Raw genomic sequence first — 143,859 nt, forward strand, 5'->3', positions numbered from 1 at the left:
CAGGAGACGAGGCGCTCCGTTCTGCCTTGATCAATGTTGACTATGAAGCAAGAAAGGGGGGGTTGGTGGTGGAAAGCAGGCTGGCACCAGATGGAGCGGGGTCTCGGGAAAGGTCAAGGTTAGCCCAGGCTGCTATTGAGCCGGTAGCAGCCTCACAGATAGATCTCTGCCTCGAAGGCACCCACTGGGGCTTCTCAAAATCAAATCTAATAGAAAAGGCAGTCACAGAATGAAATCGCTTCATCTGAATGCTAAAATTGTTATTAGGCTACATTAGAGAGATATCAGGCACGTGGTTACCAAAAAAGGGAGCATGCCTAGCAGTTTGTGTCTGAAAGAAAGGCTATGAATATGTTGATAACATCAGTAATGGGCAAGTAGAGGAGATGGATATCTTTTTTTTGGTCTAAAGACCAGATTAACATATTAAATGAGCATATTTTCCTCTTTTTAGCAGGTCTACCTTATATTTTGATGTGCTTGGAATTCTTCTTTGGTGGGGGGAGTGAAAAAAAATCACTCAGTCCAGAAATAGGTGATCTTTATTGATCGAGAAGTTTGACTCACTTGAGGAATTTTGTTAGCATTTTTCACCAGGTATGTGCCTCTGGAAATTCATCCCTCAGGCGTTACATCGGGGGGTTGACATTGCCTTGGAAATCAGCCTTTCTGGCTCTGGACCACTGGAAATCCGTCAGAGGCCTTACCGCCTTCTCTCTTTCCCCCCCTCCTCTTTTTCTTTTTGCATTCTTTTTAGACACAGAAGTGTTTTGGGGATAAATTTCATCCCACAGGCAAATGCCAGCCTAGGAGAGTGCCTGGGACCAGACATCCGTACATTGCCTGTTAGGGTAGTCACACTAGCATTTTTCAGGCAGTCTCCCCCCCAATTATCATAATGAAACCCACATTAGCTGTTTTTAACCTACAGCACAGCCATATCTTAAAGAAGGATTTAGTCTTGTAAAATAAATGCGGGCTACACTAGATTAAACATGATGACTGCACTCCAAGGGTTAATAAATTTAGAATTAACAGATCATCTCAGCTTGATACAGCTACTATAGATGATTTAATATGCAGCCTAAGCAGGTTGACAGTCAGCTCACAGATGCAGATAAGATCAAACAGTCTCTTGATTCAATAGATTGAATGATTGTGCTGAGTGTCTAGAAGGTGAGTGACAGAACATATATGGCAGGGATTCTGGTAAAACGGAGCTTCAATTCCCAACTGCTGTTTTGTGCACCGGTTTTCTTTTTCTACCAGTTCACCTTCTGTGGCAAGAAAATCCAAAGTGGTGGTGGGGGTTAAAAATTCTCTTCATCGTCTAGAGTAGTGGGAGCCTAAGTTTTGAGTAAGGAAAAGATGGATACCTTTAATATCAAGATCTATTTCTAATTAGTTCTCCCTGGTAACTAATACCCACCATTCCCCTTTCCTCTCTCTCCTCACAGGCTCTTAGGTCAGGGCTCTGCAGACAGGATGCAAGATTCCTGGATGATGCAGATAAAGGCAACCTCAATACTGAAATTATATAGGTAATTTCCTCAGTCCTCTGCTTTGCTCCAACTGTGAAGATCTGAATATGGAGATGAGGTGTGAAGAGGAGTTGAAATTCAAAATCTAGTATGTAGTCACTGTGAGGTGTTTATGCTGGGAGAGAGCTTACATTTCTATAACTGATGTTAAAAGCTGGCAAAACTAGGGGGCTTGGGGAAGATTGGGGAGGGTCCAACAGAAAAAGTTAAGAGTAGCTGTGTTATCAGGCCTTGCTTTTGGCGCCCTAACTAGAGTTTCTAATACCTAAATTAGCTATTTTTTAAAAAAGATTTAATTTCCTTTATCTATTCATACTCTAGTAGTATTTAAACAGGTAGACAAAAACAATTTTAATAGAAGTGTATGTGATCTGATATGATAGACAAGTTTATAACAGTTTTTATGATTTGATCAAGAACAAGGGCTTCTCCTAAACCCATTAGATTCTGTCATGTGAATATATATTCAGGCAATTTAAAAATGCATATTATGCATTCACTAGACCGGCACGGTCTGAATTGTATCATGTTATTCTGTCCTATTACCCCCCTCCCCAAGTCTGAATATGGAAATCTATAATAGAGTGACTTTAGAGCTGCAGTAATCAGTTTTCCAATGTTTGTAACTTGGTGGTTTCATTTATTTATTTTATTTCATTTTCTATTTTAATATCAAAATGTCCAGTCCACACCATGAACTAATGGCCCACAAAATTTTCCTTTATTAAATAAAGTCATTTAAAACTGAGTAATAGCCCTACATGCTGTTAACACTTTAACTTTTCCCTTCCTGCTCTAATGTCCTAGTGGGTAACTTGATATGCTTATAAGTCAGATTTTATTATTGTTGGGTAACCTCTAAAAATGTCTTAGAATATTCAACTCTTTTAAAGTGCTATTCTGGGTCTTGATATGCTGTGTTTTGTTTTTTTGAGAAATAAAATTTATGTAACCTGCATATTTAAAGGTTTTGAGCTAAAAGCAGATCGTCCTAATTTTAGGCTGAGTAAAGTGTTTCAAGTGAAATCCGTGATGGGCAGGAGGAACTTTGAACTGGGTATGGCTGTTCCTGGGGCAGAGGTAGTGGGCATTTATTTCACATATTAACCATATCTAAATGCTTCCGAATTTTATTCTCCCTTTCTTGGACAACCTGTGATTGCAGCAGGGGGCACTCCAACATACGAATTACTTGGAAGTAGGAAGCTCAGGCTCTCCTGTTTCCCCATCTACTTGGAGGCATAACCACTGAAAACAGTTATCTCTCAGAAATTTGCATATTTATGGTGCCTCCTGCAGGTTCCTGTGATTGCTTTACAGTCAGGAAAGGTAACAGAAAAATATATATCCTCCTTTAAAACGTGAAAAAGGATCATATAGGAACAGTGACTCTAATAGGAGACTAATCCTTGCAAAGCCGGTAGCATGAAATTTGTTTCTGCTGTTGTTTTAAGATTTGGTGTTGTTTTAAGATTTGAAGGGAATATTTTGGAAGTTGTAGCACTTAAGTCTCTGATCCCTTGAAGATAGATATAGGAAAATACTTCACATTTTGAGAGAAAAAAAAATTAGCCTAGACTTACTTATTTATTGAGTGAATACCTCTAAAGAATAGAAAATTCCTTACAGACATGGAAAAGCCACCCAATGGATCACTTAAAAGCCTAGTACCATGGCACATATATTTTTTTAGTCCTAGTCATAAGCAATGAACAATTGTGCAGTGTAGCTTTGGATATAAAAGTTAATTAGGTCTCAGAAGAGAATAGTTTCATTTTTATTGGCTCTGAGTTCCAAGGATACCTTTGATACACCTTTCCTCTCAGCCCCTTTTGACCTTCTTTGTGGAAACGGTACAGGGGCTAGACACACAGGCTTGTTTGGTTCTGGATGCCAGATTTTTGTTACGCTGCTCACTGTCTTGAAAAGCATTCTACCAGAGGAAGCATCATCATTGAAATTACACCCAGAAAAAATCTAATCTTATCTCCACTTCAGGACCAAGGTGTAGTTAATGTGATATTTTTCAGGGGTTTTAGTTCAGGGAGAGAGTTCATACACTCTGGCACCTGGCAGCACCTGAATGCAGAAATGGGGGTAGGGGGTGGGCTGAAGCTTTAATTCTAAGTGGTCCAGTTTCCTTGTGTCTTCATCAGAACCTCATCCTTATTTTATCACAGGTCTATCGTACTTCATTTCCTTCCCTCCTAAAAGGCCAGGATACAGGGCTCACAGAACTGACATCAGTAATCATCAGCAAACATCCTGAGTGATGGTGGAATTCTGCAATACACAGCCTTTTCTGTATCCCATCTTTTCTATGGAAATGCCTATCAAAATCAAGGGGATGAAAATAATTTTTCCTGCAATTAGACTTTACATAATAAAGACACAGGGTAGTAAAAATAATATGTGCTATCAATAATACGTGGTGACATAAATGCCCAAACTGTGAGCAGAAGGATTCTCTTATCACACATTAGTCACCACAGCAGTATATGTGCTTATGTACTACCTTTCAGTGTAACATTAGGCGATATATCTGTTTGTTATTCTGGCTAGGGAGATTCTCATTAAAATAATTACTGCCATCATCTGATTATTTCAGTGCAAGTTTATTCACAACGTTTAGGCCTTTGGTTTCATGCTGGAAAAAATATATACTTCAGGATTAATGTTTATTTCCTTGCTGCTGGTCAGTCCCTTGTCCCTAAAAGAAAATGAAGAAAAGATGGTACCTGAAATCAGGGGCTCTTTTGCTCCTTTCAACTCCCATAATGAGAAGCTTCTTCCTTCTAGAATGTTTAAAAATTGATAGTAATGAGTCACAACTTCTCAGCATTGTCAGAGATATATTAATTTTCAACTGTTCTACCAAAACCAGCTATTATGTTGGTCTTACTGAGGGTAACATCTGAAAACATAGGTCTGGGCTGAGCATTTCACATTAATTTTGAGAGATCCAAACCCTTAAATGTGAAGATCAGTGGAAATATAACAATGTAGCTCAGAATTCTAAAGATGTTACTAAAACTAAAGTCTTATCAATTGAAAAAGAAAACAAACTAGTTCCATTTTGGTTTGAGGTTGCTTTTCAGTTTGATTTATTTATGCTAAAGTAAAAGAAAAAAATGAGAGTTGCAAGTTCCCATTAAGGGGAGTTTACTTCCTGTAAAACATGTATTTTAAAATGAGCCTATTTAAAATTTTTTAGAATCTTTAAATCAACACATGCAAAACACTATAATCTTAGCAAAACCCCTTTATATGTTTAATATTCAAATAATTAACATATTTGCCTTACCCCCCTCATATGTTTACTTTCAGAAACTGAATTTATTTTGAAAATCTACGAATCTTGTGTTTTCTCCTACTGATTAAGCTCGGAGTTCAAGATTCGATCTTTTCAGAAGAGAGGGTTGGGATTCTCATTCTGTCGTATCTGCTATTTCTCTTGTTTCCTGAGCAAGGCCACAGAAATCACCAAGTACAGATGGGTGGGAAAGTGGGTGCCATTATAAGGCTCTGTGGGACTTGCTTCCTTCAAATGAGAACCAGCTAGAATAGGCCTTGATATTTAAAGAAAGTAGTATCTGGAGAATCAGGCTCCAGAATTAATCTCTCAGAGTTATTCTGTGTTGCAATGTACTTGGATTTTGGTTGTTTGCATATTTTATTGCATTTCAAAATCTGAGAATTGAGAACAATAAAAAGAACATTTTACCTATGGTAGAAAGGATTTTGAAGTTCTCAGGAATCTAAGTGGTCTACTTCATCTTTTTTCATGTACAAAACATTTCCTTAGGTCCTACTCTGTGCTGAGGGGTAAAAAGATGAAAAGGACAGAGGCTCCTATAAGTATGTGACAACCCAGGACTTGTCAGGTGATAGCTTTTATGACATAAGTTATTATATGAAATATACACAGACAGACATGCAATTGTTTCCTCCTGACACAAATGGGCTTGCCATTTATTCTGTGTAGGTTAGATAGCCATGCAAATGGCCCATACTTCTTAACTATTTAAAAAGTGAAATAATGTAATTTTCCACTATATGCATATTTAATGTATTATGGAGCAGACACGAATACTTGTATCTTTTTCACCTGCTGAAACAACAGAAAATGCATTTTTGCAATTCATTCCTTGATTTAGTGTGAGTTCAATGCCTACTATGTGTTAGGGAAGTGAAACAATGTCATTTAAAAAAAATGATACATTCACTAATGGTGTTAGAAATAGTCTCTGAAATTGCCTACAAAACAAATGTAATACAGAAAGCTTATTTCTCAAATATTTAAGCTATTTAATGTCATAAAAACGGAAAATGATAGATTATCATAGATATATTCATGACCAAACCTCATTATTTACCATTTTTATTTCTGAGAAACCAAGTTCTTTCTCCAACTAGTGTCAGAAGTAGCCAGAGCTGTGTCCCCTCAAATTAGTCCTTGCTAAAGGTTTAGAATTCTTCAAATCAGCAATGTGAAACCAGGGCTACCCAAATCAAGGAAAATAGTATGTATCTGTATGGCTTTGGCATGTGTGACTTGTGAACTTTATATGACGTGCTTGTGCCTGTGTATGTGTATCTTAGTGCCTTAAAAATGAAAGCCATCCAAGAACAGAAACCACAACTCACGTCTGTTCAGGGCCGTACTCCATAAAGAAAGAAAGAATAACAGTTCTTAGGACCAGATTCTTCATTTTATAGGAATCTGGAGGTTTAGATAACTGACCTTGTGCAAGAGATTTTTTTTTTTTTTTTTTAAGAAAAAAATGAAAACAGGCAAATTGTATACAACCAGGAATGGGAGACCAAAGAGATTTATCTTCACCAAGCTGACAAAAATGATGAAATAGGCTTTTTCTACCACAAAAGTTTCCTTTGCTGAATTTGGCAGGAAAAAATAAAATATGGATGATTAGCTACTGGGGGGGAAGAAAAGATGTCTTAATTTCTGGAAAAGGGACCAGAAGAGCCAGAACTCTTCAGTAATCTCTGGGAACGATTGGTATACATCTGGAATGATTGTGGGACTAGGCAGGCGTTTGTGGGGTTCATAAGAAACTGACAGAAAAGGAACTTGAGCCTGGTAACATGTTTTGATAACTGCTTCTCTTTTAGCTAATTTGAGCGAAGACCAACTAAAACTATTGTGAAATTAGAATGATCAAGGCCCTGTGGTCCTTGATGGCCTGATTTGGTGGTCTGATTTCAGTCAGAGAGAACAGAGAAAAGGAACTGCTCTTCTTCTGGAAGTGAAAAGGTTTCTAAATGCAGATATGGTGGATGTAGTTCTTGCTGGCTCTTTCTCTGTATGAAGTTAGTGAACTTAGGGCTTGCCCAAAACACCCACCCAGGGCTACTTCTTGGTGTGCAGGGGAGGGAAATAGAGCAGCATGCATTTGAAAACTTTCATTTGAACTCATCTACCACCTCATCTTTGTGCAATGACTTTTCTGATGGAACAAGAGTTGGAGAAGCAAAAGTTGGAGCTTTATAGCTACATCTTTCATTCTATTTCTACTGCCCTCTGATGGACACATTAACTAGGGAAACTACTCCCACCCTCATCTCCATCCCCTTCCATCTCTACCACTGTGACCTTATCACCACTATTATCGTAGTCATGATCACCACCACCATCTTTGTTTTCCTTAGAATTAGCATCAACCACATCATCACTAACAAACATTACATATTATGGTGATGGTATACCAAGTTAATAGAACATATTTCAAAATTCTGGTCCATTAGATAATTCTAGATAAATTTTTCATCAATGTGTCAAGAACCAAAATCAAGTAGAGACATTTACAGTGTTTGTGTGAGTCCTTGGATAGTCCACTGCTGACTATACAGTTCTGGTTGTTGCTTTCTGAACAAACCAAATGATATCAGGAAAGCTACAAAATTTTGAAATAAGATGGCAGTTCCCCTATTGTTTTTACTACATAGATAAGACAAAAACATTTCAGATACTTTATTTCTTCTCTTTAGTCAATTTATGCTTTTTCATCAGAATGCAACATAGCATGTATACCTCTGTGTATGTGTATGAGGTTGCACTCCTTGACATAGCGTGGATTTTTTTTAGTTTGTATGTGTGTGTGTTTCTCTGTGTGTGTGTCCATGTTGTGTGTATGTACTCCAGAGTAATAAAATAGTAAAAAATTATTATAATGGTAAGCAGTACTTGTCCAGATAAAGGACTAACTGCCTATAAAATTTCCTTTTAGACAGTGAAGTCATAGCTAGAAGTTGGCAAGAAGACCATCTGAAACCAGTAAAAATCATTTCTGTGATGTTGTGTAAGGAACAGAGGGAAGAAGGGAAGGGGGGAGGGAGGGGGAAAGGTGGGGGGGAGGAGTGAGAGAGAGAGAATATTTTCAAAAGCTCTTCTTCCACTGAGTTATTCTTCTATAAAACAACTTCACATCTGGACTGATAGGTTGAATTCCACCCAGTGCCATTTAAATAGCCCAAGTTATAAACCTCTTAAACTTGGGGTTTATAATAGAAACACTGACAGACCCTTAACTATAGTGCCTCTATAGTAATGAAAGCACAACTATTTCATTATAGCAGTGTCTGGCAGGGCTGCTATAATTAAGAGTCTGTCAGCGTTTCCATTATAAACCCAAATTTTAAGAGGTTTTTAACTCACATTGTTTTAAATCACATTGGGCTGAAATTTGCTGTACAAAATGTCAGACCAGATGTGTGTGTGCGCTGTTTTGTTTTTCGTTCTATTTACCCACTCGGGCAAAAAAAAAAAAAAAAGAGAGAGAGAGAGAGAGTAGGAGAATAGGTGAAGCTTGTTTTAAGACTGGGTGTGAAAAAACATGTATTGAAAAAATTATTCCTCTATTAAAAGCAAAAGATTTATTGGGGGATGGGTGGGCACACAGAAAATGAAGTTTAAGGTATCTTTCATTTTCGGTTTTTCTGACTCTATTGTTTTCTTTTAGAAGTGCTCTCATTTGGGAAACCAGATTTGAACATGTCCAAAAAGTAACATTAAAACAATGAATTTTCTGATAGTAGGTTCTTTTGTTGCTGTTGTTCAGTCGCTAGGTTGTGTCCGACTCTTTGCGACCCTATGGACTGCAGCACTGGGTTCTTGACACTGGTTTATTTGGAAGATATTTAATTATGTAGACTGTTGGAGGTGATGAAAATATCTTGCATTGTATTCTTGCAAGATTCAATTGTTCAGCTGTTCTGAGCTTTGGAATAATCCTTCTAAGCTCACCATCCTTGGTGGGAATCACTTTTAGGCTAAAATGTACTCTTACAAAAGAGTTATCTGATCAAAGCCTTACTGGTTCTGGGGGAAACTAATAGAATTTGAATGGTTATGTTGGTTTTATTTATGTGGTGATAGGATTTATTCACTTATTCACTCAAAAACTATTTGTTGAGAAGCTACTGTGTGCTAAGTATTGTATTTGGACATTTGGACATTTCTAATGTGGTCCACTGAACTGGCTTCACTGCCCAGCATCTATGGGTCTTTGATGTCAATGTTAGGGAGCTAAATTGGGTATTCCAGTGTTCCAGCCAGAACACCTTGGTGTCTTCATAGGAGCCTCTTACTTAACGTAGTGAGACTTACCACCAGCCCCAACACATTGTTGACTCGCACACAGCAACCCAGTCTAGAGGTAAGTGTAGGTTTATTTAGAGCAGATCCAGCTTTTTACTTCCTACTTTGCTCCCTTCCTTGTTTCCTTCCTTCTTTCTTTTCCTGGGGTGGTCCCAGGAGGTGGGGGGCGCAGGGTGGGGGCGGACAGAGCCATCCAGGTATGTGAAGTAGTCTGCCAGTCAGCTAAATGCTTTCATCCCATTTTTACTGCCCCCTGATGGAGGAGTTAACTAGGGAAAACAACTCTCACCCTCATCTCCACCCCCTACCATCTCTACCATCACAGCTAAATGTCCAGGGAGCCTCTGGAGAAATGCCATACTGTTTCCCCAAGAGCCTCCCAGGGGAAGTCTATCCCTTTGCAGGTGTAGACACTGCCCTCCAGGGGCCTTAAGGAGACTGAATCCAGACTGGTCCCAGACTCTGACTCATACTGGGAACAGAGAAGGAAGACATGTTACAGTGGGTGGGGGCTGAGGGAGGCTTGGAAGAAGAGGTGACTGTGGCTCTAATGCTCATCTTTCAGTTTGCAGCGCCCACACAAAGCGCACCCCCTTCCTCAAGCACAACCTCTTTTCCTTTTTAACATTAATTTTACCTTTGTCTTCACACCCTAGCACTCCCACTCTTAGAACCCCAAAACCTATGCCAAGTGATGCATCCAAACCTAAGTTTTATTTTTTATTGAGATGACTGTCCATTCTCTATTTTCTGAACTTCCATTAGGAAGAAAGCAAAAACAAAACCAAAAACAATCCAGAAGTAAAACGCAAGGTGGGAGCGATTATATTAACCATTCATTCATTTTTCCTTAAGTCTGTAAAGGTGTTCCCTGCTAAAGGCAGACAGTGACTATTTTATTTTAATCTTGTAGTTTCTATCCAGACAGACCTTTTAACCCTTAGTTCTCCAGCTCAACCTGAGTCCCCCACACCAGGCGATCCTCCGCACGAGGGCTGGGACCGTTTTAAGCCTCCCTCTTGGAGCTGTTTGTTGACCACATTCACGTTCAGAGCCCTGGAGCTAAAAGCACTTTACACCATAAAATAAAAGCACTGTCTTTTTTTCTAAAAGGTTACGTCTGGAGGCCACGCGGCTCATACTTCATACCGAAAACTACTGAAAGGACTATGAAATCCTCTATGATTTACACTCTCTCACTGCATTAGGGTATAGATCTACTCGACTCTAAAAATACGGTGGGTTTCTAACCGACGTGAATATATGTGCATTATTTCAGAAAGTCTGTTAGAAAACTTGTCAACACATTATAAAGCATAAACCAGGACTTGGCTATTAAGTACGGAGATCAGAGGCAGAATATATACTGCAGGAAGTCCTGGGGAGTCTCCTCCGCGGGCAAGATAGAGAAGGGGAGGAGGAGAGGGGAGGGGTAGCCTGTTGGCCTGGAGTTTACATGCAGTGTTGTCACCGAAGGTTTGGGATAGAGCCCACCGAGCGTAATTAGCCCTTCCGTGGAATCAGCAAAGGTTCTACAGCTCCACATGAAGTTAACTGAAACGCCAGAAAATAATTTTAATGTTGTCATAATTTATTACTTTCTAAAAGCTACTTTTGGAAAGTAAATATACTGACTGTGTATCCAAGTGTGAGCGTTTAAAGTGACCTTTCACCCCTCTACAAACCCACCTGCATCATTAATCAATACTTACGTAATATTTTCAAAGCTCTTAAAACAACACGTTTTTATTTCTTTAAGCACACTGACACACCTTCCCCCTCCCCCACTTTTGGGCGCTTTAGCGAGCATCCAGCAGCAATGAGGGAGGGGGCGTCACTCGTAGAGGCAAGCAGGAGGGACCGGAGTGGGGGTCCGCGACCAGGAGGGAATCGAATGCCAACACTGAGTCCTGGTTTTCTGGACTGGGTGAAATCAGGCTGGGGGAGGGGCGGGAGTGGAGGGTAGTTCCTATTTCACTCTGGGCATTTTATGATGGTGAAATTAAATATATGTTAATGGTGGAAACGTCGCTACTTACCTCTCCACGGGCACCCAGGGAAGGCAGCTGCAAAATTGGGTTTTAAAGGTATGTTTTAAGATGTGGTTTCGGAAGGAACCCCCTGGAATCTGAAACAAGTGCAATAACATAGCAGACCTACTTGTAACTAAGTGCTTAATTTCCTATGATTTTTTTAAAAAGAAAATCAATAAAATGTTGCCAGTTATTTATTGGAAATAACCACAGATAGCGGCCCTGATAGGGTGCCGGTTTTAGAGAGCATACAATTGTGTAATGAATTGTAATTCAGAAGACTGTTAAATGTGAACCACAGAACCTTTCAGAGGTAATAAAGTCATTACTTTTTACACTACAGCCAACCTTGAAAAGCTTTATACACACCATTATATATAAATCATACATATATATTTCCACAACACACATTCGCTCATTTATATACCTTCTCTATATATGGACTTTTATAGATGGATGGGAAAAATATTTAAATTTGAAAAGCTCGGTTCCGGAAAGAATCGGACTCACTATTGTTACCTGAAGGGGTTTTTATTTTTATTTTTTATTTTTCAAAGGCCTCCCAGTTGTACTTTTTTCTTCCCTCTCCTCACCTTCCCTCCAAACATTCTCCTCCACGTCCGGCTCCCCCCACCCCTCCCCTGTAATGATATTCTTTTGGTCGCTCTAAGGCTAGTTGAACAAGATTAAAAAAAAAAAAAAAAGACAGTAGTGGAAAAGAGATGCTGACCTGCTCTGAAGAACTCGTGAAAAGGGGGAAATGGTATAACGCACACGCTACAGAGCTTTACTGCAAGTGAATCTTCCTGCTTCTTAAACAGGATTCGAGTCCCCCCCCCAACCCCCACCAAACTGGAGGGAAACAATAACAGCAAACCACATTTACACAAACTCGGTCCAGCCCACATTTCTCTCACTGTTGAGCATCAAAACCTCCTTTTCTTCCTCAGAGGGGCCCGAAGCTTCGCCGAGCAAGGCAAACCAGTTATTTTCTAATGGGTTTGAAACTTTACTAAGACAACACAGGAATAAACAGCCGCTGGCCGGCGCGGCTGGGAGATGGGTGCGCGCCTGCGAGCCGGGGGCCCTCGCTTAAGACAATAAAGCACCCCGCCCAGGAGGTGCATTTACGAAAGCTACGTCCCTCAGACTAAGGAGGGGGAAGAGAAGACACGAGGGTTCGTGGATCCGCTTGGAGGAGAGGGAAAGAAGGCTCCTCGCTTTGCAGACCCACACTTGTACACGTCCACCTGCAGCTCGCAGTCTCGCGGGCCGCGGCCACCCGTACCCCCCGCTGCACCCTCCGCGCCTCCCTTGGACCTGAGTCCATTTTCTTCTCCCCCCTGCCCTTCCGGATTTGGAATCGCAGCGCGGTCTCTCGGCGGCGGCGTCGGCTGAGGCTACAGGGTGGCGCAGGCAGGCGGGGAGACTGGGAGGCGGGAGGCGCCGGGGGACTTTGCAGGCACGTTTCTGAATAAACTTTCCAATCGCAGGGGGTGCTGTTGCTGTACATTTTACGTAAAACAAAGTATCCCACGCCAGAGTGAAGCCCGCTTTTTGACAGCAGCAGCGCGCGCGCGCGCGCGCGTGTGTGTGTGTGCATTAAAGAGACAGGGGTTTATTTCCAACAGGTCTTCCCTAATTTCCCGGGAACGTCTGCAGAAAGGCCAGACATGGGCTGCGGGCTCCGGCGGGTGCGGCTCCGCCCGGGGCGCCCAGGGAGCGTGGCGCTGACCCGGGGCGGTCACCCCACCACTGTGGCCTCCCCGCTGCTCCCGCGAGCCAGTCGCTCTTTCTTCATTCCCCATTTTCTTTCCCTGGGTAACAGCACTGGACTAGTTGTGCTCTTCCCGTAAGAAACATTTTCTTGCCGTTCCTCGGTGCTTTAGCAGTAGCTCTGGAGTGGGAGGGGGTGTGTCTTTCCCTGGGACCCAGCTTAGGGACCTCCCGCGGCGCCGGGAGCCCGTTCCCAGGGACTGGCACTCCCCGGGCTTTGTCCTCTGGCCGGCGGCGGCCCCGTGAGGTGGACGCCTCTGCGCCTCCCTCGCCCTGGGTCCGGGCACTCCAATCCCGGGGCCGGAATGTGCCCTGAGTCCCGCTCCCTGTTCTTTCTTCCTCCGCGACCGTTGAGAGCCTGACTCCTTGCTCCCAGTGGCATTCAGACCCGATCGTTTGGGCGTTCAGATCCCCGGCCCCCCAGCTCGGCCTGGGGGGCGCCCTCCCCGCCAGCGGCCCGGGGCCTGCACCTCCTCTCTCGCCCTTGCCCTCTCTCTCTCTCTCCTGACCGCCCGGGCTCCCGGAGGCCCCCGCGCTGCCTTTCCGGACCCGCAAGCCTCCAAACTTGAGCTGGACTCTGCTTGGCCGGGCGCTCCTTCCCGCCTCCCCTCGCCCGCGGCGTAGCTGTAACTTGGAGGCTCAGCTCCCAACTTCGGGTGATTTTTCTTGGCTATCCTCTCCTCGAGCAAAGTTTCCCGAGCGCAGCCGCGGGCTCTGGGCTTTCGGCCCCCGGCGTCCGCACATGAGGCGCGAGCTCCGCTGCGGCGGCGAAGGGAAGTGGGTGTGCGCACGCAGGAGGGTGTCCGGGAGCAACTCTACCTGGCTTCCCTCCGCCCGCGCTTCTCCGGCCCCTGCAGCCTCCAGACACTCTTATTTGTTTTTTTTTTTTTTTAATTTAAAATAATCTTTCATTTTAGGGTCCGCGTGCCGGGTTGGGGGGAGCAGGGCGCACGTCTGGCTCTCCCCCTCCCCCGCCGCCCCTTCCCTCTCTCCCCGCCAAGCCGCTGCCTCGGCACTCGCTGCGGCCACTGGTGAGCCCGAGGCCCCAGCGCCCCCTCCCCTCCGCCCGCCCCTCCCACGGGGGCCGCGTCTGGCGTCTGCGGAGCCCCCAGCCCGGCACCTCCCCCGCCCCGCACTGGCCATTGGCTTGTCCTGGTCTCTTTTTCATGTCCAGCCCCTGATGTGTGTCCATTGGTGTGAGCTTCCCCTTCCCTCCTCCCCTTCTCTCCTGCTCGCCCTGCCCATGTTTTGTGTGTCTCTGTCCATCCAGACTCCTGACGTTCAAGTTCGCAGGGACGTCACGTCCGCACTTGAACTTGCAGCTCAGGGGGGCTTTTGCCATTTTTTTCATCTCTCTCTCTCTCTCTCTCCCCCTCTATCTCTCCTCTCTCTCTCTCTCTTTTTTTTTTTTTTGGTTAAAAAAAAAAAAAGCCATGACGGCTCTCCCACAATTCATCTTCCCTGCGCCATCTTTGTATTATTTCTAATTTATTTTGGATGTCAAAAGGCACTGATGAAGATATTTTCTCTGGAGTCTCCTTCTTTCTAACCCGGCTCTCCCGATGTGAACCGAGCCGTCGTCCGCCCGCCGCCGCCGCCGCCGCCTCCCGCCCGCCCCGCAGCCCACCATGTCTCGCCGCAAGCAAGGCAAACCCCAGCACTTAAGCAAACGGGAATTCTCGCGTAAGTAACCCAATAATAGTAATAATAATTATTAATAATCACGAGAGCGCGCAGGACGAGAAGCAAGAGAAAGGGGGAGAAAGGGGTGTGTGCATGCATTAAAAAAAATTTTTTTTTCCACGAGAAAAACCTCCGAGAGTCGGGATAAAAGAGATTAAAGGGGGGGGGGGAACCAACCTCATCCCATCCCGAATCGTAGCCGTATGTACACTTTTGGGATAGCACGAATCTTTTAATTTTATTTAATTTTTACAAAAATTTGACTCCTCCTCTTTCCTGCTTTCCTCTGCTTTATTTCGCTTTTCGGAAAGGAATGCAATGATTTCGCCTCCAGTTTTGCAAAATAATGAACAATGCTGTGGATGCTAACAACTCTCCTGCAAACCTAAGGGAGGGAACTGGAGGGGAAAAGGGGGTTACTTCCACTTACCGTAGGAAGAAAAACGGGGGGTGGGGAGCCCAAGTTAAAAAAAAAAAAAAAAAAAAACAGTTCCCAGGGAGAAGAGAGGTGAGACTGGCCCTTGGATACCAGCGCGCTCACGGTCAAGTGTGCACTGGGAGGAAAGTAGTCATCTCCACAATAGTGAGAAAGTGGGATTGTGGGAGGGGGCCCCGGACGCTCTTGAGTCCGCCGAGTCTGGAGAGGGGCCGCGGCGGCCGGGAGAGCTTGGGCGACCGGGAAGGACCGGAGCCGCGGCCGGCGCTGCAGCCTTTTGTTCCGGCCCGAGGTGGGTGTTTGCCCCGCTGCCTTTTGTGCCGGCTCCTCGCGCTTGCCCTCCCGCGCCGCCGCCGCCGCCGCCGCCGCCGCCGAAGGGCAGGAGCGAGGGCCGGGGGCCAGTCGAAGAGGGAGGGAGGGCGCTGTGGCTGCAGCCGCCCGGGTTGCCGCTGCCCGCCCCTCCCGGCCGAACCTCAGCGGCGGCGAAAATAGGTGAAAAATAAAATAAAATACATAAAATAAAACAAGGCAACGTTTTCTTTTTGCCCCCAGACAGACGGCAATCGCTCCGCCAGCCGTTTTCAGCAACGCTCTCCTCTTTGACTCCCCCTCCGCCACCACCGCCCCCCCCGCTACAAAAAATCTCACAATCTCTAATAGAGGGGAAAAATACAATTACCCCCTTCACCAAAACCTCTTTAGTTGCAAACTTAGAGCGCCGGCGGCACAGAGAGGGAGCGAGGAACTCCCTCCTCTTACTATTTTTTGGAAGATTTTCAAAAAAAGTGGAAGTGGATTTTGATTGGGAAAAATCTCGTGTCTGAATGTTTACAAGCACCGCGTGTGCGGGAGCCTCCTGCCAACAAACAGACAGAGGACCGAGCGCGGCGCGGCAGGCCGGGAGCGGGCGGCGGCTGCGGCCGGGCCTCGTCGGGGCCTCGCCCGGCCTCGCCGCGCCCCCGCCCCGCCCGGGATCGCCCACCCGGCGCCCGCCGCCCGCCCGCTGGCCCAGCGGCAGGCGGTGCAGCGACTCAGCGCCAGAGGGTCCAGGGTCCTCTCTGGCCCCCTAGTACAATGCTCAGCCCTCCTCTTGGCCAACCCCACTGCGAAATCGGCTGGGGAGAAACTAGTCTTTGCAAAGCATTTTTATTTTGCAAAGCAACCCTAAAAGCGAGTCCTGTCCGTCCCCTACCCGCGACGCCTCTTGCCCCCAGCTCGGGGCGGCGGGGAGATCACCACGTGCCTTCCCTGCCCCCCTCCCACAGGGACAAGCCTATAGCCCCCAGCTCCCGAGCTCGGCCGTGCAGGGTGGGGGTGGGGGTGGGGGGTGGAGGGTGAGGGGTGGGTGGTAGGCGGTAGGGGAGTAGTTGCTTTTGGGGAGTATTCGACTCCGGGACTCCACGCATCCCTCCCTTGAATTCCTGCTCTCTACCTCGGGCCTGGCTCGGTCTGGGGGCCTTTCTGAGTCTGTATAAGGGAGGTGGGGTGGCTAAGTGGGTGGCTGTCTCCAGGCTAACAGAATGCGCCTGGAAAGGCAGGCGGTGGGCGCTTAGGAAAGTTTTGCTGCAAGGGAAAGAAAGGCGTGAGAGAGCCCACTTCCCTCCCCCATCTCATACATGACCCTTATTTTAATTTTTGCTGCAATTTTAAAGGACCACCCCATATCCAGTTCTGTATTTCTTAAAGGTGTGTGTGTGGGGTGCGCATAGGGAATTGAATTTTTCACTGGGCCCTGGAACTTGTCACACACTTCGAAAGCTCCCCCGCCCGGGCACGTTGCGGGGCCCTCCCTCTCCCCACCCCCGCGCATCCCTCCCTCACCGCTCTCCCCCGCCCCCACTCCCCCGGCCGCGCCGGATGCGGAGCAGACGCGGCGCGCGGCGGTGTGAAGTTACAGCCCGGCCAGGTACCGGCGGGAAGGAAGGGCAGTGTTCGCAGCACTCGGGAAAGCCGGGCCCTTCTTCGGAAGGATGCACTGGGGGCTCAAAGGACGGACTGTGGCGTGCAGTCCAGGCTGCTCCTCCGTCCCCCACTCTCTCGGGGCCCATCCCGAGACTCCAGGCTGGGTGGGTTAGCCCCTTGGAATCCCTGAGTCTTAGGGCGGGTTTTGGGTTAAGGGGCCAGTTTAAAGTGGGTGCGGTGGTCGCTCCTTTCTAATTTTCTGGGTGCGCAGAGGGGGCGGGAGCCATTCTCGTCTTCAGGACCCCTTTCCCTCCCCCCTGCCCCCATCCCCCGCTTCTAGGGCTGAATGAGCCGTTCGGTCGCTAGGAGGCAGAACAAGATCAAGAAAGCTCAGCGAACTTGAACCTGTACCAGGGCCTCCCCCACCCCCTTCTGCATTTCTCGACCCGGAGGGAAGAGCTTTGCGAGGATGGGGGTGGGGGAAACGGACGGTTAGGCAGAATTCCCTTTCTCTCCCCCCCACCCCATCACTCCTTCTGTCTTTGTTCGTTTTGACTTTAAAAATGCTTCTGGCCAGGGCTGCGGAGAAGCGCCCGGGCGCGCGGCCGACTCCCCAGTGCACCGGGAGTGGAGCGGGGTGCAGTTTTCGTTCTTTCGGGCAGGCGTTTTTGGTCGGGAGGAAAGGGGAGTGCGCGCTCTCCGGCTTTGGGGCAAGGCCGAAGGCGGGATCCGGCAAGTTTGCACTTAGTCTCCAGGTTCACTTCTCCCAGCCCCTCATCTCCGTGCAAAGCGCGGACCGAGGCAGCCGCGGCAAGCTTGCCGGGAGCCTCTGCAGCCCGAACCCCCCCCCCCCCCCCGCCCCCCGCTCCCCCGCCTCCTGCAGCTCTCGCCTCCGAGCCCGAAATCACAACAATAGTAATAGTTATCATCATAATGATGCGGGCAAACGGCGTCATTAATAATGAATAACCGCAGCCGCCGCCGCGCTGTGCACACCGGTGCCGGGGATTGCGGGAGAAACGCATTTGCAGAGATCTCTCAAAGTAAAAAGTGTGAGCCTGTGGACACAGAATGAGTTTCAGCACCCGCGCCTGAGGTGTGTGTGCGGTGAATCCCAGACAGCGCCAGGTTAACCTGCCGAGTTTTCCAAGCCTCACTTCCCGTGTCTCCACCTGGTGGGCCTGGGGAACAGTCGTCACCCCGCGGCCGGGCAGGACGGGCGTGGAGGCAGCAGTTGGGGCCCGGGGCTGCCCGCCGCCTCCCGCCCCCAGCCCCTGACTCCCGGCTCCGGGCCCTGCGGCCGCCGCTGCACGTGTTCGCAGCGAGCGCGGCCGGAGCCTGCGGACCGCACGCTACTCGCTTTGTGCCCGAGTCCCGGCGCCCAACTTCACTTTCCGCGCAGCCCACCCCCGCCGGGCCCCCTGCCCCGGGCCTGTCGCCCCTGCCTTCGCTTTTGGTTTTTGCTTTTTCTCTCCGTATTTCAGTCTCGGTGTGCTTCCTTACCCCGTTAAGACAATCAAAGGGAAGGACTTGGAAAGCAAACTTGAAGACAGAGCGCCTTTCCCCCTCCCCCTCCCCAGCAGCCCTTGTTTCCCTTGCTCCTTCCCTACATTTCTTATAAGGCTTTTTTTTTTTTTTTTTTAATTTATTCCTTTGCAACTGCTGAGAGAGGAAAGAGATCCCAATTCAGCGGCTGGGGCATTGAGACGTTTCAGTCAGTCTTGCTGTTTGAACGCAGAAGCATTTTATTTTGTATTTCTTTTTCCCCTTGTAGAGAATTCGCGGCTAATTATTATGATTATTTGCCCACTCCCTTCCACTTCAATCCTGGACTCCCTGCTTTGTAGCCAGCGCTTAGGCCGGAGCTTAGAAACGCCGGTTTTGTGGGGGTGAAGGAGGATGGAATTGAATTGAGGGAGGGGGTAAAATGGCTGAGGTTAGGAATGTTTTTAGGGAAAGGGGAATTTGCATTAAAATACAGAGAAATTATCAGGGCCCAGAAAGGAAATGTTGATTGCCACTGAGAAAAGATGTCAATGCAAATCAGTAGATTACACCAAGAGAATTGTATTTTCATATTTTCTTTGTGCCCCACTTCGTCTGATTTTTAATAATGTAGCAGCAACGATAAGAACACATTTTGGTATTTCTCTGAACATCACCAGCCAAATGTTTAGCAGAGAGCCTGATGTTAAAGGTATTTCATACATTAGGATATAATTCTTGTTAATTAGCAATAATTTACGTTAAGAGCATAGAAAATGTTGAGGTTATAGGTTTTATATCTGTACATTTGATCATCTTGTTATTTTCAAGAACTTTGCCTCCTATAAAATTAATTAGGTGAAATGTGGAGGTGTAATCAGCAACCTCTGAATTACCACTTCATTTCCTGGTTTTGATTGTAAATCAGTTCAGTCACTACATTTAGAAGACTTTAACCAAGTCTGTTTTGTACCGCGTTACCTTTAACTATTTGATACCTAGGAGAATATCTTCTTTTGCTCCCAAATAATATTTCCATTTTCAGAAATGTGTCAGGGCTTGGGGATAAAGAACAAATCCTAATGATGGAGTTTAAAAAAAAATTTTTTTTTTTTTCGGCCAAGGTTCTATGTACTACTAACTTTTAAAAAATGAGGTATTTCCCTTCAGTCTTTCTTCAATCTGTAAACCTCTGAACTTGTAGTTAATGCTGAACAACAACCAAAAAAGCCACTTTTGTTAATGTGTACTCAAAATCCTTAATTCAAATAGGAGGAATCTTGGTGAATAACTTCCTTATTCAGTTCCTCCCTTGTCACAATGAAAGCAAGCAGGGGAAAGATGACATAGACGCATAATGCAAAAGCACTTCTGTTTGTCTCCTTTTATTTGGAAAGTATGCATGTGTATCTATCTTTCGGTCAGTATGTTGGGCAAAGAATTGTAAGTGCTTACTTTTCTGTCTTTATTAGTAGGACTATAACCTTCATATTCCTGTGGTGACCTTATGTTAAATTAGGAGGAGTACCAGAGGCTAGAAATTATGACATGTCCTAGTTGAGCACAGGTGCAGCTAGACAGGGCTCTCTCAATATTATTTCACCCAGCACATCTGGGAGTTACTCCAGATCTTCCCCCTCAGTTTTCAGCCTGGGTAGGGTTGAAATAAATTTAACCTGAGTTCACTGGATTTTTGCACTTTATCAAAATCTGTTCCAATATTCTACACTCAAATTAAAATCTATTTTTTGATTCTCTGTGGCTTTAAGTTCATTAAATGTGAAATTGGCAGCTTGCTAAAGAAGGTCAGACTGATTAACTGTTTAAGACTTGTACATTTTCTGCTTCAGTTTTATTAACTGGCAGCATCCTAGATGTATTTTGTGTTTTGTAAATTTTTTTTTTTTTTTTTTTGGTGATGGAGTAAGCGTAAGGTTTCAGGAGCAGAGACTTACTCTCATTTCCCCTTTGGAAGTTTAAAAAATGATAGAAGCTGTTCAAATACATGCTTGAGTATTTTGGTGCAAAGTTTTTTTTTTTTAAAGAAACAGGAATGAAAGACATATCTACCTTGTTGTACCATCCACTGGTGATTATGTGTGCAGAAATAGTCCCATAATGAAGCATTTTGGAGCTCATTCAGAAAATTAGTCAACTTTGACAACATTAGGCAAAGTATTTCAAGTCTTAAGAAAGGACTTCTCAGCCTTGATCTGAAATGTGGCATTTGCTTGACCATTCTGATTTTTATGTGATGGGGGCCACCAAGTGCACACATGTTTAGAATATTTTAGGCATTCCTTTCTTCAGAATGAAAAAATGACTAATTGGCTTATTTTCTTAAGTACTCAAAAGTATCCCATTTAGCTAATGTGTCTGAGAAGAATTGCCAGTGAATTTGGTGTTTGTTTGATTTTGTGGCACTGCTGAGAGGGAGATCAGAAAGGTTTTTGGCAGTGTGGGTTATACTGCCTTATGATTATTTAGATTCGTTTCACAGGTGAATGCAGTCTTTTTCTTATTACAGCAGTGTAAATATGGCACGTTTTCTGTGTGATGTAGTAGCTTTCTAATTTAGGAAGCCATGTCTCTGTATATTTTGAGTGTATATGTTCACACACAAAGAGGGTGTGTGTGTGTGTTTATTCACCTCTCCTTTTATGCTTGGGCACAATAGACAACTTACTGTGCAGGAAAAAAGAAAGAAATTTGGTTTCAATCCATGTTTTTGCCAGTTCTTTGGGGGTGGTTATTATTGGAGCTTACGTTATGTTTCTGTGCTAACTATTTATTTAAATAACAGTCACATTCTTTCTAAACTCACAAACTGGACACTTGTGTGTGTGTGTGTGTGTGTGTGTGTTATGTATATATGTGTGTGTAGTAGTCTTCCATGGAAGTATGCAAGTCAGGCAGTTTTCTTTATATGATGGTTTGCCTCTATGATAAATTTGCTTTCTTGTTGTCAGTTTCCACACCCGTGTATGTTTCAGGTGCTCACATGTTTTTCTGAGAATTAAATGGAGGAGCCTAGAAACCCTTTACATAATGTGCCGGGGTGGGATGGGGTTGAGAATGTATTTCCCCCTTTCCTCTCCTTTCTGGCCCTCTAATAATTGTGCTTTTGTTTCTTCAACCACAGCCGAGCCTCTTGAAGCCATTCTTACAGATGATGAACCGGACCACGGACCTTTGGGAGCCCCAGAAGGGGACCACGACCTCCTCACGTGTGGGCAGTGCCAGATGAACTTCCCGTTGGGGGACATTCTCATTTTTATCGAGCACAAACGGAAACAATGCAATGGCAGCCTCTGCTTAGAAAAAGCTGTGGATAAGCCACCTTCCCCTTCACCAATCGAGATGAAAAAAGCATCCAATCCCGTGGAGGTTGGCATCCAGGTCACGCCAGAGGATGACGATTGTTTATCAACGTCATCTAGAGGAATTTGCCCCAAACAGGAACACATAGCAGGTAAATGAGAAGCAAGGAGAAAAGCTGTTTGCATGTTTTCTTTTCATTTTCAGAGGCACTGTAGCCACGCACAAGGAGTGGTGAAGTGCTTTCTGTGTTTCTCCATGTGACTGTCCACGACAGCCCTGTAACGTTAAAGTAATCATTCCTATGGCTTATGTCCAGAACACACAAAAATAAATATTTTCCACTTCACTTGAGTCAGATGTAGGCAGGATAGGTTACACACACCTGATATCCTCTCTTTGCATCTACTGATTCTGAATTTCTTTCCTTTTCTCTCCCCTTCTCATTTTGAATTGTCGAGCCTCACTGCACCTAGCCCAGTTTCCAAGGCCCATCTCCAGCCCTGGTGATGAGGCAGAGGCAGAGGGGCTGTATGGGCATTTGTAGTTCGGCCAGTGACATGTTTGGGTCAGAATACCTGATCAGGCCTCCCTAGGGGTGCAGTTTGTTCTCGAGGCTTCCGTGACGTTGGGTGGGCTGGAGGGGCATTTTGGAGGGACTGGAAAGAGTTAACTGAGCTTCGGGGCTAGCCTTGGATCCATATTGGCTGTCAGCCCGTATGGGGCTGTAATTAAACACAGCCCCGTGGTGGGATGACACCGTGACCTTGACTTTAAGATGCCATTTTCGACTGGCCAGGCCAGAGTAGAGAGGGCAGTTGCTGAAGCGCACAGACATGCTTACTCGAAAAGTTTAAGGGCATGTTGGAAATTTCAAAAGGTTGGTTTGACAGGAACGGCTGCTCCCTGCAGCCTGCCTCCTCAGCTAAATGATAAATGCTTCTTTGTGCTCTCCCTTGTCTCTGATGTGGTTTTGACAGATGTATCTTGATTTTGTTTGTGGTTTACACAACCACATGTCACCCTTACAAATGTCCAGTCCAGACTTCACTGTTTCTGCTGTAACACAATGTTAAAATTCTCTTGGAAAAATACATACACACACTCAACAGCCCTGCTTCCTCTGGTTAATTTTAGCAGAAAGGTAACTAGAGGTATGGGTTTCTCAGCAGTGCAAGGGAAAGGAATTAACCTCTAACAGAGGGACTTAAATCCCTACTCTGAATGATAATCAACAACATTATATAGTGACCCTTAAAACATTTTAAAAAATGAAACAACAGTGATTTAATGTACAAGATGAAGTGAATGCGGATTCTGTAGTGACAAAACCGGCATGTCCAAATCACTTTCCTCTATTTCCCTTGCCCCTGCCCCCCCAAAGCAGAAGGTTTGTTTAGATTTAGGAAGGGTAGTGCATAGAATCAGTTGATGCCCTGGAACTTGTCCCTCCGACTGAGTTTGACCAGAGAGTTGAACTGTAGTGGGTCAGTGGTCCAGAGGGGATTAAATGTTGTATCATTTCTCCTCCCCCCTCTGGAATTTGCTCATTGAAATCAAATGTGGCATTTTCTTTCTTTTTTAACGCTTCCTGCAATAGCACCCAGATACTTTACCTTTGGTAAAACGAGATAGCTGCTGCCAGGGAAGCTGCGTTTACAAACTGTTTTCTTGAATCCATCCCATGTAGCTTATATGCCATGCAGGTTACGATTGGATCTGTCCCCCCAGCCCCCCGGTAGGATATGGTGGTGACCATTTCCATGTGCTGTCTTGTGACTGGAAGGAAAATGAACAGAAGTGTAAGGCATGATTAATGAAGCTAGAGCAAGCGGAAGGAGGTTTGGTCTTCGGAGATCCAAAGCCTTTCTAAATCGCCAAATATGGAGTAACACTTGCGTGATGTAACATCGTATTTACATATCGAGCCGCTCGTTTAAAAAGACAAAACACAGTGTCTGTCAAGCAAGAATTAAAACCACACTTCTTACTGAGGTCCCAAGTAGGTTATTCAGTCTCCGATTAACCAGCTTGAAAATTCTGTGCCTCTGTACTTAGAGGAGAAATCTAAAAGCTGGTGGGGGGAGGCCCTATAGTGAAGGCTTTCCACTGTCACAGTTGTAAATCTACATAGGGAAAGAAGAGATTTTCCTGAACTCTCTGATTGTCATAAAGATTCTTTTTTTCTTTTTTTTTTTAAAGGAGTAGTACTGTAAGAGAGCTCAAAGAAGGACCCCCCTCCACACAAAAAAGCACATTTAAGATATGTTTTATAGGGCTAATGCTAAGCAATTTCGCTGAGATGAAAAGCTACCTAAGCTATCTAAGGTATTCAATGGGTGCACCAGTGCTGCGACCCAGGTGAGGTAAACCTTTCATGCACGAATAATTACAAAGTCTTGATTCCTTTCATTGTGTTTAATCACCTGTTCCCACCCTGGAATTGGCTGAACATAAATAGCGTGGTCACATCTCAAGGCGAGATGTCAGTAACTAGAATCACGACTTCTCATAATTCACGGTAATGAATTAAGAGTTTCCTATGGTGAAATTAACATTCTGCCATTGCACGTAAATTAAGATGCCCTGGCTCTCAGGTGCCTCTGAAGTGAAGTTCTGGAAGACAGCTGTGTACTCGCAGCCCATTTCTCTCAAGCACATCTTCACGGTTCCAAGTCTGCTTTTCTTTTTATGGTGAGGAAGGAAACAATAAGAGTAATCATTCAGTAGATATTTGAATTGTGTCACACACTAAAAAGAGAAGCAGTGCTCTGTATTAGGAGAGAGATATATTGATGAATCTCTAGAAGAATATATTTGGCAACTGTATAAAAGGTAGTTATTTAAATGCGCTGTGCAGGAAAGGCTTTATTAAAGTGGTGTAAGTTGGATATGAGCTTACTGTGTGTTCTCTGCCGTCTTATAGGCAGGAAGCTGGAATCAAACAGCGACAGATCTTCTTCCTGAGATAAATAAAGCTTAGAATTTGGGCTTTCACACAGGAGGCTGAGTGGAGTTCTTTAAATCTTCAGTAAGATGCCACGCGTTTGGCTGTACATAGGCCTCTCGAAGCTGAGTATTTTTTAGTGAGGATAATTCTTACCAGGTTGAATGTACACATATATGTTGTTCAGGTTGTTTTTTTTCATTTTATTCAAATATTCAAAATATTGTGGGATTACGATCCACTGAGACCCCTGAAGTCGTGTTGATTTAACTGGCAGCCAGCAGGTTGTAATCTGCAGGGCCCAGTCCTTCAGTGCGTGTGTCAAATATCCACGATTGGGTATCAGCAGTCTTTGACTGGCAGTCAGGGCTTTTAATTGGGGTTTTGTTTTGTTTCCTAGTCTCATGTTTTATGAGGGGGGCAAGTATTTATTGAAGATTAGTGACTGTGGAACTGCTGTTCACTCTTAGAAAAGGCCAAAAAATATTATCCCACTGTGTCAGCTTTGAGGTTTTGGCTTATTGCACATAGAAATCTTTAAATTAGGATTGAGCTGTCATAAAGTTAGCTTTTTGAGAGAGTGGCAGAAAATATGATGAGTCCTGTGAACTGTCAAGCAGTCTGTTGCTGTCTAACATTTTTTCTCTTTAAAATCAAGAACGTAGGCATTGCTATCAGGGTATTTAAAAATTATTTGCCTAGAAAATACACCTCATACCTAGGTAATAATATGTAAGGCAGAAGCTCTGTGGAAGAAAAAGTACCAATTTAATCCAGAAATATATAAGCATGTTACTTAAAGGTAAATCAAATATAACATACTCATGCTTTTTAGAATTTAAAAACTCAACTTGCCTTTTCTTTTTGTACCCATTTGAATTCTTTCCTATCTCAGACTGAACTGGAGGATGTACTTTATGATATAATTGTAAAGAAGGCTATAAATTATAGTATCCTAGTATAACCTATTTTTCATTTCTATTTATTTGTGTGATTCTGGATAAAAATCACTGACTTCTGAAGTGAATTTTTAGTGTGACAGCTACAAAAAATGACAAGCAAACAAAAAAATCCCCAGTATACTGGTGAACATTTTATTTAACCTTCACACCCAGAGACTAAAGAATATTGTTTCTTAATAAATACCTAGGATTTTCACTGGGAGCCCATGTTTGCGAGGCCATTACCCAAAGCCTCATGTTCATGAGACTGGGAGTCCTATATACAAGATGTATTTGTAAATAAGACAGAGAAAGGTTGTGAACTGGCAGCTTGGATGTTTTGTCAAAGTACAATGTCAGAGAAACTCTTTCTAAGACAAATTGTAAATAGAACTGTCACAGCGATTGCATGATTGAGCCGCAGAAGTGTCTTACAATTGTTGGCATTGTCAGAGGACTTTTGAAAGCTTAATTAAACACAGTGGCCCGCATGGCTGCTAAATTTACTTGGGCAAGCCAAAAAGAAAAAAAATCTAAAATGTGGAAGATCCCAAAGATCCCAAAGTTCTTGTGACGTTACCCTTTCGGTGACACAGAAAAGATGCATTGTGTGTTTTCCTAGTTGTCTTTTATAAATACTAGTTTTGAGAACAGGGCCACGTGATATGAAGATCGTCCTGTGTGTGATGTGGAGATTGTGTTAGTTTTTCTGTCTCCTGCTGTTACAGACAGTTAATGTAAAAATGGCCTTTTATTGGAAACACAAATATGTATTCACTTCAAGAACAGGAGCAGGGGGGAGGTTTCCCTCCCATTCTCCGTGTTTATTCTGTGAAGGCTTAAAAAAAAACAGTGCTGTAATTTCTCAAATCACCCCATTCCTAGTTTTGTTGCAAGTTGTGCCTTTTACTTTTAAAGGATCTGAAATCTATTTTGCACACCTTCCTCCTGGTGTATGTGGCATTTAATTGTGGAGCTGCCCATGGGTTGGAAAATGCAACTGGGTATAGACACGTGCAGGCTGAGTTAGAACAGAGTTAGAACAGCAAACCTCAGGGAAGAGGTGAGTTGGATGCATATTAATGGCACATTGTACAATCCTGGAAAATCATTATTTTCACACTGCTGTCTCAGTTTGGCTAATGTGGGGGACTGAATTGGAATATATAACAGATGTGCAAAACCTAAGCAGGCATTTTTCAGAATTTTGTGATTTCTTAGCGAAAGTGTTTCAAAAAGAAGAATAGGTGAGTGGTGGCCTTGCATACTAGCCAGTGAGAAAGGAAGAAAGTTTTGGCTTTCGTTTGGGAGAAAATGTGAAATTTAACTGAAGTAGCACAGTTAGGGCGATGCACCAAGATTGCGTCACTCGTTGTTAATTTAATCTACTCTGGTTGGTCTGTTCACACCCTTTATTGCACAAAGAAATCATTTGACAAAATTTACCCCAAGCCCAAGTCTGTTTTTACATACAGTAGTACCAGCTTTGTGCAATAAAAGGCACTTAGCATCAAATCGGACCCAGCCTGGCACCTTGCCACTTTTTTAGCAAGAGATTTAATCACCAAGGATCTTTAGTACCTTTCTTCTTGTTCAGATTTCATTTGGGTCATGGTTATGTCAGCAGTGTTATTATTACAAGGATTTAAAAAAAAATTTTTAAACTTAGGGTCCATTTTTAACACTGTCTCAAATCAAGCAGGTTTTTATTTTATGTGTCAATTTGGAAGACATTAATAAATTCATAAAGTATATTCAGACTATATAATTTAATGGATAATGACTAGTATTTTCATTTGTAATACCAATGGGAAATTGGCCATTGTCTCTCTCCCCTCTCTGTTCTCTCCTCCTACCCAGGTAAATAAGAGTTCTTAAAATGCTTCTCCCCTTTCCTTCCAGGGGATAGAGCTCTGGCCAATATCAGTAAATTTACCTTTGTAATTTGTCGTGTAGGTTTTACAAAAATGACCTAATTAATTTGAGCATGGACCATATTACTGCTACTAGAGTCATTTTGTGTCACAAACTTAATTTCTAGGAAATGTAACCTGACGAATAAGAATGCTTTAGCCCTCCACATGTGCTCCTAGGAACCAAAGGCAGATTTAAAATAATAATAATAAAAAAATGCCAGCATTATGAAAGCCAGTATGCTTGATGCCAAACTCAATTTGAAGCCAGTAAACATCAGACTGGATTTCTAATCAGTTTTAGAATGTAACGTATTCCATATTGGGTTCACTGGAATTTGTCTCTCTGCTTTTTACTGGCCAGCTGCACTCCCTATGCATTTTTAAAACATTTCAGCAATGGCTTTTGCTGTTCTTAGCAGGGTTAGTAACTTAGGGTCTGTTTCTGAGCTCATTCGTCATTCTGCGATGGCATCGAGTTAGGTTGGCAAGGGAAGGATTTGAGGCTTGGGGGGTGGTGAGGTCACTTCTGACCCCAGCAGGGAATAGGTGAGCTTCATTTGCCTTTACAATAGGCGCACAGCTACTGCACCTTGGAAGATCTCTCAGGTGCCGCTCAGATGGGCGCATGTAAATGCCCTGTCAGTTGCGGAGCCGGAATATTAATGCTTCTTCCACCAGCGCACCATAATAAAGCTGTACACAGCAAGGTTAATATGCAGCCAGTCTGGGGAATTGTGTAAACTTAGATAGCCCAGTGTGAAAGACAGCGATGTAAAAATGCTGGCTCTGCCACAGTTTCCATTCTTGTTCTCCTTTGATCTAGAGCAAAATGAAAACATCATCCTTGCCTCCTCTTGGAGTTGTCTCCCCGACTCTGCCACCTCCCAATCCCCCACCCGAATTTCTTTGCATGTGCTGGTATGGAGAAAAGCGACATAATTTGTTTCATATGGTTAATTACAGGCGTTTGAATATTTAAAATTTTAAATAGCCACAGTTCCAGCTTTTCCTGTTAAAAGTATGTGATTTGAACAAAGGGAGTACAGTGTAAATATTTGTGGTGATTTGCAACACCCCTCTTTCCCCATTAAACACACGCACACACACGCACACATGCACACGTGCTTATACATTCAGTTTAAGTCTAGCTCTGACTTAAAGGACTTCTGTACTTTCATTTGTACTTTTCTTTTTTTAAAACCAACTCTCAACTGGAACTCCATTAAAATATTTTACCATTATTTTTAAGTCCACTGTTGCTTGAGGTTTTAAAGAGGATTTTTATAATGTGTTCATTTAACAGAATCAACAGCTGTCAGAGCCAGTTGTGGGAAATCCACAAAACGTACAAAGAAAAATACACACGTTTCCTGAAACAAAACACTTGGAAAAATAAGCTGCCAAGAACTGGAGAATGAGGAGTTTGCAGACAGGGCACCAGGGTGTTTCACCTCTCCATTCACCTTGGAGACTGATGTGAGCCGGTCTGATGCAATGCCGCTGGAAGGCTTACCTGCACAGGTTGCTGCTCTGAGCTAGAGCCCCGCTAGGGGCTAGGCCAGGCCACAGCTCGCTCTCTCTCTGCCTTCCTTTTTTCTTTTTGATCTCTTTAGATAGATAAAAGACCAAGTTCTTGGAGCTCTAGACAACAAATTATAGCCACTAAAGTTGAGATGATCAGGTTTAAACTTCCTGTGAAACAGGCGAGAAGACGGTGTGCACACCCTTTTCCACGTTTCCAGATAGGGCTGGCAGCGTGTTTATTCCCAGTGGGGGCCTGGAGCAGGCCTGTTGATGAAGGGGATACCCGGGGACCCGTGGTCACTCACAATGAGTTTCTGTTTGTATCTTCGCTGTTGTTAGCTTGGGTGATGAACAATTACACCTACAATTTGATCTCAGTTTTAGATAGAGGTGAATCCACTGGGTAAAAACTCCCATTAAAATGAAGAATGGAATTATTGTGAAACCTGCAGAGGTGCTTTCAGAAAGAACACAGGTGCTATGGTGTTCCTCCCCTTCTCTGCTTTCTAGTTTATTTTGGAACTTTCTTTAAAAAAAATGGGGAAACTTCCTGCTAAGCATTGGGGCATTTACATTTATATTCATCAGTTGTTCATTTTCTTGATATGTAATGATGCATAAAGAAGTGCAGGAAAAAAAATCACATCTGTCAGTTTTTAGGAAAATAAAGTATAGCTTGGATTCCTGCCTTAGCTGGAGCATGAGGCACTATGTGCCATATCTGCTTTTTAGGTTTTAAATATGGAGTTTCTCTTTGGGTCACAAAAAATATCTGAAGCATTTCCTTCTACTGACTCAGGGGATAACATGATGTCATGATTTATTTACATTTAGGGGCAACTTGCAATAAGCCATTTACTGCCCATTTTGCCCCCACCCCTATCTTTGAGTTCATAGTTAAAACAATGCCTTAACCAGTGTTAAATTTTAAATCTCATGAGTTTTTCTCTCCTACTCAATCCCATCCTAAGATTTAAAAAATTATTCTTTTACATTTAAAAGTGAACATTGGCTACTGAAGAGTGATTTAAAGGCTGAGAAAAATTTTAATAATAAATCTTAACCTTCTCATGTTATGTTTTTGTTATGTTAAGGAGAAAAAAATCAATAAGGAAAAATTTAATTCTGATAAAGATACTCTTGGATCTTTGAAAACAACTGCTGTCCTTTTAACTAAAACATTTGAGCAGCTTCAAAGACTATGTATTTCTTCTGATCTTGGAGTTGTGTGACTGGTAGCAAGAAAGAAAAAAAAATCTTATTCTACATACAAGTGGATTGCTTAACAAGTCTGCACAGACACGTACTTGTTTGTACAATAGAGATAAAAATTCCTGTATAAAAATAATTCAGCTGCTGACAGCAGGCATTGTTGTTGGACCTGTCTTTTGTGCTTGTCCCAGCTCCAGGCCCCTCCCCCACTATCTGCTTGGGGCAGCTTGCTGCCTGCAGACTCCTGACCAGAAGTTAATTGCTATATATTAAATATATAGGTATTGTATCTAGAGAGGAATATCTCAGGCCTTCCTGTATGCATTCCACTCTGCTTTCTGATGGGATTGTGGCACTGCCAGCAGGGGGGTGGCGGGCAAACACTCTAATAGGGAAAATGACTTGAAGGCAGTTAGGGGAAATTTGGCCTTCAACTCCCATTTGCTCTGCAGTGTAGCATCGGTTTCTAAACTTTTGTTTTTAATCTAATTCTGATTTACTCTGTCACATCCCATATCAACCCTCATTGAACTCTACTGATGTAGAGTAACATTAGTGTCAAACAGAATTGGCCAGGACTGCGGACCTGTGGTTCATACAGATGGTCGTGAATGCAGGTCCCGTGAAGCTCTGCCTCCTATTCTTTCTAATAAATGTTAAAATGTGGCGTGTTCCTGAGCAGGGCCCTGGATTAGAGAGTCGAGGAAATCGGAGATAGTGCCTGAGGTTTTCTCCCTTCTCTCTCCACCTCTTTTCCCACTTCCTTGACATAACCTACATTCCAGGTAAGATCAACTTCAGGAAAGCATCTGCGGCTGGGGGTTGGGGGGTGGGGAGGGGGAGAAGGGTGGCAGAGAGAAGCCACTGGAATATTTTCAGTAGGGGTTCAAAGACAATCACCAAAGCAGACAGCCCTTTGGGTCTAGCTTTGGAGCAGTAAGCACAGGCACGTGGTTCTTTCAAAGCTGTTATTCCCAGTCTTGTCCACCAGCTGAGGGAGGATTCACAGACTTCTGTGCTTTTCACCTGGATGGAGTGGTTGGGATGGCAGTGGGGGAGGCCTGCAGTGGGAATTCTGTCGCTAGAATTACTTAAATGTCATGAGGTTAGTTAGAGTGGGAGTCAGCATTCAAGGTGTGAGTTAGATTCTTCTGCACACTGGTAATTGGGAAGCTTGAAAGTCCAAATTCCCACGATGCTCTCTAATAACTGGGGTGGGGTGGTGGTGGGTGGACACCCTAACTTTCTGAATGTCAGCCGATGTCAGCCTGGCCTGTTCCTCTTGGATTGAATGCTGCCATTGCGAGATGGGGCCGGGGAACCCCCAGGAAGATAAATACCCAACGACAAGATTTTCACTCTTCAGAAGTAAACCAGATCACACTCCTCTCTGCCTCTACCCTCTCCTTCCATGCTCTGTTCCCTTTGGAGGCAGAAACTTCTAAAATGAATGCCACTCCAAGCCGATGAAAAAGCTGTTTTTATACCATAGTGGATGTTTACACAGGAGACTCAACTTGAGGGGAAAAAGGCTTTTTGGGAGGGTGGTGGGACTCCCGTTAATCTGTTTTGTTGGAGGACTGTGCAGTATTGCCTATGAGCAACTCTGGGCTGTTTTTGATAAATTACCATGTTTAGAGATAGGTTTGGCTCTTAAGGGCTTAGTTTTATGAACAAAGTCCGTAACGATGTTTGCAGCCTCCGTTTGTCTCTTAGCCCCTTGGCTTCACTTCTAGCTCAATGTTTAGTTTAAGCTCAGTCTGGAAGATATAACAATTTTGCATTAAAAAAATGAGGAAATCATAGGAAGAAAAACCCTTTGCTTTTTGGATGAATCTTACTGATAATTTGCTAAAGCTCATTTGAATTTTAAGCACTTCTTTAATCTTCAAAGGCTAAATTGCTTTATGAATATGCATGGTGTGGGCAGACTTCAGTTCATTACCTAGTTGTAAATTCTAATGACCATTAGGTCCTTCCAGTAATTGCGAATTGTTTTGCATTTTTGATTGGCCTATTAACATGTACATTCGGTGCACATCAGGCTGGCCTGTCAGCCTGCTGAAGGAGAAAAAAAAGGTGAAAATTGTTTATAGCACCAAGATTCTTAGATTTTCAATCTTGCAAAATTGATGATGTAAAAAAATTAAAGCCGTGTTTTTTCTTCTCAAGATTGAAAGTTCACCAAGAGATTTGACATATTTAATTTACATGATGACTTTGCACTCCTTCATTAATGCAATTTGCATATGAAGCTGTTGTTAATCACTTTTGATCATGTTTTGTGTATTAGCTGCCTCAGTGGCTCTCCTCCTCAGATGCCCCAGTAGAAAGGAGCAAAATGATGCATCTTCTTGCCAAGTTTCCTTTAGTGAATTGAGGAATTTGAAGTCTAACCTTGAGTAATTACATATGTTTTTATCCATTTTCTTTTAACATTAAGTACAGTTTGTGGAAGTGTTGGCTGGAAGCCGTTCTCATTTGGGGAGAAGAATAAAATTTAAGTGTATGATGGAGGCATATCCAGATACACACAGAAATATGTATGGCTTGTCCCTCTTCCCCTCCGCAAGTTGTTGGGCAGTTTCACTGTTAGCAGTTTGATGTTGGAGAGACTGTTTCAGTGTATTAAGACATCAGGTGCCTTGGGAAGAGAGACACCTACGAACGACAGACCTTTGTAACAATGCTTTGGGTCTCTGCTTTGAAAAGGTGACTTGCTCCTCCATGTCTTGGGTCTGAGTTTGACTAACTTATCTTTTAGCTCAAGTAAGTTTTACTGGGGCCTTCTGCTCTCAGCTGTTCTGCTGTGTTCTCCCCTCATCTCTAAAGTAAATCGTGGTCTCTGGGCTACCGGGTGCCTCTCTCAAGGTACATAAGTGCTCTGGTTGTGAAAACAAGGTGCTAACGAACGGTTTCCGATTTTTGAGAGCCTGTGATTTTGGTGTTTGCCTTTGCTGTTGAATAGCTTGTGCTGTATTATTGATGTTTGTCTTTGGTTTAGGAGTTTATCACTGGTTAACAAGCAGAATCAGAACATTGAAACTGATATTCTGATTAAAAGGAATGTTTAATGAAAGAAAATAAATTGTGATGGAGAATGAACAGTGTGTAAGAAATATAACTACAATTTTAACCTCCGAGGGACCCTCGCACTGCCCTACCGTGACTTCCATCCATACCATGCTAAAAGCATGCTTCAGTTCAAAGTTGTTAATATTCAGCTGGGAAACAGTATCCAGAACACAAATAAATTATTAAGTGCATGAACTTTTTAGGCAGTAAGATGAACTGATGGGGTCCATCTGTGAGATCCAGGGGCTTTTTATTTGTGTGTGTCGAGCGATTCTGCCCTCTCCGACTTCACAGCCTTTGGTCTCCGGCCAACTGCATGCATAATTGATTCCACACGCACTATCATTTTCTTGATGTAATTGCTTTACTAAGATATGATGAAATCTAATGGATAATTTGCTATTGGAAAATAGGCAAAAAAAGGTTCATATTTTTTATTGAGGGGAGGCTAGTAGACGGGGTGGGGGCGGTATTCAGATGACCCAGTGTTTAAGAACACAAAACACAAATCGAAAAGGGCAAAACTAACTTAGGCATTCTGCTTCCTTCTCGTTGGCTGTGGGTAGGAAGGTCTTTGTGGCATATGGAAGCCAGTGTGTAAATCTCTCTCTTTCTATCTCGTATCACCCCCACCCCCTTCATTCCTCCTCTCTCTGTCTCTCCCCAAAACTTTACAAGAAAGCGATCCTAACAAGGTAGAAAGTAAACAATTTAGTCATCACAAGCCTTATTATTCAGTCTATCCAGGAGTTTTGCCATGTCGGTTTATTTAACTTCCAGGAATGTAAACACTGACACAGCCCTAGAAGCAACAAGAAAGATTACAGTATTAGAGTTAAAAACCCTGAGCATGGAGTAGCTGTGCTTTATACTCAGCTATAATAACACTTTACATCGAAATGTAATGGTAAGTCAAAACGGACTGGAAACTTCTGCTTATATGGAGTACAAATTTCATTCTAATAGATTGGCATCATCTAGTGTACCCAGAGTAGATTGTTATATAATGGAGAGACTGTATAAATGTCAAGTACACGAATAATTCTACAGGAAGTAAATGAAAAGCATTAGAATTTCTTAAATCACCATTAAATTTTGTTGGTGGGACAGTCTCGTTAGCGCCCTCAAAATCATGTGTGGCTTTGCATACATCTTTTAAAATTGTATTTTCAGGGAATTTGTGGACATCAAAACGTTGTTTTAATCCAAACCAGTTCATGCTTTAAACCTACCTTTAAAAAAGTGTACTGGTTTTCAAAGTCCTTAAAGGGAGTGGAGAGGTAGAAAGCATGTAAAGCGAATCCATCTCACTGTGGCAAACTGTTTTTCAAGTAAAGTCATAATAATGAACAACACATGATCTGAAATTTGATCAGCAAACATACACTTATGCCAAGGAATTTTCTTTCTTTTTTCCTTTCTTCTCTTTTTTGCCACTCACATACCAAGGGCCTGTAAATCAGTAAACCAGGCAGAGAGTAACTATTGTAAGGGGGTGACCAAATCATAATATGCAGAATGGCACAACGAAGCTGTCTTTTGGAAGAAATATTAGCATCATCACCACTAACAACAACAACAACAAAACACCCCTTTTGCAAAACTGGAAATGACAGAACAGTTTTAAAAGGAAAAAATTAAAAAATAAAAAAAAACCCACCCTACCTTCTGATGCTCAAAACTTCAAACTATTAATAGACCACCAATGAGATAGACTGTCTTTGTGCCTTGAAATTCAAAATGAGGGAAATAATTAGCAGAGGAACAAAATTCTCAAAATTTGAAGAACTTCTGTGATTACTGGGGGTACAGTGAAAAGAAAATGCAAATTTTTTCCCAATCTTAATTAGATTCGATTGTGTGGTGGGTGTGTTGGGTTGGGGAGGAAGGGAGGGGGGCAGGGAGTGCTGGGGTGAGCGAGGGCTGTGGGATGTGGAGATGGGTTAGCCAGGGGCCTGGTGGTGTGGCAGGAAAGCTGCTTCCAGCACTGATGCAGTGAAGGGTGCTCATGGGGCCTGGATTCTGAGCCCTTTACTTAGCTGGGCTTATTTCCCCCTGGGTCTAGAGGATTGTGTTTGTCCTTCCAGGGGAGGAGTGGGGACTGAAATAACAGCCCGGGCTGCCTTAGGAAGGGGAAGCGGCCTGTGGGTAGCTTTCCTCGACCAGGTGGGAAAGCTGTGAAAGATGTTAAGGGCCCTGCCTTGTGCACCATGGCCATCAGTCAGCCTCTCAAGATGGTGTCTGCACAAAATCCCCAGCACTAGGGCACTTCTGTACCACGCCGCCCTCCCCCACCTTCCCTGAAACATGCTCTGTAGAGTTCAGTGGTGGTTGGTTGGCCAGAGTCCTGCCAAAGTATGTGCAGCAAGTTTCACTGGCTGGATTTCCCCTTGTGTGAAATAATAAAAGCCCTGGCCAAGGCTTATGAATCTATTTTTGTTTCATTAATATTATTTATTATGTCTTTTATTAATATTTTTAGGAGGGACTATGCTCTCATTTGACCATTTGTAGTTATAATTAATACATTCCGTACTGGTTGTAAAAAGTGTACTTGCATTTAATTGCAAGTCAGGATAAATGAATGGATATGATTTAAAACAAAATTTACTCAAAATGTTCTTTCAGGGAGCGAAAGAGGGGGCAGTCCCTGCGTTTCATTTATTTTCTGGGTGAGTGTCTGTGGTGAGAGGGTCGAAAGAATTGTGTGGATCTAAGGGTGTGTGTGTGTGTGTGTCCAAGGGATGAGGGGGCCACAGGGGGACAAGGAAAACCTGGGCAGGAGGAGGAGCGGCCAGGGCCTCCGTTCTTTTCTTTTAATTTCTGAGGTTACCGGGAGGGGCTTTAAGCAAAGTGGTCAAGTCCATCTGCTCCGGAGAAGGTGGTAAAGAAAAGAGGTTAGTGGCAAGAGGGACGGAGCACAAAGGGAAAATTGTACATTGGGAGCCTTGCTCTCCCGGCTGTGGTGTAGCCAGACTGGTTTAGCAGACAGAATGATAGATTGTTTTGTCAAGGGTCCCAGGGTGTGCCCTGAACTTGAAGCACTTTGTTTATCTTGAATAGAAAGGGAAAAGCGCAGACATAATCGATGTCTAGTTTTTAGGAGCTCGAAAGAGGTAGAACAGAGAAGAGTCTGGGAGGTGGGGGAGGTGCAAGCCGTGGTTGCGGCTGTCCATTAACAGATGAACTTGGCCGAGGGCCAAGCTTTAGATGAGAGCGTGTCAGGGCCCCAGTGCAGCCAAGCCTTTTCAGTGGTGGTTTTTTTTTTTTTTTTCTTCTTCTTTCTTTTCTTTCCTACTTTCTTTTTTTTTTTTTAAAATACCTGCCGACTGTACATCAAATGCTCCCAGGTCTTTGGCTAAAAGCAAGAAAAAAAAAAAATACACAGCTCAATTTTTTTCCCCTTCTGAACCAGTTGAGGCCAGTCTTTTGGCTACATACATAGTTCCTATCATCTTTCCTGGCTTGCAGTTGGGAAAAAAAGGAATTGTGATAACGCCAGTAACCCGAGGGCTGGGGATTGGAAGAGTTGATGTGTTCAGGAGACCAGCGTGTGTGAAAGTGTGCGTGGAGCCAGGGCGGGACATGGCGGGTGGGCCTGCATGTGCAGGTAGAAATCGGTGGGAATCAGTTTTTCTTTTTTTTTTTTTTAAATGGCTGAAGTTAAACTCTTCGATGAAAAGGACCTGTGAGCTAATCTCTTGGTGGCTGAGCAAGAGCATACACAAGCGAGGCCCAGGAGAGGCCACGGGTGGGGGGGACGTGCCCTGTTGGAAGCACGGCATTTCCCGAGCGGGGCTAATGGCAATCCCATGTGTCTGGGCTTGTTTTGTTCTCGATTATCTTATCTTCTTTGGTCTGTTTCTGTGTTTTTTAGTTTACTGTGACATTATGTATTCACTTATGAGTGTTGGCAAGCAAGAGTCATCAGCCCAATAACTTCCTGACATTTTTGGCTCTTTTAATGTGCAGTCTTTGCCCTCTTGCCACAAGTGGCGAGGTAATTGAATTTCCCTGTTACTCACTGGCAGGAGGCATGTTCTGGCTCCCACCAGAGGGGCTGCTGAGGCTCATGCCGAGCCCAGAGAATTCCACATAGGGGAGCCTGGGGTTTCCAAGTGGTCTGGAGGCCTGCAGTTCACACAATAAAAAATATATATATTTTTTCCCATCATGGACTAGAAAAGGCACTAACGTGAACATCCAGGTAAAATATGATAAAATCATGTTTACTTCCCCAGACAGAAGCCTCAAAAGGGAGGTGAATTTTTCCCCATATTCATCCAGTAGCTAATAGAAACTGGGAAAATTTGGAGGCCTCTGTGCTCATCCTATAGATAATGCCCCAAACTCAGCCAAGCTCTTAGATGCTGTCTTCTCTCTCTGAGGTTATTTTGTAAGCTGCATGGTAAGAAAATGAGGAGGGCCTGAAAGAGGGTAAATAAACTCTTAAAAATATGTGCATCTCCTTTTTTTTTTCTTTTCTTTTCAGCCTGTGTGAGTACATGGAATAAAATGACAAAAAGGTGCTGCCGTTTCTGGTGTGTGAGTGTGGGCAGATTTCTTCATCTCTCCAAGCTCCAGTTTCCTCATCTGCAACATGATGGGTGGGGGGTGTCACAGGACCCACCTTGTGGGCTGTTGGGAGCATTCTGTGAGGACGTTGCTTGTTTCCTCAAGTGTTTACTTGAAGCCAGTTACTATTATGATTATGATTCATAGCTTAGGACTGTTTTCTCCTTTAAGGACTGGGATCTTTCTCCTTGAAAGACTGGGATCTCCGTGTCATTTCTCCTGGTGTGGGGTGACCGGGTTGGGATGAGAGAACAGGACAGGGAGCCTTTTCCTGCCTCCTGAGTCCTTGGGTGTAGAGAGCTCAGGAGCTCTCACTGACCTGATGTGGTGGAGCTGTTGGTGAGGGGCTTCCCTTCATTGGCAGCCCCCTCAGTGCTTGGCTTCTTTCCATGGAGTCACATGCTGCCTCACCAGGAGAATGTGCCTGGTGTGTGACATAGCTGCTGTGGGTTCAGAGTCCTGCTTCACCACTGACTGGATGGGAGGGTTTGGGTGGACCCTTGAACCTCTGTGAAATGGAGACCACCCAAAGAACCTCCCTTCCAGGGTCAATGCAAGGAGTAAATGAGAGAAAGCATAAATACACAGGATGCACCCCGGGAGCTGCCACTGCCATACTGTGGCTCCAACACATGGTTACTTCTCCCCACAGCAACACCAGAAGGGAAGTCCTATCAGCCCCACTTAGTGGAGGAGGAAATTGAGGCTCCCCAAGGGTTAAAGAACCTGCCTCCCTAAGGATTCACAGTTATTAAGGATTCTGTCCTTTGGCGTCCAGTCATGAGTGCCTGCCACCTCCTCACAAGGTCTTCAGTGGTGCTGGGGCACCAACTGGGTGGGAAGCTTTTGGGCTGGACGGTTGGTCCTCCTGTGGGTTTTGTGGTTGAGTTTTTCAATCTTCTGGGAAGGAGAGGAATGTTCCCATCCAGTCCCTGGGCAGCTGTCCTGGACATCTTGGAGCTGTTGGAAAGAGCAGCAATGTAAAGAATTCTGCTTTGCAAGTAGTCACTTCTCTGTCCAGCGTGAGCCAGAAGTGGGGCGAGGGTCCTGAGAAGATCAGGGAGGGGGTTTTACTACGTGTGTGTGACTTGGTTCGCAGGCAGCAGAAGGCTGACCAAGGAACCCAGCTAGGGCTTTTGAGGAAGGGCTGGTGAAGTCTGCCTGGCCGCAGTTCTGTTCTATTGTCTCTGTGACATTCCCTTCACTTACCACACTTTTAGAAGATCTGGAGAATCGGAACTACGCTGTGAGGGAAAGGTGAGGGAAAGGGCGTAGCACCTGAATGAGTGAGTGAGTGAGTGAGTGTGTGAGTGTGTGTCTGTGTGTGTGTCTGTGTGTGTGTCTTTGTGTGTGCAGGGGGTCCTGAGGGGTAATAATCTGCTTCAAGGAGGTTTTCATTTCTGGCCAAACAAGCGTGTGGTAAGGCGAGTCTGGAAAGCATGCGAGGAGACTGAGGGAAGTTTTGAATGGAAACTACAGTCAACCACTCCATCTGACCCACATGTGGCTTTCCCCGAGGCTGGTTTTCAGTTGCATGGTGGCCTCTCCCAGTCACTCCGCAGTCCGCGCTGACACCATTAATATTTGCTGAAGCAAGACCTGAGGTTCGTTGCAGAGGGATTACATAATGTATTCCAAAACCAAATGGCAGGGTTTTCCTTTCATTACCCAACCTTTCAGACTGGCTGGGCCACTGTAGACCACCATTTATTTAATTTTAGAGTCTTTGGGTAGTATCAGGAAGCGCCTACTATGTGCAGAGGTCCCTTGGGGAAGCTGAAGGATTGGCCTGGGCGCCCACAAGTGTCAACTCGGAGCTCTGCTCACTTGGTAACCCTTCTCTTTGAACCCAGGGAGGTTGTTTCAATAGATCCTCCACCAAGGGGCTGTTATTGGTGTGGATGCAGGCGTGAGTTGGGGGATTGGGATGGAGGTGACTGCTGAGAATACATGTGGGTAGAGAACTCCAAACCTTCTATTTCAGTTCTTACATCTGCCCTGGAACTGGATCCGTATTTCCTTCCTTTCTCCTCAGCTCTTCCCTTATCCCCCTACATCTCTCCATGCCTTGAGTTCAGGATGGATCACCCCAGAAGAGAGGCTGAGTTCTGTTTGCTGGGACCCCTAGGCAGAGAAGTAGAAATGATACAAAAAAAGAATACTATTGCTTTATAGCCTCTTCGCCTCCCCCAGCACCCCCCAGTTTTCTCTCCATTCTCTTGAAAATCAGGCCAGCTCTCTGATGCTGGCCTTTTGTTTCTTTTTCTTTTTTTGGTTCTGCTTTCTTTAAGGTAAGCACGAATTTAATGTCCCAAGAGGCAGGCCGGTGACCCTTCAGGCCAAGTGCCTGGATGTGGCAATGCTATAATAAATATTGAATGGTGAGAGCAATGGAAATTTAACAAAGCCATAACTGAGGAGACCGCAGAGGGGCAGCGGACTGGTTAAGAGGCTGTTGGATGAGCTGGGTAGTATTTCTGCTTCAACCTGATTGAAATGTCGACTAAAAATCAATGCTGTTGACTAGTGATAATTTACAGCGTTCCCTGTGCTAAGTAGTTTCCTGCTTAAGAATGCGTTGGCTGGGCAGAGATTAGTGCAGGGAGTTGTGTGTGTCACAATGAATCAGACGTATTATAGGTCAGCCCTTTATTTGTTTCATCATGACTTTTACACAGTTGTCATGTAATTTATGGCTGCTTTCACGTTGTCAAACATTTTCATTGCATCTTCTTCCTTAACACACTCCTGACACAGACGTGCTGTCTTGGAAGGCTTGGTATTATTTCCTAATCTGAGAGGAGGCCTATAAACCATCAAATTATGCTATCTTCGGGCTAATCTAAATGCACTGCAGATTAAAATCAGAGCTCATTTGTCCCTGATGCAAATTATTAAGTTCTAATTATAAATATCCATTTAATTACCCCATACATTTTTATTTTGTGGCCCCTTTTGAGCACTGCTGTCTGCAATGGGGGGGAAGACGCATAGGAGACAATCTGTAATTAATGTACACTCCCCAAATGGTAAAGGATAAACATATGCTGCTTTGTTTGTCTTATTTATTGATTGATTAGATGTATAGAGATTTTGGCGTCGGCACAATTCAAAGTTGAAAATCCTTTTAAAAATGAAAACTATTTAAAAATCTTCGGGGGGAGGAAAAGCGCAATATAGCCAACCCAGAGCTTTCTGTTAGAACATATCTTCCTAAAATAACAGGATTTTAACCAGATTCTAAATTTGATCCAATCTAGATTTTGCGGAAGTTAAGGGTGAGAGAAACCATACACATTTTGCACCCAGAATGTGAAATCATTGTTACAGAAAAACTGTAATCTTAAAAAAAAACCCCAATATCCCGGTTTCCAACCCTGCTTCTATTCGCTGCTAAAAGTCTACAGTATCTGCCTGTAAGAGGAAGACAGTTCATTTGAGAGCATTATGATGAACTACTTTTGATTCCCAAACAATAAAGTACAAAAAAAAGAGAGATAAAATAAAAATGCGTAAAGTTGTATAACTAGACATTTACTTTTCCATGAAGGCAATGGAAAAATGACTGAGACTGGTTTGGGGTGAGGATTGAGGTCTTTTGGGATTTTTTGACTTTTAATGATAGTGGAAAGACACAGGTCTAAGAACCAGTATATGCCTGGGTTCTGACCCTGAGCTAGGTAACCTTGGGTTCCTTTCATCTCTTGGCATTTTAATTTCTTCATCTGTCAAATGGGTGGTCTGGACAGGGTGAGTTCTCTAGCCCCCATCATATACAGCATGTTCCGAATGCTGTAGGCAGATTCCCAACTTCCACTCCTTCCTGCTCTCTTTAGAATATAGTTGCTGAATGAGGCTAATCTGCAGAGAGGCCAGAATATTTTCTTTCTTTGCCTCAAAGATGGAGGCAACATTGGAGATGGAAGGCTTGAGCTCATGAGCTCTCAGCAAAAAGCTTAAGAGCAACTTTCCAATTGCTGGAAGCAGAATGGAATCATGGTATAATGGAATGGTAATAGTTCACAGAAGTTTCCAGCCTTATAAGATTTCTCCATCTTTTAATTGTAGCAAGCTGTTTTTTTCTTTGATAAACTCTAAAAATGTGTATTTTCTCCAACTTTGCTTTTTTGGGCAACTGTAGTTATGTCAAAATAGAAATACACTTGACAAAGAAATCAGTGGAATTCAAACAACCAGGTATTTTAAATTCAATTAACTGACTGAATTCAGTGATATTTTCCTTCTTCCTCCCCCCAAAACTGGTTTTTCTGCATGGACATAGCCTACATATGCTGAGTTCTTGGAGTTACAAATTCTTGCTTGTTAAAGGCATCCGATGCAACATGTTTAGAAGAACTCTCCCTCTGTTAGTGTTGAAGACAGCATAAATTGAGGGGAAAATGTTCTTTTTTTATTCATCATGTAGGTAAAAGCATATGGCCGCTTCTGGGACATGTGATCTTTGCAATCCATTTTCTAAACTTAGTGATTACCATTGACTTTTAGCATGGATGTTTCCGTTTTCTGTGCTGTCCAGCAAATACCACTGATAGGTGGCTATAAATTAGATATAGATATAAAATGATGTTTTTCAGAACCATGCTGAAAAACAACACTCAAAGTTAGCCCTTGCAGAATGATTATCTGAAACTTTCTTTTATTATCTCATGTGATAAGAATAAGGGGGAAATTAACCAGTTGTGAAACATGTGTTTTTTTTTTGTTGTTGTTGTTGGATATAGACATTCAAAATCTATATATAGCTTCAAATAAAAAAGCAATTTATTTAAATTACTGCCTCTTTAATTTATAATGTTTGGGGGCTTTTTTATTAGGAGTGCTCTATTAGGGCACTGATAATCAGCTATTGCAGATTTTGCGTGCTCTTCTGTCTCTGGCAAAAAAAAAAAAAAAAAAAAAAGTTGGAAAAAAAAGAAAACTAACAGGAAAAAGTTTAGTTCTAACTTAAGCCAAACAGAGATAACAGACAGACAGAATGAATGGCAGCCACCCAGAGGCACTATTTTCCCCGTCGGTTATTACCTGAAGAGAAAGCACGATAACATTCATGCCAAAGAGATAGGCGACAAAATATGTATTCAGATATGGAGTTTAGGATTTCATAGCCCGATAGTCACTCTCTCCTGCCTCCAATTGTATTGTGTAAATGTATCAGCTGCTGTATTGTTAATGTCTGATAGGATGCTGCTGCTAGGACAGTCTTCGCTCACTAATGGGGTCAGCTGTGTCACCATGTGATATATGGATTATGTTTACCATGGCATATTTTGTTTGCGAGCTGGGCTGTGAGATGGGAGCAGATGATAAATGAAGATACCCTACAGTTTTCACACTAGTTCCTGTGGTCTTGAGTCTCCAAGACAATCAAGGCCCTGCTGACAATGGAGAAGTATTTTGGGGGCATAATTAACTTCAAAGTTTTAGACCTCTGCCTGGAGTTTGAGATGGGATAGTCCATTACGTGAATATCTTTACTTAAAGATCCTATTTGAGTTTAGAGTTTGTTGCTAAAACCGTGGTAAATTCATGAACCTTTGGGTTAGTTAAATAACTTTCCAGTGGCTTTCTATATCTGGACGATTCATTTGCTTGGGCTCCTGTGTGCGTTTTTATGATTTCTAAATTTATTTCTCAAGTTTCGCTGGCAGTGAATGATTTTTCTTGCTGGAGTCTTGTGTGGTACACCTGTAATAGACTTGTGATCTCTTTAAAAAAAAAAATCCCCAATAGAGCAATGCTATAAGACATAGCATATATGTACACATATATACACATGTATATATACATGCATACTACATGAATATACATATATACATTACACATATAAAGGCAGAGTGTATGTATAGTGTGTATATATATGTGTATTCATGTAATATACATATATGTATACATATACACACATATTTTACATAAATGGAGAGAAAGATTGAGAAAGTAAGAAAATCTCTAGATTTACCATGATTCCATTAAGTTAGTATAAATTTTCAAAAAAAATCTTCATGTGAATACCTCTTTTCACCAGATTCTGACTTAGGCAAATAGCATCTTAATGCTATTTGTCTTTGAGAGTCTGTTATTCTCATACTCCTGGATTTAAGGGTGTTTTTAGGGACTAGAGGCTTAAGCTGAAATCCCACATGGCCGCTTGTACCTTTTGCCTTCACTGAGTCAAGAAGGCCAGGCTTTCTGTCGCTCCGTGGCTGTAACACTTGTTGCCTGCAAGTCCCTTTTTCAGAGTTCTGCCAGGAGTATATTTCCCATGACCCGCCTCTGCATCTGGTTAAATGGACTTCAGTAATCTGTACACAGTTACTTCTTACTTATTTTATATCCTGAAAGATATTAAGTCCAACAAGCTTTACCCACTGAGTCTACAGAGAAAACGGCCAGGCAATTTTTGTTTCAATCTCCGTGTCTCTCTGGAGCAGTAGTTCCAGAGGCTGATCAATAGGTTTTATTGTAGACCTCACTGTCTCTAAAAGCACTGTGACCTTATCCTGTCTAAAAATAGTATTTGCTCTTGCCTGCAGAACCCTGACCTGTGAAAACCCATTTGGAACATAACTGACACATCTAGTCAGCTGTATATCCAAGACATGCTCTGTGAATGAATTCTGTACAGAACCTTCCAGGAGAACACTTGCATCAAAGAAAAATAAATACCAGTTGTGAACACTGGGAGTTCACCTGCCTGCCCACTGCGGTGATGGGCCACCTGATGGGGAGTCAGGAGGACTCAGGGGCTGGAGGGGGTTGAGAGGGGTGAGGACCCTCATGGAGGACTTCTGGAGGATGCATTTGGCTCCAAGAGGGTAGGGGACTGTGCAGGGCAGGAGTTCGGGCTGAAGTGCAAGGGAGCTTTAAACAGGTCTGAAACCCTTTCTAGAGGGTGTGATTCTTCCCAAGCTGTCCTTGGCAGTCTCAGTCTCAAACCTTGGTGATAGGGATTCTCTGAAGTATAACCTAGATGGAAAGAAGTATTGATATTTTGGAGTCTAAAGTAACTCCCCTATTTAATGATAAGAAATTACTTTGGCTTTATTATTATTTTTTTTTTGGTGTGATAATGGTTTTGTGGTTTTTTATAAAGAATCTTTATCTTTTAAAAATACACACTGAAGTATTTACTGATGAAACGATAGGACGTGTGCAATCAATGTAAATAATCAGTGGGCAGGGTTGGCAATAGATAAAACAAGCTTAGCTGTGTGTTACTAGTGGTTGAAGTTTCATCATGTGTATTGCTGAGCTAATTTATAGCATTCTCTCTACTTTGGGGTAAATTGCAACTTTCCTGAAAATAAAGGTGCTGCTTGAGAGCAAAATGGCCTTATTCTGTGGGTGTTGTTTCTTCGCTAAGGGTTTGGCTCCAAGGCAGTGAAGAGGCAGATGTCCTGTGGCGAAGAAATGACCTGTGAGCCCAAGTCTTGGAAGTTCGCTGTTATGGGGTTCATCTTAGTGTCGGCAGTGTGCACCGTGCTCCATCCTTCTGGAAGAAAAGACAGCCCATGATTTTTTTTGGTGCACAATAAAGAGTTGGAGGTGGAGCTTGCCCGAGTTTCAGCATGGGGGCCTCTTTTCATCCTGAGGATGTTAGGAAGAAGCAGGTGGGTGGCGCCTGCTTCCCTGGTTATGTTGAGGAAGACAGGCTCTTGGGCCTTCTTGTGGCCACTGGAGCTCTGGCTTGGAGAGAAGGATGGTCCTTCTGAGAAGTGGCTGACCACACTGTAAGGAAGAAGGGGACAAAATGCAGTTAAGGAAGGACTGGGGCCCAGCCCCTGACAGGTGACAGGCGGAGTGCCATGATTGCACCATCGTAAAGGGGCATGATGTTCTCTTTAGCAACAGCCGGGACTCTCACCTTGAAAGCGAGGTCACCGGTGGTTTAGGCACAGCCCATCACATGGGAGCCAGGGTGGGCCTGCTCCAGGCCCTCTCTGCCGCCTGGAAGCTGAGCCCAGCCCCTCTGAGCTGTTCCTAGGCACGGGTCCCTCTGGTTTTACAAAATGTCTGCTCCTGCTTGCTTCTTGTGGAAGCTATTATTAGCAAGTGTCACTCAGTTATCTTGAGAGTGGCGCTTTTAGCTGCCATCTAAGTGCCTGACACTTGGGTTTACAGTAGACTAAATTAAATTTTAGGCTGGTTTGGCTTCACCGATAGTAGACGATAGGAGCAGTTGTTGTAGAAATGTAACCTGGCGCCCTCCAAGACCGGGTGTGTATGCATGTGTGTGCATGCATGTATTCATTGTGTGCATGCTCAGAGGTGCACCTTTGGGAGTTCTGAGTGTGCAGGTGACTCTTGGGTGATGAGGGACCTCCTAGGCCACTATTGAGCCAATGGAGAAGGTACCATTGTTTGGGGGCCTGACTGGGGGGCTACACCTCCTTCCCGCCCCCATTTCATTCCTTCTTCAAAATGTGTTCAGACAAATAGTTTCTCCAACTCGACATGGTTGTGGTTGGTTGGCAAAGGAAGTACACGAAGCTGGAATAATCTTTCTATTGTTTGCACATCCATGTCAGTGTTTTCTTGCAATAGAAGGGGCTATGCTTGCATGAAAACAGTAGTGGAAATAAGCAGAAGAAGGATATGGATGATTTCTGGCTTATTGCAATGTGCAGACCAAGTTGATCTGATGGGTGTTGTGGGCAGAATACCTGGCTGCCCCTTGTCCTGCTTTGTGTCTCGGATTCCTGTGGATCCAGCAGGCAGACCCACAGCAGGCTGGGAGGAAGGTTTTTGCTCTCTTAGACTCAGATGTCTTCTTCTCACTGCTGTGTCTGGAGTGCTTGTGCCGGTGAATCTGTGCCTTGTATTGTTGAATCAGAGCAAAGCAGTGCACATCAACATCACTTTTTAAAAATGCTTCTGAAAACTCTGTAGGGATAATTTCTCTTTTGTATAAGCAGATTGCAATGTGTACATTATTCTGCAGAACAGCAATGTTCTTTACTTTTATCATCTAGATTTTAAAAATTCCGTGGCACTTGATTTCAGTTCCTCAGACTCCAGAATTTATACTCACTGATTAGTGATACATTATGCAAATAATTCAGTTTACATATCCAAATACTGTTTTGCATCATTCACACCTCATGTCTTGAAAAAAAAAAGTGAAATGTTTCCTCAAAATAAACAAAACCTGCAGAAGAGTTTATTGTGAGGGTGAAAATTAAAGAGGCGCCCATTTGCTTGGGAACTTTTGAGGAAAAATTTCATACTCTTGCATAAATAATTTTGCAAGTTTTTTTCCTTTTGGCTTTTGTCCATAGGCCATGCCATTTAAGGTATAGATGTTATCTTTGGCTTTCTGAATTTTTCAATTTTTGGAAAAAAGAAGCCGTAACACTGAAAGTCACTCAGTCATGTCCCACTCTTTGCGACCCCATGGAAATTCCATACAGTCTATGGAATTCTCCACGCCAGAATACTGGAATGGGTAGCTGGTCCCTTCTCCAGGGTATCTTCCCAATCCAGGAATCAAACCCAGGTCTCTCACATTGCAGGCAGATTCTTTACCAGCCGAGCCACCAGAGAAGCCTATATCAGATACACATTGGTGAGTAAACACTTCAGCCATAAGTGAAAATTCAAGCTGAGTTGTTTGAAGGAGGTACAATAATTGCTTACCAGTGACATGAATTTTCTACCAGAGAGGGGAGGGTAAGTAGATGCAAACTTTTATGCTCTGTGTTGAGAAGAGTTACATAAGCGTGGCCGCAAAGTCTTAAGTTATGTGTTGGCAAATGGCAGTACCCTTTGAAAGTGTCTTTTAGGGACTTCCCTGGCAGTGCAGTAGTTAAGACTCCACCTTCCAATGCAGGGGGTGCAGGTTCGAGCTCTGGTTGGAGAGCTCAGATCCCACATGTCTCGGGACTAAAAATCTGAAGCATAAAACAGAAGCAGTATTGTAACAAATTCAATAAAGACTTTAAAAATGGTCCATATTAAAAAAAATTCTTTAAATAAAAAAAGTGTCTTTTAGCGTCCAGGGATTTTTTATTGACATTGGAGTCATTCAGGAGAACACAGGATGTGACCTGGAGCCGTTGTCTGAATAAGCACGTTCCCATGCCCACGTGAATGTCTAAACCAGTGGCTTTGACCTCACGTGTTGGGACAGAATTGGCCTCAGACTTCTGCTCAGGATTCCAGCGGTTGCAACCTCACTCTCTGGAGCGGTTCACTGCTGCTTCGAAGCATGTCAGATTTTGGGAGGAATTTCCCAGAGAAGGAAGGAAGGCAGGAAGGGAAGAAATCAAGGGGGGGACTTTGTTTTCTTTTTGCTGTGTGAGTGCTGTCCTCTGGACGATGCTCCACACCCATCCCTCCTAACAGGTTATAGGCACGTTTCTGGCACCGTGTGAAGTTAAGTGTTCCAACACGTTTTTAATCTTTAACTTTCACATCATTAAGAGTCGGATGGACTGACTTTCAGCTGCCTGGAGATAGTTCAGGGCACAGCACCTGACAGGTGTAATGTTTTGTGTTTTATGTCTCTTCATATGGAGGTTATAGCATCAAAAAGACTGAAAAATGCCTTAAAGATGTTGATACCCATATTCTGAACATGCCTGGGCCTTTCTTGCCCCACTTTCACACCTGCTTTTTTTGGTAATGTGTATTTAGAAGGGTCCTTGGTGTTCTTGGGAGACAAGAAGCTTCTGGGCTTGGCATGACCTCCTAGAATGTCAAGTCTGGGAAATCCCACTGCTCCTCATCTTCATTCTCAGGTTGGGAGATGTCTCCCATAGCTCGCGTTTTGGTGTGGATCATGCGGAGACACATGTACTGGGTGCTGTGGCTTCAGGTCTGAAATTGAACCACAGAAGGCAGAAGGTCAGCAACAAGCAGCCCTGTGAGCTGTGGCCTTGAAGGACTGTGCCTTGATTTTTGCCAAGAAGCAGGTTGTTGGAGTCCGTTTAGTTTGGCTGGAGCCTGAAGAGTAATTGTTGGGTCCCCAGGATGCCCTGTGGTACTCTTTCTTAAGTCTGGATATGGATGGGCTTTTATTTTTTTGCATAAATGTCTGTGGTCTTTATTAAAATTTTTTTTGGAGTATAGTTGCTTTACTGTGTTGTGGAAGTTTCTACAGCACAGCAGAGTGAATCAGCTCTGTCGTCGTCGTTGTTTAATTGCCAAGTTGTCTCTTGACTCTTTGTGACCCCATGGACTGTAGCCCCCCAGGCTCCTCTGTCCATAAGATTTCCCAGGCAAGAATTCTGGAGTGGGTTGTCATTTCCTCCTGCAGGGGATCTTCCTCAACCCAGGGACTGAACCTTTGTCTCCTCCTTGGTAGGAGGATTCTCTACCACTGAGTCACCTGGGAAGCCCTGAATCAGCTGTACGTATACGCATACTAGATGGACTTTTAAAGGAACTCCATAATGATGAGCAGCCTCTTACTGTTTCCTCGGTATCCTCGGATGGGCTGAGTGTTGGCTCTCCCTGCTCTGGTGTGTGGTGATGCTCAGATGGTGCGCGATGCGTCTCACCTTGTCTCCCAGATCCATGCCTGTGAGAAACTGACATTCTCACGTGTGATGCCCTCCCAGGCTGGGCCCCACTCGAGCAAGTGTATTGAAATTCAGGTGAGTTGGAATGTCATTTTACAGACACAAGCTTGAGTCGATGCTAACGCAGACACTTACAAAGTAAATAAATTTTTTTAGCCTTGTGTGCTGCCCTTAGTTGCTCAGTCATGTCTGATTTTTTGCGACCCCACGGACTGTAGCCCGCTCGGCTCCTTTGTTCATGGGGATTCTCCAGGCAAGAATACTGGAGGGGTTGCCATGCCCTTCTCCAGGGGATCTTCCCAAACCAGGGATTGAACCCAGGTTTCCCGCATTTCTGGTGGATTCTTTACTGGTTGAGCCTTAGGGAAGTCCAAGCGTGCTGAAGTTTGTAGCCTATCCCTTCTCCAGGGGATCTTCTCAACCCAAGAATCGAACCAGGGTCTCCTGCATTGCAGGGGGATTCTTTACCAACAGAGCTACCAGGGAAGCCCTTATTAGCACTGAGTGGTAGCGATTCTTTGGACTCACTTCACTACGGGCTGTGTCGTGGCCATGCGGAACTGAAAGTCAGGTCTATGCCATCTTCACTTCCGGTGCCTTGTGCAGTGGGGGAGCTGCTGCTGGTGGAGGGAACCAGACAAGGTGAAGTCAAGCCCAGCCTTGTTGGAGAGAGTCTGTAAAGAAAACCTGGGCCTGATTTTGTCTTCTTAAATTAAGATAGCTAGATCTCAGTAATTTTTTAAGATTTTCCTCTTTCCCTCGAGTTGACTTTTTTAGGGCAAGGCTCTTGTTCCTCTTTGACCAGAGTATCTGAAGAATCACAGTACAAGTCTTTGGGCCTGGACATTTTCCTCTGTGCAAGGGGGAAATAAATATTTACTGAACATCTTCCGTGTAGATATTGAGTTATGAAGTCCTGTTGTTTCCTATATAATTTTACAGATGAGGCAGATTAAGGCAGAGAGGGAAGACAAATTCCTCAGGCTACTCACCAAGCAGTGACAGAACTGACAGAGCCCAGGGTCTCACACTTTCATGCCTGGCTTCCTCTTTGACCCCCTGTTCCAAGTCTTCTGGCCCAGAAGGACTGAGTGTGGTCCTCCTGGCTTCTTCTCACAGACCTGTGCTACTCCTAATGCCTTATGTGTGATGACTGCAGTGGTTTTCAGAACTGGAGCTTTGCCGGGGAGGATCCTGGAGCTCTCTGGGTGATGCTAACCTATGGATCCCATAGTGACACCGAACAACAAACACCCAACCATCCAGGCCATTACAGGGGGTGGTCATGTTGCTTTGCCTCATTCCTTCCCACATCCTCTGCCCTGTTTTGTCTCCGATAGGATTTCCACGCTGTGAACAGTTCTGAAGTTTGCACCAGGTGCGCTTGGAACAGCCTGGTGTTTTTATGCAGATCATCGGACAGATGGGGTGGATGGAGTTGGGGTGGCGGTGCCTCTTACAGTGCAGAGGGATCTTGAGGATTGGCTGGCCCAACCTGTTCCTCCTCCGGGGTTCTGTTTCTAAAGGCATCTCCCATTAGCTGGAGGTAACTTTTGTCTATCCTAAATCCTCTATGCTTCAGTTTAAACCCCTTTCCTCTTCATTCCAGAGAAGACAGAGTATCTCATCGCCAGCTCTGGGCTGAAACCCCTGATATCTTAGAATTCTCTGCTCTGTTCCCTGCCATGGCTTTTGCCTGAGTTCTCTCTAATCCCTGAACTTGAACTCATAGATCTATTCTTTTTCAACCCATTTCTGATATTTGTACCTCTGTTAAGAACTTCCTGATTTCCCGGCTCTTTTACTCAAACATTAGTCTAATTACTGCTGAGTACGATGACAAGATACCTTAGTGTTTTCCACATTACTTACTGCTACATCTGCACTTGGGTATATTTGCTTGTTTTTTTAAAGAAAGCAGTGCTTCACTGATGACTTACACTCAGCTTGATGTCCACTAGGAACCCTGGACCTTCGTCAGGCATCTTTGAGTACAGTTAATCTTTCACTCCCAACCAACTGTTGATGCCACACCTCTCTCTTCCCAGACCTTCTTCTCTGTCCTTGTCCACCCTGAGCTTAGTTCTCCCCTCCTGTCCCAAGTTCCCTGGCCACCCCTCTGCTTCACCAGGTGACGGAGAGTTATGATCCCGCCTCTGAAGGTGCCTCCGCCCTCTTGGCTCCTATCCCAGTGACAAGTTCATGGAGGCTGAGAAACACAGTGAGTGGCCTTTCTCGCCTCACTTACTGCCAGCGAGAGGTCTGTTCATAACTTTCCGCTGACATCTGGAGAACGTAGGTTTTGGAGGAGCAGAGCCCAGACTCCCCGCGAGCCAGCAGAGCCAAGTCTTTTTTGGGTTTCCAGCACAACCCGTGTTATAATAGGAGTTGGTCATTGTGTTTAACAGTGAAGCAAAGCCCAAGTGCACGTCACAAGCACATCTCTTCTGTGTGCCGGGGTGAGCAGAGGTGACCCTCCCTGAGTGTGTAGGATGATACGAAGAGCATTACAGACATGGGAAAGCATTTCAGAGCACCCAAATGTGGCATGCGTAATCACAGGCATAGAGCCACAAGGCTGCGTTTTCAGCCCCTGCCTCCTCTTTTTGTATTCCAGTTCAGTCAGTTAAGACAGAAATGAAGCGGTAAGAAGAAGGGCTGCCCGCTCTTCAGACTCCAAGGTGTTTGTAGCCCAGGACCCCTGCATGGGCGTGGGCCCAGCAGAGCCCAGAGAACATCCCCTGCTGGGATCTTTCTCAGACTGACTTGCTCACTTCCTGTTCAGCCCAGCCCGGAGGTGGCTTGGTAATCCCCACGGGGTGACCTCACAGTGGGCTAAGTGGCCTGGGAACTTGTGCGTCCAGACTCAAGTCAGGAGCAGAAATGGGGTAGCTGGGAAGCTGGGTGATCAGGAGTCAGTTGGAAAGCCCTGTGTCCACGTCAGACCCCTCTGTGCCACGTTCTCCCTGCCTGAAAGCACTTGGCGACATTTCATGGAAGAAGGATGTAGCCCGCCCTCTACATCTGTGCCCTGAAGGCTGGTTTCCAGCTCGCCTTCCCTTGGGCTGCGTCTCCGAGGCCCTTTCTGCAGGTAACTCAGAGTGTCTGAGTGTAGACCTGGCACCGCCCTGGCGGATGCTGTCCTTGGGGAGGGTGTGGCTCTGGGATCAGTGAGCAGGTGTCTATGTATCCACGTGACTTTGTGCAAGGGGTTGGTGTCTTCTCCTCCTCAAACTACAACATAAGCTTTTTGAGAGCAGGGGTTGTTCTTTATTTTTTGTGTTTTCAAGCCCCACATCATTATGGTATTTAATTCGTACTCTGACTGATGGGAAATGGAAAGGCCAGACTTTGAATCCATGAAAGTCTGGCTTCCAGAAGTGGAAAGGTGCTGAGCGAGGCTGGGCAATTTTATCTGCCCTGTGTTGCCTGGGGAGAAGATGGGAAAGCTCAGGATTGGGCTGGAGGGCGGCATCTTCACGTCCTTCACTCTGTGCCCGCCTTTTCTCTTGGCCAAGCAGTGAGGTCTCTGCTTATCGTTCCTGCCCCTTGTCATATGACAGTGGGTGCAGGGAGGCTCCTTGGGGCTGGGCAAATGGAGAGAGGGCAGCTAGGGGGTCTCTGAGGGTATGGGAAGCTGGGAGCTGCATCCTGCCAACAGGAGCATGCCAGGAGCAGGGCTGTGTTCAGAGGGCCTGAGTCCTGCTCTTCCTTCTTGCAGTGCTGGCTCACGCAGAGTCGGCTTTGAGGGTGATCCTGTCTTTTTGTTGTTGTTTTTGGTGTGAGTGTATGCAAGAACTTTGATGTTTGAGTAGGAAAATCCTCCCTTTGCGTCACCCTGTTCAGTGTGTTGGGAGGAGTCATCTAGACCAGCTGGATTTATGTGCACAGCTCTGATTTCTTTCATAAGGAGAAGGAAGCTCAGTTGAATTCTGCATACACGTGGCTTGTTCTCCAGGTCCCAGGACTGTCCAGAAGTGGGCTGCTCAGCAGGAAGGACCAGGCAGGACTGCTGTCCTGCCGGGGGGCCAGGGCAACCCACAGCCTTCTAGTTGAGCTGTGATCTCTCTAAGGTTACCTCTTGGTGGGACCTGCGCCCACCTGCACCCTTGGAGGTAGCCTGGCGTCTTCCTCCTGGAGAACCATCAGAGCCCTGCTGGCTGGAAGGGTGTTAGTGACACTGGACCCCGTTGCAGGTGTTGACCCAGCTCTGCTCTGTTCCAGAGCTGGGTCTTGGTACTGTTTCCTGATACTGGAGTGATGGAGGTGTTGGTTGTGGTGGGCGACTTCTTCCCCTCCTGGCCAGGGATGGGTTGATTCTGCTGTGGGTGATAATGGGTAGCCAGTCCTTGGAGAGCGAGGGGAATCAGAGAGAAAGGGCAGGACAGGGAAGCTTCTGGCAGCATTTAAAAATGTGCTCTAATTAGAGGGAGGAAGTAGGAGTTCTTGCCAGAGGTTGACCCAGCCCCCAGGCCTATCAGAGCTGCTTCCAGAGATGTTGGCTTCGGGGCCTTGGCCAGTGGTTTGGGCTGCAGAGAAGCTGCAGGGGTGGGGAGGCATGGAAGCAGCATCTCTCTCACCCTCCGGCAGTGACCACCCCTGAGGAGTGGCCCTCCAGGGGCAGGAATTCCATCTAGTGCCCCTGCTGCGACCAAATTCCTGGTCCCCTTCTCCCACATTCACCTGCCTTGGAGTGAACACTGGGGCAGGTTCGGGATGTGCCTCAAACCTACTTAGCGCGTGAGCCCATTACTCTGATTCTCCTCCCAGGCATGGGCCTTTTAGAGAGTAGTGCTGGATGAGAAAGAGAGTCATTCAGCACCCTTCAGAGACTCTACGTGCATTTTGGTGGGCGGTTGGGTTAGTCCTCAAAACTCTCCCTCAGGTGTCGCTGTTCTGTGGGCCATCCTTTCTCTGCCTCTCTCAAGGGTAGCCAGGGTTGGTGGTGTGGTCAGATGTGACCATTGCCTTCGCTGGGTGTTGGTTTTGGGGTGAGATTCGTCTCTGCGAGGGCTCATGGGCAAAACTCCTTTCTCCTTGTGTGACTGAGTGGCTGCCACGTGGGTGGGCAGCGTGGTCAAGAGTATTCCTTCGCTGTGGATGTACCTTGCAGTAAAACCTGCCTGTTCTCCTACTCCTCATTAAAGGTGACTCATAGTTGAGAAATTGAAAGAAAATAAACTGACTTCACCAGATGGTGAGCGTCTCCAGGCTCCCAACCAACTTTATGTAACCTGGGGATGCCCTGGTATCTACCCTGTTGCAGCCTCCTCAATGAGATGAGCAACGTGAAGTTATTGGAGGCTTTCATTTCCGCAGGGTCAAAGAGTTAGAGTTGAGAGGAGAGGCAGATGCTGTCAAATTTCATATTTTAAAATTCAACATGTGTTTATTGAGCACTTACTCTAATGCCCCGCACTGTATTGGATGCTAGAGAGGCAGAGGTGAGCGAGGCTAGGCAAGTACCTTCTCCTGAAGCTTTCTTATTTAGGAGATGGGTGTGTGTATGTGTGTGTGTGGGGTGGGTGGGTGGGGATGAGGGTGGGGGCAAATCCTTTGTATCTGAGAGCCAGACATGCAGCCAGAAAATGTAAGCATCCAGGCCAAGAGAGCTGAAGCGATTTGCCCAGGCCACCCAGCTACCTAGCCTTAACCTCGTCCAAATAGGTTTTTCTGAGTCTCAAACTCATGCTTTTCCTAACATGTGAGGCCACTGCCTTAAGCACCTCAACAGAAGTTACAACGTGGGGTCTGTGAATTTTGAATTGCCCCCCTTTAAAGCATCCTAGGTGAGCAGACTTCTTCTTCTGCCAGCTCTTCAGGGAAGCTGCCCACAAAGCTCCCTTTGCAACTCCCAAAGCCAGTGCTTCTTATCCTTCCAAGTTGGTTTGGATCATGTTGCCAGCCCAGATGGTTGCACACTTAGTCCTTTTGGAGTCGCTGAGATGCTGTGTTTCTTGGGAAGAGTTCCTGTATCTTTGGCCCTATTAGCACTAAGTACAGTTTTTATGCCTTTGAACACTTATCCTATTACTGGAAGGACAACTTGGTGATTTGGGTGTAGCAGAGGAAGCACCTCACATTCTTATTTATTTGTTTGTTTGGAAAGAAAAAATAAATTCCCACTTGCTTTACCATCCATTTTCTTCTTGGAGACAGAGTATACAAAGCTTAGAAGAGAATTAGCACTGCCCACCCCAACCCCATGTCTTACATTACAAGCTTCTTCTATGCCTACTGCATTTTCAACTTATTACAGCTTTTCTATGGCTTGGAAAATCCCTTGACTGAGTGATGACTGTTTTCATGAAACGGTGCAACATGTAAAGCAATGGTTGTCATTAATAGTGCAGTTATGTAGAGTGTAGGTCTTTAAGCCTTCAGTTTCAAATCAGATTAGCACTCTGTTAACTTAAAATAGCCCCCAAAAAGAAGAAAGAAAGAAAAAAAAAAGAACTGTCGGAAATCAGAGGGAAATATTAGCATTATGAAACATGTTAACAAGTGGCCATTAGCACTTTATGTCTGCATGAATAGCATCTTTAAGTGTTTTATTGGTAACAGAATAGAGTGGAGTCACAGAGAATGGCATTACTTTTCAAATTGGCAAGTTCTTTAAATTCAGACTTCTTGTTATTGCCTACTGGGGAGCATTTATTCACCTGTCAAAATGTGCGCTGGGGTGGGAAAAGGTACTTTAGCTTTTCTGGCTGATCCCAGGCTCTCAGGGGTGAGGAATTTGTCCCTTCACTGTGGCCCCCTCCACTCCCTCCCCACCAAGAGGAGGGAGCGCCTGAAAGCAGAGATGAGAACGAGTAACACCGTGCAGGAAGCTGGCTCCTCTGGCTTTGTGCCGGACCCAGGGCCCCTGCCCGGCGCTGGTGGGCATGCCTGTGTCTCAGTGAGCCTAGACGGGTGGCTGGCTGCAGGACGTGTGTAGGGACCACCAAGAAGCGGGGAGCACCTTCTAGGTTGGCACCTCCCCAGGCTCATAGCCTCTTCTCCTTCTAGTGGGTCCTCATAAGCCTTAGGGAAAAGACTAATTTGGTCTTGACCTGCTCGCTTGAGAGCTGCCCTCCCCATTCCTTTTTTCTTCAAGCCAGCTGACCCCCTCTATTTACATTCTAAGGTAAGATGCTGTTCCTCCTGGGCTTTAGGGCCTTTGGAGGGGGTGAAGAATAGCATTTGGCTCAAACTCAAATTCCAAAGCCCATGTTTGCCCAGTTACAGGCTGCCTAGTGGTTTTATAGATCCAGGGCTGAGTGGCCTCTTGGCAGGTTGGAATTCTGGAGTTTCACTGAGTCAGTTTTCAGTAATTTTTTAAACACTTGCCATGTACCAGGATCTGTTCCTGGTGTTGGGCAGATAGTGATGATCAAAGCATTCAAATGTTCCGGCTCTTGTGGCTTGCATTCTTGTCGTGGAGACTGAAGATAACTGAATATAGGTGAGTTATAGAACTTGTCGGACTTCCCAGGTGGCTTGGCAGTAAAGAATTTGCCTGCCAGTGCAGGGGATACAAGAGACATGGGTTTGATCCCTGAGTCAGGAAGATCCCCTGGAGTGGGAAATGGCAACCCTCTCCAGCATTCTTGCCTGGAAAATTCCATGGACGAGGAGCTTGGCAGGCTACAACCCATTGGGTCACAGAGAGTTGGACTCTCCTGAGCACAGCACACAGAACATGTCAGAAGGTGGCCAAACTACTTTGGAGAGAAAATAGGGACTGTGTAGTGGGCATGCTTTCAGCAGGTTGGTTAGGGACTGCTCTGAGAAGCAAAAGCTCCCAGGAAGTGAGGCAATCACCATGTGGGTGTCCGGGGGAAGAGGGCTCCCAGCTGAGTGAGCAGCAGATGTGAAGACCTGTGCATAGTCTGTCTGACTGTGGAGGAGGAGGGGCCCGGTGGCCAGAGTGAAAGGAGACCAGAAGGTGCATGGGAACTGGAGCCTGAGAGGAGGAGACCAGCCCCTGCCTGTGGGCCATTGTTTTGACCCCATGGAAGATGGAAGCCACTGGAAGAGTGGCATCATGCCGTTTAGTTTCCACAAGGTCACTTTGGCTGCTTTTTAAGATTTCATTGTGGGGAAAGTGGAAGGGTTAGTCACTCAGTCATGTATGAATCTTTGCGACCCCACGGGCCATAGCCCATCAGACTCTTCTGTCCATGGGATTCTCCAGGCAAGAATACTGGAGTGGGTTGCTGTTCCCTTCTTCAGGGGATCTTCCCGACCCAGGGATCGAACCCTGATCTCTCACATTGCAGGCAGATTCTTTACCATCTGAGCCACCAGGGGAGGTGTGGCTTAATCAGTCAAGAGACTGTCACCAAAATCCAGGCAAGATGACGGCAGCTGGGATAAGGGTGCCAGAGATATGAGAAGGAGTAGGATTCTGGACATATTTTGCGGGTAAAACCAATGGGATTTGCTGACAAATTGGACATGGATGAGCGCAGTTAAGTTGGACCCTGAGAGGTTTGGTTTGGTGGATGTTTTCTGGACTGGGGAACGCATTGGGGGTGCTTGGGAGGATGGGGTGCTCAGTCCAAGCTCTGGGCAGCTCCTCCTCCCCCTTTTCTCCCTTGTCCTCCACTAGCTCAGGGTGGTGCGTGGGGGTCTGACTTCCCCTGCTTAGGAAGGATTGGGAGGGAAGGGAGAGTGGCGTCGTGGAGTGGTTAGGAGAGCTCCGGCAGACTGCTTGCAGCCAAGACAACTCACATCAAACTCTTAACTGTCGTTTTTTAGGGAAGGTGTTTTTCTGAATGTTCTACTTCCCAGTTCCCTTCTCTATTTTTCTTTAGCGACCAGAGACGACTTCTGACTCAGAAATATGTGCTTTGTTTCTTGCATTTCTTTCCCTGAGCTTGTTTGCTCAGAGTTCAGGTAAACCATTCAGGGCTGCTGAAGAACCATGGGATTTGGAAATGGGTATATAAGCTTTGGCTCCAGACACCACCCTTTCCAGATGCCTGAGGTTTTTTAGGAATCCACTGCCGGGTCCTGTATCTCCACAGAGTGCTTTTCCGAAGATGTCTTTTGGCTCCACTGTGCTCAGATCTGCTGGTCAACCTGGGGTTCAGAATTTCTTATGGACACCCGCTGTCCTCCTTTCCCCTGGTCCTCCTCCTCCTCCCTTTCCCCATTCCTGGAAAGAAGTTGGCTGGCAGATAGAGTGTTTTTCCTTGAAAGGAGAGTGGAGAGCCCTCTAATGGAAAACTAAAATAATTCTTGGAATCCTCGTAACACCCAAGCTGGCCAAAGCTGAGACAAAGTAAATTATTGGGGGGTAATTTGTGAGGACCTGAATCAAACAAATTGTTTTCTTACCCTGGCCTCCACTTGAATCTTTAGTCCAGAACTGGTGATTTTAGCAGTCTGATAAGAAATGAGAGCCAGCTTTTCTGTCTGAGTCACCTTTATTTTGAGGGCATCTTTGAGGTTTTAGGACTCACGGGTGAGCAACTTTTATCAGCAACAGGTTACATATCGTAGGAGGAGCTCCTTGCTCTCAAATCTCATTAAAGATCTTAAATGACAGCATGTAGAGCCTGAGTTTGGGCTCCTCAGGTGGCATTAGTGGTAAAGAATCTGCCCCCCAATGAAGGTGACATAAGAGATGTGGGTTCGATCCCTGGGTCAGGAAGATTCCCTGGAGGAGGGGATGGCAACCCACTCCAGTATTCTTACCTGGAAAATTCCATGGATAGACGAGCCTGGTGGGCTGCAGTCCACAGGGTTGCAAAGAGTCAGACACGACTGAAGCGACTTAGCACACACGCCCAGAGCCCAACTTTAACACCCTGCAAGCCAGACCTTAGTTTTCCATCTCCCTTATGGTGCTGGCTTTGCTATATGCAGAACAATTTATTCTGCAATTGTAGGTGACCCAAGGGAGAGCTCATAGAAGTGTCTAGACTGCCAGCTTAAAGCTCCGCCATCGAAGAGATTCTCAGAGACATCCCGGGGCCTCCAGCCACTCCCATGGTCCCAGATAGAGGAGCCTCGTCCTGAACCTTCTCATAGCCATGCCCCCCTTGGATCAGGTGCCCAAGTGGAAGTTCCTGAGACTGTTTCTGTCCTTGCCCATCAATCCTATCCTTTCCATCCTGGAGGAAAGCAAAATCCACTTCAGAAAGGGAAGAGTCCAACAGAGTGGCACACCGGCTGTTCCATACCTTATCACTGCATTCCTTTAGAAGTGTGTCTTGAGACGTTTGTCTCCCAGCAGCTGACAGCCTCCTCGTTCTTGTAAACATCATGCTCAGTACCTGGGCTGCATGTGGCCCCTTTCACCATTGCAAGGAGAGTGGCCTGGGCAGAATTCTGCATCTCCAACAAGCTTTTCTCTTTCACATCAAGCCCTCTCTGCCACGCTCTCAGGCAAGTGTGGCTGAGTTTGCCTTTCCTCCTATTCTTTATTTATATAATTTTTTTGTAGTTGTGTCGAGGAGAGGATAGAGAACCCTGGGGCAGTCAGCCTGGTAGTTTGGCTCTTTGAGATGAATAACTACTTAGCTGTTGCTCAACTACTTTTGTTTGTGAAATAAAGGGCAGCAAGCACCATGACAGGAGAGAATTTCAGGTTTATTGTGATTTCTTTTTTGTGTCTGCATCTGTCCGGTTCCGTTAGGGCATTACCCTGTAACCCCCTAGGAACCAACACCGGAGACCATATGATTTTAAAGCTTTAGAAATCTGCGTGTGTAATATGTCTTTTGTGAATTTTTTTTGTTCTTTTGCTTTAGAAACTGTAATAATAATCCATAGTAATTATCCCGTAGTATGCTGTCCTTTGTTACAGGAGCACCGGATTAGTGTGAAAACGTGTCCTGTATACAGTTTCAACAGCTTGATTTTGCTTCTTCCTCCCCCTCCACCCCCCCCCCACCCCCCATTTCTGTCTTGTGCTATTTGGAAGACAGTTTCCACATTTCTGCCATATGTCTTAGAAAAGCTTGGGACTTACAGGCAGTAGCAGACTTAGGACAGAGAGCTTAGTTCAGGTGGGGAGGCGGCCCTGTGTAACAGAGACAATTATGCAGACAGCGAGCTGTTGAAACAGCTGCGTTTGGAAATAGTGCTTCCCCCTCGCCTGCCCTCTTTTCTTGAGAGACTCCAAAACATCTGAAAATGCAAAAGCACTTCACCAGGTTTTAACTTTTCTGGCTTGAGCAGAAGTAGCTTCAGATCGACATGAGCATAGCAGTCTTTGTACGTTTTGTACACGTTTTCCCAGCTTTTCAATTTTATTCTTTTTCATTTTCCCTGCCTCTCTCCTTCTCCTCCTTTTCTTCCGTCCTTCCTTCCTTCCTTTTTTCTTTCCTTCCTCCTTTTCTTCTTTTTCCTTGTTTGGCTTTCTGCTGAAGCTGGAAGACTGTTTAATCCTTGGCCTCCTGTCTGTTGAGATACTATGTTTTTTTAATAGTGCCTGTTTATGACTAAGGTCAAAGACAGTATTTCAGAACAAAAATTAGAGTTAGTTCATAATTGAGTACATATGTATGTAACTGTTTATTTTTATAGTTTGCTAATTTATTTTTAAACAGCTCAGTTATGCCAACATGTTTATAGCTCTGTTCATCACAGGCCTTACCAGTCAGGGTGTTAAAAGGCACATGCTTTTCAATAGTGAGGATCCTAAGTCAAGTTAGATAATGCCATCAGGTAGTAATTTAATTACATTAATCAAATGTTTAGGTGGAAAGATAGTTTTGCAGAAGCTAGAATGAAATAACATTTAAGTATACATGTATAAATCGCAGCGTTATAGACATTGTTTGAAGTGGCTGATAGGAAAATGGACATATACCAGGAGCTTAGAAGGAAACCTGAGGGGGCCTTCTCCTGAGTGGTAGACACTGCTTCCGCAATTCAGGAGGCTGCCGGGCCTGGCCATGTCCTTCATGAGCTGTGTTCATTGTGAGTCCTCTGAGCAGAGACACACAAAGGCACTTAGGTCAATTTGTACAGCCAGGGCTTTCCTCGGAGGCAGCTGGCCAGCCCAGGCCTGCTCTCTGAGCCTGAAAAGGCGAGACACACTCTCGTGAGGTCTTTGTCACCTTGGATGGCCAAGACTTGGCATGCATGGGTCTCTTTCCCTGGCGCTCCAAGCCAGCTCTGTCTAGAATCCAAGGAGGGCTGCCTCGGGGTTCCAAAGGATTTTACAGCCTAGGACAGAAGCTGCTGCCAGAGCCCTGGGGCATGAGATGTGGCGGGTTTGCCTACAGCTTTTGCCAGTGAAGGTGACTTTCTCTGCCACACAGGGACTTAAATGAGGGCCCAGAGCCCCAGCCCCTGGCCAGCCACCTTCCCTCCATGCCCTTGGACAAAATGGGAGCACTGGCATTTGGCTAGCAGGACAGGCTCTTGGAGCCTAGGTGCTCTTTCCCACCTCCCTGTGATGGAGTGTGTGCGCATGGTCAGTTGCTTCAGTTGTGTCTGACTCTTTGCGACTCTATGCCAGACTCTTCTGTCCATGGATTCTCCAGGCAAGAATACTGGAGTGGATTGCCATGCTCTTCCCCAGAGGATCTTCCCGACCCAGGGATCAAACCTGGGTCTTGACATTGCAGGTGGATTCTTTACTCCCTGAGACACCTGGGAAGCCCATGATGGAGTGCGGTGGATGTCAAATGAGCGCTAGCAAAAGGGGACTTTTAGGTGTGCTGACAATAGCTCTTCTGCCTTCTGACACCATCTGGCTTCACCCGGGTTGTGCAGCCTGGTGTGGGGTCCCGTACGTAGCCTGTAACACCCTACCTGGGTTATTTACCAAGTGTTCCTGTGACTCCTGGGTGTTAGCTTTCTGGATGCACATTCTTCTGCCCATTTGTTGATGTAGGGACACTGTCGCCCTCTCTCAGGTAGATTTGTTCCTGGGCATATCTGTAATTGCCTTGTTCCTGGTTGGGAGTCAACCAGGAATGACTTGGTCTGAAATGAACTTACCATCCTCATCACAGAGCAGCTACCTTGTGTAGGCGGGGCAGGCGGAGAGGTCCTGATTTCACCACATTCTTGCCTCGGTGGCCCTAAGGCCTCCGTCCCTTGAAGAGCTGAGGGAGCTGGAAGGGATGGTGAGAGGTGTGTCTTTGTGCTGGTTGAGACAAGAAGGGAAAGGCGGGTGGGTTTGGCCCCCAAGGGCAGGACAGGAAGGCTCTCATTCCCATGGTAGATGCAGTGTTTGTCCAGCTGAAAGCTGCCCTACTCGGCTGACTACCTGATGAGTGATTTCCCCCAAGTTGACAGCTGCTCCAACACATTTCACTACAAGTCCTGACAAAGCAGGGTGTTCTTGTGGGGCTGCTGTTGCTGCAGCAGGCATTTGGAAGAATCTGGAAGGATGGGGCTGCATAGGATGACCTTGAAGCAATGTCCCAGTGTCTTGATCCTCCCCTTCTTGCCAACCCTCCAGGCTTTCTGGGTTTGTGAGAAATTGGGCCCATCCCTTTCAAATACCCATTGTGCTCTTAATAATGGGACTAGACATAAAATCGTGATGTGTATTTACGGTTCTGGAATAAGCCCTTGGGTGAGCATCAGCATATGTGAGTCTTCCCTCATGAGTAACCTTGTGAAGAAGCAGGGAGGGTGGTATCTAAGCCTGAGAGGTTAACGGGTTCATCTGGTCTCACACAGCTTCAGGGTCAATTTAGGACCTGAACTGAGGCCTCCGCAGCCCCTGCTCCCACGCACAGCCTGCCCACAGGGCAGACAGCGGGACCTGGAGCGCTTTGGGGCAGGGAAGCTGTGGGGAGGCAGGTGACGGGGGTTAGTCTGCAGGGACCGAAATGTACCTGACACTCTGCTTTTCTATATAATTTCAAGAATTTATTGCCACGATCTGAAAGCACCAGGGGCAATGTTAACCTGGAGGAGCTTCTCAGTAAATACCTCAGGTGTATTTTCCTGGGGAGCAGTGGAACCTGATTCTGGGGCTTACCCTCGACCTGCTGCAATGCTGAGCCAAGGCTCTGAGGAGGAGGGTTGGGGGGGCGGAGACAGGTGGGCAACCCCCTTGACTTTCGATTTGCCTTTTGCTTCTACTTTTCCTGGGTTCCAGGATGCTGAGCTGCCGTTCCAAGAAGAGCATTAGTGTAAGTGTGAAACCCCAGGGGTCGAGGGTGACTTCTTTGTTCTGTCCTACCTCCCTCTCTGGGAGAGTGGGCAGGCAGGGTGGAAGGTTCAGACGTGTGTAATAAGCTGGCATTCAGGTTGGTGGCCTCCTTTACCTTTGCAGTGGGTGGCTGGGCTGGGTGAGCCCCGGGGAGGCTTAGAAAGGGAAGGGTGGACCCAACAGACCTTTGGGAAGACCGTGCAGCTTCGTCGTTGCTCCCGCGGCAGCGCGTGGATGGCCTGGGAGAAGCTGTGCAATGTGAGCCCCGGGCCCTGGTTCTCTTTGTGCGCAGGCTCAGCGGGCCCCTCTCTTGTTCGGGGGAGTCCCGCCAGGCAAGTATGAGTCAAAAAGGAGACCAGGACACTGGGGCACAGAGGCGGCAAAGACCCAGTGATACTTTCAGAGTTCTCAGAATGTGCCTCCCAAAGTGGAGAATGCTTCCAGCAGGCAGTGAAAAATGTGAAGTCTGGTAGGGCCCTGATGCTCAGTGTCCTTCATTTCCTTCCTCCCTCCGCCCCCCCTTCTCTTCCTTCCTTCCTGTTTTGGTTTGGTTGAGCCTTAACACTCAATGTCTTTCATTCCCTTGCTCCTTCCCTTTTTTTTTTCTTTTTAAAAAAATTGATAAAAGTCAGTTTTCAGAAGGTTTAGATACATGCACATTACTGTCTAATTTTTAAAAGTTTACAAAAAAGAATTGAATTCTGACAAAAGGGCCAAAACACTGTCCCTGTCAGTGGGCACTGGGTTTATATCTTGTCTTTCAGCTCTTTGGCGTGGGTTAAATTAGCCCGCACAGGAGGCCACACTCTCCTGTCGGGGCCATCTGGGCATTTGCTGAAGGCTGTCCAGGGCTGGGTGAGAACTGCTGGGTGTGGAAACCACAGCGTGGATGTGGGACGGGCCCTGGTGTTGGACAGCGTTCAGGCCTGAGCGCCGCAGATTTCCTTCCCGGGATCTTGGGTAGTAAGGGAATGGGAAGTCTAGGGGGTACATAGGAGGCTCATGCCCTGCACTGGGGGTCGTGGAGGAGATGGTGGAGAGGAAACTGTGGTGTTGTGCAAAGGGAGCACGAGCCGCTGTCTCACAGGGCAAAGTGTGCATCCTGGAACATCTGCCCGTTGGTAGTGGGTGGCATGGATGAGGGTGTTATTAAGAACCTTGAGAAATGAGGTTCCTTTGCAGCTACCCCTCTTTTCTCCCTTGGGTCTCCCGGTTGGACCTCAGTCTGTCCTTCACTTGCTTGGAGACGGCTCGGGCTTCAGATTGGGGCCCCTCCCTTCTGGCATTGGGGGGGGACCCAGTTTGCAGGAGGTGGCTTCCTTCCCTACTCCCACCCCTAAGGCAGATGCAGTGAGTGGGTCTGGATCTGCTCCCTTCCCCACAGATACCTTCCTGCCTGGCTTTGATCCTTATTTAAACACATTCCATGCATATTAAGATGACAGACACATTGATTTTGCTCCAAGCAAGTAGCCATCCACCCTAGTTGGGCTGTAGGCCCCAAGCAGGTTGATGTTTGGAAGAGAGTAAGGGACTAGCCCCAGATGGACGGGTGTTCTCTCTGTCTCACTTACCCCTCCCCCATCTCATTTTACCCATGAGAAACTTTGTTCTCTTAGGGATGAAGTGCCTCCTCCTGGTCACACAGCTTCTTAGTGACAAGATTAGAATTTATGTCTTTTTTAAAAAATTAATTTTTATTTTTATTTTACCATTTGGCCCATACTGTGCAGCATGTGGGGTCTTAGTTCCCTGACCAGGGATCAAACCCATGACCCCTGCATTGGCAGCCCAGAGTCTTAACCACTGGACCACCAGGGAAATCTATAGAATTTATGTCTACTGATTACCAGTCAAGTGCTTTTTCTGCTGTACTATATTACCATGATCAGAAACAAATTTATTTTCTTTGGTATTGTTTAAATGCACATTTTACTATTAGAAAGCATGGAATTGGGTATGAATAATACTTTTTGGTGTAGGAGGGAGATGAAGAGATGAAGCCGACTGGGACCATTCCGGGGCGATACCTGGGAGCTGGGAGATGGGATCACGACAGAGCACAGATATGTGTTAGCAAGGACCCACCGCGCTACCCTTCTGGATTTCACGAAGAAGTCATTCTGTCTGTGTAATTTTATTAGGCTGAGACTTTTTCCGATGGTTTATTTTTCCGTTTGCTCACAGCCCATAGAAGTGAGCCAGGGAGAGAAGCCAACACGTTTGCACTATTTACCTACTCTCTGACTCTGGAACTTAGCAAATCTGCTGTGTGTGGCTTTGTTTTGCCGACTTCTACAAATCAAGACCATAAGCTGTAAAGCACATCAGCTCACTTTGAGGGACCTGATAGCTGATTGTTGCCTTGATAAGTGTCTGTACAAATATTTATATGTTGCTGATAGTCTTGAGTTGCGTTGTTGCAACATGCAAAGCTGTCAGCTTTCCAGGACTTGTGGTGGCAAAGCTTCTCCATGGAGTGAGGCTTATTTTCGATCTGCTCTTCCTCCCTGAAACCTTGTTAGCCTGCAATTGCATGTAATCCAACGCACGTTGTGGAGAAAGAAACATAAGATTGGCCCGTGCCATCATTCACTACTAAAATAACTAGAAGAAGAGGCCATACTGGAATGCGGGGAGGCTGGTATAACTTCTTGGTGTAGCTTCTTCTGACCCCCCTCCTTCAGTGTTCATGTGGGATGAGCACACTGCTGTGATTAAGCAAGCAGTGCGGTACTTCAGAAAGACCATGTCTTGCCACTCAGGTGAGCTCCTGAAAAAGAACCTATAAACCATCTGGAATCGAGTAATCCTGTTACAAAGGTGTCCTTCATTTCCCTGAAGGACCCACAGCTTCCTAAGACACTTCCATGTCTGTTAACAGATCAATAAGGGTTAGAGCTGCTAGACTGTGAGCTCCTTGAAGCCAAGCAATGAGGCTCATTTCATCTTATTCTCCCCACTATTAACAGTTCATGTTTGGAACAAATGAATGAAAGTGGGTGCCATTACATATCAGGTGGAATGAAGGTAGCATTTCTGGAATGAGGATGTAAATAAGTGTAAAATTGGATATTCACTGACACTTTCCCAGGAACAGGTCTCTGAGCATGAGAGCTGAGAGCTGAGCATGTGGTGGTTGGAGGCCTCTGTGGATGATTTACTTGACCATGATTGGGACCAACAGTTAAGTCTTCTCCCATGTTACAGATGAGGACTCGGAGATTCAGGAGTGCTATGAGCCCCCAGGGCAAGGTGACTGAGTTCTAGCAGCGCCTGAGTTCCTGCTCTGGGCTGAGTGTTTCGCAGACACTGTTTTAATCAGTTTCCACAGCAACCCCAGCAGACTGGCAATACACCATTGTCATGTACATTTTACTGATGAACAAACTGAGGTTCAGAGAAAGAGCTGCAGTGGGTCACACAGCCAGGAAGTCCTGCAGATGAAGATTCCAGAATCTAATGCAGGGAGCCTGAGTGCCCACTCTGCCTACACACCTGGGCTGAAGCTCGTGTGGCCCACTCAGGTCTGGGTTTGCAGTTCCAGGCCCACCATCGTGCTACCTGGCCTGCTGGCAGGTCCTGTCTCTAGGGGTGGCAGCCTCCAGCCTGGCCCTGGACTTGGTCCCTGGGGGTTGGGAGAAGTGGAGCGCCCTTAGTACACCTTCTCCTTTCCACTCTTTCCCCGTCTTTCTCAGGGCCTTCCCTTCCTTCCTTATCGGCGTCACTGTCTGCCTGCTCCAGTGTGCGTTCCTGCCGGGGATTAATGCCCTGGCCAGGCCGCTGCTGCTCCCGTCTTCCCATAATCTGGAGGCATGTCTGTCAGCCGGCAGGGGTGTGGTTTGGGGGTGGAGAAGTCAGCGGTGGCTCAGCCTGAGGAAACTGGCCCTGGGACTCTCACCTCTCCCTTCTCTGCTCCCCAGATTGGCACTGTCAGGACTGCCTCTCTAAACACAGCCCCTCTGTGGCCCCAGGGGCTCCCCCCAGACCTTTCCAGGCCTCTGGGTGAGCCATCCTGGCCAGAGAAACAGGACTGTGGGAGTCCCAACCCTCAGTGCCCTGGGCAGAGCCCTGACATGCAATCGTTCTGGCAAGCAGCCTTAGGCAGGCCTGGGCAGAGGGCTGAAAGGAGGAGAAGGAGCGGGGAGAGCTGCAGCAGATGATGAGAGACAAAAGACAGCTCGAGAGCGGGCGGCCGGGCGGTGGGGTGGGCGCACCCGTGGAGGCCCGGGCTGGCCTGCGGGGAGGAGCAAGGTTGGCGCCTTCTCCCTCGGAGTCTCAGTCCTGCTGGAGGCCAGCCAGCTGCTGGAGCTGGGTGTGGGGCAGTAAACACAGGGTCTCGGAGTCTTGAAGGTTATGAGCTGGGAGGCCGAGAGGAGGGAGGACTGAGAAGTCGGAGCCCCAGACAGCATCGGCCTCTGTACCCCTCTCTCCAACGCACACCGTGGCCCAGGTGTTGACCCCCAGACCTGTTTCACGGCAGCCTCTCCCCTCAAGGCTGAGTGAGTTTTTTCACGTCCACACTTTGGTCCTGCATGGTCCCTGGGGCTGATGGGTAGGTGTAGGGAGATTGGCAAACATTGTCTTGAGAAGTCAGCCCCTCCATAAAGCCAGGTACATCTGAGTTCCTTCAGCCGTTGGCCAGGTGGCCTGAAACAAGCTCACCAACCCCACGGAGCCTCAGGCTCCTCACCTGTAAAATGGAGTGAATTACCTTTCCTGTCCACTGGGAGGAAATGTTCCGCTTGACTCTAGGTCTCTCAGAGGTGTTGCGGGACGTGTGTTTTGTCACAGAGGCATGGCTCTGGAAGCACAGGCGTGGTGGTCTTTTGACTTGTCAGCTCTGTGGGCTGAAAGTGCGGCAGGGGAAGGGGTACGCCTGAGCCCCCGGCGGCCTACCGGAGGATGCTGTCTGCTGACCCTGCCCTGCTCGTGTGGCTGGCCCGAGCTCCCCCCACCCCCAACCCGGCCTCCCTTGGCTCTGTGGGCAGACATTGTCCTCCAGCTTGGTGTGGGCCCAGAGATGGGAGAAAGTGACCACAGCCCGGGGAGCCTGAGTTCCCGGGGACCTGCCTGGGGTAGGCTCCCGTATGAGTCGCCTTCCCGTGCGGTGTGCAGAGAGAGCTGGGGGAAGGGAGAAGGGGAGGAGCTGCTGCACGCCTGCACCCTGCTTGCCTCCTGTTCTGTTAGAGAAATGCGGTTTCTTCAGGAGGTGGCCAGTCATCTGAGGTTGATTCAGTTTACGGGTGATTAAAATGTGTGTGCAGGGTACCAATGGCTTACGACACAAAACCGAGAGATTTCCCTTGGCAGCCCGGTCTCCATGCTTCTCAGAGAATCAGCAGCCTGGCAAATGACGGGGCGAATCTGGGCTCACCTTGGACCTGCAGGTGACCTCAGCAGCCCCGCCGGCTTCTGGCTTCCTTTTCCCTCTCCCCTCATCAGCCTGCTTCCCTCTTGCCTGATCATACGTGTTGGTGAGTAGATGGGTGGATCAGCTCACCCCTGCTCACATCTCTCCAACACACTAAACCTATTTGCCATTAAAAGTTAGAAAACAGGCCCAGGTGGTGCTAGCGGTAAAGAAGTTGCCTGCCAGTGCAGGAGACATAAGAGACATGGGTTTGATCCCTGGGTTGGGAAGATCTCCTGGAGGAGGAAATGGCAACCCACTCCAGTATCCTTGCTTGGAAAATCCCATGATAGAGTAGCCTGGGAGGCTATGGTTCATAGGTTCACAAAGAGTCAGGCAGGACTGAAGCAACTTAGCATGCATTATCATTTGGAAAATGTGCCCAAGTGCCAGAGGTGGCTATGTTATGAAATGTCCTAGACCACTTCTAGGAAGGAAAGTGGGTATGGGGCAGCCCAGTGCTTCAGGGTACCTCCCTGGTACATGCACGATGCATTGTCACCTCCCCACCTCCCAAGTGCACGCCCTGCAACCTTGCGGACACCCCGTGTCCAGCCCAGCCTGGGTGTACATCTTGCGTGCTTGGTCGGCACTGATAGGGGTCACCGGTGGGGAGGAGTTCTCCGAGCACGCTGCCACTTGTCCCGTGAGCTGTTTCCGAGGGCTTGCCCAGCCTGCAGTGTCCAGGGCCTCTTCTGCCAGGGCCCTGCTGATTATCACTGTGGGCATTTATCTCCACTCACCACCTCTGTGCCCAGGGCTGTGGTGTCCCCTTGAAGAACCCCACACCCATCTCCCAGAGGCCCTTCTTGCTTAGAGTCTGACCCAATCCAGCGCTACCCCCCCCCGCCCCCAACACCTTCCAGGGACTTTGAACTCACCCCAGCCTTGCTTGAAGCAATGTCCTTCCCCAGGGGACCAGACCTGCCTCTCTAGGGGCCGCCCTGGGGGTCCCTGCCATCTCAGCAGTGCTTGAACCTTGCGGGTTCTTGTGGTGGCCCTGGGCTGATGTGGTTTCATTTAGAACCAAGTACAGAACCCTTTGGAGCATTTCTCTACTAGAGCGTTGTCCTCTCACTGGCAAAGAGAGAAATGGGACAAAAGAGGTCACGGAGCTCTCTGGGGGGAATGTGTGCTGAAGGTAAGGTGGTAACACAGAGGAAGAGGGAGTACGAGACTGGTCTAGAAGACCTTCCAAGGGAGGACAGTTTGTTAAACTGCTCTGTCAGCTGCACAGTGCTCTTCAGAAGCAGCTATTGTTATTATTACCATCATGGCCATTATCATCACCATGAGAGGATATGGTCATGAGGTAGGTGCTAACTGGAAGTGCTGATTGAGTTTCCAGCTGATTTCCTGATTTTAGAGGCCACAGATGTGTCTACCTGGAACATTCCAATTCAGTTCAGGAGCTGAGGTCTGAGTCTAGACTTCATAGATCTCCGATAGTTTGCTGACTGGTTTCTAGGTGTTGACTTGAAGACAGCTTATACATCCTTGGATATTTGTCCATATTGTGACAAATCTGAATTTATCAAACAGAGCGGTAAAAAGGTGATGCTTCATTTTACAAAAGGTTTTTTTTTTTTTTTTCTTTACTTTACCTAAGGATCCTCAGTGATATTTCTTTTTGATGGAATGTTTGTCTACCTCAGAAAGTGTTTACAGGTCATTAACTACTCTGGCAAAGGACCTCGGTAGAGAAAAGGAAGCCTGCAAGCAAATAGATTCATAGCTCTAGCTTAGAGGGTGCTAGTTAAAGAGAATTAGACTCCCTGGCCGACAGGTGTGTGCTAAGCACTCTGTGTATCCAACCCTGAGAAAGAAGTAGGGAGCATGCTTCCTTCCTTGGAGAACTGGTAGTCTCTTTGGAAAAAAGACTTCTCATGAAATAATTGGGAAGACGGTATAGTGAAGACAGAAGTCAGGTGCTAAGTTGTGTTCACTCATCTCTTACGATTTATTGATGGAAGAATGAATGGGCCTTGCTTTACCGAAATTCAGTTCATGTACTGCTTTTCAGGAATACTGCAGTGGTGCAGAGTGAGGGAGGTCTGAGGAAGGAAGGAGTTGGCTAAGACTCCTCTTGGGAGCACAGAGAGAGCTTATGATGGAATGCAGAGGGCTGGCTGTCCTAGAATTAAATTCTGTGTGATCAGAGTTTGCCTTCCAGAAATGGCCCAGGCCCCTGAGAGATGCTGGGACGGAGACATCCGTTAGGCAAGAGGGCTGTACAAAAGGGAGAGATGGACTCATCGTCCGTGTCTCGAATCCTTGTCTCCAACTAGTGGCCAAGTGGAAGATGACGTCACTTTTCCTCTCGCCCTTCGCGCCTGCTGACTGCTGCTCTGAGCCCACTTTGGCCGTGTGTCAGAGCTGACCAGAGGACAAGGATGACTTGTCATCAGATGGTCAGCACCAGGTCTGTCTCTACTGGGAAATGGTTTCAAAAGTTTCCAGTTCTGCCTCAGAGAGCTCAGCACTTGCCCCTTTACTGAAATCTTTGGGATGGTCAACTCTCACCCTTTCCCAGTCGGTGGCAGCCTGCCCCACCACGCCAGGGAAGGCATTCTGTAAATGGTATTTTTTTTTAACTTCCATTTTATGGGTCCTAGTTTTTCCAGTTTCCAGGGACCCTTCCAGGTACTAGAATTCTGGGATTTCATGAGCAAATCCATGTTCTCCTAACCCATTTCCTCTGTATATGCATAGCTTTCTTTCATCCCCCTTCTTGTTATCCTAAAAGCCTTCATCATAAATTGAGTTTTCACATGAGAGTGGCCCTGGTCCCCTTCTATTTAGTTTGTGTTCCCCTTTCCTGGCAATCTTTCCAGGATTTATAGATTATGTCTTACGTGCTTTAAAAAACATTCAAAGAAGATTGAAAACATCTTTGAAATTTTAGATTCACAGAAACAACAGTGCTATTTAGAATCTGAAGTTGCTGTTTGCCCCAAGTTATCTCTGCCCCCAGGCTCCCACTGTGGCAGGGGATTGTGTTGGAGAGAAGCAATGAAGTGTCTGTTTCTGAGCAGGAAGGGAGTTTGCCAAACGTCTTTTATGTATATGTACTCCAAACTCTCAAAGCACAGGGACCATAATAATTTCTGCACCCCAACCTGGGATATAAGCTGACTGCCTCTACTGGCCAGACTGCACTCCTTTCTAAGGGGTTCCACCCTGATTTACTGATGAACCCTGCCTGCCATCCCTGTGATAAGAAAGGAAGATAGGCAGGACTTGGGAGTTATCCAGAGAGATACAGCTGAGGAGATAACAGCTGGTCAGTGTCCAGGTGTGCACAAATATGAACAGGTTGCTGATTCTAGTACAGAGTCCCAAGCTGGCCAGGAAGGAGCTGTGGCATCTACTCTTAGCCAAAACCCACCAGGGTCAACACAACTGTGTTGGTCTGGAGCAGGCCAACAGTTGCTTTTATCAAAGGCCCCATGGAAGGGTTTGGCCTCTGATTGGGGTGGGCATGAGGGTGGGGTGGAAGAGGAGTGGCCGATCTCTGGGTCTGTGACTACGCTCAGGTGCTTCTCTCAAAAGTTTCTCTTGTCGGTGGAGAATTGGAATTTGTTAATCAATAGGAATAAAATTATTTGTATGCCATGGCAGATGGACTAGGTCATCCCTCCCCAAATTGTAAAGGAGGTGAAGGCTCCCTTGAACGCACTCTCCCCACCTCATCACTGTCTGTCTGTTTTCATCTGTCCATCTCTCCATCCACTAGTCATATATGGATGCTTATGAGCACAGTAGCTTGGAAACTGCATTCCCAATTGCCCCCTCACTCCAACCTTGAATTTCTTGATCTATTCTCCCCCTCTTCCCTTTTCCCCTGATCCCAACTTCCTCTTGGGAAAGGAACTGATGACCTCATTTATGCTGAGGTGTCACAAATACCAGGAGGCATGTGTTTTATTTCAAACTAAAATGTATGCACTTTCTCGTTTCTAAGTACTTTACAAATATTAACTCATTTTACTTTCATAACAACTCCTATTAAGCAGATACTATTATTATTCCCATTTTACAGATGAATCAATTTTTAAATTCCAGCTAAAGCAATAGAGTTTGGTGGTGAAATATTAGGAGTGAGCCAGGAGTATTTGTCATCACAGGACCGGTGGTATCTCCCCCAGTCTGGCTCTGCCAATTGGAGATTAGATAGTTGGAATGTATACTCTTCTTCCCCTTCAATATTTTATCCCAGCCAGCTCTGGGCCATTTCTACCCTTCTCTCCCTGTACTCCCATCTCTGCAAAAATGACACAAGATGTATAAGACATTAGAGAATTAGAGATCATTTATTCCAACTTCCTTGTTTACTGTGGGGCAACTGAAGTCCGCAGAGGTGACGAGACCCGGCATGGTCACCAGACCAGATGGTGGCAATGCACGGATGAGAAGCCAGGGCTCCTTGCCTCCCATCTTCTCTTAGTCCTGAACCACTGCCAGCACCATCTTCTCCCCTGCCTCATGCTTCCTCAGTCTATGCAGTTAAGAGACGTGTTGCCCCAGGAATGAGGATCTGCTCAGGTCTCTTAAGTAATGCAGGTGCACCTCACTCACAGGGCTTCGCTTTCCCTTTCTCAGTTTATTGTCCGTAGCAGTCTCTGTTTTGTTTCTTGGGACTTCCCCGGTGACTCTGACGGTAAAGTCTGCCCGCAACGCGGGAGACCAGGGTTCGATCCCTGGGTTGGGAAGATCCCCGGGAGAAGAAAATGGCAACCCACTCCAGTATTTTTGCCTGGAAAATCCCATGGATGGAGAAGCCATGTAATTGCATATCTGGGACAAGCAAAGTCTTACATTTGGAAATAGTGCTATAACTCAGTAAGTTGTGTCAAGCCTCAGCTTGTTTGGGCTTCCCTGATAGCTCAGCTGGTAAAGAATCTGCCTGCAGTGCAGGAGACCCTGGTTCGATACCTGGGTTGGGAAGATGCCCTGGAAAAGGGACAGGCTACCCACTCCAGTATTCTGGCCTGGAGAATTCCATGGACTGTATAGTCCATGGGGCCGCAAAGAGTCGGACACGGCTGAGTGACTTCCCTTCACTTCCCCTTGAGTTGTTGTCTTTCTATTTAAGGTGGCTGCCCCTCTCTTGTCCGCTCTCCCTCGACTTCCTGTGTCTTCTCTCAGCCTGCCTCTGCTGGGGGCCACTGCAGCTGCAGTCTCAAGGCTGCAGCTCCGTCAAGGAGCCTTCTGCTTCCTGGTCACCTGTCGTCTCTGAGCCCAGCCCTGTCACAGCCAGTGAGGGCGGGGGAGCGGGGAGGGGGAATCCTCACATCTTCGGTGATTCTCTGTGTCCACAGCACTGGGCAGCAGCTGGGGGCCCTTCCAAGGGAGGCCTTGATGTTGTCTTCCTTCCCAAGGCCTCTTGGCAAGGTAGACGTTATCTTCAGGACCCTTGGCTGCCGTTCAACTACACAGCTAGTGGGGGAGGTCAATCACCCCCCGTTCTGACCTGGAGAGGGGGAGGCTCTCAGGGCTCTCAGCACCACATTTAATAGTTACTCCTGACTCAGAAGGGGGTCTCAGTCCTAATGAATGGCCAATATGAAAATGTTTTGGGGTCATTTCCCATCACTCCATTAGAGTAGGGGAGAGGTTTCTGCTTGGCATTAGGTGACATTTGCTAATTGAGCCAGGCTGCGATACAGGCTTTGGAGTTGAATTCCTTGAGGACTAGGAGGATGGAGATGGGACAGGCTGTAGGGTGACAAAATTGGGGGTTCCCTGGACTCTCAAACTCAAAACCTTTTTTGTGTTCTCGAAACTTGAATTGCTCTAGATATTATTTATCTAAGAGAAATGAAGAATGCATTCATACAAACACATATACGCAAAAGTTCATTGGAACATTATTCCTAATAGTCAAAAAGTGGTAACAACTCAAATGTCAGTCAACAGGTGAATGGATAAACAAATTGCAGTACTGCCATACAATGGAATATTCAATTTAAGAATGAAATAGTAATAAATCTAACAACATGGATGAATCTCAAAATCATTCTGCTCAGTGGAAGAAATTAAAAAGTTTAATGCAGTTTGATTCCATTTACATGAGATTTTAGAAAAATCAAAACTAAAATGATGGGAAGTAGATCAATGTTTTAAAGGGGTCAGGGGATTAAGAGAGAGAATTGACTGCAAAGGGGCGTGAGAAGACTTTTTAAAGCGATGGAAATGTTCTCTGTCTGATTTTGGTGGAGGTTCTCCAACTGTATACAATTAGCAGGATTCATCAAACTGTACACTTAAAGTAAGTGACTGTTGTATGTAAATTATGCCCCAATAAAGCTAAAAAATAAAAACCAACCATTTGAATTGGACCATCATGGAAGGCTGTCTGTCTGTCCCTAGCTTTTAACTGTTTGCATCATTTCAAGACTCTAGCCATCTCTCGGTGGGGGGTGGGCACTAAAGTACATCTCAGGGAACTTTGGATTTGGAGATTTCATGGAAGTCAGTAATGACTGGAGAGAGGCAGAAGAGACTGATATGATGCTTTCCACCATGAGCAGAGCACATGTGAGAAATTCATGAGCACTTGTGAGTGTGTGAGGTGAGGGACAGTAAGGGGAGGGCGTTTATTTCATAAACCAGCGGGCTTTAAAATTTTAAAGGGGAGAATATGCCTGAGTCAGTCTTACTCACTGATATATCTTCTCTTTGGGTAGAGGGAGATCCCAACCGTGTGACAGTCTGGTGAATTCCTGTAAAGTGAGAATTTTTGTTTGTTTTTAACATCCATCTTCCTCTGCAAGTCGTCTCTCATGCAAAACTTAAGGTCGTCAGCGTACATGTGATATCTAGACTTTCCTCTTTCATTTGGTAGACGTGAGGGGACTGCCTTTTCTGAACCTAGCTTATGCTGAGGCCATGTAGATTTGAATCCTTACACGGAAAACCTCCGTGTGTGTGGTGCTGGGTTGCACCTGGGTCCATGGCCTGATTCCGGGACTTGGCTGTCCAGATGGAGAAGGGATGCCCTGGATGCCTTGATAAGAACATTCAGCCCAGACTCTGCCTTGAGGGCAGCATTACAAATAATAGTTACATTAGTTGTTGCTTCATTTTTCTAGGGAGTTTCCTTTACAAACTAGGATAGATAAAGTGGCCAAGAACTTCCATGTTTCCTTCTCTCTGGCCTCAGAGTGAAGTCCTTTTTGATGGTGCTGGATTCAAGAGAATATTAAAAATATGGTTTTAGAGCTTAGCATTTTGCCTTCTGTGAGTGCTTCAGCTGAACCTAACGTCTTTGCAGCTGACCAAGGTTGACATTGAGCTAGAGGGCTGTGCAGACTTAAAGATGGGTTTCCTGTAAAGATGTTAGTTTTTGGTAACTGACAACCAGACTCAATCAACCTGGCACACACGCTCTGGTTGGTGCATGGACTTCACTTCTGCTCTTCTCTAGGGTGTGGAGTGGCTGTTTAAAGAGGGTGGATATTACTGCTAATCTTTGTGTAGCATAACAGGTTACTGCCACTTGCCTTTTTTTTATCTGGAAATACAAGCAGATATCAGAAGGGAACTGTTTGTGGCTACAGAGATGGTTAAAATTGTCTATCAACAGAAATGATACTTGGAAAAATAACTTTCCTTTTAGGAAGGCAAATCAGTCATTTAACCACTATTTGTTGAATTTCTAAGATATATGTATATCATATATCACATGCTGTGCTGGGTCTTTTGAAATGAAATAAAAATAAATGAAGACAGAGTCCCTGCACTTCAGGAGCACATTGGGAAGACATAGAATTAAGGAAGGGCATTGAGAGGTAACGAGCGATGGAAGGACTGGTTATGTGTCCAGGGTGGTGCAGGGAATGAGCACTCCTTAAGGTCAGGAAAGGCAGAGATTGATTCTTTATAACAAGGTGACCAGCAGACTTTTAGCTGGGTCTTGAGTATGAGCAGGAAGTCAGAGAGGAGGAAGAAAAGCCTGAAAGGATTTTAAACTAACCTGAACCCAAATGAACTTTTCTGGATGATGTAAGAGAAAAGTTTATACAAGGAGTATGAGGTAGACATTTGAGAGGGGAAGGAAGGTCTAGGGGCCCAGAAGATTAGCAAGGGATGCATGGAGAGTCAAAAGGAAAGCAGAGACCCTAGTGAACCCAGAATGTTCTCGAGGAGGACTAGTGTTTATTAGGATTTGAAGTGGTCAGAACATCTTTGTAGCTTCCGTCATGGTACTTCCTCCTCCTGGCCAGAATTTTCTTTTGAGACAGATGTTGGCCAAACAAGGTTTTTTTGTCTGTGGTTGATCACTTGGCGTACAGCATGGCTCCTTGTTCTGGACGATGAGGAGGTCATTTTAGCAGCAGGCAGGGTAGATGTGTGTTCACTGCAAGAGGAATGTAAGCTTCTAGGAGACTTGGCTGCTTTGGGGAAAATCTCAGAGTGGCAGAAATGAATTAGGAAGTAGAGTAGAACTGACTTCCAAGAGCTGGTATTATGTGGATGTGCTATGGGCCACATGACAAAAAGGAAATGGGATGAGAAAGGGTGTAAATGACTAAGAGGGACCTGTTGGCAGGTGGACTGCTGTTGACCAGCTCCCCAGAGTGAAGGTCTGTTATGTGTTTCCACTTTGTCTTCCCCAAACTCTCTAAAGCAACTGTTCCACTGGGGTCAAAGACATCCTTCAGGAACCTCTTGGTTTCCTATTGTTTATGACCAACAGCAACGTTTTCTTCCTTTCTTTGAAGATAAATTCATTTGGGGTGGTAGTGACTTCGGGCTAATTTTGATTCTTTTGTCACTGATTTGAAATTTTTATTGTTATTATTTTTACATCAACCAAAACTAGAAAAGTTTCCCTGAATCCCCTGAAATGTGTTTCCTTTCATTGGGAAAGCCAACTCTCTATAGCCATAACAGGGTTTACACTGAATTGTGTAAGTGATACTGACTTCTGTGTCAGCAAAAAATGAACCGAAAACTGATCATAGATGACATTACCTAAATGACAGTACCCACGTGTGTCCTTCCTTTCACATTTGCTGTAATCCTGTTATGGCATTGTCCTGTTACCTCAAGTACTGTCATCTTTAAATGCTGTCAGATCGTAACTGGATTGCCAAGGACAGAGGAGAGGAATCAGGAAAAAGTCAATGGCATTTCCCAACACACTGCAGGGATGGGCTTCTTCACTATCTCGTGGTTGAATTCTTGGAGAAATTGTTCAGGTAAAATGATGACTCAGGTGTCTTATAGGCTTTGATGAAATAGCCAACTTCACTCCTTGTGTTCCTAGAAGGAAAGAAACAGTCTGTTTCAACAGTCAATGAGACAGACTCTTCCAGGATAACGTTCACGATTCTGCAGAACGAGAGTGCATTATATGTATTATTCTTGTGTTTTTCAAAACCATCTCAAAACTAATAACAAAGAGAAGGTTCTTTGTGAGAATTTAACATCCAATTGTTCTTTTTTTAAGTTTATTTTTAATTGAAGGATAATTGCTTCATAATATTGTATTGGTTTCTACCAAGCATCAAAATCCAATTGTTTTTTAATAATGTTTCCTCACATTTGGTTAGGGGATTCCATTTTAGAGATGGGAAAACTGAGTCATAAGATGCTTAGAGGTAGAGGTTCCCAGAACATTTGTATCTTATGTTTATGCCATATGCCCAGGTTCTTCTCATATATTTAGGCTAAATTTCTAATCCAGGTTTCTTACAAAGTGTTCATAAATTTCCAGTCTTCACTTTTCTGCAGCTTCCTTAGTTAGAATAGCTGATAGTGAAATGACTGCATTGAAATTAAGCCTCTCACTTTTTGCATTCCATTGCTTATAAATAAGGGAGTGAGAAATAGTATCTCTGAACACCCTTATTAAGGCAGGTTTGGCTGCCAGAGAGTAGGGCTAACCATAGGGGATGGGCTAAGACACCTTTTTCATGCTTCTTTTTTTTTTAACTTTGTATTTTATAATGGTATAATTTAGTTTTTCCTTAATCTGATTCTGTGTTCATTTTTAAAATATATAGTGTTGTTTAGTATGTTCTATTATTTGTAGCCCTCCAGAAGAATCCAAAGGGAAAGTAGTCTCCATTTGAGAAGATGATTTCCCAATTTCCATACAGATGACAAAAAAGTCACTGCCCACTGCGTGCCACCCACCCCCTGCCCGCGGTTGAGTTTTCTTCTCCCGATCTTGGTGTGGGGTGCTATGGGCTGCACCCGAAAGCCTGATGGGAGATGCAGTATGTGATGTGCTGACACTAATGCAAAAGGACTGCCTAATGGACTTGGAAAATATAGGTTAGGGAGTTGTATGGGATATCAAATTGTCTTATTCTTTCTCTGATTAAAGACAAAACACTATATTAAGTAGATCATTACATGGGTAAAAGGTTAGAGCTTCACGGACTTAGAGGGGTACCCTGGCATTCCCCTCTTGCCTGTGGCAGAGGCCCCTGGCGAGTAACAGATTGAAGGCAGGCAGATGCCCTGTTTGTAGGACTCTGAGATGTCTAAATAGTCAAGTTAGACTCACAGGAGGGACGTTTTGCTTTAGCTTTGAATTTCCTGAGTCCTTTTCATTCTGATAGAACAGCCATCTTAAAATGAAAGTTTAATTTGTCCTGATTCTATTTCGTTTAGCAGGGAAAGGTGTGAAAACATGAAGGGGGGAATGCAGGGCAAGAGAAGTGGCCGTGTGTGAGAGACGAGTGGCTTCACAGGCTGTTGGGCAGAAATGCCGCTCCATGAAGAGGTGTGGTCATTTTGAGACTATGGGCTGCTTCTCTGTCACACCACGATGTGTTGCTGTTATCACCTAATGCTTTAATGCTGCCTTGGTCAACCGTCTAATACATAAAGGTCTTCCTGGAAGACATTCCAGATCCAGTCCTCGTGTGGAGTTGGAGCTCCTGTGGGTTTTATAATAGTCTACCAGCTAATCCATCATGCCTCCCACTTCTGTGTAAAATGTGTTTGTGTGAACATGCATATGCGTGTGCATGTGCAGTCTACGCAGAGCTTTCTTGAATTTCTCACTGCAGTACTTAACTATACCTACGTCCATAAAGTGGACTCTCAGCATTTGGCCACTGTGTTGTCTCATTGTTTGGGAAGAAGGCATGAGTGCCCAGTTGGAGGTGGGGCAAGGTAGGCTGGTAGGACTGTGGCTGGTGTCTCCATTTGATGTGCGGGGGAGAGAATGAGTCACAAGGCGTTCTCTGCGAATGAGCCATGGTCCACCTTGGTCCATGAGCCGTGGTCCACTGTACCATCAGTGCAGTGATGGTGAAAGTTTGAGGACCAACCTCCCCAGGAGGTCTTGACCCTTCGGCAGCCTTTCGGTCAAATCCATTTCAGAATGGAGAAGAGCTTGCTGCTGTCCCTCTATTTTTGACCAAAGCAGTGACTTAAATCTGTACAGATCTATATCTTTGGGTAGATACAGAAATAGATCCCTATATATACTAAACAGATTTTGTGTGTGTGTGCTTGTGCATGTGTGTGCACCTATGGGGTATGTGAAAGGAGAGAGCCAGAGCAGGGGGTTGGAGAAAGAAAGTTGGGAAAGAAATACTAAAATGTGCGGCCTCATTCCCAGCCCTCCTTTTGAAAATGGGAATCTGGTAAGCAATATATACTTCTGAGAGAAGACAAAGCCATCTCTTGGGCAAAGGGGTTTTTCTGGGGAGACGTGGAATTGCTGTGTGACCTTAGGGAAATACTTGGCTTCTCTGGGTTGAGCTGAGCCCAATGTTCACAAAGAGCAATGCTGATATTTATAGACTACGTTTGACTATCCCAAGTGAAAGACAGTCCTCTCACCTCAGAATAGCAAGCTTTGTTTCTCATATCTAGGTTGCTGGGACAGTTTCCTAGGAACCTAATATTCAGCAGCTTTATGACGTTGGATGGAGGGTTTTTCTTTTTAAATGACTCAATTGGGTTTCACTACTTTTATTTCCCAGGTTTAGGTTTTTTTCTTATATTTTCCTCACAGGCAGAATCTTAAATGATCCTGATTTTTTTCCCCAGTTAACTCAAAGGCACCAAGGCTCAAGGCTTTCCTAGGACTGGTGTCTGGAGGCCAATGACCAAGCTGATACAGCCACAGGATGTCTGTAGAGGCCTGGGTGCCCACCGGCGTCAGCTGCCCACCGTGGCTGTTGAGGATCCTGGCTTTGGGATTCTTGCTGGGGTTATCTTGCTCTACCCTTCCTGGTTGCTGTGACTTGAGCTCCTTCTGGGTTTGTGTGAATTCATCAGTCCAGCCTCTGGCACCCCTTACCCCACTGGATCCTGCTGCAGTTCTTAAAGCAATTCCGAGGCCAGGGTTCCATTCCCCTCAGCTTCCTGCAGTCGTGTGAGATCTGCTTAGGGAATTGGGCTTTGGCCTTGAGACTAGTCCGCTTGGGAACTGTGGTGGCAAAGGATAGTCTTTCTTCCAGGGCTGTCCCTTGTTGGTGGGGGTGGATATGTGCAAATAATTTTTATGTTTTCTATTTTGATTTAAATGCTGGCCACTTTTTTTTGGCCAAGTCTTGGGCAAATGCCACAGAGGGTTTTTTTTTTTTTTTGCTTGAACTTGATGAAATTTAGATGATCTCGATGAAATAAACTCAAATTTACACACACATGGTCATCACATCACCAGCACCCCCACTTATCCACCCCCTGACCAGCACATAATGGATTACTCCTAAATAAGACTTCCTAAATTTTGAGGTCTTACTTTGCATGGTGATAAGGGCAGAAGATCTCAGCCCCATATGCCTTTTGGCTTGAGTTATTAACCTTTCCTTCCTTCCTCCTTCTTTTTTCTCCCCGTTCAAGGTCTTCCTTCTTTTAAGAAAAAAATGCGAGCCATGCTGGGAGTGTAGACTTGACCTCCACCTCACCAGGTGCATATGCTGACCAGCACACACAAAAAAATAGGAAATAGTTTTTTGAAAGGGGAGGGGGTAGTTTCTGTTCCACAATCACTGCTATTTCAATGAAAAGCAACCTGGTTTATCTGTAAAACCTACTTCCCTTTCTGGTGAGTTGTGACTGTTTTGAACTCCTCTGCTGGGAGAGTTAAGAGAGGGGAGGTGAGAGAAGGGAGGTGTGGAAAGGGGATGGAAAGGAGAGACAGAGGTGGAAAGGAGAAGAGAAAAGAAAAGAGGGAGTGAGAAAGAGAGGAGTGACATTTGGGCTATTTTTAGCTGGACTTGAATGCAGATTTCATCAGGCTCTTTGGCTATGCGGAAACAGACTGTGTGGACAGTCACCTTGCCTGGAACTTCCTGCAAAGCGGCCGTGGTGACTGAATTTTCTGACACTGTCAGAGTTTGGACAACCCTGCCAGCTCCTGGGAGGGGAGCACCACCGCTGTCACAGGCGCGTGAAGCCTCGAAAGCACGCGCTGTCGATAGTGACCTGCATTTGCAGAAACTCTAAGGGCTTTCTAATTACCGGAGGAGATCCAAATTAGAGGAAAGCTGTTCGACAAGCCCCCTCGCATGAGCTAAGTGTCACAGTGCAGATAATCATTACATCTAACAAGCTCCTGATTTTTAACAGAAGCTATGAGGTGAACTCGTTTATAATGGTTCTGTTTCGAGGGGGAAAAAATAAAAAAAACCACCCTGGCCTGAAAAAGAAGAAAGAAAGAAGGAAGGGAATAAAGAAAGAACAAGAAGGGGAAAAGAAAACAGGGGATAATAAATAGGAAAACCAGGAGAAAAAAAAAGAAAAGAGACTCTCATGCTAGTGCTTAGACTCCACGCCTGGTTCTTGCCTTTGTCGCTGGCTGTAGCAATCAGATACATCTTCTGTTTTAGATTTTCCTTACTGTAATCTATTTCTGTGAATATGCCAGCTCGTTCATTTGATGTTTCCCGGAGACAAGCCTCCTCTGTGAGTTATTTCTGACCATTGCAGCATTCCACAGGGTCTGAATTGTTGAAAGCAGTGACCCAAACCATAACAACTTGAATATTACAATCGAAACACGTGATGTAGACAGTGGTTGATTTGGGGCTGTATCTTGGATGGACCTCATCTGTCCCCAGGCACTTGCCTGAGATCCCTTGGGGTCTGTCTGAGCCCAGACCTCCTGACCCTGTCCAGAGCTCAGTGCTCAGGGCAGTGGAATTTAAGTCCTGGTTTGAGGCGATTTAAACCAGCTTTCAAAGGCCTGAGTGGAGCTGATCATTTGTGGACCTTCCTTTCTGGGTGTTCACCCTGTCAAAACCGTTTCTCCACACGGGACACACATCAGAGGGGGAAAGGGCTGTAAACCTTGAGGGTTGGCCAGCAAGGTTCAGAAAGCACAGTATTAAGAGCCGTACTTCTCTTATTCCTGTTGATTCTCCTCAAACTCCTCACACTATCCTTGCAGTTATTCATGGGAAATAAAATAATATAAATCACACTGCCTGATTCTTTTCCAGCCGCTCACAGAGTAATCACAGGCTGAAGTGCAGGTTTTCTTGCCGTGCGTTGATCAGTAAATCAGATTTTGAGCATTTATCAGCAAAAGTTAGATTTAAGCATCATTCCTGTAATGTTTGAAAGAAAGAAGATTTGTTCCGGTGGGGACTCTGCCAATCAGTGATCTTCCAGCTTGACTCTGCTATCAATTATTGTTGCAATTATTTGTCTAGTTGGATATTTAAAATGTCATCAGAAAGAGATGATTACATATTCCAGAAAGCAAGGCATGTATAATCAGATGAACTGAATCCAGTTAAATGTAGTGTGTTACCAACCTGTCCTTCAAAGTGGAATTCTTGAGCTACCACCGAAGGCAGCAGCCTTCTGCCCGGTTTTCAGGAAGCAGATCTTAACCTTGGGATGCAGCATGCTGCTGGGGTTGGGTGATACTCAATTATGGGAAACTTTCCAAGTCTGAAAATGGAATTGCTCCTTCAGATACACGAGAAGTGCATTTTGGGTTATCTCATTCAATTCATCTGCAAATCTATAAATAAGAAGTCCCTCTATTCTTCTTGCTTCCTGTGGATTTAAATGCCAAATCCTGATTTGTGGCAAAGTTGTCACATGTCCCTTTTCCCACTCGCTCTCTGCCTGGTGCCCAGGATCTAAGCAGTGGCAGTAGAAATTACAACTGTTTGGAAGCCAAGAAAAAGCTCCATTTCTCACTCTTCTCCAATTCCGGATATTCTCGGCCCTGCTCCATCCATCAGCCATCTCCCCACACACCTCCTCCACCACACACCCGCCTTCTGTCCACACCACCAACAGGAAACAAATACAGCTCCAATTTTTTTTTTTTTTAAATGGAGGAAAAGAAACCACAACCTGAACAAATAACAAAAAAACTCCCACCAAACTGTCTACATAGAACGATCACAAATGTTCTAAATGTGTAGAAATCGACCCTTTACCTGGCCTGCCCCCTCTCTGGGCATTGAGGGTGCTCCTGAAGAATGAGATGCTAGATCCGAGAGTGTTATCCAAGCTGTCAGCCAGGAAATGTTAATCCATCCCCATTATTAGAACCGAGTGTAGGTTCCGGAGATGTTTTCATATCTAGGTGGGTTTCATGAATTTGAGAATTCTTGCAGGACTGTTCACGTCCCAGAGAGCATGCTGAACTCTTATGATTCTAGAAGCCCGTGGTGGTCAAAAGACTTTCCCACCATAATATAAAATTTTGGTGTGAGGAATCTGCTAGAAAATTCATCTTGTCTGTGAGGCAGGAGTGGGGATGGGGAGAGACCTTTCAAAACACAGGAGCCCTGGGTTGTGTGTGCTGGAGCATGTGGGAGAGAGAAAGAGGTAGGGAGTGGAGCATCTAGAAAAAATGACTTAAAAAAATCACATTTCATTGCAATGGAGAAAAGATATTGTCTCTGTTGCCATCACCTCCTGTCACCTCTGTCCCTCTCCTTCTTCACCACCTGTGCTCTGGCACCTTCCTCTTGCCTGGGTTTCCCTGCCAGGCCTTGCAGCTTGGGGTGATCGGGGTCAGCTGACCACGCTGCCCTACCAGGGCGGGTAGAACTTGCTTTGAGCCTGGAAAGCAGGTCATATGCTTGTGGTGGGGGTGAGGTGGATGTGTGAAGACCACAAAGCAAGGGTGCCAAGGGCCGAGTTTAGCTTTTGGGAGCTATAGAGGAGGCCTGGGGGTCTGAATGGTTTTGCTTTTCCTGGGATCCCTGCCTCATTTTTGTTTTCAGGGTGTACGTGTTTCTCTCTTGTTCTCCGGCACATCTCATAGGCAGGGGTTGGGCTTGGTCCTGGGGCTCCGGCTGGGCAGGGACATGCCAGTCATTTGGCTGGGAAGCCCCAGCCCTGCTGAGCACTCCAGGGCTTTGCCCTGTCTTCCCTGCCCTCCACGGGGTGGTGCCAGGATCGAGGACAGTCGGGGGATGAGGCGTGGGCTGCTGCAGGCAGCCTCCTGCATCTGAGGCAGGGAAGCAGATGAGGTCATCCACACAGCCTTCCATGCACTTTCCAGGGCTAGCCTTATTTACCCTTTCAGTAGAGCAAAACCATGGGCTCTAAAGAGGATTCCTTGAACTGAAGGACTTCGTACTTTTCCCTCTCTCTGGGCAGAAAGATGGGGCTGTAGGTAGGGGATGAGAATAGAGGAAAGTGTAGGAGATTACTAAAAAAAAATTGAGATGATGAAGGAGAGGAAAGGCAGCCAGACTAGGTAATTGGAACCAATTCATCAGAAGGCTTAAGGAAATTTGACATCTATTGTAACTCTTCTAACTGTATAATTACGCAGCGTTTGGAAAGTGAATTATTAACTTGATTGTCCATAATGACCATTGAGTAAATATACAGTCACAGGTTGTCAACATTGTACAGTGAACTGATGGGCCAGCAGCCACTTTCAACTGGTTGTAATCATCTCCTGGGTCAAGGCTGACCTGGAGGCTCTGGGGTTAGTGAATCATTTACGGGAGAGACCTCAACGACTCCAGGAAGGCAAGGTCCCCCTGGTCACTGCTGGGTCCTGGGCAGCTCCTTTCAGCCCAGGTCATTTAGAATCGCCCTTCAGGAAGAAAAGTCCTCTGAACAGCATGCAATTTAAGAGTATTGATTGAAGGGCTCTTTTTGGCCCAGAATGCTGCTGGGTGAGGAGAGGGTGGACAGTGTGTGAGTGGTTCTCAGAAGGCTGGACTTTAGTTGGGACCAGAAGTGGTGGACACATGAGCATCACATGAAGCCCTGGATCCATAGTGTAAGGCGGGAGATCCTTTGCCGGCCCTGCCTTTGTCTAACCGGGGGCCTTGGTGCCCCCCGCCCCCTGAGCTGCAGTGCCCCGGCCCTAGGTGCGGGGTGGGGTGGGGGCTGGGGGTGTAATCTCAGTGGGGCCTCCTCCTGGGGAAGTCCGCAGCTCGCTCCACACTGGAGGAGCAGCCGTGTCAGCCAAGAGCCGCAGGCCATAAATGCAAAGTATGGTTTAACAAAAGCAGCTTTTGAGTGAGAAAGCTGAGTGGAGTTGTCCCAACCTGTCAACTTCAGATTTCTTTCCTCCTCCCCCATAAATCAAAAAACGGTTGGTGGGAGGGAGGGACAGAAGCGTTTCATTTTCAGATTTTGTAAGAAAATAAAATCAAATCAAAAGAACCTGTCCCACGCTGATACCTTACATGCCAGGTTTGAGCCCGAGGCAAATTTTTGTGGCCATGTAATAAGCCTCTTTAAAATGGTGACAGACCCTTGACTCTTTGCCTTGAATTACACTGATAAAAGACATTTTATTGCGTTAGAGCCGGGGCAGAAGTACAGGATGGTTCTTGCCTGGTCGGCCTCTTTGAAACCGCGTCAGCCCTGCTGGCCACACTCCCCACCGCCTGACAGGGCTGGAGTGTGATGGTGGCGGAGATCTGTGGGCTGGTGACAGAGGGGGCTTTTAGCCTGAGGGGCTTGTTAGGGAGAGGGGAGCGACTCCATTCCTAGTGGACCTGGGAGACCTTGACGTGGGTGGCTCCGGGTCGGTCTCACGTCTGGCACTGCATAGAAAAGACCGTAGCTGGGGCCTCATTTGCCCGGCAGTCTTGGATTCAAAACAAGAAATGATCCTGGGGACTCCCTTCTCATGTGGGCCCCCCTTGATGTCTGTGGAAACAGGAGAGGGGGTTGTGGCCCCAGTGCCCGGAGAGGCCAGGTGTCACAAGCTCAGTTCTCAAGCGGACCTGTCCAGTGGGTGGAGAGGGTGGTGTGTTCTTGGCCTGGGGAGCTTGGAGGAGTCTGATAACTTCGTGTGTTCCCTCGTTGAATCATCAGAATCAGCAAGCCCGAGAACAGCCGGTGGTACCTCCCGAGTGACTGCAGATCATACACGTGGGCATCTTTTTTTATTCAGGAAATTCTTTCCAGGTTGGTCAGTGGGATAAATACAGGATTTGAAATTGGGTAAAAAGCCAGGAAAATGAACTCTGAGGCCAAGAAAACAGGCCTCCAGTCGATAGGCTGTGTCTGCCTCTCCTTTGTTCTGTGGGGCTGTCAGAGAGGTTAGGACTGAGGCCAGGGCTTGGAGGAGGAAGGTGCTGAGCGACTGAGCCCGTGGGAGCAGCAGTCGGAGGAGCCTGTGGGCGGGCAGAGGCCTGTTTCTGAAACAAGGACTTGCTGCCGTGGGACGAGGCCTGGCCTCGAAGCCCCAGAACCCTCCTTGAGTCAATCTCACCTCAGGCGAGAGGGCAGCCTAGTTTTGTTCCTGAAGAAATGTCAGAGCCTGACCTGCTAGACCATTTTTTTTTTAAGTTTGTAGAGCTTTGAAGCCTTAAATTAGTTCTCATAATTTCCGAGCAGTTCTGTATTAACCATGGACATAATAGGTTTTAATTCTGGAGAATGGCCAATTCTGGTGCTAAGGATCTCTTGGCCAGAGTTGTCACAGAGCATTAGGCCCTTAGAGTGTGCCTTCCCCCCACTTCCCTGGATGCTCACACCCCATTTTACCATCCCAGGAAGGCAAGGCACTGCCTGCAAATGGCTTTAAGACGAGCGCCCAGACACTCAGCTGGCCTGAAGGGCTCTGAGGTGAGTGGTGAACGGGGGGCACACACTGGTCCCCAGGTCAGTGGGCAGGACTCTGAGTTCCAACCCTGCCCTCACTACCTGAAGCAGGATGCCTGAGAGAACTTCCATCACCCGGGGAGGTGAGATAACAGCTTCCTTCACCCCACAGGAGTCCTGTGGGGTCAGAATGTGAGGAAGAAGGCTTTGGGGAAAAGATAAAGCCCTGCACAGAGGCCGCAGCATACTTCCTTCTTTATTTTAGCCACACCTTGCAACATGCAGAACTTCTCCAACAAGGGATCAAACCCACACCTCCTCTGTGGACGCATGGAGTCTGAACCCCTGGACTACCAGGGAAGTCCCATGACATGCTTTATTAAGAAGGACCAGGCTTGGAGGCTTGACGAGGCCTTCCTGGGGGCACCTGTGCTTCTGTGCCCTTTTTCTTTGAAGGTTGCACACATCAGTCCTGGAAGATGAGACCAGAAAATTCTCCAGCTCTCTGGGCCTGCTCACATCCACCAACCATGCTTCTTTCCTCCAGCAGCATCGCCGCCCACATCCCACCCACATCCTCCTCCACAAGGCCCGAGACCACCTGAAAATATCAGGGGCATTCCCATAAGTGCCAGGCTTGGTTTTCTTCAGCTTATTCTGGCATTTTCTTGAGACTGATGAAAATGGTGATGTGGAGGCATAAATTCTGTTTGCTGCGAGTTGACATAGATAAAAAAAGGCTCGGGGTGGCCCCTTCAGAGGAGTTTGGGAGTTGCATGTTCTGCTTGCTTTGATAGAGAAGTCCTTCTCTGCCCTGGCTGGTGTTATCAGAATTAAACGTTTGCTGAGCAAATGGTCAGTCTCATTGGATCCACCTTTACAGCCCAAATGCCTTCCTTCCCTCAAGGGCTTCCCAGGTGGCGCTAGTGGTAAAGAACCCGCCTGCCAATGCAGGAGACTTAGAGACTGCTTCAACCCTTGGGTTGGGAAGATCCCCTGGAGGAGGGCATGGCAACCCACTCCAGTATTGTTGCCTGGAGAATCCCATGGACAGAGGAGCCTGGCAGGCTACAGTCCATCGTGTCGCAGAGTCGGACACGACTGAAGTGACTTAGCACAGCACCTCATGTGAAAATGCTCGTTCCTCCAGGCATCAAATCCTGGAGAGATGCAGCTTTCTAGGTGCTGGGGCCATGATTTTCCGGCCTCTTCTTTTCTCTGTGGGGTGAGTGGGGTCTGTGAATACATGTGCGCGAGGCTGGATGATTAGGGCAAAAGAAACGTGTCTGGGACTTCAGCTTCTTCATTCCTCACCCCTTCTTCTAACCACAAAGGTACTGTGGTTGAGTCCCACTTTAAGAAAGTCCAATACACACCAAATCTCATCAATGGAAACCAATAAATTAGAGGGTGATTTTTCACATTACAGAAAGATTGTTAACTTTTCAAAAGGTTTCGCCACAGGGTTCCTTTAAATAGTGAGCTCCCCCACTGAATTTAAAGTGTTTGTTTACAGATCATTAACTACTTGACAGAGAGGTTGGGGAGGGGGTGGAGGAAGAAGCACTTAAAAGGTAAAAGTGTTAGAAGCCCTGCCAATTTTCGATGAGCCTGGAAGGGTGATGAAACATCCCTGAAATTATGTCCGTTAGCAAATGTGATTCAGTTTACAGAAATTCAGTTTACACTCGGCTTCCCAGGAACCCTGCAAGTTGACTGAGGCAGGGACCACAGGGCGCTGGGGCCTGGCTTCTCTGGTTGGGGTGGCTGGGAGAGGACTCTGGCTTCTCTCGGAGTCCTGTGTGTGCCCTCATGTACAGTGGGTGCCAGGCTCTGGCATGAGGCCGATCTTTGCCACTGGTCTTCTGGCACGGGCAACGGAGACCTTTCCCCTTGACATTTAGCCTGCACTTGTGGGAAATTTCTTCCTGGTTCTCTCTGACCTTCAGTCTCATTGGCTCAGGACCCACCTAGGTTTCCTGCTTGAAACTCAAGACAGGTGAGCTTTGGGAGACTGTGCCCCAGGAGATTGGAAACCACCACCATCAGGCCTGCACTCTGAGTCTTAAGAATTAGCCTGGGGACCAGACCCAGCCCACACTGGCCTCATCCTGCCGGGTCATAACAAGGCATAGTTCCATCCTGGCCACCTTCTAGGATGGGCCGTAGTAGGTGTCTTACCTGTGCCCTTGATCTGGTCCCAAGGAGACTCAAGACTCGCTTGGGAGAAAAAACTCATTCATCTACTCCAGTCCTCTTTTTCTAAAGATGAGAAAACTTAGGGCCAGTAAGGGGAAGTGCTTTACTCAAGGTCACATAGCTGGTGAATGGTAGAGTTAGGATTGAAGAGCTTAAATTCCTGATTTTGTTCTAGCGGCCTCTATAGAGGAATGAGCCCCTAACATCCTACAGGAAGAAAGGAATCTGGAGAGAGGTTCAGAGCACCCATGAAGGAACCCATTGGGCAAGGCCTCTTTAAAAGTTGTTTCCCAATTCCCCCAAATAACCTGAAGAGGCAAGTGCACACACACACATGCATGCACGCGTGCGCGTGTGTACACACACACACACGCACACGCCACCACGCACAAACAGATTCCTCCATATAAGGACTCAGAGCAGGAATAGGGTTACCCCCGCCCTCCCCAGGGCTTTGAATAGAAGAAAGCAGGGAGATTTGGAAGGAAGGTCAAGCTGATGATTGAAGAGACACAGCAGTATAGGAAAATCTCCGCATTTCTTGCACAGTCGTTTGTTGAAAATGTGTCAGCAAGTACAAGCCCATCTGAAACTAGCAATGATACATCTGAAATAGATTATTTAAGCCGGGGAGGTGGTATTGTGAGGAAGAACATGGCTATCAGCACTTGTTTGGCTGACTCAGAGGAATAAAACACAGTGAATTCTGCCTTGGCAGACCACCCACCATTCATCAGGGGGGAAAAGGATCAAGGTGAGGGGGATGGGGCAGGAACAAAACAGGACAGATGAACGTTCATAGATTCACCAGCATCCACATGGCTGCAACCATTATTGTAAGAAAATGTGATGTTTGAAAATAAGTTGTGAAAGCTGAATCCTTCACAAAAGTCCTGAGAGTTTATTTATTTAGATGACCATATCCTCTTTTGTCAACTGAGTGGGTTTGTCCATAATATGTTGATTTAAATATACTACCTGTTGAGCCCTGTTTGCTCTGTGTATACCTTGAGCTTTGCTCCTTTCTGGGCATCCACACTTGCCTTTTCTTTTACATAGAAAGTCCTTCCTCTTGTCTCTCCAGGGGTAGTCCCTAAGTTACCTCTTCCCCAGAGCCACTGTCCTATCTTCCAAAATTCCTTTGAATTTCCATCGCAGTTGATCTGTACCTGTCTTGTGACACACTTTCTACTTTGGAGCCTAGCGATTCCTTTCCAGGTCTATCTTCTCTACTAGATGGAGTTTCCTGTAGGGAAGTCTGTGTCTGAGTTGTCTTTGCTTTGCCCACAGAGGTAGCCCATTGCTTTGTGCATTATAGGCACTCAGTAAATAGTTGTTGAATGAATGTGTCAAAGAATAAATGAATGGAATTTAGACTGGGTACACACATTTTGCATAGTGAGGTACACAGTTAAACAAAGGAAAAAAAAAAAACTGTCGTATAAGATGATTTGTCTTTTTATGCAGCTGCCCTTCCAGTCTCCTCGAGAAGTTCCACGATTCTAAGGGAAGAGCTTAAAATGTAATAAAAATTTATCTAATTCACGATCAAGTGAAAATACTTTGGGCCTAGAGCCAAAGAATATTATTGGAATGAACTTTTTTCAACACCCTAAATTTAACCAGCTGGAATTCTTTTTTTAAGTACCATCCTATTCAACCTTTTGAAATGAAGGATTTGCCTTTTAGTGGGAAATCTGCATTTCAACACAAAGATGGAACAACACAATGTCTTTGGCTTACTTATTCTTCTGAAAAGCAAGCTCATTTTTTTTTTTTTTATGAATTATATGCTTTGCTTATGTTAAAGACACAGATTGCAGAAAATTCTGTTTAGGCCTGACAGATTGGTGGCTTGCATTTTTTGCATTTTTAAAGATAAAGGGGCATGAAAGATGTCATCTCTTCTCCCCACTGATAGAGTGGATGCCTAGGGTGAGAACTCTTAACAGGTGAAATTAGTAACATGTTGTTTAGATAATCAAGGCTCTGAGATGATAGAATTGGTTTAAAAAAGGGTGGGGGAAAGAGTTTTTAAGTGAGTGATTGATGAGATTAAAGTCACCGGTGAAGTATCTCGGAATACATGAACAAGCTTCAGCAAAGAAATTCTATCAAGTGATGTCTGTAGAATTCTTGTTTGCTTTCGATTGTACAGAACGTCACGAGTTGGTAAAATCTTAGCTAGTGAAAAAGCATAGTGATGGGAGACGCGCTCACATAAATGCTCATTTCTAGAAAAAAAGGGAATGCAATTTTGACAATATCAGAAGGTTAATTAAGAAGTCTGTGAGCAGTGATAAAACTGGCACATTTTCAGTCAGACTGACACAACTCAAGACACAGGTATTGCTAATGTTGGTTCTATAATATTATATTATACAAACTATAATATACATACTCTAGTAAGTCACAGGATCTGAGAGATGAGGGCGGGCATCTGTCCTAAAGAGGGTCAGGAGATAGAAGGACATTCAATGGATTTGCTTTCAGTTAGATAAAGAAGCCTCTATCCTAGACTAGCTGCACTGTTGTTATTTCTGTGATTTAGATACAGTAATATTACTAGAACTAGAATGATTTCATTCATGGAACTTTACAAACTTTCAGGATGCATTTTTAGTGTAGTCTGTAATTTGGCTATTGGCTGGGGGTGGAGAAGAGACTTGAGAATGCTGGAGCTGGAAGGGACAGGTAGGGTCCTTTATTTTGGCCTGTCACCAGTAGAGAGATTCTTCCCCATCATAGTGGACTGTCATCCATTCTTTTCATGAAGACCTAAGGTGAGTAGGAGGTCATATTTCACAGGGTGACCCTTCCTCTTGGGGATAGCTCTACTCCCGTGCTTCATCTTGTTAGGAAAACAGGGAAATTATCTAGAAATGTGTGTTTAAGAAAAGAAATTAAAAAAAGAAAAGAAATACATAGATGCACATATACATTTTAGCAAACAGCAAACATCCATACATGTATGTACTTCTCTAGAGAGGCCTGGGTTTTCAAATCTTGATAAAAGTTGGCACCTGGAGCAGTCATGCAGTGCTTTGGAAATGTTGCCTTGTGCTCGGCTGTTTCCACCCATTTGTACATCAGCAGGATTACTTGTTGATTGGTAGACAGTGATGTGGCTATATGACATACCCAGGGATTCGTTTTGGAAACCAATAGCAGGTCAATAGTAAAGGAATCTTTGAGATGTTTTTGAGGAAACCTAGAACTTGATTTAATGATCTTCAATTCCAGGGACGTCCCACCTGGCTTATAGCGCTTTCTGTCAAAAGTTGGTCCTGATGCACATAGAAATGTAAAGTGACCCATGCATAACACTCAGTCAAAACCATTCCCAATTCAGTGCAGATTTTTAATGAGACCTGAAAAAAATAAGATTCATTATTTGTTATTTAGCCATAAGGAACCATTGCAACCTAATAATGCATAAGGTCCCTGGGGGAGGAAACAGCAACCCACTCCAGTATTCTTGCCTGGGAAATCCCACGGACAGAGGAACCCAGCGGGCTACATTCCACGGAGTCCCAAAGAGCCAGATATGACTTAGTAACTAAACAATAACAACAACAAATGCATAAGGCATTTCCGAGGCTCTAAATGGAAATGCTGGGTCTGAAGAGACTTTTATGCAACAGAACAGGTTAAAGTGCCTTTCACCAGAGGAGTACAAGGCATATGAAAAGATTGACTCAGAAGAGGGCCACATATTTGCAAATCCAGAAAGGGAAACAGGAGTCCAGTGCTGGGTGCATTACACCATGCAGCATGCCACAGCTGCACTCACAAACATTTCCACTTTTGTGGAAGCAGTGAGGACATCATCTGCCTGACAAAAGCTGGTTTGGAAGTTATGCAAAGAGCGTTCCCTGTTTGAGTCTGGGCCTGTTCCTGATCAGTGAGGGAGGCTGGAACCTTGGACTCCACATGGAGGGATCCTTAGGAATTTCCCAAGCTTGCTCTGGTCCTAAAAGAGGTGAGTTCCAGACAACCTCATAGCCAGTGGATCTCTGCCAGGAGAACATCAAAGCTTCCAGCTTCCATACCTCCCCTTACCCTAAGACAGTGCTTATGAAACTGGATTGTACATATTAATCCCTGGGAGTGCTTGCTAAACTTAGGTTTTTGTATTCCACTCCGCCCCTCCCCATTAACCCAGTTTTTGATTTAGTAAGTCTAAGGAAGGGCCTGGGATGTCGCATTTCAAACAAGCTCCCAGGTGATGCTGATGCTGGGCTTGGGTCTGCACTTTGAGAACCACTGCCCTGAGAGGACCACTGAAGAAATAAAGGGAGCAACAGGTAAACTGCCCACTTCTCTGCCAGCCAGACGAGCCCACCTCCCCCTGGGGAGAATGAAAATGTGGGTGGGAGGAGAAGAGGCCTGGGGTGGGGCAGAGCTGCTGGTTGAAGGTGATGCTTAGACACATTATTTGTGAGACTCCACTCTGCCTAAACCGTGATGAAATAATTGAAAGCATCATAGCAAAAAGTTAAGCCCTAGGGAGGCTATTAACAATTTAGCATTTCCAGTTCCTGTGGGGATGTTGATTCTGCTTACCAAGGAGAATGTGCTTAGAGACGTGTTTGGTGGGAGAGGCTGCACAATCAGCTGGGGCTGCCAGTTGCCTTTCGTTCGTCACTCTTCGTGGGGGAAGAGAAATGCAAATATGAGTCTCTCTCACGAAGTCAGAAGCTTGTTTGGCTCATAGGAACAGTTTTGTTTCTCTTCTATTGGCTGATTCTCAGGGGAAGCAGAGGTAGAGGATGACAACAGTGGGGGTGAGCCAAGAGGCGCAGGAAGCAGATCAGGTGTTGTTTTCTAATTTTGAAACCAAGTCAGTTCATTCAGACTGTTCAAAAGGCCCACTCAACACCTCTGGGCTGGACTCTCCTCCAAGAGCGGTTATTCCTCCCAGTGGTTCAAGAGAAAGAGATCCCTCCTCTCTGGTACTTCTTGGGCAGTGCAGAACATGATGGGAACCACAAGAGGGAAGGAGAGAGATGGATATCCCAGAAAAGAGCCCTGGATGGACAGTCGGGAGACTAATTCTGATCTTCACTTTGTGGTTAACCATCAGTCTAGCTGTGGGCCAGTTACTTCATTTCTCAAGGCCTCAGTTTCCCCATCTACAAAACGAAGGCATTAGACTTGATGATATCTAAGGTTTTTTACAATTCAGAAACCAAAACCAAATCATGGTGCCAGGTACTCAGAGACTTTCCTTGGTGAGACCTCACTTCGCACTGTGGCCTAGTGCTATGGGGAACTGGGCCAGAAGCTTGGTTTGCTCTAGGCCAGTGGGTTAGTAGAGGAGTTTGCCAACAAGAGATGCATGCAACTGGTTAGGCCTGGACAAAGTTAACGGTTCTCCGGTTTCTTGCTGGAGGTCTAGTCGAGGCACCAAAGGGTTGCTTCCCAGAGTCAGGGGCGGGGAATATGAAATGAGATTCTATCCCCATGTGAACATCCACATATCTTGTTGTTCTCATGTTGGGGTCATAGTACCCAGTTGTTTGGGTCTCCTAAGAAACGGATTTCAGTCTTGGTGACAGATTTATTCAATAGCTGAAGCAAGAACAAGTGCATAAATGCATTCTCAGATTTCTCATTGAAAAACGCTATGACTAAATCTGTAGTTAATTTCGCCCTCATCTCTCAATTCATGGAATGTAAGCAGTTGGATGAAGACATGCTTGTTTTCTAAGTCCAGTCTTCTGCTCTTGCTGGTTCATTTTGTGGTATTTGTGTTTTTTGGGGGGGGGTCAGAGAGGAGGACTTGCCTCTGTAGATGGTCCTAGGCAGCCTCCCCGGGCAGGCCGGGTACCAACAGATTTAAGAGCTTCCACGAGCACCACGCCATTGTTACCCACCAGGCTCCTCAGGAAAGGAATGTGCTGGTTGCCCTGGCTATTCTTGGCAGTGGGATCTATAGAAGGGGAACAGGACGTATTTTACACTTGAGACCTGCTATCCTAGAGTATAACAACAACTCTTCTAAGTGCTCTTCATATTAAGCTAATGGAAAACATACTCTGTTTACTCACCATCCAAGTCTGTTTTTCTTCTCTGCTGCCTCCCCCAATCACCTCAAACTCGAGGCCTCTAGAGCACATGGAGTGCCCCTGCTCTGCCCCTCTCCTCCACTCTGTCTCAAGCTAGACCTGTCCATGCTCGGCTAAGCTCAAGGTGGGCTTGCAAAAGCCAGAAACTCACCATATAAACCATACAATCCCCAGGTTGCACAAACCCAATATTTTTCTCACAAAAATCTCAGTGCTAGAAATGCTTCGTTTATGGCTAGATTTGTGTTTATTAGTGTGAGCAGTCATTTTTCCTCACCAGGATGCAGCCCAGTGCAGTGGAATAGAGAAGGTGGGCCACTCTTTCTGGGTGCTGCTGTCTTTGGAATGCTGGTTGTCTCCTAGTCACTGAGTGGCAGGATTCCTTATCCTTAAGGTGAGGATTTGGCCAAATTACCTTAACCTCAGAAGTCTAGTCTTTATGTTGCTTTGTGCTATAAGAAGACATGTCCATATGAGATACTCCATGGATAGAATTCCAAGTCCTGAGATGCCCACGGTTTCCCTATCATTGAAGGTGCTAAATACAGCAGGGGAAGTGTAGGACAGGGAAGGCAGAGTGGAACTCTATTCCAGAAGGAAAGAGTCACAAATCCACTCATTTTTCTGTTACCATATTGTTTTTCGCTTGAGCTTGTCTATAAGTAAAGTAAATGTATGCATGTAAACCAGCCTTGCAGATAACCTCCCCATGTTACCAGCCTGCCAATCATACTAGCAATTTCCTTTTGCTGTTCACATATCTCTTTTAAGACAATAATCAGACTACCAAATGAACCAAAGAACACTCCTTCTCCTACCCCTTACCTAAAACATCAACTCCCTTCCCTTTTGTCAAAAAGACCAAAATTAAAAACAGAACTGTGGGAAAGAAGTCACCACTGTTCATTTGATACAGGCCTTGGGCCTGTTCACTATCTGCAAGGCTGTTGTAATGATGTTAATCTATTTTAATGGAACTGAAATGTGATATCCTGTGGTTTACAATGCACATTGTTTATAGCTTTCATGCTTGATTTTGGGTTTCTTTCACAGATAAACTTCTGCACTGGAGGGGCCTCTCCTCCCCTCGTTCTGCACACGGAGCTCTAATCCCCACGCCTGGGATGAGTGCAGAATATGCCCCGCAGGGTATTTGTAAGTTGAGCATTATTTTCTTCTACAAATGTCCATGTGTGTAGAGATGAGAGTTGCTGGAAATTACCCTTGTGTTTTAAGTACTGAACGGAGTTACTTCCAAAATACCTTGGCATCTGCATATGTGTATCCCATTACTCACTTGGCACCTGGCTCCCCCAGGTCATTCAGCCCCAGTGACTTTTTTCCTTCCCCCTTTTCTTTTTCTCCTTACTGAGGGCATGAGGCTGACAGCAGCTCCTCCCTGTTGGTCTCCTCCCCAGGGTCTTGTGTGGCTCCACAACTGGTGACTGCATAGGTCTGTTCAGGGCCCATTTTATTGCTGGGCATTCACCCTCATGGCCTCATTTAGAGGACTTTGAATTTACTCCATGACATGTGTCTTTAGCAGAGCCCATTACCAGAAAGGACTCAGTTCAGAGTTACTGTAGAGGTATCCTCATGCATATTATATATGCGTGTGTTTTTAAACATGGTATACTTTTATATATGCATGGTACATTACATATGTAATTTCTACTTGTTTTTCTCCTAGTTTCAGAGAAAAATGCCCAGCATTGTTGCTAAAATTCAAAGATACCACCCCCCACCCGCACCATCACTATCACTATCACTGTCCAGTTATTGGTTCAAGCCAACTTTTATAGTGGGGACCTTCTTGTGAAATTTAGATTTGTATGTTTATAAAGATGTTTCTGAAAGATGTTGTTTTAAAAGGTAATATAGTTTGCTTCCCTCTGTTGGAATACATGGTATGAGTCATGCATGGCTAAAAAGTCTGATGGGGAGAGGGTGAGGGCCTGGGGCTTGATTCTACCCCAAACACAAAAAAGTAGGCTCAAGAAGAAAAGAAATGTGCCGTCTAATTTGTATTTAAGGAAACCATTTTTATTTTGAAAATAGTTGAAAAAAATAAAGAGCCAGGAGTTGGGGCCTTCAAGGTGGCTGGTTTTCAGATAGGAGGTCAACTAGACCCAGTCTTCTTGTGAATGGTGTCTGCAGGGCAGGGCCTACAGCCTGAGAACAAACTGGAAGCTGGTTGTTTATTTTTATTAACTCCTAGGTAATTCTAGCTAACAAAGAGTTATTGTATGAAATTTCACAAGCCCTGAGGTCCTGAGGGCTGGGTGGTGCAGGGGTTAAAAGCACCTCCTCCCCAACACCGCCCCAACCTAGCTGGGCTGAAGCCTCGGTTAGGTCACTGATTGTGGAGAACTCAGGGGGTTGGACTCAAGGTGTCAAGTGCCTCCTTGCTGGTGGGGTGGGGAGAGCTCTCCTCATTCTGCTGGGGGTGCCTGCCTGGGGCCTGTCGTTGGCTGTGGGAGCAGAGCCCTGGGAGGGAAGGGAGGAGAAGAGAGTGGGGCATAGAGAGGAGGGTGGAGTGGGGGCCCAGGGACTGCTGCCTGGGAAACAGGCGCCTTCTCTCTCTCTGGCTTCATCCTCCTGAGGGCAGGGAGTTTGATCTGAGGGGGTGGGAAACTAGGAATCTTCTAGTTTGCTGGTGCCCACGCTGGCAGGGCCAGTTTAGGAGTGACCAGAATGAGGTATGTGGGAGTGGGTCGTAGGGATCTAGGAAGTCCTTGGGCAGAACTGATCTGCAACCCACTCGGCTTCCTTAACCATCTGCCCTAGGCTTACAGAGCATTTAGCACTTATGCTGTGGTCTCCTGGCTGTGTGGACCGTGGTCCAGGGCCTTAAAATCACCCGCTTTTGCTTTCCTCTAACCGGGGTCTCCCCTTGACCTGAGAAGGCCTGGATCCTGGATTCCAGTCTTTCCTCCAAAAGCCCTTGTGGGTGTGTAATGTGCGGTTAGTCATCGTGTTAGGTAACTAGTCAAGCCTAGGAATAAAGAAGACTCACATTCATGTTGGACATGATAGTTTACAGAGAGCTTTTATATACATTTGGCATTTGAGCCTCACAATTCTTTAAGGTACTGTTTTTACACTCATTTTACAGACAGGGGCTTCCCTGGTGATCAGAGGGTAAAGGAATCTGCCTGCAATGCAGGAGACCCAGGTTCCATCCATGGGTTGGGAAGATCCCCTGGAGAAGGGAATGCCAACCCACTCCAGTATTCTTGCCTGGGAAATCCCGTGGACAGAGGAGCCTGGCGGGCTACAGTCCATAGTCACAAAGAGTCAGACACGACTGAGCAACTAACACTACAGATAGGAAACCTAAGATTTGAAGAAATTAAATGACTGTCCTAGAGCCACCAGCCAGTAAATAGTAGAGCCAGAGTCCCTCATCAGAGTTTGCTCTTCTAAATTATAACTGCTGAGCATTGGTAACAAACTGGAAATGGGGTCATTCCTTCCTATACAATAAAATGAAATAAAGTAAAAGCTGTAGGTGAGCTAATAGCTCATTTTAACCATTGTGATACCTCAGAGTTCGTCTGCTCGAGGCCAGATCTCCATTTATTGCTCTAAATCAAAACAATCCCCCTGAATGCCCAATGAGGCTCTCAAATTGAGAAGTTGATTTTCATCAGAGTAAATGAAGAATATTATTATATTTTACACGTCAATAAATCAATGTAGCCCTAATTTTGCCACGCAGGAAATCAATTCTGGTCTTTCTAAACCATCAAAGATGTTATGAACAAAGTAATTTCACAAATTATGGCAAGTAACACATTTATTGATGACTGCAGTTTAGGAATTTAGAGTCTGTGAGCACTGTAATATAATATGGTGCACTGGCATGAGCCGAGTGAAATACAGATTATATGGTGAGCCTGTGATGCATCATTCGCTATTAGTGGACTGGTAATAATTACTAGTTTCAAAGCAGCTCTTTCCATGTAATCTTTAGTCTCAATCGTAACAGCCCTTCTCATTGACATTACGATTACACTAGCTGCCCTCATGATCTAGAATATCTAGTTGATGGGAATACTAAAATGCGGTAGTGAAAACTGTATGTTGTGTGCTCATTATAAGATAAAATGCCATTTTCTCTGACCTGATGTATGAGAGAGAGGGGAGGGTAAAAGCCCAGTGTTAACATACTGTAGCATGATCACATAACTGGCTCTGAAAACAAAATTTGAGAAAGCTCAGGGTAGCAAAATAAAATGGACTTTCCTCATTTAAGCCTTTTCAAAGAGACCCAGATGAGATCCTTAATGGAGTGCTATAGGTTTTGGAATTTATTCATGGTGCCTGCAAAACCAGCACTGCTAATTATAGGTCCAGTCCTGGGTTTCAATAGAATATTATAAGGTAAAATACTATTTAAAGGCATTGGTAGTGATGAAAGTGTTAAGGACTTGCTTCAGCTGACAAATCTCCTTTTTACTTACCCAATTCAGATTGTCAGGCTAAATGTATGATAATAACACAGAGTCCTAGAGAGGCAAAGGAGAGAGCCACAGAGGGTCACGGTAGTTGGAACCAGATAGTTTTTTTCCTGCCTATTTAGGACCCAAGTCATTGTTCAACAACAACAAAAAATTTATGAAAATACTCTCAATGATGCTTTTTATTTCTCTTTGAAGCGAGGAGGCAAACAAAAATAGACAGATAATGTGATACTAATGTCAGCGTTTTCTTTCAAAATCTTTCTGCCTTTTTTTATTTCTCCTTCCACATTAGGCAAATGTTTGAAACCTAATTTTGGTATCTTATCATCTAATCTTGTTAAAGAGATTTACCCAGGAGTGGGATATATTGAGTGAGATTATAAATGCATTGTAAAGTAAATTACAAGGTCAGGGCCGGGAGTCCACTATTCAGACAAGTGCTTGAGTGAGGCTGACTTGTTTTGGAATACAAGTGTGTTTGGGGCTCCTGAGAAGATGCTGCCAGCTTCTCTTTCTGACCGGCTAAATGGAGGAATCATAACTGATTAATTCCTCATTCCCACTCTTTTAACTCCATGGTGCATTTTTCCCCTTTTCAAAAGTTACTGACAAATACTATCTGTGGTCCTGTCTGACTCTTTGTGACCCATGGACTGTAGCCCGCCAGGCTCCTCTGTCCATGGGATTCTCCAGGCACGAATACTGGAGTGGGTTGCCGTGCTCCTCCAGGGGATCTTCCCAACCCTTAAAAGGGGGAACCTAAGAATATTTCCCGCTTGTGTTTTAAGTGTCTTTTCTTGAAATTCCTGGGAAGCTACTGATGTTTCTCATCCTAGTCCTCGGGCCACCAGCATCTGTGCCCTTCTAAACGCTGAGATGACTGGTAAACTGTTAGTGACTCCCTTGATTTATATGTTTTTTTAATTTAGCTAGCTCCAAAAAAGAATGATTGGGAAGTCAAGCTGGCCCCTGCTTTGCCACGGCGGCATTTCCCACTCTCGGGTTCTTTTCAGCGAGAGAGAAATAATGTGACTTAAGCAGGGCCCCTCTCCAGACGGCTTGGCGACTGGCCAGAGAGTTGACTAGCTGAACTGTATCTTTCTGTTTCTTTCTCAACTGGAGCTGAGGCTCAGCCGAGGGCGCAGGATGTTGTATAATTTGGTTCACGTTGTTAGCCTCTCAAAATAATGAGGAGGAGGCCAGTGTAGCATTTCTCAGCCTGCTGCCCGTCATGGTGCTGGCTGCTTTAACTGTTCTTCAGTTCGGATGCCGTGTCTGCTTAAGTTGGCACCAGACACTCCTCCTAACTTCTCTAGACTTGCATTTGTTTGACTTGGGGGGACAACTCCTGAAGATTTGATACGGCCCATTGGTTAAGTCTGAATTAAATTTCTCTTTTGAGATTTTTTTGCAGCATCCCTTGAGATAAACATGGGAATCCCCACAGGGTGTTATGGAACCAGAATTAGGACTCACTGCCCCTCACACAGGCTGGGATGTGAGATGTTACTAGTCTCTCTTCCACGTAATTATTTCACAAGGACCTTCTCATGTTTAACAATATCAACAACTAGTGTGTTTCAGGCGAAGATTAAAAGCATTTCTAGGGCCATAGAGAATTGTAATGAGTTAACCTTCTCTTTTTTGATATCTCCATGAAATGATTGCCTGTTTACAAAGTTTACCTGCCACCCAGGGGGTTTTAGGAAGCAGGAGAGTTTCCCTTAGGTCACCTTGTCCAAGTTCCTCACTTCGTGGAGGAGGAAACAGAAACACAGAGATGAAATGGCTTGCCCCAAAAAACACAGCTGGTGAAAGATTGGAAAATTCAGAAGATAGTTGTTGAACTTCCCTAGAATGTAGGAATCCTCATCCTCGAGCTTGGATTGGTCTAGGTTTTTCTTCTTTAAAGACTGGATTTAAAATGCTTAGCACTGAGTCAAACAGCAGGAAGACTGCTTTGACAGTCCCAATTGACAGCACCAATCCCCAGATGTACCAGCCCAATCTAGGCACAGGGGATAGGATCAGTGAGGGCTTAGGCCTTGGGGTTGACAGCTGGGGGCAGGGAAGGCTGGAGGTGGAACATAAATAAGCAATTGCTGATGCCCTCCTCGGTGATTAAACATTGATGTTGGTGTTGTATTATTTTGCAGGTAAAGATGAGCCCAGCAGCTACACATGTACAACTTGCAAACAGCCATTCACCAGTGCATGGTTTCTCTTGCAACACGCACAGAACACTCATGGATTAAGAATCTACTTAGAAAGCGAACACGGAAGTCCCCTGACCCCGCGGGTTGGTATCCCTTCAGGACTAGGTGCAGAATGTCCTTCCCAGCCACCTCTCCATGGGATTCATATTGCAGACAATAACCCCTTTAACCTGCTAAGAATACCAGGATCAGTATCCAGAGAGGCTTCCGGCCTGGCAGAAGGGCGCTTTCCACCCACTCCCCCCCTGTTTAGTCCACCACCGAGACATCACTTGGACCCCCACCGCATAGAGCGCCTGGGGGCGGAAGAGATGGCCCTGGCCACCCATCACCCGAGTGCCTTTGACAGGGTGCTGCGGTTGAATCCAATGGCTATGGAGCCTCCCGCCATGGATTTCTCTAGGAGACTTAGAGAGCTGGCAGGGAACACGTCTAGCCCACCGCTGTCCCCCGGCCGGCCCAGCCCTATGCAAAGGTTACTGCAACCATTCCAGCCAGGTAGCAAGCCGCCCTTCCTGGCGACGCCCCCCCTCCCTCCTCTGCAATCCGCCCCTCCTCCCTCCCAGCCCCCGGTCAAGTCCAAGTCGTGTGAGTTCTGCGGCAAGACGTTCAAATTTCAGAGCAACCTGGTGGTGCACCGGCGCAGCCACACGGGCGAGAAGCCCTACAAGTGCAACCTGTGCGACCACGCGTGCACGCAGGCCAGCAAGCTGAAGCGCCACATGAAGACGCACATGCACAAGTCGTCCCCCATGACGGTCAAGTCGGACGACGGCCTCTCCACCGCCAGCTCCCCGGAACCCGGCACCAGCGACCTGGTGGGCAGCGCCAGCAGCGCGCTCAAGTCCGTGGTGGCCAAGTTCAAGAGCGAGAACGACCCCAACCTGATCCCGGAGAACGGGGACGAGGAGGACGAGGAGGACGACGAGGAAGAGGAGGAAGAGGAGGAAGAGGAGGAGGAGGAGCTGACGGAGAGCGAGAGGGTGGACTACGGCTTCGGGCTGAGCCTGGAGGCGGCGCGCCACCACGAGAACAGCTCGCGGGGCGCGGTGGTGGGCGTGGGCGACGAGGGCCGCCCCCTGCCGGACGTCATGCAGGGCATGGTGCTCAGCTCCATGCAGCACTTCAGCGAGGCCTTCCACCAGGTCCTGGGCGAGAAGCATAAACGCGGCCACCTGGCCGAGGCCGAGGGCCACAGGGACACTTGCGACGAAGACTCGGTGGCCGGCGAGTCGGACCGCATAGACGATGGCACTGTTAACGGCCGCGGCTGCTCCCCGGGTGAGTCGGCCTCGGGGGGTCTGTCCAAAAAGCTGCTGCTGGGCAGCCCCAGCTCGCTGAGCCCCTTCTCCAAGCGCATCAAGCTCGAGAAGGAGTTCGACTTGCCTCCCGCCGCGATGCCCAACACGGAGAACGTGTACTCGCAGTGGCTCGCCGGCTACGCAGCCTCCAGGCAGCTCAAAGATCCCTTCCTGAGCTTCGGAGACTCCAGACAATCGCCTTTCGCCTCCTCGTCGGAGCACTCCTCGGAGAACGGGAGCTTGCGCTTCTCCACGCCGCCCGGGGAGCTGGACGGAGGGATCTCGGGGCGCAGCGGCACGGGAAGTGGAGGGAGCACGCCCCATATTAGTGGTCCGGGCCCGGGCAGGCCCAGCTCAAAAGAGGGCAGACGCAGCGACACTTGTGAGTACTGTGGGAAAGTCTTCAAGAACTGTAGCAATCTCACTGTCCACAGGAGAAGCCACACGGGCGAAAGGCCTTATAAGTGCGAGCTGTGCAACTATGCCTGCGCCCAGAGTAGCAAGCTCACCAGGCACATGAAAACGCATGGCCAGGTGGGGAAGGACGTTTACAAATGTGAAATTTGTAAGATGCCTTTTAGCGTGTACAGTACTCTGGAGAAACACATGAAAAAATGGCACAGTGATCGAGTGTTGAATAATGATATAAAAACTGAATAGAGGTATATGAACACCCCCTCCCTCACTCCCACCTGCCACCTCCTTTTTTCACCACTCCCCGCCCCCCCTTCCCCATCGCCCTCCAGCCCCACAACCTGTAGGATTTTTTTCTAGTCCCATGTGATTTAAACAAACAAACAAACAGAAGTAACGGAAGCTAAGAAAATGAGAGTGCTTGTCACCAGCACACCTGTTGTTTTTTTTTTTCTTCTTTTTTTCTTTTTCTTTTTTTCCTTTATGTTCTCACCGTTTGAATGCATGATCTGTATGGGGCAATACTATTGCATTTTACGCAAACTTTGAGCCTTTCTCTTGTGCAATAATTTACATGTTGTGTATGTTTTTTTTTTTTTTTTTTCTTTTTTAAACTTAGACAGCATGTATGGTATGTTACGGCTATTTTAAATTGTCCCCGATTCGTTGCTGAGAAAACACCGTTGCTGTTTCCAGTTCCGTTCTGAGAGAAAAAGAGAGAGAGAGAGAAAAGACCATGCTGCATACATTCTGTAATACATATCATGTACAGTTTTCTTTTATAACGTGAGGAGGAAAAACAGTCTTTGGATTAACCCTCTATAGACAGAATAGATGGCACTGAAAGAAAATCTCTACACGGTAAATGTCTGTCTCTAAAGGGTTAAATATTATCAATTGGAGAGGAAGAAAAGGCCTTGAATTGACAAATTAACAGAAAAAAAGTTTATTCTATCATTTGGTTTTAAAATATGAGTGCCTTGGATCTATTAAAACCACGTTGATGGTTCTTTCTACTTGTTATGAACTTGTAGCTTAAATCAGCATTGGGTGAGGTAATAAACCTTAGGACCTAGAGTATAATTCTATATTGTATTTCTCACAACAATGGCTACCTAAAAATATGACCCGTTGTCCTAGTTAATCATCATTTTCCCTTTCGTTTAATCTTGTAAGCAAAACTGATTATACCAGTATAAAAGCTATTTTGCTCCTGGTGAGAGCTTAAAAAAAATGGGCTGTTTTGCCCAAAGTTTTATTTTTTTTAACTGATGATTAAATTGAATGTGCAACGTGCAAAGGCCCTGAAACATGATTAAATACATTAGTAAGGAATTCATTTTATGAAGATAACTTGTTTTAAATAATGTCTTTTGAAGAAAAGTTCTGGCATCAGAAGAAATAGATCCAGACCTACTTGGTTGTCAAAGGGACAATCAAACAATAAACGTTAGGACCTCGAATAGCATGTTAAAAAGAAGAGACTGACAATAAGGTTTGACAGAGGGTAACAGAGGGGGAAAAATATGTGATTTATTAGCACAACATGGTACTCTTTGCCATTTTAAACTAGAACAGGTGTATAAGCTAATATTGATACAATGATGATTAACTATGAATTCTTAAGACTTGTGTTTAAATGTGACATTCTTAAAAAAGAAGAAAAAGTTTTAAGAGTAGCAGGATATATGTCTGTGCTCCCTAAAAGTTGTACTTCATTTCTTTTCCATACACTGTGTGCTATTTGTGTTAACATGAAAGAGGATTCATTGTTTTTATTTTATTTTTTTAATTTTTTCTTTTCTTTTCTTTTCTTTTTTATTAAGCTAGCATCTGCCCGAGTTGGTGTTCAAATAGCACTTGACTCTGCCTGTAATATCTGTATCTTTTCTCTAATCAGAGATACAGAGGTTGAGTATAAAATAAACCTGCTCAGATAGGACAATTAAGTGCACTGTACAATTTTCCCAGTTTACAGGTCTATGCTTAAGGGAAAAGTTGCAAGAATGCTGAAAAAAATAATTTGAACACAATCTCATTGATGAGCATTTTTAAAAAAAAAAACTAAAAAAAAAAAAAACTTTGCCAGCCATTTACTTGACTAATGAGCTTACTTACTCGGACTCAACATTGCAAGCGCTGTGAATGGAAAACAGAATACACTTACCATAGAGATGAATGATTGCTTTCGCTTCTACAGTGCAAGGAGTTTTTGTACAAAACTTTTTTAAATATAAATGTTAAGAAAAAAATTTTTTAAAAAAACACTTCATTATGTTTAGGGGGGAACTGCATTTTAGGGTTCCATTGTCTTGGTGGTGTTACAAGACTTGTTATCCATTTAAAAATGGTAGTGGAAATTCTATGCCTTGGATACACACCGCTCTTCAGGTTGTAAAAAAAAAAAACATACATTGGGGAAAGGTTTAAGATTATATAGTACTTAAATATAGGAAAATGCACACTCATGTTGATTCCTATGCTAAAACACATTTATGGTCTTTTTTCTGTATTTCTAGAATGGTATTTGAATTAAATGTTCATCTAGTGTTAGGCACTATAGTATTTATATTGAAGCTTGTATTTTTAACTGTTGCTTGTTCTCTTAAAAGGTATCAATGTACCTTTTTTGGTAGTGGAAAAAAAAAAGACAGGCTGCCACAGTATATTTTTTTAATTTGGCAGGATAATATAGTGCAAATTATTTGTATGCTTCAAAAAAAAGAGAGAGAAACAAAAAAGTGTGACATTGTACAGATGAAAAGCCATATAATGGCGGTTTGGGGGAGCCTGCTAGAATGTCACACGGATGGCTGTCATAGGGGTTGTACATATCCTTTTTGTTCCTTTTTCCTGCTGCCATACTGTATGCAGTACTGCAAGCTAATAACGTCGGTTTGTTATGTAGTGTGCTTTTTGTCCCTTTCCTTCTCTCACCCTACATTCCAGCATCTTACCTTCATATGCAGTAAAAGAAAGAAAGAAAAAAAAAAAAGGAAAAAAAAAAAAACAATGTTTTGCAGTTTTTTTCATTGCCAAAAACTAAATGGTGCTTTATATTTAGATTGGAAAGAATTTCATATGCAAAGCATATTAAAGAGAAAGCCCGCTTTAGTCAATACTTTTTTGTAAATGGCAATGCAGAATATTTTGTTATTGGCCTTTTCTATTCCTGTAATGAAAGCTGTTTGTCGTAACTTGAAATTTTATCTTTTACTATGGGAGTCACTATTTATTATTGCTTATGTGCCCTGTTCAAAACAGAGGCACTTAATTTGATCTTTTATTTTTCTTTGTTTTTATTTTTTTTTTATTTGGATGACCAAAGGTCATTACAACCTGGCTTTTTATTGTATTTGTTTCTGGTCTTTGTTAAGTTCTATTGGAAAAACCACTGTCTGTGTTTTTTTGGCAGTTGTCTGCATTAACCTGTTCATACACCCATTTTGTCCCTTTATTGAAAAAAATAAAAAAATTAAAGTACACAATGTAAGCTTCTTGTGTCCTCATTTGACACACTCTGTAAATTACTTTCAAGAAAATAACAGGTTTTAAGAGAAGGCCAGTCAGTCTTTTTCAGGATTATTTCTATGGGCATTTTGATGCGTGTATTATACCATAAAGGAACATAAAGTACTTACTACATTAAAATAGACATATCTCAAGCCATGGAAATAGTTTTTAGACTTTATAGTTCTAGAATAATTTTCAAGAAATGGAAAGTGTTTTCAGTCTGATGTTAAAAACTTTCCCTCCATCTCTTAGCCGTAATCCACTCATATATAAATGAAAAACTTACTGGTAATAGCATCTTAAACTTTTATTCCCTCTGGATTTTTTTCGCTGTTCTTGTCTGAAAGTTCTTTTCTATTCTCCCAACCTGCCCTATGGTAGAATATAATGTAAAAAAGGTGTTTTTTTTTTTTTTTTTAATTCAGCTCTTTTCTTTCCGAGTAAGAGTCTTTCCTCATACCCAGAATAACCCCACCCCTCAAATCTAAAAATCCAGAAATGAAAGCATCAGGTATAAAAAGAGAGGAAAAGAAAGCAGTAACTAGGAGTTTAGCCCGCTTTGGCCAAATGTGTGGAATCAGCCACTGATTTCCTGAGATACCTGAAGGTTTGCTCTGTGATTCTAAGAGCCTAAGGGACCCTAGATGGGACAGATGTTTTAGCTGTTTTTACAGTCTTTTTGACTGATAGCAGATGAGAGTGGGAATACCCTTTAGTTATCTTTTGACCTACCAACAGACTTATAAAATGAAGCAACATCTTTGAAAAGCAAGTTAGGTCTGTCTTAAAAGCCCCTCCTTAGAAATCTGTGTTGTCATTTTTACAAATACTGCATGTTGCAGCATCTACACACGTACCTCTGTGATACTGTCTCCCTGTTCCCAGTGTAGATGAATGGATATGACATTGTTCTTATTTTTGTAAAAACCAAAACAAAAGCCATTCTGTTGTCTTGTGGTAGCATTTCTGTTGCTCAATTCTTATGCCCTGGTGCCTTGTGAGGTGGCCTTTTCACGGAATACCTTTTGTCTGAGGCAAGAATAGTTTTATCTTTCTAAAATACAGGGAAAGTAGGTGTACTTTTTTTAAAAGTCTGATTGGGTGGAAAGCAGAGAGGCAGAGAGGAATCCGGTAAGAGATGATTTGGGAGAGTATAGTGGAGGAGCTGGGGTGGCATGAGGGGGTACTTACAGAATGTGATAGTTGGCAGTGAAGTGAGGGGAGATATATGTGTTTTAGATAAGTTTGATTCACCAACGCAACCAGAATGCTGTTCAAGACATAGAGAAATAGTCTTCATTGCCATGCCAGCTTCAGATACGGTGACTTCTGCTTCACCATATTAAATGTCCATAAAACTGCTGTGTGTTCCTATCACTCCTTTATTAGGCGCTGTGAGTACAGCTGTGCAGGTTTTATATACAGTATTCATTTTAATTTCTCAATATATGATGCTCTTAGTGTAATTAGGTTTTGCATCCTGACAGACAGAATTAATGGTGGATACTGTATGCTTGTATGCTCAAATTTCTTAAATCAAATGGGGACTGGGGAGGGGTGCAAACATCTGGTGATAAATCACAAATTGTGTTTGATTTACATAATCCCAAAGTTAAATAAATTTATTGGGAGACAGGTTCTTCAGGGTTCTCAATCTCCTGACTTATTGAAACCCTCCTATAAAATATTATTCCTGAAGCTTTGTGAATAATAGAAGCCTGAAAACCTAGGCAACAGGAAGATAGCTTATAAATGACATCTTGCATCTGGAACACTAAAATTAAAAATCTTAATTTAAATAATAAAAAACATTTCCAACAGTAGATGAATTCATAATAAAGTTTTTTAAAACAAAGAAATAATAAGGATGAACACATTTCAGGATTCTCAAGTTAAATTTATGTGATACCCCTGATGTGTTGAATGCAATATTCTCTATATACTTGAATGCCTGGTGCTTAAAATATTCTTTTATCTTCATTTTGAAAACAATAAACAGGAGTACAGTAAACAGCTGTGTCTCACAGATTTTAACTGAGACACTCTGCCTTACATGTAGTACCTTCATCCCAAAACCATGTACCGTTCTCTCTCTGTTTAGGACTTACAAAAAGAGTGAGACGGACATATTTTAAAGGTTGCTAAGAAATAAGATTGGTTCTTCATTTGTACCAGCACTGGCAGGAAGTGTGAAGTAGCCGAGTTTTTTCCCAGGGCATTCTGTGATAGAACTGTTTATTTAAATACCATTTCTGTATATGCAATAAGTTCATCCTGTATATATTCATAATGCTGGAAGTGAGAACTTGAAAGGAAGTGGCGGTGGAGGTTAGATATCATTTCATTTGGGGAAATAAGGAAATGAGATGGTTTGTTCACAGACACTAAAAGTTTGTTCAAAGGTATTGGGATATGTCAGGCCTTCCTGAAAAGGAGTTGAGAGGCCTCAGGCCCCATGCTGTCCTTCTTCAAACACTTTACTCTCTGAGAGTGAGGGAGGAAATTCAGAATTTTCATTTTTTAAACCCCTCCCCTGCTCCATGATTTCCTATGGCTGTGTTGTAATCGTGTGTTCTTCATTATGATTTGTTCCTCCATTGTCCCTGGGCCTGTTCAAGAATGTTCACTTCTATACTCTTTTTTTTCTCTCCCGCCCCCCAGACTTCCCATTTAAAAAGAAAAAAAAATTGTGGGACTTTTGCTGGTATAAGAATGGGATTGGCAGTGCTCTTTAAACCTTCTTGGAAAAATGTTTTTTAAAAGATTGTTAGATTTTAAAAGATTGTTAGCTTTTAAAAGGCGTTAGCCACTTAGCAAAGTTTCCTGTCTTCTAAGGCCCTGCCACTTTCCCAATTAAGAATAAATGAACCCCTTTTTAGAGACATAGACATCAGAACACAGATGGAATTGGGATGATGTACATTTATTCCAGGGCTGCTTTAGCTACAAATGGTAGGCATGGGTTGTTGGGTCTGCACTTTTGCTTGCTGTCATCTTGTTATCCCATTAGGCCACTGTTTCATTTAGTAAAACACATGGCCAATAAATCAGCCTTTAGGGGGATGGGCCTGTTTCTCTCTCTCTCTCTATTTCCCAGTGTCATTCATGATCATGGGAGGCGATCAATTCCTCCCTTTCACGTGGGAAAGGAGACCAATACAGTTCACAGGGGTCACTGTACTCAAGAACCTAAACTTGGCCAAACGCAACTCGATGGTTGATCCAAATACTGTTTTTCCTTTCTGTGAAGTGGTAAAGGGAGCATTTATCAGGTCTTTACAAGATGGCAGAAAAGGCAAATTAAACCAGTTCCCCAAGGTCTGTCCTCTAAAGCAGGGCCCCCAAACCCATGGGTTGGGGGGGGCTGTGTTTTTAAATAATGGTGGATGTGGTACATGCACATGCTAGCTATATACTTTGTTGGGATTTTAAGTATCGGTAGCAGGCTGACAAAGTGGCTTGATGAGGGTATCAGCGAAAGGAGCTTCAACGACAGTGACTTAGGGCTGGGCCCGGAATGGGGATTCCCCAGAGCCCACCTGGATACAGCAGGCCCCTCAGCTCAGGTCTCCACGCTCAGGGGGGTTTTCGGAAAGCAGCCGAGCTCCAGACCCTGGGGCCTCCTGCGGCGCCAAGTCAGGGGAGAGGAGGCCCCAGGCCCCTGCTTCGGGTCGCCATGGCAACGAAGCCTGGAATGCCACAGTGGTAGCCCTCTTCCTCGGCACATCCCACATCCGGACTCCCACTTCTGCTGCTTCAAGTCAATGTACACAGCAAGGGAGGAGCCCCGAAGGAAAATAACCACTCCCTTCTTCCCTCCATCACTGCCTTGCCCCCTTACAAAAAGAAAAAAAAGAAAAGAAAACTGCATGTTTGAAAGAAACTACAGGCAGTTTTTGGTGCCATTTGGGAGCAACTGTTTTGAGTTCTGGTTTCCTCTTCAGAGATTTGTTCGCCTCTTGTAAATCGTTGGCTGCTTTGACGTTGAACTTGATAACATTTCATGTTTTTGTTGTGCTGCTTTTACATCAATTTTTATTTTTTTGTTTCTTTATAATTTTATTATTATTTTAAGGAAATGTCCCCCTCCCTCCCCCCCTCCCCTGTTCTCCTCAACCAAAGGACTGTTTCCTACTCAGTTTGCTCAGCTATAAGGGCAAGTGTTTCCTTACAGGTGTGTCCCCAGCTTATTAGGACTATCCTGGGGTAGGGAGGGGGTCTGGGTCCTTTGGGGGAGGAGGGGAGAGAGGTGTGGGAAAGAACTCAGAGGTCAGAGATGTGGGGGAGGTGGGGAGATTCAGGTTTAAATCATGCTTAAGATGCCAGTGGCTCAACCTGTGTTTAAGTTGTAATTTTTAAAAAGCTAGTTAGAGAACAGAAAATCACTGGGCCAAATCACACCTGTATTTTTTTTTTTTCCTCCTTCCTCTGTCTCCAACCTCTTTCTAGGTTCTTCACACACCCCCATTCGGCGTAGTGCCCAGAGAGCTCAAGATGTGTGGCAGTTTTCGGATGGAAGCTCGAGAACCCTTAAGTTCTGAGAAAATTTGAACCCCCAGGGGCGGGGTGGACGCGAGCCGCCCAGCCGACATCTGCGTGGTCTGTCATCCTGCTAGTTTGTGATGTTTTCTGACAGTAGCCTCCAAGAAGCCGTTGTGCGAAGACAGAGTCCTGCAGTGTCCTTCCTGTCCGGGCCTGCAGTGTCATTTTATTTATATTTTTTAATAAAAAGTAAAAACAAAAAAACAGACCCACATTGGAACAGTGAATCAGTCCCCTAGAGAGGGTCTGTGGACCACCGCTGCCCCTCCGAGACCAGCCAACCCAATTCCCTGTCTTGTGGAAATGAGCATGAGTTCCCCAAACCCCTTGTTTCTATACATTCTATGTTGTCTTTTAAGAAGTGTGCTTAACATTGACACAATAAATGTTGGAGCTTTAGGTGGTGTTTGTTTGTTCTTTAATTATTAATGCTTATGAGACAATGCAGCTGCTTTCGAACTGTGTTTCTGAACCCATGTCCTGCAGACACCCGTCAGGTGGGAAGGAGGGACAGATCTGAGGGATGGGTAGGAGGTGTAGGAGGGGAAATAGGTTACTGCTTATCAGATGGCATAAATTTTCAAGGAGAATCAAAATGCAAAACTTGGGAATAAATCATAGCAATATCATAATTAATGTAGTAGTAGTGTTGCTGTTTATTAATGCTGAAGTGTAGTTTTCCTAACTGTCTGACTTACAATTTGCATACCATTAAATAATGCATAATATGGCACGCTGAATTCTGTTTTTCAAATATATGCTTTTGGTGGCTACTATGCAGGATTCGAGTTTGTCTTTTAATTTAGTTCAAGAACGATAATGTCACTGGGTTAGTGGTAAATCCCAAAGAAGGTGATGAATATCAGTAGTTGTTTATTAAATATTCTAATTTTAGGTTCCCAAACCTTCAGCAAATATATCTTTGCGCAGACAAACAAACAAACATAAAACTTCTTTATTACTCACACCAGGAAATTTGGGGCAGATTTTATAAGGGGAAAAGATGATAGGAGGAAGGAGTTCCACATCAGAACATTCTATTGTGATCGTAATAGCGCCCCATTCCTTAGAAATTAGTGACACAAATAAGTTAGGTCTACAAATGAGTGATAAAAATTCCTTCTGGCTCAGTTAATTTGCAAAGAACTTTTCTCACTTTGGTGTTTTCTATTGCCTAGAGATCCAGACGAGAACTAGAGACAATATAGCATATTAAAATAGGTTTATAAATAATAGAACTCAGACACCTGTGTGTTGCAGATTTACATATTGGCTGTGAACGCAAGTGGGGAAAATCTTATCCACTCACCCTCTGGCTAGGTTACCTAGCCTAGTGAGAAGACAGCAAAATAATTGGCATCTGGATTCTTTCCTGCTTATTCATCATAAATAATGACTCCTCACAGTTGTGTGCTGCCTTATGTATGATACGGTGCTTTCATGTGCATTGTTTCATCTGATCCTCAATGGAATAGATCTCAAGACTTCCACTTTGTGGATGAGAAGACTGAGGCTTACTAAAGTTAAGGGCTTGCCCAAAGCCATGTCATTGAGGAGAGCAGAGAAGCCAGTGTTCTGGTGTCTTGTCAGCTTAATTCCACGGAACTCTGTGACTGGTCAAAAGGGTTGTCTCTTACGATGTTAGCACACAAGCCGTAAACGTTCACCAACACACACACGTATGGCTCTCACTCAGAGAGTGAGGGTGTCGACTCTAAGGGCACACAGAGACGTCTTTTCCTACAACCACTGTGCACACTGCAGGGGGAGCTTGGAGCAAGCATCCCTTCTTGCCATTTCCTTTCTCCAGTGACTTTTCCATGACGAATAACTCTGGTCGATAAGGTGGCCTAGATGGATTTTTGAGAGTTCCTCTCATCTAGGTGAGATGGGACCTCCAGACAAGGGTTATTTTTTGGAGGAACATTCCCTGCCCCACGTTCTGCCTCTGTTACTGAAACCTCAGACCATAGGGATTCCGGGACAGCATCTTCCTTGAACGTGCTAAGCCCCTTGCCAATACCTAGAAAATAACTGCTTCGCAAAGGAGACCCGACTGAAATAGAACAAACAATCCTGAATTTGGGGACAACTTCAGCCTTGGTGCTTGCTACACTTTGATTTCTGATCTGTGTATTTCCAGCTCTACCTCTTATTTCGTCTTAGAGTCAGTATATAAATAAATGGTGTCTCTAGAAGTAGGATGGGGGGGATGGCTGGGGGGAGGAGAGGGAGTGGGTAAAGGGTTTATCTTTCTTAGTCCTCCTTTTGGAGAAGAAAGATCCCTCATTGAAGCAAACGAACAAACAAAAAACAAACCAACCCAAAACTCCAAACTCCACATATCTTCCCCCATACCCTTTTTCACTGAAAGAAAATAAAAATTCATTTTTGAAATTAATTGTGAGATGATGGTGGTACACTAGGGCTAGAACTTTTGAAATCCCACGCAAGATGGCTGATTTGGGAAGACATCTCCCTGTGCTATATGCCAAGGTCGTGATTCCCCATGAACGGTGGAAGCAGCTGAAAGGACTGACAAATCTGATCGGGGTGTTTGCCCTTGCCCCAGAGGGAAACTTCAAATTGCAAAGAGATTAATTGGTTGCTGGGCATGTGCTGAGCATGGACTGGAGGACACAGTCCCGGGTTCTCAGGAAGGTAGGGACCAAATTCTGGACATTGTTTTCACCCTCCCAAGCCTGGTCTATGAACATTAATTCTGTGGTCTGTCCAGATTGTCACACTAAACAAAAACTTCTGTTAGCTGTCTGGGTCCATGGTGGCGCATACTCCGTAGCTTCTACAGCACCCAGCACCAGGCCATTTGAATATTGGTGGTGCTGGAGAAAAAAGTGATTGTATCCAAACTGGTGATAAAGAAACAAACAAACAAACAAAAATGGTGGTAATGAAAAATCTTAGGGAAGAAGAGCAATCTTGGGTTCTACTGAGGTCTAATTGAGTGCCCAAACCTCGGCTAAACGTATCCTGGCCTTTTTTACTTGGAGTTTTCCAGAGTATTTGTATTAAAGTCCCATCTTTCAAGCAGTAAGAAATATCTTTCCAGTTTTTTGTGTGCTGACATGATTTTCTTTTTTTTGAAAGCTAGATAGTGAGGAGAATGGTGAAGATGATTATTCATATTAACAGGTTTTTTCCCAGTGTTACTGTTTATTCCTATGAAGATTCTTATTTTTATATAGATTAGTGTCTCCAGGGAGTAGAGGTGGAGCGGATCAGAATGGAAATGTTTCGTAGGTGTCGTTTCTTTTCTTACATGCCACACAACATTGGCTCCTTTTTGGGTGGAGTGAGAGGGAAGAGATTTGAGGAATTTGCATAGTGGTTGTGAAGATTTCATTGAGTTCAACTGGAAGTTCAGAAACCACATGTGTTCAAGCACACCTTTCTTCTTCAAGGACCAACCTGAGTTCTTCATCAACAGGGAAACTGTAAGGTGAGGCTCCTTTACTCTGACTCCCTAGTGGAGATAACACTTTCCAGTTTGCACTTCTCTGGGGGGACATTAAGCTAAAAAATGTCTGAATTCCAGCAAAATCCAGAAGCAGTCATTCTTTCTCTTCCTATCTTAGTGTAAATTAAGATACCTATTGTTGGGACTTCCCTGCCTGGTGGTCCAGTGGCTAAGGCTCTGTGCTCCCCCTGCAGGGGGACCAAGTTTGATCCTTGGTCAGGGAGCTGGATCCCACATGCTGCACCTAAAAAGATCCTGCATACCACAAGAAAGAGTCCAGGTACTGCAACTAATACCCAGCTCAGTCAAATAAATAAATACATTAAGAATATATATATATATATATATATATATATATAGTTAAATCACATAGCCTTTCTCCTTGCTTTATATTTTAAAAAAATGCTCCCTGGAAATACTTAAGATTTATAGAGCACTTTTGGTCTTCCCTGGAGGCTCAGATGGTAAAGGATCTGCCTGCAATGCAGGAGACCTGGGTTCGATCCCTGGGTCTGGAAGATCCCCTGGAGGAGGGCGTGACAACCCACTCCAGTACTCTTGCCTGGAGAATCCCATGGACAGAGGAGCCTGGGGGACTACAGTCCATGGAGTGGCAAAGAGTGGGACATGACTGAGCGACTAACACTTTCAGACTTTCATAGAGCACTTTTATAGACATGACAGTATCAATTTTCCTAGTGATTCTAAAACTTTGGTAGGACAAAAGTAGACTAAAGCCCGAAAGGAACCACAGCAATCATTCATTTTACAGCCCAGGGCAGCAGAGGCCTAAAGATTAAGTGAAGGACCTAAGATCACACAGCTTGAAAAAAGTGAGAGCCAAGCTTGAAACCACATGGTTGGTGGCTGAGCCAGAACTGGAACCCAAGCCTGCAGCTCCTGTGCAAAGGAATTCAAGCTGCAAATCTTTCCCTTGTGACCTACTAAATTCAGAAGCAGGAATGGCAGAAAAAGTGTGCGTTACAGAAGGACTTAAGAATGAAATCAAAAGCTTGCTTTGGTGCCAGTCCTAGTGGTGAGCATGTAAGTGTGTCCCATATTTCAAGGGTTTCTAAATGGCATCCTGATGACAGGGCGCATTGAGGTCACTACCTGGAAAGACTCCTCCTTTAATCCACCCCTCTGATGGTAGAAATGAACTTAGGACCCACGAATTGCTGGGAGACAGCATTTAAAGTTTAAAGGGCATAAAAAAAAAAAGCTACTCACCAAACCAAATTCATCTCAAATGTCTTAAATAGATCTCACAATCTGTTCCATTTTCTAGGCAAGATTTAAGGGAAACGCCCATCTAATTTGCATTTCATGGCCTCATCGCATCCAGTTAGAGAATTCAAATGGCCAATAGCATAACCTGAATTCTGTTACTAGGGATATTTAATTTTGAGTTCAAAGATGGTGAGATAGCAATGAACTAAATGGAGGGTTGACTGAAATGGTATACAGCTCTGAGTTGTGAAGTTTATTCCACTTACTAATGCCATTTAGGCTGCACAGTCTTTTTCTGTGTAAAGTGAAAAATCCCCCTTTGATTAGGGGTTCATGGCTCTATTTTTGTTGTTTATTGCTAAGTCATGTCCGACTCTTGTGACCCCATGGACTATGGCCCGGGCTTCCCAGATGGCTCTAGTGGTAAAGAACACACTTGCAGGAAACGTAAGAGATGCAGGTTTGATCCTTGGGTCAGGAAGATCCCCTGGAGGAGGTCATGGCAACCCACTTCAGTATTTGTGCCTGGAGAATCGCATGAACAGACGAACCTAGTGCATTCTAGTCCATGGGGTCACAAAGAGTCGGACACAACTGAAGTGACTTCTCATGGCTGCACGGACTGTAGCCCGCCAGGCTCCTCTGTTCATGGGGTTCTCCAGTCAAGAATACTGAAATAGGTTGCCATTTCCTTCAGCAGGGGATCTTTCCAACCCAGGGATCAAAACCACATCTTCTGCATTGCAGGCAGATTCTTTCCCACTGAGCCACCTGGGAAACCCTACTGGCTCTGTATGGAGATGTACAAATTCGGTCTCAACTTTTTATTAGATCTGCTGTGTTCAGGTCTTCCACTGCCATTTCTTTTCTTGCCAGCCATCCTTTGATTCACGTTTACTTCTTTGAATGGACATGGGTTGACGTTGAATGTCTTGAGACTGATAGGACAGCAACTGCTGTGTGCAGCAGCTGTTTAGAGCCTGCATGGGCAGAGCCATCCCTGAAATAGGAGCAGGAGGGCAGGAAGGCTCACGGAGCAACAGCAAATCAAATATCCCTGTTGAGGATGGTCTGAGAGGAAGTAATTTGCTGGATTTTTTCCCCTTGGTGATAGTTCCCTGAATTTCCTGAAATGGTAATGCACAAAGGGAACTTCTGTTGTCCCTTCTGCTCCGCTCTCCCTGCCGATTTGTCCTCTCTTCTCAGGCACACAGAAAGCAAGCCTAGGGAGATGCACGTGAAAATTCTCTCCCTTTGGTGCCAAGGTGTGTTGCTCATGCTCTTTTTTCAGAGTGCCTGATTTTACCTGTTGCTGGCTTCTCTACACTAAGGGGAAAAATGAAAGTGGAAATGCTCCTCTTTGGAGCAATAGCTCACTCGCAGCTCAGAACCCAGAAACAGGAGTTTTCTTTTAAAGGGGTCACCTTTGTATGGATTTGCTGGTAGCCACTTTGCCTTATATGTGGAGTTATTTTCATTTTTCAGCTTCTTCCAGTGTGTGTGTGTGCGTGCTCAGTTGCTTCAGAGTGTCCAACTCTTTGCGACCCCATGGTAGCCCTCCAGGCTCCTCTGTTTATGGAATTCTCCAGGCAAGAATACTGGAGTGAGTTGCCATGACCTCCTCCAGGGGATCTTCCTGAGCACGGATTGATTTTTTTGCATTACAGGTGGATTCTTTACCCCTAAGCCCGCAGGGAGGCCCTCGTCCAGAGTGCATTTTCTTTTTCCTCTGACATGGTGATGGATCAGGGATGGACTCCTGGTAGTTTTGATCCAGGCTGATGAAAAGTGCTGGTCTCTGAGTTGGCAATTCTGGGTTGTAATCCTGGCTCTACCTTTGCCTTGCTCACCCAACTGGTGTCCTCTCTCTGTGCCTGACGCCATTCAAGGCCCATTTCTTCCTCTAAAGAAGGAAGGACACACCCTGCTCCCTACCTCCTTTCACCCAGCAGCACAGAACCGTCACAATAGTATGAATACTCTGGACTCCACATAGGATGAGGGGTATTGACAACCCCTCATCTTAGTCTTGATAATTTTTGGGATGTGGGGTTGCGGTCCATCTTGAGTCGCTTTTCCTTTGCTTTTGGTTAGCAGACCCATTTTCTTTATAAGTTTATGTCACAGAAAAAAAAAAAAAGCTGTAATGATTTTTGTTCGAAATCTAAAGTTGTCATGTTTTTAAAATGTTCAAATTTTGGAGATGGTTGCATTTGCAATGCTCAGGTGAGTTTTATCACTTCCGTGCATCTTAAAGTTGGAGGTCTGTCACTACCCCTCACTCTGCTGTAGGGTAGCTTTGGAGGATAGCCTTCTTCCACAGACCTTGTGCATCTCACTAAGGGTTGCAAAGCACCGTCTATCTTCTGGTGCCTGGAGACTGAAGGCCAGGCCGTGTACAAAATGTGACGTTTGATTGAGCACCTAACTCTTATTATCCTCAGCTGTTTTGCCTGGTAAAGAGCAAAACATAGGCTAAAGTAGAAATAATAATACCAATTCTCAATTTATTGAGAATTTACTATGTTCTGGGAAAAACAGTGAGCATTTTCTTTTTTTAATGAAAATATTTAATTTATTTATTTGGCTGCCTTGGGTATTAGTTACAGCACTTGAGCTCTCTAGTCATAGTGCACTGGCTTAGTTGCCCTGCGATGTGTGGGAACTTAGTTCTCCGATCAGGGATTGAACCAGCGTACCCTGCACTGCAAGATGGGTTCTTAACCACTGCACAACCAGGAAGTCCCACAATAAGAGCTTCCCATGCATGTTCTTGTTCTTATGTCTTCTTTATAACCACCTTGTGGGGGCAGTTACTACTATTATCCCTGTTTTACTGAAGCTTAGAGACACTAAAATGTCTTGTCTGAGGTTATACCATTGGTACTGCTGCTGTGAATCCTCACTCTGGAATTCTCTTAACCTCTACATATGGGCCTCCAGGGACTATCTCATTCTACAGTTTTGTCATCATATGTAATGCCATGGTTGGGGGTGTCATATGAAAATAATATGAAAACAATGCTAATTAAACTGATTAGGAAGTATACGCAAAGTGGCTTTGCTGACTGGGTTCTGGTTCTGTTAACTACTGAGCAAACTCAGTGTCAGTATTTCCCATGGTGCTTACATTTCTATCTGTCTTTGGTGCTGGGAAGATGAGTTTGATTTTGTTAGGCATATCTGAAGAATTCACCCATGCATCTGCAGTAAGGCTCATTCATTTGTTCAATCAACAAATATTTATTAGGTCCCTGCTATAAGCAAACTACAGAGCTAAGTGCTGGGGAAAGAGGCAAAGAGGTAAAAGGCACAGTCATTGCCCAACAGAAATGGCCACCAGTGGAGAATTAAATTAATTAGAATCCTCCTAAATAACTAGTCTTAGTTGAGTTGATGTGGTGAGAACAGTGAGCCTTTTAAAATGCTAATATATAATTCACTTTGCCAGCGTAGACAGCAGTCCCAGGCAAGGAGTTTCAGAGCTCCCAAATGAATGGGAATATTCTTTATACCTTACCAGTAGGATGCACACTTAAAAGTTGCTTTCAAGTGGTGGAGATGAGTATACACTGATGTTTCTTCATTTGGCCCCGTCTTATTGGGAAAAAAATAACAGCAGGTAATTTAGGAGGAGGGAGTAACAGAAACACAGTTCTTGTTCTGGAATCAAAGATAAGTGACCTATAAAGGGATATGTCCAGGTATTCAGCCGTCTGAGCTGTCTGTAACTGATTATTTACATCTAATGTAATCTAAATGAAGCATGAAAAAGACATCTTTGCTTCTCCTATATTCAGTCCTACAATCTCTCTCAGAACATCAGCATCAGCTAAGCTGGTTTTCTCTACCTACAATGTGCAAGGTGAAGTTCTAGGCACTGTGGATAACTATAAAAACTGTAGAACTTCCCTGGTGGTACAGTGGGTAAAAATCTGCCTGCCAGTGCAGGGTGCACAAGTTCAATCCCTGGACTGGGAAGATCTGCGTGCCTTGGAACAACTAAGCCTGTGCGCTACAACTACTGAGCCCACGTATCTAGAGCCTGTGCTCTGCAACAAGAGACGCCAACTCAGTGTGCACTGCCAGGAAGAGTAGCCCTGGCTCGCTGCATCGAGAGAAAGCTGCTCGCAGCAACAAAGATGTAGCACAACCAAAAGACAAACAGACAAATAAATAATTTTAAAAAGAATGCCCCCCCCAAATTATAACACCCTACTCCTGGTCCTAATGTGAGGGATAAGACTATAAACATACAAGCAAATAATAAGCAATTAATAACTAAAAGGCACAATAGGGTTAATTCAGAAGTGAGATATGAACTGTAGGAATGTGAAGAAAGATAATTTCTTTGGGACTCACAAAGATGTTGAGCTTTTGGTTGGTCATCAAAGGTAGGCTAGGATTTAGATGATGAAGAGAAAGGATGAGGGCAAGTCAGTTCAAGGTACTGCTGTGATGCTTGGAGGGCAATGGGTAGAACAGTGAGGCATGGGAAAAAAAAGGTTTACTATGAAGATCATGGAAAATAAGGTTGGAAACTAATCTGGAGCCATTTTGTGGAGGGGCTTTAATGATAGTCTTAAGGGGTTTGCATTATAGTCAATAACAAGTCTTTCAAAAGTATGCCCATAGAAAAGTTTTAGGAAGAGTGTGACCAGGTATGGACTGGATTGACAGGGAACTCAGAGACCAAGAGACTAGTAGGACATGATCCTTGAAGTTGTTGGCAATTTCCTAGAGGAAGGACTCTGCTGTGAGTATAGTATTTGTGTCAGATTATGTAGTCATCCTTATCATATACAAGTGGGCAATGATCACATTGTTCAATGGTATATCTAAATTCCCCACTTGTCCTAGTCTAGAGCAGTTCAATACTGTGGAAGCCCACAAAAGGTCTTCCTTATATGATGACTGTTGATAGAGGTCTACCCAATGAAGGGCATAAAGATGAAGACCTTGAAGCCAGGCAGGTCAGTTAGTTCCTAGAGATGGACCACGTTTATAATACAAACTGAAAATATCAGGTCTCATGGAGCGTTTAACACTTTACTATCATCTCAAGCACAATGACAAATTCAACTGAAAAAGAACAGAAAGCTACAAGAGGAGGCTCCAAGGACTTTCCTCTTTTGAGTGGAAGTTTTATGAAATTTTTCATTCTCTTGACTACTTGTATAAGTTATATTATGTCGCTTTTTTCCCTTGCAGCCTGCTTGTTGATATATGCTATGTCCCATAACAATAAGATTTAATTGCCACTTGGCCTCAAAATTAGATGAGTTTCATAATGAAGGTAGGAATTGAAAGTAAGCAAGCATGTTTACCTGGAATCAGTGAAATGTTTTCTGCATAAAGTAAGGCTGAGCAAGCTGGGGCTTCACTCTATTGGAGTTTATATTTCAAAAACAGGGACCTTTGTATTTTTGTATTACAGTCATATAATCTAATATCCTTCCATACCTCATATCCCTTGCCTGTCATTCTGTGCCTTCTGGAAGCAGGACTGGTCTATGACTGTCTAGTGTCATAAATCAGGACATCTAAGGCATATAAAGAATAATTTCGGGAACCTGATTTCGGATTCTCCCTGTCACCATTGTTTCTCCCAGAGTCCCCTCCCCATTCCTATGACTTGTCCACGGCCACAAGCTTCAGCCCTGGTCCCACCTCTCAGGAAGATTGTCAGGATGTAAATACAGGCTAAGAGAGTGGTCAGGCACTTCCCAAAGGGATTCAACATACATGGAAACCTTCCCCTGACATCTGAGAACATTTTGATATTAGCAGTATGGCCTGTGTCTCCCCTCCCACTGAAATAAAGTATAATGGGAAAAGTTAAGTATTCCCAATAGACCCTGATGGGGACCAGGGAGGAAAGTAAGGCCTACGTGCGATGCAGCCCATGGAGCAGAGGGCCAAGCTCCCTTCTCAAGCTAAACATCTCCTCTTCCTTGTTGACACCTTAGCAAAATAATGACTGAAAATCATGTGTACTTGGTTAGGAAACTCAAATGTCTATACAACTGTTTAAAGGTTGGCATATAATTGCCCTTTCTATTTTTCCCCAGGAGTCAGAATGACGGCAGTTGCACCACTCCAGTACTCTTGCCTGGAGAATCCCATGGACGGAGGAGCCTGGTAGGCTGCAGTCCTCGGGGTTGCGAAGAGTCAGACACGACTGAGCAACTGCAATTTCACTTTTCACTTTCACGCTTGGAGAAGGAAATGGCAACCCGCTCCAGTGTTCTTGCCTGGAGAATCCCAGGGATGGGGAAGCCTGGTGGGCTGCCGTCTATGGGGTCGCACAGAGTCGGCCACGACTGAAGTGACTTAGCAGCAGCAGGAGCAGAATGATAGTGTCTGTACAGGAAGCATGTGCATATGTGCAGTTCCACCTCCAGTTCCTTATGTATGCTCCTGTTTACAGCATAAGCATACTCATTTCTTATGCGGGCTGCCTGTCCACACACACAGATAGGAAAACACACCTTGTCTATAAAGACTGTGATGATCTCAAGGACATGATTGGGCTTTGATCTCTGATATTCATCACTCCCAGGTTTCCAGAGTCTTATCTTCAGAAACTGTATTTGCTCTGGGCTCCCACCTCTTTTCTCCAGGAGTTAAAGGTCAAGGCGACAGAGCTGGGCTGGGGAAGCTGGGTTTATCCTTACCCGGTGTATGGAGTCATTGTGTCTACAGAACAGATGTGGGATGGGCAGGAGTGGAGTAAACCTATCCCCTCTCCTACTGGAAATCACATTTAATTCTGACCCAAGGGGCCTCCGTGTTGCAAATGGAGAGGTAATTAAGCCTCCAGACTCAGAGCCTTTTGGGGTGAGAGGGCTTAGTTTTTCATATATGCATTGAGTATATTTTTGAAGAGCAAAGGGTGGGGGTCAGGGAGGCTTGGGAAGCCTTGATGAGAACGGAAACAAGATGACAGGTGTTGGGTGTATTGCTGTTAGGCGGCGTGGATAAACAGAACACATATTTAAAAATTCATTTCAGTTTTAAAGAGCTCAAAGAATTCTACCAGCATCCTGGATGGTGTGATGGAGGAATGGGAACACCGACCGACCTGGCAAAGGCTCGTGGGAAGGTGTAGGGGCTAGAATGCTCTTCCTGCTGTCATTATTACTTAAAAAAAATTATTTTCAAAGTGGAAAAGTTTCACCTGCAGAGACCAGATGTGAGACCTCGAAGGACAAGAGCCCTCCGCTGGTAACCACACTTGGTTGTTAACCAACACAGCCACGGATGGAGCCCAGTGACCTAGAGGGAGATGGCTGAGGTAACCAATCCCCAGGAGCGGTCCCCCCGAGGAGGAGTGTTGGTCCCACTTCAGCCACTGCCGGCAAGGAACATTCCACTTGCTGCTGCTGCTCTGTGTTGATTCAGCCGATCCCTCCTGGGTGTGTGGCTGCAGGGAAGCTTGGAAAATCTGAAGCAACCAAGAGGACTTGAGATTTCCATTTAGGAATGTTGACACCTTCAAGGGATGCAGAGAGCATATGCGTGTGTGTGTGTGTGTATGTGTTGGGTTTGTACAGAGAGTGGGGGTCACTCCCTCACTCCCCCCAGCTGTGTTAGCACTGGGGAAGCAGAAGTTGCCCCCGTACACTGCAAAACCCTCCCCTCTCATCACCCACTTCAGGAACTAAGCCGAGAGAACTCTCTAGCATGGGCACCCTTAGTTTTTTTTTTTTTTTTGATGGGCCAAGCTTACAGTTTTCAAAGTGCTATGACAGGATGGTTGCAAAAATAAAAAGCTAGTGAAAGCTTAGTCACAATATTTCTATAGCTGGCAATCAAAAGATCATATTGCATGCAACTGGCAAAATCATCATAGAGAAATTATGCATTTTCCAGAATACCTTATTCCCTTCTGTGTATTAAACATTACTTTAATATTCTGGTGACAATGTTTTATAATTAATCTAAATGTAAGGGAATGAGCACACCAGAGATTATGTCTCCACGCAAAGAGGTGAAAAAGCCTTTTTTGCAGTGGCAGACTGGATTACTGACTCGACTCCTTCCACTTAGGAGCAGCCACGGATATCACTAAGGCTGATATCCCGCCCCTTCCTCCAGTGAATGCAAACATTCTGTACACTTTGGAGAGTAAAACCCTTTCACTCATAAGGGTGTTAATGTTAACACAGGAGAAAAGCATTTTAAAAATTGCATTAGTTCATAGACTTACATTGAACTCATGAGGGGGAATCTAGCCCCAGAGAGATAAAAACTAAAGAGCTGAGCTATAAACCAGTATGATAACATCCTTATTATAAGATGCAAATTGAGGGACCCAATTCACTAAAACACATGTTACTGGTATTTAATTTTGCTTGTGGGAATATATCAGAAGTTGGCCTATGCCTTTTGCACAGTCTACTTAAAAGGAGGGTGAGTAACTTCAGCTATTAAAAAAAAAAAGTGATAAAGAAGCACAGGGCAAGCCAGGATTGAAAGATAATTGCAAGGATCTAATTTAAGTGTCAGTATACACAGCTTTCCTTTCCAGGTTTGGACTTAGAGGCACCACATTGGCAAGGGAAGGCCAGCGGGGCTTGCTCCTGTGTGGGAGACCTGGGTTCTCCAGCAGAGGAGCAGAAGGGGCCAACCAAGCCAGTGGGGAGGGAACTTTGGTGGGTGGGGGCCAGAAGAGGCAGGCCCACGCCCAGTGGTCATCGCAGGAACTTCACTCGAACTAGTCTGGTTGTGAGCCTGTGGTTTGGGGCAGAGAAGATGCACTTCCCCATGAGAAAAAGGTCAGTTCCTCTTTCCTTGGGTGGCACAAACAGCCTGCAGGGTGTTCTTGGACTTCCTGCCACTGCTGCCTCTACCACCCTCACCCCGAATAGGTGAACTATGCTTCTCTCTCAAGCTGACATGGCGAGGTTTTACCCTGCATCTCCAGGTAGCCATTCCTGTGGGGCTCGACAGATGGGGAAACTGGTCCTTAGCTTTCCCCTCCTCTCACCACTTTCCTCACCTGCGGACTCTGCAGGTAGGGAGCTCTCCCCTCAAGACTCAAAGTGCTATCTGTGGATCAGAGTGCTGTCACAGAGACTGGGCATCACCTCGAGCCTGGTAGAAATGTACAACCTGCAGCCGCACCCCAAAGATACCGAGTCATAGTCTGCATTGACTTTTGAGAAGTATGGCCAACCCCATGCTGCGATCTACAGCGTGACCCCCCCGCCCCCACTCCATTTCACCTCTGCCGTGTTGGATTTGTATAATGAAGAGAGAGTCCTCCAAACATCGAATTGCTTTTTTTTTTTTTTGATGGGACTTCCCAGGTGGTGCTAGTGGTAGAGAACCCGCCTGCCAATGCACAAGATGTAAGAGACATGGGTTTGATTCCTGGGTTGGGAAAATCCCCTGGTAGAAGGTATGGCAACCCACTCCAGTTTCTTTGCCTGGAGAACCCCATGGACAGGGGAGCCTGGTGGGCCACAGTCCATGGGGTCACAAAGAATCGGACACAACTGGAGTGACTTAACATACATGTACGGCAAGTCAAATCTTTATGACTAGAGGGAAGAAAATATCATAGGAAGCATAGGGATACATTGGATGTGTCAGGGCACAAGCATAAAACACTGTTAAATACTACCTTAGATACTATTAAGGTCACCTGGATATTGGGTGGGGAGGGAAGAGGCATCTAGCCCATGGGAGCACGAAAGGGTAGGCTGAAGCTCTAGAAGAAGTTTGAACATAAGGGTGGTCTGCCCCTGCCTGGCCTTCTCCAGAAATAGTAACCTCCTTGAGAATGGAGGTTAGGGAGACAGGGAGGAGTGGAGAAGGGTGGAGGGAGGCCAGGGCCACCATGGATGATTAAACTTGCCGACCTGGAAGCTGGCTGGGTGAGCCTTCAGTGATTTCAGGGGCTTCTTGGACTAATTCTGCTCCAACTAGCCTGCCAACACCTCAAATTCCTTTAATAAGATGAAAATCCTTTCCTAACACAATTAGGAGAGAAAATCCTTATACAGCAAAGGTTGGGTTGAGATAACACTGAAGCGTGAACGAGTTAAAGAGTAACCAGCCTTGGACTTCCCTGGAGGTCCAGTGGCTAAGACTCCGTGGAGGCTCTATCCCTGGTCAGGGAGCTAGATCCCACATGCCACAGCTAAAGATTCTGTGTGCCACAAAACCCAGCCAAGTAAATAAATAAATAAAAATTAAAAAAAGAATAACCAGCCAATCAATCCTCAAGTCTGGACAGGTGAAGAGATGGGCCTGGCTTGTTTGGCTGGGCCAACAGACTCAACTCAGCTGAGTTAGAGAAGAGGGCTGGCTGCTGAACATGGATTTTGAAGACTCCACTCTTAGCTCTGAGTGGGGCCTAGTTTACTCCACCCTGAGCAAGAGGAATGAAGCCTCTGAGGAAGTATTTTAGTCCTGCAGCTGCAAAGGCCACAGCTCAACTTTGCATTATTCAACAATGGTTTTGTTTTTTGTTTTTAAACCCAGATTATTTCATATACCAGGAGTTTGTCTCCTAGGGCTTTAATAAATGGAACATTGTATTTAAATGTATTGGTTTTCCACCTTTGCCTGTCCCGCACTTTGTGACTTTCCCTGGAGCAAGCACAGTACCTCCACACCATTCTCTGTAGAGACGCCCAGCCCAGACGTAAGCAGCCTGCTTTGAAGGGCCGAGAAGACCTATAGTGGAATAACTTCCTCTCTCAGGATGGATTTTCCACATGATGTTATCCACGTGTATCCAGGTCTCTGGAGTGAGTACCTTACTTATGTTTTTCTTTTATTTTTTAAAAGCAAAGAGGATACTTTTCATGAGGCTCTCAAAGTTCAGATTATACCATCAGACTGATGGACAGGTGGCTGAGGAAGAAGCAGGGATGGGATCATTAATTAATGCTTTCAAATGTGTGGATTAAAGCGCTCATGTTTTCCCAATAGTTCAGACCCAGACTCCAGCCTCAGTTCATGTGTGGCCTTTGAGGATCCACCTCTCCAGGTGCTTCCTTTGGGAGGGAGAGCCCTGGGTGACTCTGTCATGTGGAATCAGAAGGAATGATTCGAGCACTTGAGAAAAATGCTTAAATGATAGCACTGACTCTCTGGGGAGGCAGCCCCAGGTTTTTGGAGGAGGCACGTGTAGTTTATGGAGGTCTGTAATTCTGTTTAGACTTCCAGTCATTTTCTTATTACTGTTACCACTACATTTGTGTAATTATTGGCCTACAAAACAGTTCACAGGCTTTCTCTCATTTGATGCTCAAAGCAGCACTGTAGCATGATACAAGCTGGACAGGTGGTGTTACCTCCACTTCACTGACAGGAAACTGAGGCTCAGAGCAGTTTGGGGGCGCTTATCTGAGATCACACAGTTAGTTAGAAGTCAAGTCCCAGGGTAGATGTTTCAGTACTTTGTGAAGATGGCACATAGCAAGATCTGTAGACCACTGTTTCTTTGACAAGTTCACATTCTCTGCTTTGCTTCTTCCTGCCTCCAAGGTAATAAGATGCTTCAGTGCCCTCTCCTGGGGCAAACTTTGGAAGCATCTCATCATTGCTAGGTAGGTACCATTTGGTCCAGCATTCTACTCCTATGTATACATCCAAAAGAATGGCAAGCAGGGGCTCAAACAGATATCTGTATACCCACATTCATAACAGCATTACTCACCATAGCTAAAAACTGGAAACAACCCAAGTGTCCCTCCCAGATGAACTGATAAGTGGATGTGTTATATACACACAATGGGATACCATTCAACCATCGAAAGAAATGAAGTTTTGACATACGCTACAATGTGGATGAATCTTGAAAACATTATGCTTAGTGAAACGAGGCAGTTAACAGAAGGACAAATGTTGTACGATTTCCCTTATATGAAGCACCTACAATAGGCAAAATCATAGAGACAGAAAGCAGAATACAAGTTGCCAGGGGCTGGTGGGAGGGGAGAAGGGAGTAGTTTAATGGGCACAGAGTTTAGATTGGAGATGATGAACGAATTCTAGAGATGGATGGTGGTGATGGGCACACAGAATTGTGAATGTAGTTAATGCCACTGAGTTGTACACTTGCACATGGTTAAAATGAGAAATGTTAAATATTATGTTATATACATATTTTATCACAATTAAAAATTGTTTTAAAAAAAGCAGGCAAACAAAACTCAAATATAAAACAACATCAAAATAAGAAGAAACAAAAGAGGAGGCAAAGCAAACAGAGAACGCACAGGGTAAGGGGTAGGGCTGGTGCGGGAGAGACAAAGGCATGGAAATGGAAGCAAGCAGAGGGAAAGGAAAGGGCCTGGAAACAGGTGCTGGGCCCAAGGCTCTGCAGCCTGCATGGGGCAGAAGGGCATCTCGGGAGGGGCTGCTGAGGCTGCTGTAGGTCAATATCCCAGACAGGTTCACTCGGAGAAAGTTGGGTTTTCTTTCACTGCAAGAGTATACCTGGAGCCCCAGGGCGGGAGCACCTCCCTGGGGTGAGAGATGAGTCCATTTCTGGTTTATTTAAGTGTTTTATCCCAGTAGTGGGGTAAACGGCTGTGAAGCTGAGCTGATATGCTTGTATGTCCATTTTGAGGCCAGTGAGTTGTTAGGCATACTTTCTAGATGCCAGTACTTTCTCAGAGCCATTTGCTTTTGCAGAAGATTTCTGTTGGAGAGGAGACTGGGAAAAAGCATTACATTTCCTGCTCACTGCTCCCTCTAATTATATTTTTACCTTGGAATAATTTCTGAAAATTAAAGAAACATAAGAAATGGGGCCCCTTCAACTTATGGGGGCTTTCCAAAGACAGGCAAAATGTACCCTACAGGGGCTGAGCTCTTTACTATTAGTTTGTGAAATCTGCGTTTATCATTTTAAAAGTTTCACGTTGCCCGCATTGCCTGTTAGGAAAAGTGGAAGATCAGGCTTTCAAATATGTGCTTGGGCTGGATCCTGGAAGGCAGATTCTAAATAATGCCTGGTCTGTCAATTTGTGTGGTCATTTCTTGTTTGTTTAGCATTCTCTCTCTCTTTTTAAACTGCATTTAAACCATAGGTGGAATAATCACAGCCTTTGCTTAAAGAACTCCCTGCCTGTCAGACCCTGAAGGTTCAAGTCTGTGGACAGAAGATGTGTGAGTACTGAGCTAAAACAGAATATAGGCAAGAGTTTTGTCTGTTCACCACTGGGATTTAAGAATTTGAAGGCCAAGAACTGGCCTCAAAAGCAAAGGAGTGGTGATCATTTTGTAATGTATAAAAATATCCAGTCACTATGTTTTGCACCAGTAAAAAAAGAAAAAAGATGAGGCAAAGTCAATATATGCTTTAAAAATATACATAAAATACACAGATACACACACTTATGCATGTGTGCTAAGTTGCTTCAGTCGTGTCTGTCTATTTGTGACCCTATGGACTGTAGCCCACCAGCCTCCTCTGTACATCGGATTCTCCAGGCAAGAATACTGGAGTGGATTGCCATGCCCGCCTCCAGGAAATCATCCCAACCCAAGAATTGAATGCGTGTCTCTTAGTCTCCTGCATTGGCAGGTCGGTTCTTTACCACTAGTACCACCTGGGATATTATATGTGTGTGTGTGTATATGTGTGTGTGTGTGTGTGTATAAAATAATTCCTTCTCACATCTGAGAGTCTCTCTCACACACACAAAAAGCAAAGGAATTGAGGCTTGATGTTACATTCTGAGTCCAAGGCAAAGGACCCCACACTTTGGGATCTTGCTGTGACCTGCTTACAAGAAAGTATGCAGCATGTTTTTGCTTGGTGATGGAGGCAGATAACTGCAATTCAGTTTTCACCAAATGATTTTGTTGTCTGAGTCCTGATCAAATCTTCCCTTTTTATCTTATTTATAAAAACATCAATCAGTGCAGACTGAGCTTAACTGCAAGAGAATTTAAGCAGGAGGAGAGGAGCTTGTAATTCATATAAGCAACTTGTGAATTGGGGATTTCCCAGCAAGGAGTCCAAATTTGTATTTGTCTAGGAGGAGGACAAGGAAGTAATTTTATTATTACTAATAACATAATGAGATAATCGTACCTTTGAAAAATGTTTTTCCCTTTGTTGAAGAGTTTTTCTTCATCTGTCCCCATTAAGCCTCACTTCTCCAGTGAGTGAATGGAGGCCCAGAGAAGTCCAGCAGTTTGTTAGGGTCCACAGAACTGGCTGGGAGAACAGGCAGGGATTAGGACCTATGCTCTGGTGTTTCCTTGGGACTTTTCATACTGCGTTTTCTGGATGTGCCCACTCCTGGTGCACAGTGGGAGACTCATGCCCGGTGCCTGGTGGGAGGGTATTGGATGCAGTGTGTTAAGTGTGGGGCAGCGAGTGCCTTGGGCTCCCCAGGTGTCACATTGGTGAAGAATCTGCCTGCAGTGCAGGAGACACCGGAGATGCGGGTTTGATCCCTGGGTTGGGAAGATCCCCTGGAGAAGGAAACGGCAACCGACTCCGGTATTCTTGCCTGGAAAATCCATGGGCAGAGGAGCCTGGCGGGGTATAGTCCATGGGGTTGCAAAGAGTTGGACACAGCTGATCACAGCACAGAAAGCGGGTGGCTCTTGAAAGTGCCCATGTGGGTAGGTTGCTGTGGCAAGGTGATGGGAATCGAGGGCAGACACTTTGCTAGAAGGAAGAAGTGTGAGCACTGGGGTCATAATACTGATTTGTGGTTCTCAGTGATTTCATGTGTTCCTGGCCCTTTCCAGCTGGGTCCCAATAAGGGTCCTTCTGCCAGGAGTCAGTGCAGCCAGTAGAATGAGACCCAGTTTGGCTCAGAAGTTTTGTTGATTGGAGAAGGGAGAGGTGTGAGCCAGGCTCTGGAGCACAGGTTCTTCTCATTAAGTGAGGCTGCACTGTAGGGATAGGGATCTCATCCGAGGGGAGGGGGCTGAGTTCTCTCAGGGCTGGCACAGCTGTGCTGCTCATGGCTGCAGAATCCAGGGCCAGAGGCAGCGTCTCTGCACACAGCCTACTGTCGGCATCTTGGACTGTGTCATGCCCAATGCTTTTGCACATGGCCTGCTGAGCTGAGGCATTGAAGCCATTTCCTACCTGGAGCTCTGGCCTGAAGAGCCCGCTACAAGGCCTCTACACTCAACCCTCTTTGAGCAAGTGAAACTAGACAAAGAACAAAGGAAACCCAGGTTAGACTTTATTTTATTATCTAGATTCTAGAATTGTTAATGGGCTTTGCTGGGGACACATTCAGGCTGAGAGAGCAGATGGATTTACCTACTATTTGCCTCCTTGCGGCTACTTCTGGGCCTGGCCAGCTCCTACCTCTTACTCTTAGGAGGGCAGGCAGCTGACTCCACCCCCCAGAGATCAAATACCTTCTTTTAAAGTTACTGTACAGGTTGGGACAGCAAAGCCATTTCCTTCAGAAGGCCTTTTTAAAAAAACATTCTCAGATTATCTGGGAGGAGTCATTAGTCTCCTTTCCCCAGATGGATTGGTTTGTTGGATTTTGTACATCTCACTATTGCTATTCCAGAAGCAAGGGGTCTGACCTTGAGGATTCAAGGTGCAGGAAAGTGAGCTGAGACAAACCTGGCAGCAGCAGGGCAGTGGGCGGGAGGGTGGCCTATCTGGGCAGACAGCTAGGAGGCCAGGCTGGCAGCCCCAAAGGCAGCCTCCCTGGACCTTACCAGGTGATCCGACTAGAAGGTGTCCTGGGAGAGGGGCTGTTGAGGACACCTTCAGGCCAGGTGCCCAATGACTGGGCACTGGGCACTGATTCAGAGCTAAGACACCTGGGCTTTAGCCCTGGCTTTTTCAGTTTGTTTTCTTCTCTGGGCCTTAGTTTTCTCTTCTGTAAAATGACTAGATGAATTCCAAAGTCAGTTCTGTCTCTAAGGTTCTATGTGATTCTCTCTGGAGGGGAGAACCTGGGAGGGTAACTTGAGAGGATGCATCTTCACGGTGGCCAGGTAGGAAGTCACCTCTTATAGCCATATGAAGAATCAGTGAATGGCTGAGTTATAACTGTGAGCAAGCTGTGGTGAGAGGAGTAGGCTCAGACAAGTCAGGGAAGGAAGCTGATTTGAAAATGCCAAGAAAGTTATAGAAGAAGGTTTTGCCTAAATGATGGACAAGTAGGTGCTAGTAGCAGATAACCCAGCTCAGGGTCTCAACTTGGTCAGGAATGGAATCTTTTTTTTTTTTTTTTTTTTTTTAAGGAAATGAATCCAATTGTGTCTTTTATCTTGTTTAGAAATCATAAATTTAACGTGTATTGGGGTTAGTAGACCAGTTCAGGGGCTGTTTGGGGGCATGAGTTCATTAGAGTAGAGTATTTATGAGGCAGGGTTTAAAGGCTGCCATTCAACAATCCTTGGCCCAGGGCTGTTTGGGCTGCAGCTTTGGGCGATCTTTTGGAATTGTGTTTTGCTGAAATGTAGTTTAGAACACAGAGAATTAAATGGCTTTGAAAACATTTCCCTCCCACCCCAACTAGTTAAATTCCCAACATTTTGCAACCATGGCTATAGTTCAGTTTATAAACACAGATGAAGTGCCTTTGTGTCTTTCTATGTGCAGAATACAGTATGAGGTGTTTCAAGGAAAATAGCAATGAACTACAGCAGGGCCACGGCAGGTGATGCAAACACTTTCCAAACTGTAATAGGGTTTGAGAATTTTCCCTCTCATAGTTGAAGGCGCATCAGCACATACCCACACTGTGACTTCCATGTGTCTTTTTAAACGCTACAGACCTCAGTCTTGGTTTCTGAAAATGTTTTCACAATTGATAGGCCATTCTTTGTCCTAATCAAAATATGGTAGAACACTGTTTAAAATATGGAGTGAGTGAACCCTGTTTAAAAAAGGAAGGTTCCGGAGTACAAACTGGTTAAGAGAATAAATGAATGCCATCTCACTGGACACTTGGCAAAGGTAAAGGACATGCTCTGTTTTTGAACACCTTCTGTGTGTATTTCATTTGCTCCTCTGAGCCATGTAGTATTATTGCCAAACTCCAGATAAAGAAACTGATGCTTGAACTTGTTAAGTGACTTGATAAATGTCATCTAGCTAGTAAGAGGTAAAATCAGGTCTTTCTGATTCCAAAAGCCAAGCTCTTATTTCCTCATTCATTCAACAAATACTGAGCATTTCCCACTAACATGCTGCCTTCACATGGGATAATCTGCATACTCAGCTCTTTGAAGTAAAACATGGTATTAATACATTTTTCAGTTAAGCGCTACTTTAAGAGCTACCTGATTTCAGGAAAGGGAGAAACGATGTGGGTTGGAGAGGCTTGGCAAGATGTCTCATGGGGACTCTTAGACTGGGTCTCAGAGCATGGAAAAGATTTGCAGGGACAGAGAATAGAGAGGAGAGTTAGAACAAGTTGTGTCTTGGGAGAGAATGAAGCGCAGAGGTAACCAGGAATAGATGGTTTAACTTTGCAATGTTACAGCCTTTTGAGTTGAAATTTATCTACCCAAAATGACCTTTCACTCCCCCAGTACTGGAGTGGGTAGAAGTAACCTGCCTTGTGTTACTCCCATCTGTCTTAATAGTGCTTGTTTCCAAGTCCAGAAAGAACTTAAGAGGGATGAGAATATAAATAATTACTCTTTGGCAATTTCCACATGCTTCCTAAAATGATACCCAACCCAAATTACCTTTCTACAGGTATGTCTAGACAGCTGAGGCTTAATAAATCTGAAATAATAATGGGAGAAGCCGTGAGAGTAATGATTTTAAAAGCCCTATGTTCCCTTGGGGAGTGTGCTACCAGCTGCACAGACTCCTTTATGTGTGATCAAAACCTTTTTGTTAAAAGTAAGACACTTTTAAGAAAGTGCTTCATTGGTTGAAGTAGTTGCTTGGCTGCTGACTTGATTTTTGAAGACAAACATGACGTTTCTGGGTGTCAACCTGAGCAAGGTATTTTGTTCAGCTTCTCAGAAGTTGCCAATACATTTTAAAAAAAGATTCTCAGGGAGGTGGTTGTGGTGATTGACTTATTACTCCCCATGCCCACCCCACCCACCTCTTTTCACCTCTTCACCAGCCCTGAATAACCCAGAGGAGTTAGGATGGGAAGAGAGTGCTGTGGGGCTTTAATGTTGATCAGGAGAGGTTGGAGCCTGGGATTGGAGCCCCAGAAGGACAACGAGGCTCAAGGTGGTGTCGCCTCTTATCTACCACACTTCTGCCCAGGGGACAGCTGCAGCCACTATCCTCTCCTTTGTCACTGGTGGTGACTATTGGGAACATTTCTCATGGGTTTGGGAGGAATGTCCAGGTTCATCTCTTGAGACCCATTAATTCAGTTGCCTGGATGTTCTAGTGATGAGTTGGAACACTCAGGCAGTGAGGTAGAGAGAGTATCAGCTTGCAAAACCAGCCTTAACCCCAGGCTGTTCTGCTGTGTAGGGTTAAGCAAGTTCTTTAAGATTTCACTATCTCTATTTCCTTATGTGCCATCTAAGATGGTTATACTACATGATCTTCGTGCTCCCTCCCAAGTCTGTGCCTAGAGGCTAAAGTTGTAAACCCTGTCTCCCCTCCTCAGGGAACGGCTGCTGCTGCTTTGTGCTTGAGTCACAGACTGGCCCTCACCTGCCTTATCCACACTCCTCCAGGTGAGGATGTCAGTGGTTCAGTCTAAATCATTTGTCCTTTTAGGTGAAACAGCTCCTGGTTGATGCAGTCAGCAGAATTGTGTGGAAGAACTAGGGTGACCAAGTATGCTGCTTTGCCTGAGGCTGAGACAGTTTTAAAGCTGGCAAAGTCCTGGGAAAACTGGGACAAGGTGGTCACCCTGATAAGGACAGTGTTTACTGACTCTGTGTGAAGGTGCTACTCAACCAGGGCCACTGAAGGTATCACTAAGAGATATAGAAACATTTAGAAAGCTCCAGTTTCTCTTGGCAATTAAGGATTCCCTGGAAGTCTCTTCGGGGCTCTGTTAGACAAATGTTGAAATTTATTTATTTATTTTCCATTTGATTGTTTTATTTAAAAATGTGAATATTTTTATATGCTGGGAATTATATCCTTGAAACAATGTTTATTTATTTACTGGAGTATAATTGCTTTACAATGTTGTATTAATTTCTGCTGTACAATGAAGTGAATCAGCTAGACGTGCACATATGTCCCCTCCTCTTGGAGTCCCCTCCTAACCCTGCAACCCCATTCCATCCCTCTCGGTCACCACAGAGCACCAAGCTGAGCTCCCTTACTATACAACAGCTTCCCACTAGCTAGCTATTTTACTCATACTAATGTATATATGTTAATGCTAATTTTAAGTGATGAAAGGTTTTCTCTGCTCCATTTCCAGGCCTGTGTAACTAAGACCCTTCCCATCCCAGAGACTAGTTTGGCTCTGGTCTAATAGATCTTGCACCAGATGTCCCTGAAACAGTCTCTTGCTCATCACAGTCTCCTCATCCAGCATTCACCTGTCCAGTGCAGGAGTCATGATCCGTGTGAGTCTGATATGACCGTGGTTAGCATCTGTACCAGTTCTGACATATCCTCCCATCCCTCACCCTAGAAATGAGTACCCTCCCTTCCAAAACTGATGCTCTGACTGGGCTTCCATAAGAGAAACATGTGACCATAAGAAAGCAGGAGCCTTAAGAGATGAGTATGCCTAGGATCCAAGATATCCTGATTTAGGTGATTTATTCTTAGAGGGAGGGTTCTGAGAGTGGCTATAAGAGTCTAAACAAGCTTAGGTTGGCACACTTATTCCCTGTGGCCAATAGCTACTCTCTGCTGGGATCTGACAACTTCTCTCTGGGGCTTGGACTCATCTTCCCGTTTCTTCTAAAGTTCTTTTGAGTTGAAGAACCTTGTAAGTGGTTCCCTCATGTCTCTTCCCTTTTATTTAATTCTACTTCTACTCTTAGTTTTTCTTACTTGAGCCTTCCTTCTCTCTACGCTCTGGTGGCACAGAACTCTGAGCAGCCGTTTTCTAATTTCTAAAATCTATTTGAATCACACAATTTAGATACAGTTATTTTTAGTTGTTGTAAAAATTCTAATTTGGCCAGTTAAATGAATGAAAGCGGTGTGGGCTTGGTTTAGTTCATGTTTCCTGGGGTCTCTGAATGACAGTGTGGGGCAGGCCCCCCTTCATCTGCCACCCTCGGGATGACCTGTGTTAAACTGTGATATAAGTGAGAAATACTGTTCCATTGTGTTAGGTCACTGATTCTGGGCTTGGTAGCAGTTGGTCTACCCTGACTAATGTAAGGCATTTCAAATAATGGCAGAATACCGAAATCTTCTTGGCCTCTTAAAACCACACCAGCCAGGCTCTGCCCTTCCTAGCATGTATGTGATGCTGAATTCCATTTCTTAAGACCCAGCTTAATAGGTTTGAAAACCCAAGTAACTAAATAGAATTAAAATAGCCTTTCTCCCTCCTCTGTTTCTGTCTCTCTCCCTTAGCCATCCTTTCCCCATTGTCTTTGTGAATAGTCTTTTCCTTTCTCTCTCCCAATTTATAAAAGCAAAATGGAAATGTTCAAAGGTTAAAATAGGCCAATGATTCTTTGGCTATGTCAACGCATAACAAATTGGGGTGGAGATTTTTAACAATTAAAAACATTTTTTTTTCTGAGTCTTCTTTTGGCCTTGAGTACTATCTAGATAATTAATGCCACCGTGGTATCTTTTCTTCTCTCTTTGGGTGACTAAATATTTGCACCTCAGCTCCCTCCTTTTTGTGTATGTGTATAGAAATAATTTCAATGCCCTCTCTTAAGATCTGGCAGAGAAAAATATCCTTATCCCCTTGGAGAAGGTCATCCAATTCTGGAAAAGCTGCCTCAAGAAAGGACCATATACACGTTTTGTAAAAGCATGATTATTAAGTTTCAGGTTTATTATCATGCAAATGCTTCCATTCCCCCTCTTACTCCACCCAATCCCCTCCTATAACTGTGAATGAAATGACATCTGGGACGTTGGGAATTTAACCAGCCAGTCAGGAAGGCGGAACGGTGTTTCCGCAGCCAGGGGTTCACAGGGGTTTTCAGAGGGCATTTGCAGGCAACTTAAGGAGTTGTTCCTTTAAACAAGGTGCCAGCTTATCTCACATTTTAAAACTCCCTTTGCTTTCAAAGTTAAGTGTTTATCTCCTCGGGAATGTGAATTGGTAGAACCCTTTGGGAAAGCAATTTGGCAACATGCATCAAGAGTCTTAAAAACGTTTGCTTATTTGACCCTATAGTCTCACTTCTAGGGCCTTATCCTAAGGAAATAATTGGAGATGTGACTACAGATGTATGTACATGGATGCTTATCACAGTATAATTTATGATAGCAAAGCACATGAAAACAGCCTAAATGCTAAATAGTTAGGGTAGGATAAGTCTATTGAATAACGGAATATTATGCTGCCTTTAAAAATAATGTTTCCCTACAAAAACTTAAGGACCTGGGAAAATGTTCATGATAGAGTTAAGGGGAAAAACGTACGCAAAACAAATTCTCACCTTATTAAAAAATAGTTTATTGAGGCATACAGGCATGAAAGGCAAGGAATACATACAAGCAAGAAGAGTTTGCTTCTAACCTCAACACTGATACGTCCTAATTGCTTAGCATGGAACAAGTGATTTAAACCCTCTGAATTTTTTTTGCAGGGTTGCGGTGAGGATCTGAAAGAATGCTTTACAAATTTCCCCGCATGTAATGGTTGCTCAATAAATGGTAGTAGCTTTTACCATTCTGATTCTTGTCACTACTTTTTATTAGTGGTTGGAGTCTGTCAGTGACAAAGTTCAAGCCTGTGGGGACAGCCTTCCTGTTACTCTCAGCTCACTTCCCACTATTGTCTACCCACTATCTTCTGTGAGGTGGTACTGCCCACACTCCAAATAAAACAAACCCCAAGCCCTGAAATGGAAATTGTCACAGGGATAAAACCTCCTGGAAAATACATGGATGGGGACATTTGGAAGAGAGCAGAACTTCCTCTGGGTGTTCAGACAAAGCAAGTCAAGCACTGAGGAAAATGACTTACTTATTGGGTTGAAAACAAAGGATAATATACAGTCTGTATGGTGCTTCACTATTTAAAGTCCTATTACCTCATAAGAGGAAGCATTCCTGTGAAGTAGTTTACACAGTTTGATTGCCTGTATTAGTTATCCATTACTATGTAACAGATCACCCAACACATAGCACTTACATCAATTATCTCACAATTCGTATGGGTTAAGAGTCTGGGAGCAGCTTAGCTGGGCTGAGGGTCATCATGGCCTGCAGCCAGGTGAGGACAGATCTGCAGTCTTCTGGAGGCTCAGCTGGGCAAGCTCACTCTGTGGCTGTTGGTAGGATTCAGTTCCTCATGAGGTGTTGGACTGAGGGCCTCGGTTCCTCACTGGCTATTGGCCGGAGGCCACCTTAAATTTCTTGCTATATTGGGCCTCTCCTGACCAGCTTATAGCCGTGTGGAAGCCAGCTCCATCAGGGTAAGTAAGTTGAGAGAGAAAAGAGAAAAGTCACAGTGTTTTGTGATCTAATCTTGGAATTGACATCCTATTACTTTTGCCATATTCTTTTTGTCAGAAGCAGCCCACTGGGTCTAGCCTGGACTCAAGGGGGTGGGAGTTACACAAGGGGGATGGATACCAGAAACCTGGGATTGGGGTCATTTTAGAAGGTAGCCTACCACATCCCATTTTTACAAGAGAGGGAACCAGAGCTTAGCAAGGATGTGTGACTTTCCCTAAATCATCCATGAAAGTGAAAGTGAAGTCATTCAGTCATGTCTGACTCTTTGCGATCCCATGGACAGTAGCCTGCCAGGCTCCTCTATCCATCGAATTTTCCAGGCAAGACTACTGGAGTGGGTTGCCATTTCCTTCTGCAGAGAGTCTCCCCCTACCCAGGGATCGAACCCAGGTCTCCTGCATTGCAGGCAGACTCTTTTCTGTATGAGCCCCCAGGAAATCTACAAAGGCAGACTCAAACCAGGGTCTTTTTGGTTTCCAAAGCCTCCACTCTGTCCACTCAGGCAAACTTATGCTCATCCCAGCGTAATCCTCATGCATGAAGTCATGCATGGTGTACATTTACTGAGTGCTCAAGGATTTTCATATAATAAAAATATCCTAAGAAACCGACAACAGTTTATGATACTCTAAGTCGGGGGCACATTTTAGAGACAGAAAAATTTAATGATAATTAGAAAAATATACAGAAGCTCCATTACCTACAAATGCCATCCAGAATTTTCACTTACGAAGGCCTGGAAAATAGTTCTTTAGGCCATCCAGGGTAGCAGAGATGATTAATTCCAAGCTGTTAACGCATTTTATTATGCAAATACTCCAGCAACTCAACCGAGGAGAAAGTCCAGGCACCGCCCCCACTCCATTCACTCTGGACACTCAATTTGCATGGAAATGTGGCACTCTCACTAGGAGAGGAGACAGTTTGGTTTTCCTTGGTGGGGAGGGGGGTGTTAGGAGGTGGGGGGAGGATGTGGCTGGAGGGAGATCCAGCTATCCATTAGTGACATTGATCATTTTAACATCATTTGTGGTTAGAAAAACAATGATATTACCTTAATTTAGTAATTAAATTGCTCCAAGCAGGAGAGATAAGCAAAACCTAGGGTCAATTTCAAATGCACTGAATTTGGGGCCTTCCTGGAATGAGAGTTGAATCCTGCATCACTAGGAAGGAGACCAGTGTTCAGTCTCAGTGGAGATGGGGATCTTCTTTCTGGGGAGAGAAGGGCAAACAAAAGGAGCAGGTAGCTGGGGGCTGGATGGAGTTGAATCTGGGAGTATTTAGAATGGTCAGTGCTTGGTATCAAGGATGTAATTACTGAGGATGTTATGGCTCTTCCTCTAATACTTGGAGGGTGGGGGATGCTTAAAACTCAGTGAGTGAACAACCGTGGTTTAGGCATGGTGGGCTTATGGGGTATTTAGCTCTGGGTTGTCTGAGGCAGCTGCTGAGGAGGCAAACCAGAGGCCTCTTGAGAGATAGGCCAGGACACTGGACATACTTTGGAGGTGGAGTAGGGGTGCTTCAAGTTGAAGACTTGAGCTGCACAATTACTTGGAAGGGGACCCCAAAACCAGAGCAAAGGTGAGTTCAAATATCTCTGGGAAAGACCTCTTTTCAGGAGAGAGGGAGATGGAGAGATGGGCAGAGAGTTGGGATGTCTGCTCTCCCCAACCCCCAAACCTCTACACATTTTTAAGAATAAAAGAACCAAATCAGGTTTTCCTACAGTGGGGAGGGAGTTCAATGGAGGGAAGATAGTGTGCATGCAGGACAAGCCCCTAAACCTCCTTTGTAATTCCTGCTTCTGGCAGTCTTCAGAAAAAGCATGTTTTTGAAGTGTGTTATCTCCATTCCTAAATCTTCCACGGTATGCCACCTTCTAGGGTATTTCTGCTCTATTTTCTCTGTACCCTCACACGGCCTTCAAACAGATAGAGAGGGTGTTATCATCCTCACTTGACAGAGGAGAAAAACTGTGGCTTGGAAAAGTTCAGTGATTGGTGAGTTTGGAGTAGGTGGTCCAGAGACCAGGTCTCCTGACTTCAGAACCTGTTGCCTTTTACCAAAGTGCCTGGGAAAGTCAAAGCTGGTTTGAAGGGAGAGAAAGGGAGCTTGCTCCAATGGGGATTTTGAGGAGAAGCCACTAAGTTTTCTTGAAAATGGTTTCTGCTGATGTGTAGACAGAGAGGAAGCATTGGGGAGAGCTATAGACCAGCCCTGAATCTCTGGAACAGTTTTGAGCTGATTAACTGTTTAACTTCTTAGAGCTCCAGTTCTGGAAGCAAAATGGTTCTGTTAGTTGGCAGTAGAGGATATACAGCGCCAAAAAATAAAGAGACTGAGATATGATAGAAAGGTCATTGACCTAGGGGACAGAAGACTTGCATTATTTTCTAGTTTTAGTTGTGCTACTAATTTACTATTTAGCTCTGTGACCTCATCTCTCCAGTGCTTGTTTTATTCACTTGTAAAACACAAACTTGATGATATCTAAGACCTTTCCAACTCTTTCTAGGGGAAATCAGATAGAAAAGCAATCAACTTCCACTCCATTTCTCTGTGACTGATCACCAGATTCCAGCCTCCAGGATCCCTATATTCTCCCTCTAAAATATCCAAGTTCTAAGCATCTTGGAACTTTTCCTGACTGTGAAACACAGTGATGTACATAATGAGGGAAACCTTTTCTTCTTTCTATTCACCACTTTCCTGTCCACTCCTCCAGTGACATACTAGTAGTAACAATAGTCACTCGATATCACACAAGAGTTCCCATTCAGTCTGCATGCCTGTGTTTGATTCCACACCTTACCTTGCCGATGTTCTTTCAGCTCTACCTCTGCATCCCTTGCCCCTAACCATAGCTACATTTCCCCAGAGAGGCAGCTGAATGACCATTACTCAGGAGCCATGCAGAAATGTAAGATAGGTTCCTTGTCTTCCAAGAGCTTAAAACATAACCTGGGGTGGGGAGAAATTGATCAGTAGATCAGCAGGATTTTTTGTTGAAATTGACAAATTGATTCTAAAGTTTATATAAAAATTCAAATGCCTAGAATAGTCCAAGCAATTTTGAAAGAGAAAAACCAAGTTGGAGGATGTTATGTTGTTGTCGTTGTTGAATCACTAGGTTGTGACTGACTCTTTGCAACTGTGGACTGCAGCATGCCAGGCTCCTCTGTCCCTCACTATCTTCCAGGAGTTTGCTCAAATTCATGTCCATTGAGTTGGTGATGCTATCTAACCATCTCATCCTCTGCCACCCCCTCTCTTTTTGCCTTCAACCTTTTTCAGCATCAAGGTCTTCTCCAGTGAGTCAGCACTTTGCATCAGGTGGCCGAAGTATTGGAGCTTCAGCTTTCGCATGAGTCCTTCCAATGAATATTCAAGGTTAATTTCCTTTAGGACTGATGGGTTTGATCTCCTTGCTGTCCAAGGAACTCTCGAGAGCCTTCTCCAGCTCCACAATTGAAAGCATCAGTTTTTGGCACTCATCCTTCTTTGTGGTCCAGCTCTCACATCTATATCTGACTACTGGAAAACCATTGTTTTGACTATATGGACTTTTGTCAGCAAAATGGTGTCTGATTTTGTTATAGCTTTCCTTCCAAAGATCTAAGATCTTCTAATTTCATGGCTGCAGTCACCGTCCTCAGTGATTTTGCAGTCCAAGAAAATCTATCACTACTTCCACTTTTCCCCCTATCTGCTTGCCTTGAAGTGTTAGGACCAGATGTCATGATCTTAATTTTTGAATGTTGAGTGTCAAGCCAGCTTTTTCACTCTCCTCTTTTACCCTCATCAAGAGGTTCTCTAGTTCCTCTTCACTTTCTGCCTTTAGAGTGGTATCATCTGCATATGTGAGGTTATTGATATTTCTT

At 45.1% G+C, this 143,859-nt stretch overlaps 1 protein-coding gene across 8 annotated transcripts; it reads left to right on the forward strand.

The window, feature by feature from the left end:
• Window positions 1–14,249: 14,249 nt before the first annotated feature.
• BCL11A (BCL11 transcription factor A) lies at window positions 14,250–113,082 on the forward strand. Of its 8 annotated transcripts, XM_065927333.1 has the most exons (6): window positions 14,250–14,651; window positions 21,617–21,946; window positions 97,344–97,445; window positions 102,913–103,055; window positions 103,593–104,655; window positions 112,650–113,082. In XM_065927333.1, exons 1-6 carry the CDS (start codon window positions 14,597–14,599, stop codon window positions 112,739–112,741), a joined length of 1,785 nt encoding a protein of 594 aa, XP_065783405.1. In that variant the 5' UTR covers window positions 14,250–14,596; the 3' UTR covers window positions 112,742–113,082. The 8 variants fall into 8 exon arrangements, with proteins under 8 accessions (XP_065783405.1, XP_065783400.1, XP_065783406.1 ...); XM_065927328.1 differs by having other exon boundaries at window positions 102,913–104,807; XM_065927334.1 differs by lacking the exon at window positions 103,593–104,655.
• Window positions 113,083–143,859: the final 30,777 nt, after the last annotated feature.

The sequence above is a fragment of the Muntiacus reevesi genome, chromosome 3, assembly GCF_963930625.1.
Source record: "Muntiacus reevesi chromosome 3, mMunRee1.1, whole genome shotgun sequence".
Lineage (NCBI taxonomy): Eukaryota > Metazoa > Chordata > Mammalia > Artiodactyla > Cervidae > Muntiacus > Muntiacus reevesi.

What these genes read in the sequence shown, in the direction of transcription:
- BCL11A (XM_065927327.1), top strand. Translation starts at nt 14,597, where the DNA reads ATGTCTCGCCGCAAGCAAGGCAAACCCCAGCACTTAAGCAAACGGGAA. An exon ending in CAAACAGGAACACATAGCAG is followed by an intron (nt 21,947 to 97,343) that starts GTAAATGAGAAG and finishes TTTCTTTCACAG; the next exon opens with ATAAACTTCTGCACTGGAGG. An exon ending in ATATGCCCCGCAGGGTATTT is followed by an intron (nt 97,446 to 102,912) that starts GTAAGTTGAGCA and finishes ATTATTTTGCAG; the next exon opens with GTAAAGATGAGCCCAGCAGC.